Source organism: Epinephelus fuscoguttatus, linkage group LG11 (genome assembly GCF_011397635.1).
Source record: "Epinephelus fuscoguttatus linkage group LG11, E.fuscoguttatus.final_Chr_v1".
In the NCBI taxonomy this organism is placed as follows: Eukaryota; Metazoa; Chordata; class Actinopteri; order Perciformes; family Serranidae; genus Epinephelus; species Epinephelus fuscoguttatus.
Window position 1 is genome coordinate 8,799,516 of NC_064762.1, and position 144,179 is coordinate 8,943,694.

Below are 144,179 nucleotides of genomic sequence, written 5' to 3' on the forward strand. Positions count from 1 at the left end.
AGGCAAATATCTGTCTCCAGTACACATTCACAGACGGGGGGGGGGGGAGAGATATGTTGCAACAGTTTGACCGTCACGTGTTTGATCGCACAGGCCTTTCATCTGGAACATAGAATAATAAAGAATATCTGATGTAAATGTTCAAGTGTTTCTGTGTGGGGTTATGGTCAGCTGTGGGGATTAGTAGATAGAAAAGGGTTAAAATAAAAAGTGGAGATGCTTTGATAACCACAGAAGATCGTACTGTTAATGAACCCAACATGGAAAGAAAAGAAAATCCATCTAAACACGTCATGTATTGAAGTCTTGGAATCTTATTTTGCAGAAAACAAGCTGACTTTATCTGCCAGGGGAATGTGATCATTAGGGGAGAGCTAGGACAAAAATATTAAGGGGTTGGTTGCCCCTATTTATAACACACAAGTCAGAAACACAATGTACACACTGCTACTGAGTCTGCACCTAAGAATCAGCCCTAACTGATCAATTTCACCAGAGTCAATCGAGAAAAATTGATTTTTCACTTTGTAAGTAAAAGGTACAAAATGAAAGTGTTTTCCGTTTTTGTATATAATCTGTTCAGACCTTTCTGTCGGCTAATACTCAGCAAAGGTTTAATTCACTTCACTAGTCTTTGGTGCGAGCCAGGGTTAAGTTAACTGACACAAGGGAGGGACGAAGGTCGTGTGTTGCTATAATTTTGGACACACAAGTGCAGCTCAATGGTGATCACAACCCCCGTGACATGACTTGTCACTATCAGAATTTGCTCCATTTGGTCTGATAAATTTAGAAGGTCAAGAAGAGCCGTGTGATTCAATCATTTTATCCCAGTTCAAGTTAGCGGAGCACTAAACTGGCAGTTAGCTGCTCAACCGGCAGAAGTCTCCGTTGTGCTGCACAGTGTAGAATACCTGGGTAATTTTATACCCGTGAAGTCGCCTTAAACTCTGTATCAGTTCTCTTACAAACATACATCCATGGGGGAAACATCTGGTCTGGCTCTTCCCAAAAGTAACACAATTCACTAACAGCGGAGGTTGAGTACCAACACCCAGTGCCAATATGGTACCGATTCCTATACGACTGGCACCTACCGAACCAAATCACAACGCAGATTTCGGGACCTTGTTTTGGTGCCTGATTGTTGGTGTAGAGAGACTGTGTGTGTGTACAGTTTAGGCTATTTGTCAGTGGATAACTGCTACAACTCTTTCAGACCCAAGACAAGTTCCTAAATCTTGCTAGCCACTTGCTGATTAAAGCGAAGGAAGTGAGCAAAGCTAACCTAGCTTAAAGTCCCAGTGAAACAGAAGTAAAAGTGTCGTTAGCTTCAGTACTGTCATGTATTTCCTAGTGAAACAGAATATTTTGTGAATCAACAAATTAGACCACAGCCACATTGTTTTGGAAATTAAAACAAGGTTTTGCTTGTTAAAAAGTGGGCGTGTCATAATGGTAACGCCCTGGCAACTTCACGCCATCAGGATCGTAGTCTCAATGAGAGAAAGATGAACGATGCCCATCATATGCTCCATGCAGTGTTAGTTACTGTCAAATGTCTTGCACATCATCTTGAGCATTTTCCTCACAGTAAATAATTAACAGCCAGCGGCTGTGATCACGATATTCTGGGGAAATGAAAACACATTGATGACGCATGCTGTTGCTAGCTAGCTAACGTAATCTTCGCTCCGTGCAGCTGAAAGTTGCACATCCATTGATGGGTGGATGTGGTGATTTTTTTCGATGAAATTGGTTGGTACTAGTTCACATAAGCGCACGTTATATTTTGTTTAACAAGAAGAAAACATGATTTGATTTTAGAAAACAAAGAAACTTTTGTAATTTTGTGGCACATACTGTTACACAGGTACACAATATGTCTGAAGATGTGATTTAAAAGGGTTAAATAAGCATTTTTCATTTCATCTCAATGTAACATGAACTGGTGAGGTGGATTAGCTGTTGTCATCGAGTGACAGAGAGACAGTTATTGATCCACATGCAAAATGATTTTTGCTGTTATCAGATTTTTATGTGTATTTGTTTTGTATTTATTCATATTTATATATTTAAATATATTTTGAAGCAGATGTTCCCGACTGGTCCAGCCCCACAGTCCAAATATGTCATTCATTGGCTCAAGGTCCACACATACACTGTATTAAGCATCCGACTTGTGTTGGGCCATGTTGTTGAGCCATCTTGCTGTCTCTGTTGAGCAGCAGGAAACAGCACTTCAAAATAAAAGCTCTGTGCCAGATATTCACTGCACTTCAAAATTAAGTGTTTTTAACTCACTTGACAAGTCACTTGCGATCCATTCAGAATGAACCTGCGACCAACCAGTTGGGCACCACTGTTTTAACATGTTGTTCAATTTCAAGTTCAAATTTGCCGTTGCAATTAAAAAAAAAAAGTTATTTAATATCAGTGACCGTTGATTTGTGTTTTATTTTGTTAAAAGTACAGGTACGGGTACTATTTAGGCACCGCTATGGAAAACAAAACAAAAAACAACCAAAAAAACCCCCCTTCTGTCAGCATCTTTAAAGCTCAATAATTAATCTTATTTTTTTTAAAAAATTCGTACAATACATAAGTGTAGAAGTTACACATTTGGTTTTACAGCAGTTTTTTTTTTTTACATGCAGACAGAGCCAGGCTAGTTTTCCCCCATTTCCAGTTTGATGCTAAGCTAAGCTATGCTAAGCTAAGCTAACAGCTGCTGGTAGTAGCTTTATATTCAGCATACAGACATCAGAGTGGTATCAGTCTTCTCATCTAACTCCCAGTAAGGAAGATAGAGAAGAGAATGTAACAAAAATGTTGAGCTGTTGCTTTAAATGTTTTCTTAATGATTGAGATTTTGCCTTTAAAAAAGACAATCTGACAAATAAAGTCAAAAACATGTCAGCTGTATTACTGAAAACAAGATTTTAAGACATAAGATGACACTACATGACATGTCAGATGACTTCATTCACTCGTTCATTCATTCATTTTGTGTCAGCTTGGTCTAACAGATTTTCACCACCGGGTCTGTGGAAGTCATCGCCTCAAATTAAAATCCACGTGATCACAATTGGAGCGACTGCTGGAATTACAGTAAGTGCAGCTACTTTTTGAAGAGCGCTGAGGTAAATCCTCTCAGAGATAATCTCGACACTCTGGAATAACTCAAGTACAAGCCCTTAAAAACCATTCACCTAAAATTTGTGTCGACTCTCCGCCGTGCAGCTGAATCTGTGCGCCTCACAAAGAGTTAACACACACACACACACTCCGTCTCCCAGCGTGAGCTCCACGCAGCCAAGTGAAAATAAAGGCTACATATTTTCTCCCTTTTTTGGTCGAGGATTATGAGGAGAGCGGGGAGGAGGGGCGGGGGGCGGGGGTGGGAATGCTGTAAGCTTGGCCCCTCAAAATAAAATCTTGTCAAATCAAATAAAGTCTCCTTAAGAAGTGCACAATGAAGACCTCTCACCGGCACCTCACATGCAAAGAGCTGCCACCAACCCCGGCCCCGCAGCCGAGGGGCAGGGAAAGTGTTTTAATTGAGCCCACGCAGGGATGAGAAGACGAGGGGAGATAGTCTGAGGATCATCATCGCAGGAAGTAATGGCGTGAAGTGAGCAGGTGCATTGTTGAGGTGAGCAAGTGAAGGAGACAGTCTCATAAACGTGCACAAAGGGGTGAAGGATGAGATACGGGATGAGCTGCTCAGTGACAGCATTGTGGGGACGGTGGGCGGAGCGCCATCTTATTGTTGTAATTTCCTAATTTATCAAAAAGCCTTAATGAACGCCGGGACAAGGTTGAAATAAGTGGGTGTATAATTATCGTTGTGGGTCTCCAAAAATTCATCACACCCTCCACACACACACACACACACACACACAACCACAGTGGTGAAAATCCATATCATTTAACCACCAAACACTGAAAACACTGTTAGTTTTAAATGATTCCACATCATTAAGTAGCTCGATGAGCAATAATACTCCAAACAATGCTGTTTGAGCATGAGTAATGTCGTCTGGGTAATGGACTCCAGGGGGAATGGTGGAGGTAAAATGATCTATGCAGCTTTTTTTTCCTCCCCTCTCTCTGTCTGACTTCCTGTCCCACACACGACGCTGAGGGAAGCTGCCCCCTTGTGGCCTCACTCGCCAAAAAGAAGCAGAGCACATTTCCCTCACAAGGATCTGCAGGTCTCAGCACATCCATGCACCTCATTAGGGACAATAACCCTTTGTTCCTTTTAATAAATTGCACCTCCTCGCTAAAAAAAAAAGCTGAGAATGACACACCCTTTTCCAGAGTTTTCCCAAAAAGTGTCTCCTGACTGAGCCCACCTTTGTTCCAAACGCAAACCAGCAGAACAAAGATGCTTTTAACGTGAAGGCACTTTGGGGAAATCTCAGCCCAGGCTTCTCAACAGCACCATGACATCCGCCCTACACAACCACCTACATCACCACCTCCGCTCATTTCCTGCCTCCATTAATAAGAAAGTGCACTTCTTTTTTACAACCACCAGTGAACCAGTGCTATATTTCCACAGTGCTCTAATCAGCAGTGTTTGGATTTCCCCTGTGCTGTGTTGTCTTTACTACTGTTCTGTTGAACCGGGGAGGGTTTGTTTCAAAGAGCAAAAAAAAAAAAAAAAAGGCCATTTTTTTGTTTTCTTTTTTGCTTCTGTGGTTAGCAAAGGATCCCAGCCCTCTAAATGTGCCCCAACATTTCCAAGGCTGACAGCGTCCGTCAGAAGCTACACCCAGGGTGCCGTGATTGTACAAATCCGTGTTCATGTACAGTACTGACCATTAAAACAACTTTCAAAACCCTGCTGGTTATAAAAAAAGAAACACTTGTATCTCTTCCTCTAAGATAAAAAAGATAGCAGAGAATCCCACATTATTATCCACAGTATAAATTACATCGTAGACAGAACTTGGAAATATATATAGTACAGTTATATTTCACTAGAATCTTTATGTTTTTTGTCACAAACGCTGTGTGTACTTATGCATTAAGTGTTTCTGGTATGTGTGTGTGAATGCTGCTCTACTATTTGCCGCCGCATCACGTGTGGCAGAACTCTGTACTCGGCACGTTGCTGCTCTTGCAGTAGGCTATGCTGTTGTTACTGAGGTGACAGTCTCTAAATCCAATGCCCCCGTTGGGCGTGTAGATGGGCTGAATGCGAAAATCTCCCTTCAGCAGCTGCTCATTGTTCAGCGCCACTATCTGGAAACTGGTCTCAGTCATCTCCAGAATGGAGTTATCCTTCTTGGTCCCAGCCTCGCCGTAGTCGTCTTTTCTCCTGCCCCGGTTGTATTTCCACTTGGTCGAAGACGACCGGCTCTTCCTGTGCATGTGCCAGCAGAAGAGGCTGAGCAGCGTCACCAGGATGATGAGCACCGCCCCGCCTATGATCCCAGCCATTAGCAGCGTGGAGTTGATGCTCTCCTGAGGAGCTTGCTCTCTACCGGGAGGCTTCGTCGACGCAACAGCCTTGGTCCTGGCCTCAGAGCATATAGTATCCTCTCCGGGTCTGTAGGAGTTAAGGGTGTCCAACACGTGCACACAGATCCGATACACGGACCGGGGCTCCAGGTTGGTGAGGCTAATGTGCCGCCGGTCCCCGCTCACTGTCCTCTCCCGCATCCCTTCGTTTATTTGGCTTTGGCCCCTTTTGACCCAAGTGACCTTGTAGGCTGTGACGGTGAAATAAGAAGCCCAGCTCACCTCGATACTGGTGGAGTTGACCACGTGGAAAGAGATCTGAAGGGGGTCCTCGTACGGAGGCAGAGGCCCGGGAGGGTTGTTATGGATCGGGGGTAAGGGAGGGGAGGGAGAGTCAAAGTAGTAAGGGATGGATGTGGTGATGAGGGTGGAAATCATGGTGGTGACAGGGGTGGTTGTGGGTGGGGGAGGGGGTGTGGAGCGGAGAGTGGGCCAGGGCGGCTGGTCAGCATCCACGGGGCACTCTATAATATCCAGCGTGAGCTCTCTGATTGCCATGCCACGCACCTTGTCTGGACTCAGGCACACGAAGCCTCGGGCATTGATGAAGGGGGGCAAAGATTTGAGCCACACCACCACCCATTTCACAGCACAGTCACAACGCCACGGGTTGTTTCGCACCATGAGGTGCCTCAGGCTTGACAGGCCGTCAAACACACCCTGCGTCAGAGTCTGAAGCTGGTTGCTGGAGATATCCAGTTTTTCCAGCCTGTTGAGGTCAGCGAAGGCCGCCACAGGGATCTGGTCAATCTGGTTCTCCTGCAGGCTGAGTTTGACCAGCGACTGGCTCGGGAGGAGCGGAGGGGGGAAGGTGAGTGAATTGCGGGCCAGGGCCAGCTCACGGAGGTTTGACAGGTCCTGGAAGGTCCCAGGTGCTATGCCCTCGTCCGTCAGCAGGTTCCCGTCCAGCAGGAGGCGCTGCAGGCGTGTCACATTCTGGAAGGCCTCCTCTGCAATGTGAGCAATACGGTTCTCATCCAACCGCAGCTCTTTCAGGTCCTCGGGGAGGCCGATGGGAACGCTGCTTAAGTGGTTCTTGGTGAGGAAGAGGAGTTTGAGGCTCACCGCCTCCCTAAAGGCTCCTTCCTCCACGCCCACTGTGGAGATGGAGTTATCATCTAGGTGCAGCTCCTCCAGCTTAGTCAGCTGGGCCAGGGCCGCCCTGGAGATGGTTTGGATATTGTTCTCCTGGAGGTGCAGGACCCTGGTGTTTTTGGGCAGATTGACAGGAAACTCGTCCAGCTGGTTGCCGTAGAGATACACCGTCTCCACGGTGGCCACGTTGTGAAGTTCCAGAGGGAAGCCAGCATTGTTGATCTGGTTGTTGTGTAGGTAGAGGACCTTGAAGCCCTCCTGTATCCCCAGAGGCACTGACGTCAGGCTGCGCTCGTTGCAGTACACAAACGTTTTGTCACAACGACACTCCTCCGGGCAAGAGGCGCCCGGGCTGAACTGCATCTGGAGGCTCAGGATGACAGTCAACCAAAACTGCAAGAATGAAGCCCAATCTTTATTCCAGGGTCCAGCCAGAAACTCCATAGTGGAAAAACAAAACAGGAAAAGGGAAACCAACAATTAAAAAAAAAGGGAATAAAAGAAATATGAAAATCAGAATGACGTATATATCCACCAAAAACCAGAGCCACGAAAAAGTCCAACTAGGAGAGTTTGGTAATGATGCAGTTAGCTGGGAAAAGAGCAGGAAACCGTGGGAGTAATCCTGTAAATGCTAGTCCTCAGCTGAAGAGCGATGGTCTCATTAGTGGTGGCCAGTCCTCTGACTGACTCCATCCATGCTGAGACATCAGACCATAGCAGGACTCTTCACTCGCTGCTCCATGCAGAGCTCAGCCAGGGCCAATTTGAAGCCACGCAGTAGAGAGCCACCGCAGGCTCCACTCGCCTGTCCGTCACACACTGCCGGTCCCCGACCAGGGCAGAGTCCAGGGGGGGTGACATTTGGATCCAGAGACCTGTGGGAAAACAAAGAAATGCTGGATTAGGGTGTTTTGGAGGGGGTGGTGGTGGTGGTGGCCTGTTCTCAGAAAAAGGGGCCTCTTTTCCTTGCTCTCTTTATCTGAAACCCAAACATGCACACGCACACGTGCACACACACACACACACACACACACACACACACAGCAACTGTCTTACAAAACATATCGTTCACCACCGATGTCAAATTATGCACCGGCTATTCCAAAAAAAAAAAAAGCATCTGATAAATATTCAGAACAGCTCTTGCACATCCGGTTTCACAGACATAAAGAAGGCTTTTATCCCTTCCGCTCTATCAAAGGAGGGAATAGAGCACTGCAAGGACACAGATTCACAGAGCAACATCAGCGCTGCTTCATGGAAAACATGCTAAAAAGAGATAAAGCTCATGAAGGCAGCACCTCTTTGTGCAGATATTTCCTGGAAAAAAAACAAAAAAAAAAACAACCCAGAACTGAACACAAGTGTCTTTCTCCCCGTCTGCCTGAGCGGACATTGTGGGCAGAGGTACACGAGTAAACACACGACTGCTTACAGTAAACACAGGCGACTGTTTTGCCGCTGGCCTGAGGAGGAGCTGGTTTGTAGGCCTGAGCACGCCATCGCCCCAGCAGCCCCAGATTTAAGGCTGAGAGGGGACCAGGAGTTAGAAAACAAAAGGCAGTCGAGGAATAGAGACCCTACACGTCAGCTCCACCTCTCAGCGCGGTGACATACACGAGCTGTCAACAGAAATGGGATTGGAAAATAATTTAATCTCTCCACCTGCGATAAATGATCGATACAGGCTGTTTTTCAACACGCAGAGGAGCTCGTAGTGAAGGCCGCTGGATTACAGTCGAACCCCAGCTCCATTATTCCAAGTTTTATGAGCCATCTCCCCTCCTCTTCCTCTCACACATGATTGAAAGATACCGGTTGTCATCGATGGCTTTCAGCTTAAATGAAGCCCCACTCTGAGGCAACGCTGGGTGACACACAATAATGGGAAGGATGGGTTGAATGTTAAGCACAGGAGCGGCCATGAGTGTGGATTAAGGTGTCAAGGAGCAGGAGGAGCCACAACATTCAGAAAATTATTTAACTACATTTCACATTTGTCACGTCTGGCAGCCATGACAGGGAACTGCTGCAAAGAAAGGGACAAAATGGAAACATAAAAAAAAAATGAAAGGAAATCCATCTTTTTGCCTTCTGCTGCTTTACATCCTCAGCAATGTTTGTTGACTGTGTGCCTCTTTTGTGGCAGAGCTGGAGAAACAATCCTTTGACACACATCTGTGATCTACTTTTCTAAATTGAAAGAGCTAAATTTAATCAAATAAGCTTCAGGGGGTATAAGCAACCACATGAGGCGATAAAAATGTGCTGCCACAGCAGCAGAATCAACAGCAGAAGGCAGCAGCATCCAGATTATTATTATTATAGCTGCATAAATAAAAAAGACACGAGAAATCCGACGCGTAAAAAAGACGCGTAAAGTTACTGGACAACCTGATAAACGTTGGACAGATCAAGGAGGGAGACTGATAGACTTTTTCTTTCTTTTTTTGATTTAATTTCCAGCCGAGGGAGCAGAGTTTCTCAGCGCCAGATGAAGGCTGTGATATGTGGCCAGGACAATCCGATTAGAACTGGATTTAGCGACAGAAAAACGCAATTAAAAGTTTAAAATGGAGAGGGTATTTAAGAGGCGATAAGAGGCGGATCAGGTGTACTTCAAAGCCTGCCCAGTGAGCGCTGTTCATCTGAATGAATTATTTCAAAGGGGGAATTGAAAACCGTGCAGTGCATTGAGAGTGAAAGCCCCCCCTTATGAAAAAAGTCAGGTTTTCTCCTGCGTGAAAAATGTGGAGCTGCGCGCTTTGTAGCGCTCTGATCTTTAACTCGATGGAACATATAATAACCCTGCAAATAATTCTGCAAACTGATTTAATTAATCATAAAAAAGTCAGTGGGAATTGGTGGATTGATGGCAGTTTGTCTCTGCGTGCAGGGTGCACAACATATTTTAGTATCGGTAAAGATTAAACATGATGCATTTATTTGAAAAAGAAGTGGATTGATAGAAACTCAGGCCTGAATGTTTCCTCCACATTTCTCTACAATAACTGAGAAACATCCACTGTACCTTTGGCGAGCCTTTATCCATTACAAAACCCGCAACCGCGTTAACTTTTCTCCTTTCTCTGCGCCTCCGTCCTTCATGCGGTCCCGCTGTATGACCGTGCGTAAAGGTCCGTTCGGTAACACTCGGCTCCGATCAGCAGCAGCGTGAACCCGGTGAGTCTACGGAACAGCATATTTGCCTGCATGGGTCCCCTCGGTTGTGGCTGTCCTCTCACCGCTGTCCGCACTTTTTTTTTTTTGTTTGTCTGTTTCCCTCCCAGCTTCTCCTTCGCAGCTCCTCCGCCTTTCACTCAACACCGTCCGCAGCGCAAAGAAAGCGGCGGCAGGGTGATCGCAGCGCCCACCTCTCCCCTTCCTGCCCGCACGGTGAGGACGCACAAGCCGAAGTGTCCGCCACGGGCCATGACGGCCAGCTGCGTCCGTCCCTCCGTCCCTCCGTCTGTCCGTCCGGTGCGCTGTTAAACCGGGGAGCTCAAACTTGCCTTCAGTGTCTTCGCAGCTCGGAGCCGGACTCCCTGCGAGTTGTTTTCTTAGATGGATTCAGTTGATAGTGCGACGTGTGTGCTCTGCTCACCTCCCTCCCTCTCCCTCTCTCTCTCTCTCTCTGTCTCTGTCTCTGTCTCTCTCTCTCTCTCTCTCTCCCCTCCTGTCCCTCCTCCTCCTCTTCCTCCTCCTCCTCCTCCTCAGAATAAAGAATGCATCTCCTCCAGCAGCTCCGTGATGGCTTTAAGCCACAGATCCTCCCTGCTGCCCTCACACTGCAGAAAATAGTTTGTCTCTCAACACACTCCATCTCTACATGTTATTAGCCGGCCTACCTTTAACCCGTCTGAGCTCTCATTTACATTTTAATCACAAAATCCACCGATTCGTCCTGGAGTCACATCCTGAATAAAAACTCACCCCAGGACAGAGAGTCCTTTCTCTAATCCTCCGGGTTATTTACAGTGTGATATATATCCTGAGGGCCACACTCTGTCCCTGCAGGGCCTTACAGTCTTGTTGGCGTGTGTGTAGGTCTGCTGTTGGATTTCTTTCTTTCTTTCAGGACCACTAACCTCGCTTCTTTTTTTAATTACAGCTGGATAATTAGCCCCGAGTGAAAAGCACACTTCCCGGACTTTCTTGCAGTGATTTGAAGCATTTAGACACAGCCAAACTCATTTCATCTGACTACACTGCTTCTGGTACTGATTCAGCACTGCGCTGCACGCACTCTGCGAGACGCGTCTCCCGCACGCACGCACGCGCGCGCGCACACACGCACATAATTGCCCTCGTCTACTGTAGTTTCCTCGTCAATGGGGTAAAGCTTACTGAAAACTCACACACATGCAGGGGCGTAACTATAGACAGTACAGGCAGTGCGGTGGGGGGCCCATAGAGAGAGGGGGCCCCTATGAGTGATTGGCTCCTTGAAAATATTCCTGTGTTCAAAGAACTCTCATTAAATTATAAAACAGCTATTTGCTGTATTTACCCATGAAAAAGGGAAACTCATCCACGCCACGTTTTTTATTTTGTAAAATAGTTAATAACGTCTCGAACAAAATCATATGTATATATTATTCTATAACTGTACATCAAATATTCTATCAACACATTCTCACTCCGACCTCGTCACATATCAGTGTTGGTCATGGACTGTCCACGTTTTCAAAAATACTCTTCTGTTTTCACAGGAAATGTGCAGTATGCATACAGTCTCTTTCAAAATAAAAGCACTACGTAGGTACAACACTATGAATTGACTTGTTTTTCCTTCAACAACCAAGCGCACGTGGTTGGGTTTAGGAAAAAAAGAACAGGGTTTGGCTTTATTATGTTACTGGACCACTCTCCTGGGTGAAAGTCCGTGTTTGTTTGACACATCCACAACCCCTCTCTCCCACCCTACAAATTTTTTCCTAGCGATTACACATTGCACTGAGGAGTGACGGAAGCGAAATGTTACAATGTAGGATACATATCCAGGGGCCGACTGGCCATTTGGAGGTTCTGGAGAATCACAGAACGACCGGTACTCCAGGACGGCCGGCGGCCGCCACGCAGTCATCACTGTTTTTTTTGTTTGTTTTTTTTTCCCCCTTTTTCTCCCTGATAATCTACTGTTCCACGTCCAGTCCGCTAGGTGGCAGCCTTTAAATTGGATGCCAGCCGGCCCATAGATATCTATGAGCCGACCGGCCGCCAATCGAATTGAAGAAGAAGGAAGCGCATACCGTATGCGCACCTGTTGTTGTGGGCTGGGCCGAGTCAAAGTCCAGGGCTGTTTTTTAGTCCCAGTCCGCCCCTGTACATATCTATACAGGTATCCATCCATCTGTTAGTCTGTCATCGATATTCAATGGTTGGACTGATAGATGTACACAGATTAGGTGCCTCCTTGTCTGGTGTTCTCATGAATTTGTGGCATCAACGTCACAAAGCCAGACTTACTAGCTTCCATTAGCATGCTAGGTCCCACTTTCCGATTGAAATACAAACCTAACAGCACAAATAGTTTGTCCCAAGTGTTGAGTGTTGCGAAGGCACCGATTATTAAGGCTGACAAGGGCAAACGCGCTACAGCACAATGCCACAACATTTCCATCAGGAGAAATGATGGCAACTCAAAGACAAATGAAAATTCAAAACAAATATAACCACAATGAACACATTAACAGCAAACACGCTGCAACACAGAAACAATGCAAAGTCAAAAATTCACAAACAAATGAAACAACAGAAAAATGTGGCGCATCAAGACAAAAGTTCTCCAGGCCTCCAGGGGGAGCTCTAAGTGGAATAGCTTGATTTTCAACCAGAGAGAGACCAGACACGAGTGTTTGTTTTTGTAGTGGGAAGAAAAGTGAAGTAAGGAGGCGACACAAGATGGTATGTATTCCTTTTTACATTTGGCCTTAGTCTTTAACAATATTATAAAAGAGCAACAGATCTATGTAGCTCCCTCTAGAGGCCTGGAGGACTTCAGTTGTGTTAATACACAGCATTGTCCTGTTGCATTTGTTTTAATTTGTTTGTGTGTCTTTTTCCTTTGCATCGTGTTTATTGCTAATGAATTGATTTGTACAGAGACCCTATAGTCTGAAAGGTGATATTTATATTTCTTGTGGGAACAAGTTAATTAACATTTTGCCAGAAGATAATAAACATCATTTTTTGGGGGACTTTATGGCCTCCGCATTGTCTTTGTTTTAGATTTTAATGTGTTTTTAAAATGGAGTCATTTCTGAAGCTGCAGCACTTTTCTTGAGATGGAAGTGTTTTGGTGTGGCTGTAGTGTGTCTGCCTTGTCGGCCATGGTAACAAACAGCTAATAGTCAACATTATTATTGTCTTCTTGCAATGCTGGCCATCAAATGTCAGTCACAGTTGCCATTAGAAATGTCCACTCAGAGAGCTGAAGCTTCAACATTCTTTCTACAAATATGACCTAAATAGGTTTATAATGCTGAAACAGAAAATATGAAGAAAAGCCACAGTGTCATTATAATTTATATTCCCGTACACAGGAAATATAAATTACTGACAGTGGAGAGGATTAAGATTTCAGTTCACCTTATAAAATACTAAAGCTGTCATGTTCTGTGTTTCCATGTTTATAGTCAGAGCCGGGGTCAGAAAGGCACATGGCAGTCACGTGATCCTCACAGGTCAGCAGGTGCATGTTTGCCTTTGATCTCCACCTTCAGTTGCCAAATGGTATGAACGTGGCTCTTTGACCCACTTCAACATAGATAACTCACGAAAACTTTCAAACAAATTACATGGCTCCCACTCAAATCACCAATGTCATTCTGTCCAATCAGGCCGGCCGGCGCTCGTGCCACTGAAGCTTTCTAATACGTCCACTCTCGGTGAGATGATGTGGTTGTTCTCAGTGTTTGCCTTTCATGTTTAATTTCGGCTGCCACGTCCCCGAGATGGACGGCCGCTGCGAGGCCCAGTCCACAGCATTTAATTCCTTCATAAATCAAGCTTCTGTGCGCGTCATGAATTATTGATTGAGTGAATTTAGAGGAAACAGCCTATTTTTATTTTCTCCTTGATGGACATGTTTTGCAGTCGTGCGCTCTGTTCCTGGTCTGCGCTGCATTATGGAACGTCTCTTTCTGGCACGCAAATGTGGATAAGATGACAGACACATAACTGGGCAATAGAAGGGCCTATAGGCAAATACACTCCAGCTATTATCTGGCATGTTAATTTGATTTTGTTCATTGTTGTCAAGCAAAAAACTGAGCAGGTGTTACATGAAAAACAGCCTGATTGCATTCAATCAAAAAATGAATGGATTTCTTAATTTAGCTTGATTTATTTTAAACTCTTAATACGACCTTTTTTGAGGACATTACATTTTATACTTCATTCTGCTTAACTTAGACCTGTTGTCCTTGTTCGTGGACACTGTTTGGGCCATAGAAAAAGAACAATACACCAGTCCATGTAAAGTCAGCCAGCCTGTTCTTATTACCTAGTTGTCAAATATTGCTATTTTGTCCATGATTTTGGCGTCAGACATCGACACAAAAAGGCACCTTTTGCAGCGATATGTTAAAGTGTTAGTTTATTAATGCCACTGGACAGCGTCAATTTGATAAACCGCTGGTAACAACATAACATAAGGATCTGTAAAGTCCCTACATGGCAGACGGGAGGGGAGATGTATGGGTCAAACAAACCTCGGACTTTCACCCACGAGCCCACTCTTTGGTTCCCACGTGAGGTTTAAGCTAATACATGATATTTTTTCTTAACGTAACCATGTGCTTTTGTTGCAAAAGGAAATAAACGTAAATATGTTGTATTTTACGTACGTTGTGAGATTTTTTTTTAAAAAACACTGGATGCATCTAACAAGCAGAAACTGTACATTTCCTGTTAAAGAGGAAGTGTATTTTAAAAAGACAGACAGAAATTGACACAGTGTCCTGGAATGTCAACAACAGATGCTGGAGGACACCTGGCACGGCAAATGTAAACAAGAAAGCCCAGATTTGGATTGGATCAAATTTAATGGTTGAAACTTCTTTATTTTTGATTAAAATAGTTTATATACGGCATACAAAGTTGATCTACTTTAGAAAAAGTAAAAAGCTAAGACACTAGTGTGGAGCAAGGAAAATTCATACATAGTTATAACATGAAACACTAACAGACTTTTAGATATGTTGAATTTTTTCAGACTGTTCACATAAAGTCTTTGTACGTTTTCCTACGAAAAGTAATGCACCTAAATTCGTACATATCCCACATAATCACGAGCCAGTAAATGGTGCATGACCCATGTATTTAGGAAGGCTGCAATCATGTAACCAATGTACCAGCAGGGGTAAAGAAGGAAGCGGCCCCGGGCAGCCAGATAGGAGGCAGGTTGGGGCGATGGATGAGTCACAAAACACAGGACTTTCCCCAGGTTTTCAGAACTGTGTCAAATTTAAGTCAACTTTTATTCTTTTTAAGGTTTGTCCTCACTATGTTTCTTTTCCTACACTTGACTAGCCTAAGCCTGTCCTTTGGAGTGTTACGTTAAGCACGTAACATCATTTGTGGGGTGCTAATTCATAGGATATCATATGCACCGTTGTATGAGGATATGTTAGCTATGTCATTGATGCTAGGTGAGCTAGCGGTAGATGCACACTTCCTTCTGCGCGGTGATACAGTTGGCAGGTGATGTTTGGTAGAGAGAAAGTAGTACCTACATGAAACAGCTCACAACAAGGTCTGTGGATTATCTTGAGTAACTGGGTCACGATTTCTAGAAAGAGACATTGCTGTCTTTGTAATATTTAGGATGTAGGAGCGCAATTATTATTTACATTTACATTTTACGACTGAAGTCTCAACTCTGCAGCTACCCCCAGAACCATTACTCTACAGTAAAAGTCGCCTTTTGGGTCCATGTACTTCGCGGCCATTCGTTTTTCGTTTCAAAATAACAATTTTTATTTGATAATAAAGAAAATAAAAACGAAAAACGAATCATTATCCATTATCTGTTATCCGTTATCCGATTTAATTTGGGAATTTAAAAAAACCCTGTGGGAAACTCCTTTCTCTATTTTTTTGTTCGTTTCTTCTCTGTGACCAGTAAGTTGCATTCATGTGGTGTCGGAATAATCGGAAAAATGACTTTCCGACTGGGAAAATACACATGAACGCCCGCTCATATCGGAAAAACAACTCGGAGATAATTTTGGAACAGGAGTTACCGACTTGACTGAAATTGACGTCGCTTTCACAGAAAACATGCGGACGGAAAGAAACGTTTGGTCCATGGTAATTAAAACATTATATTAATTCACGTATTGCATATCATTTTTTGCGGACATGTCATGTGTAATGTGGTATGCTGTTAGCTGCTGTCCATGTAGAGTGACCTAGATTAGTTAGAAAAGTTATTGTCATGTCATGTCAGATAAAGCAATATTCTAGTAGTTATAGGAAATGTACATGCTCTGTGTGTACATTTCATAGACCACATGAATGCAACTTACTGGTCACAGAGAAGTAACCAACAAAAAATAGAGAAAGGAGTTTCCCAAAGGTTTTTTTTAAATTCCCAAATCGGATAACGGATAACGGATAACGATTCGTTTTCCATTTTTCTTTTCTTTATTATCAAATAAAAAATGGGAGATGGATCATTTTTTTCCTTTATCGTTTGGTCATTTCTCAACAAAAAACGAGTAATGGTTGGTTTTCCGTGTTTCAATTTGTTATTTTGAAACGAAAAACGAATGGCCGCAAAGTACACGGACCCTTTTGGCTTCCTTATCATGTTTCTTCTCCTAAACCAACCTGTGCAACTTTATGTTAATTATGTAACTTAACCTTAAGGACGTAATGTAGGATATCATACAAACTGTTCTATGATGATGTGTTCAGGCACTGAAATAATCCGTTTTATAATTCAATACACTGTGACTATTGAAAATAAGCCCATTGTCTCCATATGAGGATATTATTTTCTTCAAAAACTACAAACTGTTCAAAGATAGTGCTCAGTTTTTATGTTCATCAGGTCCCTGTCATTCCAAATAGCTTCGATAAATTCAGAATGCATGCCGAACAAAAGCTGAGGTCTCAGGAGGTTAAGTGAAAAAGTGAAACATCTATGTTGTGCTTTCCTCTGGTGGCCTTGCTCTTATGTTTGGTAAGAATGTACTCTATTATATCTACTGTATATTTAAAGTCTGTATTGCACAAATGCAGAGAAATATTTCAGTCTGCACCCTCTCTGGAATCTCAAAGTGGAATTTCCCCTTCTCCGCCTTTCCCAGAGACCTTCCCAGAGCTTTGGCGTGGCGTATTTACTCTGCACGCTTGTGTACCTTGATAAAAGTGCAGATACACATGACCCCTGAGCACATCAAAGCCTGCTCTGTCCATCTGCTCCCGTTCAGTCCCTAAACAGTGCTAAAGGAGGGTAGAGGGATATCGTCCACTCAGATATGCAGATATGTTTATCCCTTGGTTATATTCATTCTTGTCCCCAGAGACATCATTAGCTTATCACATTTCTCCCTGCATGAATTTACATCTGGACACCGAAAGGCACTTCAAAGGTGCCAACAACATCAGCATCTAAAAACCTCCCTGCAAGTACTGGAAGGAGCTGTGAAAGAACTAAATGTGGCAAAACCACAGAAATATTGCAAATGGCAGAGAGCCGTGATACAATCAGGCCCTTTCCTCCTGAGATTTCAGTGGCTTAAAGAAAAATATGCTGATAATGTTTAGAGTGGGCGATCAATGCGTTCATTAATTTCTAAGGCGATGTAATTATGTTTACCCCCGTCGATTATCAATCTGCATGCATCTAATGTCACAGCGTGGCTCCCCGAAGAGAGCGGTGCGTTTTCACAGCCGAGGAAACAAGTCAGCCAACAACATACTGTATATTTTACTCAAGGAGTGAGCTGAGAGGAGACGAGGGAGTCGGAGGATTGCACCAACTCCTGAGCCCCTCAAGAACAAAATTCATTCCGTCTTCCACTTTTAGGGTGTTTTTTTATTGCTCTCATGCTGTGCAAACATATCATGACTGACAGACTCTGAAAAATACTATACAGCTTTCAGTACATACAGCACTACACACACTTTACACATACAGCATGATGTAAGAGGACATGGTATCTCCCAAATGAAGCCCTCTAATTAGATTAAACAACATTTACTTCCCAACTGTCCCTCCTTGTTAGAGTCAAACAAATCGACTAGACTGTCATGAAAACTCAATTCAGCACCGCTCCATCCAGGCCCCCCTCATGTCATATGTACGGATGTCAGCTTAGGTTAATGTTGCTTGGATAGCCCGACACCCATTAACTGGTAACTAAACAGTTCATATTTAAGAAAAATATGCAAAATGAGATGAAATAAAAGAGGTCTGTCCTTTTAGTCTGGCCCTTCATTGCATCAGTGAGCTTTAGCACTGCATTTAAAAGCACTATCCGTTTACAGATGGTGGAATTGTTTTCCATTTTTGTTTGTCTAATCATTTATTTTTGTATTTAGGCCCTACTGGCAGGATGACAGTGAAGAGCCAGATTGGAAATGGGGGTTGAGAGATGGGTATGACATGCAACAAACGTCCCAAGGCTAGGACGTTGCGTCATGTTATGTAGCATGCACTGTAAGCACTCGGCTACCAGCACCCCAAAATTTTAATGTTTTGTGATGTAAAGTATTGCCTTTTAATTCTGTTGGCTTTGTTGACAAACAGTTGGTGAGCTAACGTTAGCCTCGGCTGCCTTGCTTTGCACATCGCAGAGCTGGGAGCTAGCTAGCGGCTCTGCTCATTCAGCGATTACTGCTGGCACTGCAGAAACATTGTGCAGCCTTTGGTCTTTCAACAGGTCGGCCCAGTGAGCCAGCAGCATCATTCTGAACCACAAAACCCCCTTTAGCATTGTCAAGTATGCTAGCACCACTAGCCAGGCTGCCACTGCTAACGGTGCTAACAGAGCTATCAATAGTTATCAATGGAAAAGGGGTTTTGTGATGTAAACCTCTTGCTTTTTATTTTCTGCTGGCTTTGTTGACAAATAGTTAGCTAGCTGAGTTAACATGCGGAAACATGACGCCCACCGCCCACCTGCTGGTCTCCACTGGTTAACTAACATTAGCCTCGGCTGCTTTGCTTTGCACATCGCAGAGCTGGGAGCTAGCTAACGGCACTGCTCATTGGCGATTACTGCTGGTGCTGCGGAAACATTGTCCCCAGCCTTTGGTCTTGTAACAGGTCGGCCCAGTGAGTAAGCAGCGCCATGTTGAGCCCCAAAAACACCCTTTAGCATTGTCAAGTACATTAGCACCACTAGCAGTGGGGACCGGAGTGTGGGCACAATGTTTCGGGGTTGGCGTTACTAGAGGTTATGGCTGAGCAGTGTTGGAAAGGTTACTTTTGAAATGTAATAGGTTACAGATTTGAAATTACTGAATGTAACTACTTTAATTACTTTATTACTTTTATTTCATGTTTTAAACTAGGCAAAAAGACGGAATAGTCCCCCAAAATCATAAGTGCATAAGTGTTGCACTCAAATTTGTCACAATGGCTTTGCTGACCTGTGTTGTTGGGAAATATCCCTGCTAGCACTGGACATCGAAATGACGTCAGATAGATGTCGGACTCTTATGTTAGACAGATGTGGAATTTTTGTTGGAATGAGAATTGGGCTAGTAATATTCTAAATGTCGTGAGAACTTCACATTCTGTAGGTGTTAACATGATGACGTTTTGCAAACTTTGGGTTTTATTCTCCATACCTCATGACTAAATGTCGGTATTCTACGTCAAGATGATGTTAGCATGATACTTTTGTAAGATGTTGGATTTTGTTTACTTAGCAACACAACTCAAAACCAACAAAACATCAGCGTCATCAGTCATCATTTGACGTTGACATTATATTTTGGTCACCTGACATCGCAACATAAATTCAACCGTATCAAGGTTGCAAGATGTTGGTGGTCAGCTGGGATGCCAACAGATGGCATTCCTGCACTATGAAAAGTTGCCAAGTAAAAGAATAAATGTTATATTCTACATATAGGGTTTTAATCTAGAGGAATATATTTGGCTGTACGAAACCTTTGGAATCGCCAACACTCTGCTTAGTAACTGTAATTTAATTACATTTCCCCCCACCAGTAACTGGAAGGGATTATAATTACATTTATTTTGCTCTTTAATTACATAACCCATGTAGGCCAACTAGTTACTCCCAAACACAGGCCACTAGCTAGCTCCCAACCAACCTGGGTGGTCCACAGTACAGTAAAATGAAGAGTAGCACTATCAGCTGACAGACAAACATGTGCAACTGGTCAAAAATATTCTCAGCAGTTAACAGATTAATGATTAACCATATCCTAAGGCTTAAAGTTGCTTTTAGAAGAAGAGTAAAATGGTCTGCCAGGCGTTCAAAAGGCCGGCGATGATCAATCAGGGTAATTTCACGAGCAGCAGCGAAGGCAGTGCACTCTCACATGAGCATGTGAATTATAGGGGAGGCAGAGTGAATGCAGTGTCCTGACTGAATGCTGCCCTGTGCTAATGCCAGGCTGTAAAAACACTGAGTTGACAACAAGCAAGCCCCTGTAGTTTTGCTGAGGGAGGGATGGGGGAGAAAGAGGCAGAGTGAGGGGAGAGAGGGGGAGGCAGAGGACAGGAAGAGAGGATTGGGGATTACTGCTGTTCCTCACATGTGGCTGCCATGTCATCCCTGATTTAATACCTCAGACAACTGCTCAGTAACATGTAATTGTTCAGATAAGTGGAGGCCATTTTGTTCATTTTGACATGTGCAGCTTTCTGCTGTGATAAATAATGTAGTTTAAAGGAGCAGTCTGCGCTTTGAAAGGCCTTACTTTAATTTACATCTCCACTCTGTAATGCTCAGGGCATGTGCTGCATTATATCACGATCAAGTGTAGCCCCAGTTTGTCTCTTTCATATATCACCACTACAGTATATTCCAGTCACAGAGCTGAGCATCTGATATTCCAAAAATTAAAAATAAAAAGCCAGAGGATTCTTCAACAACATTAACTGCTGTATTTTCCAGAATAATAAAAGATTCTTCTAACCATTTTAGTGAGAAAATGTTGCATGATAAAATAAGATTTTAATCAGTGTCTTAAGTTGAGACCATGCTGTAAGGTGAGTGTGTTTGCTGATCCTGTAAGTTTATCTATCTCCTTTAACTTTAGCTTATATTGGAGTTATGCTATGTAGCGTGTGAAATAGAGTATGGTGAATGTGCTAGGAAAGGTAGTATCAGCCCTGCTTCTACCTAGAGCGCACATGTACGGAGCCTGGGTTTGGTTGAAGGTGGTGGTGCTGTTTGGGCTGAGAAAGCCATGTGTAAATAAGGTAAAGGAGGTTGTTGGGTTGGTGCGGGGAGCAGTGAGACCTGGCATTAGGGGAGTGTCTCTGGGACACCAGAGATCACTGTCTAGCCTCCTGGAGGTGTCGTGGGACCAACTAGACGAAACACTGGTGAAAGGAGGTTCCCACCTGATGACCCCAAAGACATGTTAGTTATCACTGCTCACTGGTCTGTATAGTTAAGCCTTGCCATAATAGCTTATCATAGGGCTAAGGAGGTTATTCACTGTGCCGATCCTTTCTCTAGAGCACAAACTTCTTGTGTTTATTTGAACCAGAGGATGAACCCTTATGATTTTGGTGATCCCTTGAATTTTCCTCGACCTGAATTACCTGGAGAAATTTTAAAATTTTGGGTTTCTGCAAATATGAAACATCTATACATAATTATTTAGCACAAAACTTTATGTATTTTTCAGCAATGCTGTGGTTAACCTGTGCTTATGTTTAGGCATAAAAACCACTTGGTTATGGTTAGGAAAAGATCATGATTTGGCTTAAAGCACCTCATTTTGATGGCACAATTACGGATGGAAATGGCGCCGATATCTCGCTTAAAAACACCCAATCTTGCTAGAACAATCTTGCCAAAAAACATCCAGCTTTTGTGGCAGAATTAGGGCTGGAAAAGTCCTGATGTTTCGCTCAAAATCACCTGCTTTTGGTGATAAAATTGCAACCAGAAAATGCCAAAAAACCACCCGCTTTTGGCTGCATAATATTGACTGAAAATGCCATCAATGTCTCGCTAAAAACATCCGCTCCTGCTGGCACAATCGCTGCTGCAAATGCCACAGATGTCTTGCTATGAGGCACCCAGTTTTGTGGTACAATTATGGTTAGAAAAGTCCTGATGTCTTACTTAAAAACACTTGGGTTTTGGTGGTGACATTACCACTGGAAATGCTGCAAATGTCTTGGCAGAAAAGCCACCAGCTTTTGGCAGCATAATTACGACTGGAAATGCCATCAGTGTCTCGCTATAAAATGCCCACTTTGTGTGGCATACACAAATGACAGGAAATGCTGCCAGTGTCTGACTAAAAACACTCGGTCTTCCTGGCGCAATCGCCGCTGCAAATCCCACAAATGTCTTCCTAAAAAACACCCAGGTTTTGTGGCACAATTATGGCTGGAGACGTCCTGATGTCTCGCTCAAAAACCACCAGTTTTTGGCAGCAAAATTATGACTGGTAATGCCATCAATGTCTCATTGAAAAAAAAAACACTTTGTGTGGCACAGTTATGACTGCAAATGCTGCCGATGTCTCACTAAAAATCACCTGCCTTTGATGGCCAAATGGCTGCTAGAAATGCCACTGATATCTCGCCAAAAATGTCTGTTGGTCTCAAACAGTGGTCTGCAGCTTGGCAGCCATTTTGCCTTGGTATAACCCGATCCACTATCCCCTCCACCTCCACCTTCAAGTCAGCTCATAATCTGAACTATTTTTCTTTACAAAGTAGAAAATTGAAAATATACGCATACGTAATGTATTCGTGGTTTGCAGATTCAGACAACACCAACATTTTATTCTGGCACCTGGGCTACTTTTTTGTGGTGCCACAAAGAGCTGAAAGACTGAAAATATCTTAACATTTAACTGATAAATCACCACAAAATTTGGTGCAGAGACTTTGCCACCATCTGGTCGAAAATTTAATTTGTCCAATACATTGGTTCATGATCAAATACCTACTAAATTAAAGGCATTCCCATCAGCACCAGCTGTACTTTGTGTTTCGTGCTAATTAGCTAATGTTAGCATGCTAAAGTAAGATGTAGCATTTGTTAGCATTTAGCTGCAAGCACATCTGTTGCACAGCAGAGCTGCTAGCACAGCTGCAGACTCCTGGTCTCGTTCAGAGGTCGCCAGGTTATATTTTTGCAGCATCAGATGCTGTGAGTGGAATATAGCATCGAGGCATTAGAGGCACAGACTGGGGCGAGCTCAAGTGCTGTCACTTATACTTTCAATCAACATCTACTTCCACTTCATTTAAGAAATTTCCTTCATTTCCCGAGGTGACTGACTTCAGACAGTTTCTTGGGAACAGATCGTTGTGCTGCATGAAGCTTTATGGGTTAATGACGTCGAGACAAAGTAAGAGTGGCAAAAGAACAATGTCGTTCACATGAGAAAAAGATCCTTGTTTGTTCTGGTGTAATTAAACTAAAAAGAAACATTTTCTTTTTATTGTGCTGTGTTATCTGTGAAACCTTGTTGTTTAACCACCACTGATGTTTTATAGCTCAACATTTCTCAGCTTAATCTTCACTGGAGTGTTTTTTCCTGGGAGTAGTGGAGTGTCATCATGTTGTCTACATTTGGTCAGATATTTATGAGAAAAAGATACAACAGGAGGCAGAAAAATGTGAACTACTTCATGTGTGGTATTTAAGGGCTTAAGTGTGTGCGTTCTGAGAATCTTACAAATGGCCTTATTTGGTGAAAATGTGCTGCTACACAGTGTTTTCTTATCATTTTACACACAGTGCCGGGAAACTGCACAACCAAAGTGAGAATGACACAGCACTGAGTTGTGAAAAACAGCTGAGCTTTTGAGGAGTAAAAGTAAAAGGACCCGCGAGACGGCAACTTAGAAGAGCTCGTCAGAGAAAGAGCAGAAGAGCAGAAAAATAGACAGATGCCAGGAAGGAGCAGGTCTCAGGGTCACGCGAAAGATGGGCCTGATCCCACCTCCAATCCCTGCAGCTTTTCCTTTGTTTGAAGTCACATCTGGGCTAAATTTCCCCTTCTGACTTGAGCAAAGAGGAAGTCTTCTGGGTGGGTGGACGGGGGCTCAGGGCCGCTCCTGCCTCCCAGGCTGAAATGTACAAATACTGTAGATCTATGAGTCAGTAAAGCAGCGACTGAGCAAACCGACATCCAGACCCTGAATCAGAGCTCATCATGGAGGATCTGTGATGAACACTGCCATGATGTGTTACAGGTCAAATCTGGGTGCGAGGGATCGGACAATCATTATTTTGAATCTAAACTTGGAACAATAGCAGCTCTCACAGCACTTCAGGGAAATAGTGCAGTTATTCTTCATCGTCATCATCGTCTGCACTTCATTCTGCTGAGCGGGCAAATTGTGAACAGACAATCAAATAATTAAAATTGAAAGAAAATCAAATTTTGCCACAAAAAATTACCTTTATTTTTCTCAGATTTCTCGAATCTTTCCTCGTTTTTTCCTTTTACAAGTTTCACCTCTTCAGTTCCGAAAATTCCTCCAATGAAACGCTTTGAAACAAAAATCTATCTGACAGGGATACACTGAAAACCGTGACCTATAAAGTTGTTTGTTAACCTATTAATTACAAATTTATAAGTAATACCAGACATCCAGCGTGACAAGCTCTTTATGAGAACAGCCATATGCAACATATGCAAGAGTTTAATATGAAAAGTTTTTAATGACTTCAAAGTGGATATTGTGATTATTTTGGCCAGTTTAATGACATTGGAGAGTATTTACACTCTCGTTTGCTTTGTTCAAATTTTCAGCATTAATCAAATTAAAGTTTCAACATTGGTTTTGAGCCATTTATTCATTTCGTAGAGTCTTTCAAACAAGGCAGTGATTTACAGTTAAAAAACAAACAGAAGGCTCATAAGAGAGAACAGATGACTTAAAGCAAACAATTCAAAAGCATATAATTTGTTTAAAAACAACAACAGATAAATGGGTAATATAATATAGCCATCAAAAGACATACAGCCCACTGAGCAGAAGAGAATGTTGGCATTGTGTTTTTCAACAACTTACGAATATGTTGCAGTTGAACGTTTCATACACAGGCTGCCTATCAACCTTTCTGAAGTGACATTAAATATGAGGTGTCTTTCCAAAGGCTTTCTTCAGCCTGCAAATGTGTTTTTAGGGACGTGTCACTGTGTTTCATCTGGCTTTTTAGCCTCTATATGTGTTATTTTTTCAGTGGGGAACCAATGCTGTGTTTCCTGCAGTTCTTTATGGACCCACTGTTTTATTTCCTGCGGTACTTTAGCTCTCAGAACCTTCTTTGAGCAACACGTCACTGGGTTTCATGCAGCTTTTTAGCCCCTCAAAAATTGGATGTTTTCTAGGGACTTGCCAATGTTTTTCCTGCACTTCTTTTCCTGGATTTTTTTCGCGACCTCTGGCTGTATTTCCAGTGTCTCTACAGCCACCAAATGTGGATGTTTCTCATGGACCCACGATTGTTTTTAATGCAGCTATTAGTCCCCAAAACCTTTTTTTGTTTTAGCAACCTATCTCTGTGTTTCCTGCAGGTGTTTAGCCCAAAATGTGGGTCTTTTTAAGAAACCATGGCTGTTTTTCCAGCGGCTCTTACGCCCCCCAAAAGTGACTGTCACTGTGTTTCATGCAGCCTTTCAGCCCTTCAAAAACTGGATGTTTTCTAGGGACCTGCCAATGTTTTTCCTGCAGTTCTTAAGCCCCCAGATACGGGAGTTTTTCCGCGACCCCTGGCTGTATTTCCAGCGGCTCTACAGCCCCCAAATGTGGATGTTTCTTGTGGACCCACCGTTGTTTTTAATGCAGCTCTTAGTCCCCAAAACCTTTTTTTTTTTAGCAACATGTCACTTTTTTTTCCAGCAGGTCTTTATCCCCCAAATGTGGTTGTTTTTTTAGGTACGCCGTTGTTTTTCATCCAACTCTTTAGCCCCAAAAACGTGTTTTTTAGGGACCCAAGGCTGTTTTTCCAGTAGCTTTTCAGATCCCAAACTTTTTTTTTTTTTTTAGCTAGGCGTCACTGTTTTTACAGCAGGGATAGAACCACAAAAATAAATGTTTCTTTTTTTTACCAAGACTTTGCTGCTTTTCCAGTGGGGATTGTGCCCCCAGAACCAGGCATTTTTAACCACACCTGATGTTTTCTGAACCAAAACCAAGACTAAAAGCAAACAAGAGGTTTTTGTACTTAAATTCATGTTAACCACAGCGCTGTCAGAATAATAACATGCAAATATAACCTGCCTGTGGTTTACAGAAACACACAATACCAACATTTTTTTTTTTTTTGAGCAATTGGGCCAAGAAAGTAATCATTACTTCTTTTCAAAGAACAAAAAATTATATAAACATGTATACATACTATGCAAAAATTTTGCCTTAACGCAATGCAGTTGTGTGTGACGACCACCTTGATTTGATCAGGACCTTCCAGCTGTGGACAGCTGTTTAAAGGCTCAGCCTGAGCTTTGGATGACAATCTGTGTTTATCTTGGGCTTTTCCCTCCGACTAATTAACTAAGCCCAGAAACACCGAAACACCACGGTCCCCTGAACCTCTTTCTTCCTGACAGCTTCTCCCCGCAGCTGATTTATTATTGCACAATTTCAAATTAGTGCTGAGTGCAGAACGTCTCACAACAATTTACACTCACATGACCTGAGACACTTATTAATTGCTATATTCTAATTAGAGATAATTACAATATAGTGCATAATAAAGTAGTTTCATATAGACAGATATTATGATTCTTGCTTATTTACTGAGTAAAGTAAAGAGGAGATAATTATTATCGTCATTATTATTATCATCATTCTTTAATTTAGCGAGTTAGATTAACCAAAACAGACTCGGAGGAGGAGGCGGGGAGGCTTTTCATTTTCCCTCTATACTCCTGTGTCTTCACTTTCAGATTAAATACCATGCCAATCTTTATTCCTCACGGAAAGTTTTAATTGCCTGGGAAGCAAAGAGACATTTTAGCTCGCAGTATGGCCGAAAGCACACATTGTAACGGATGTTTGAAGGGGTTGTATTATCTGTTCCAGCCCTCCTCTTGTCTTCCAATGCGAATATATCCCCCTGATACATGAGGCAGGAATTTGGATAAATCCAGATTACATCAGAAGGCAGGTGAAACAGCTTACAAAACAGACAGCTAAAAATATAATTACACTGTCAGACTGCTACACTGTTTAATCCTTTGCCATGCTGATGCTGTCGCTTGTCTTCTCCTATCAAGTGTCGTAATTTAATATTCTTATCCCGTGTCTTAATATACATTTCTCTCCTCTGGATAATTCATCATCATCAAAACATTTTTCAGCTTATTTATTCTGGTTACAATCACAGTATTAGCCTTGGCAAGCTCCACTGTAACCTAACGCTTTATGGTATTAAATCCTGGCAAGCGTTCATTTGCTCTTATTTTGGGAATATTGCTCACAAGTTGAAACGAAACTCCTCAACATGCCCCAGAGACATGCACATGCAGATGAGGCTGCTGGATTTTTTATTTCCCCATCACATGTTGACAGCGTTAGTGCTTTATCTTTTGTTTACAAGATCCTCCAGTGCTGCTCACCATGTCGTGAAAAACATAAATGAGATTTTGCTAAATAGCATTTTTGCCCCATATGGTTTTGCTGAGGCAGTAGCCCCTTTTAAACAATCTGCGGTTCCATCTGGTCACTGTGGTTTTTGCCCCTCGCCAGTTTGCCCCCCCCTCCCCCCTCTGCTTTCACTTACTGCCGCAGCACGCCGCCCCAGTTTGAGAACAGTCTCGCAAAACATCCTGAGGGTGTCTCTAGGTGGACGCCTACATGAGAATTACCGCTCTTCTCAGGGTGCTTCTGGGACGCCTGATGAATCAGAGCGCCTCGTTCAGCCGTTATTGGCCTCGTCTTTAAGTCCCGTGAAGGAGGAGAACAAAAGAGGCTCAGAGGAAGAGAGCCAGCCGGAGAGGAAGAGAGGAGGGGATGAGTTTTTTGGTGTGAGCGATAATGTAAGGCGCATCGATTCGGAGGGATCTGTTTTCATTGCTCATCCCTCACCGAGCAGCAGATCACTCTTCCTCTCTCGCTCAGGTGGCATGGGGCCCAACCCTGGCGCCTGCCACCCTGCCCAGATTAATTGAAGCATGCTGTTGTAAATGAATCACATATGGCTAATATCTCCCCGCTCTCCCCTCTCCAGCACACGCTCATCACCTATCCTCGTTTGTATTCTATTTCGGGAACAGACGACTTCACTCTTTCCGCTTGTTTTTTAAGGCGAGACACCCCGAGTGGGGCGGGTGAAAATTTTAACGAAGACACCACATTGAAACTACACCAGCTGGTTACTAACAGTAAGACAGTTATTTTTTTTATTTTACACAGTTTTCTGAAATTTTATGTTTAATATGCAAATGAGGCATTGTCGAATTAAATTTGCACTAATTTCCAGCGACTTCCAGAACATAAATCTGAACATTTGGTAAAGCCAAGTTTAAAATTCTTGTTTCATTTTGTCCCAATAGTAGAGGTAAATGTTTTTACAGAGGTGATTTTGTCCATCTGTCTTTATCACTCAGAAAATAGTGTCAACAACCAAAAAAAATTCAATTTTCACCATGTTTTTAGGAATAAAATGTTCATAAATCAGGCTGTGAATGACAAATGAACAAACCCTTCTGTAAAAACCTTCAGAATATGAATAGGAATGGAATTAGAAAATTTGGTGTATGTAAGCACTACTGAAGTTGAGATTTTTGGCTTGGAACAAGAGCAAAAACTAATTTTAAGAAAACAGTGTGTATTGTAAAATTCCATGCATTTTGGACCAAAAATAAGGCACTAGGGTAAAAATTTTAACTCAGCTTGATCAGGTTGGCATATTAATAAAGAAATTTTGTATGTCCGTTTTTATCACTCCATACATCAGAAAATACTGTCAGTAGCCATTGAAAAAATACATTTGTGCCATGTTTTTAGGTTAAAAAAAAGTTCTCTAAATGAGGCAGTGAATGAGATATTAACAAACCCCTCAATAAAAACCTACAGAATATAGATAGGAATAAAACTGTAAAATTTGGTGGCTGTAACTACAACTGCAGTGGAGATTTTTTTGCTCGGAGCATGAGAACAAATTCATTGGAAGAAAAAGGCCTTTAAAGTAACATGTTCATATCAATCATATGTTACTATTTAGCAAAAACAAAGTAACATAATGCGTTACCGACAGGATTTCAGATAATATAATTACATTTACAATGTCACGTAACACACTACCACCCGAAAGTTTTCATTCATCCACGCTGATCCACATGGCACCACTTCCACTAGTGCACCAACAGAAAAACATCCCCGAAGGTTGTTGTGTGTTGACATGTCATTTTATGCTACGTTATAGATGGGTGCCAGTGATCATGTGCGTCCAGTGTCCAGTGGGTTTCCATTCATATTCCTACAACATATCCTGTTCTGCTTTTGCATCCTACAGCTGCCTGAAAGCAGCGGGGGAAAGGAGGTCACAACATGACCCTCATCCATTTAAAATCAACATCAGTTCTTCTGAGCTCATTTTGGTCAAAGTGAAGCAAAAGTGGTGTACAAAGTAACTTATTACTCTAAACAGAGAGTAATATTGTAAAGTCATTCATTAGTTTCAAATCAAGGTAACTAGTAATATGAAGTATATTACATTTTGAGAGTAACTTGCCTGACACAGCTGTGAATGAGATATGAACAAACCCCTGTGTAAAAACCTTCAGGATATAAACAGAAATAAAACAGGAAAATTTGGTGTATGTAAGTGCTACTGAAGAACCTTTTGTTAGAAAAAGATGTTTAAAGAAGTGTACTGTTCAATTCCATACATTTTTAGACTAAAACTAAGACACAGGTTAAAATTTTACTTATAGGCTACATACATAGCATTTTTATTTTATTACTATTTTCAAATATTTAAAATAAAATATGTTCAATCCAGTTCAATTCAAAATAAACACCTCATTGTGTATTTTGGATGACCTCATTCCACTAGTCTGAAAGAAGATGAGTTATAGAAGCAAAATAGCCCAAAATCTAAAATTGACCGGTGCATAAAAAACTGTTTCCACCTGAGGTGTCTCGCCTTCAGGGAGGACTGCTCAACATACACACACACACAAAAAAAAGAGAGAGGAGGAAGAAAGTGTAAAGGTAGCCAAGGTCAGGTGCTCATCGCTTTGAGTTCACTGTAAAATTCATGACTTTCCCTTTTGGTTTTTCATTTGTCTCTTTCCACAGTCCACTCTTTGCTCTTAACTTGGCACACAGCAGATTAATTGCTCTGTCGTACAAAAGGTAGGAATAAGCCAGCGCACCTGTCCCTGATGCCACCTAGCATTAAGATGAATGCGTCATAGCTTTGGTCTTTATTAGTTATTTATAAGACCCACTGCCCAGAATAACAGCACTAAAAGACGGGGACAGAGTGAGCACTCGCTCATGGCGTTTTTGGCACCAACGCTCGCGAGGAAGTAATCTGAAGGAGTGATAAATGTTGACCAAAGTGACATTAACAACAATGCCCTGCCAGGCAGCGGGATCAGGTTGTCATGCCAACACAGCATGGTTGTCATGCTGACATCATGCATAGTGGAAACAGTGTGCACAGGAGGAGGATTTGTTTGTCTTAATGAATCTTGACACAAGTCCTTGTAATCCTGTAATGGTCCCACACGGAGAAAAGCCCAGGAAAAAAATTATGTTTTTGCATTTCTGAGCTCCTCCAGGCGCCGACACCGGAAAAATCAATTACTGTTCTTTCAACTGACCACACAGTGTGGTGTAATTATGAGCCTCCTACAAATGTCTCAGTTAAATTACACCTTCAACAACCTGCATACATTCTACTGAATTTAATTTTGTATATATCTACTGTTTAATATTCTAATATTCTTATCTTCTGTTTTGTGCAAAGACATAGAATTAGACTGATATATATATATATATACAGTACAGGCCAAAAGTTTGGACACACCTTCTCATTCAATGCGTTTTCTTTATTTTCATGACTATTTACATTGTAGATTCTCACTGAAGGCATCAAAACTATGAATGAACACATGTGGAGTTATGTACTTAACAAAAAAAGGTGAAATAACTGAAAACATGTTTTATATTCTAGTTTCTTCAAAATAGCCACCCTTTGCTCTGATTACTGCTTTGCACACTCTTGGCATTCTCTCCATGAGCTTCAAGAGGTAGTCACCTGAAATGGTTTCCACTTCACAGGTGTGCCTTATCAGGGTTAATTAGTGGAATTTCTTGCTTTATCAATAGGGTTGGGACCATCAGTTGTGTTGTGCAGAAGTCAGGTTAATACACAGCCGACAGCCCTATTGGACAACTGTTAAAATTCATATTATGGCAAGAACCAATCAGCTAACTAAAGAAAAACGAGTGGCCATCATTACTTTAAGAAATGAAGGTCAGTCAGTCCAGAAAATTGCAAAAACTTTAAATGTGTTCCCAAGTGGAGTCGCAAAAACCATCAAGCGCTACAAGGAAACTGGCACACATGAGGACCGACCCAGGAAAGGAAGACCAAGAGTCACCTCTGCCTCTGAGGATAAGTTCATCCAAGTCACCAGCCTCAGAAATCGCAAGTTAAGAGCAGCTCAGATCAGAGACCAGATGAATGCCACACAGAGTTCTAGCAGCAGACCCATCTCTAGAACAACTGTTAAGAGGAGACTGCGCGAATCAGGCCTTCATGGTCAAATAGCTGCTAGGAAACCACTGCTAAGGAGAGGCAACAAGCAGAAGAGATTTGTTTGGGCCAAGAAACACAAGGAATGGACATTAGACCAGTGGAAATCTGTGCTTTGGTCTGATGAGTCCAAATTTGAGATCTTTGGTTCCAACCGCCGTGTCTTTGTGAGACGCAGAAAAGGTGAACGGATGGATTCCATATGCCTGGTTCCCACTGTGAAGCATGGAGGAGGAGGTGTGATGGTGTGGGGGTGTTTTGCTGGTGACACTGTTGGGGATTTATTCAAAATTGAAGGCACACTGAACCAGCATGGCTACCACAGCATCCTGCAGCGACATGCCATCCCATCCGGTTTGCGTTTAGTTGGAGGATCATTTATTTTTCAACAGGACAATGACCCCAAACACACCTCCAGGCTGTGTAAGGGCTATTTGACCAAGAAGGAGAGTGATGGAGTGCTGCGGCAGATGACCTGGCCTCCACAGTCACCGGACCTGAACCCAATCGAGATGGTTTGGGGTGAGCTGGACCGCAGAGTGAAGGCAAAGGGGCCAATAAGTGCTAAACACCTCTGGGAACTCCTTCAAGACTGTTGGAAAACCATTTCAGGTGACTACCTCTTGAAGCTCATGGAGAGAATGCCAAGAGTGTGCAAAGCAGTAATCAGAGCAAAGGGTGGCTATTTTGAAGAAACTAGAATATAAAACATGTTTTCAGTTATTTCACCTTTTTTTGTTAAGTACATAACTCCACATGTGTTCATTCATAGTTTTGATGCCTTCAGTGAGAATCTACAATGTAAATAGTCATGAAAATAAAGAAAACGCATTGAATGAGAAGGTGTGTCCAAACTTTTGGCCCGTACTGTATATATATATCTTTTATCTTACATCTTTTTATTCTGAATTGTTTTAACATTAGGGCTTTCAATCGATTGAAATATTTAGTCACAATTAATCACACATTTTTTATCTGTTCTGAATGTACCTTAAAGGGATAGTGCACCCAAAAATGAAAATTCAGCCATTATCTACTCACCCATATGCCGAGGGAGGCTCAGGTGAAGTTTTAGAGTCCTCACATCCCTTGCGGAGATCCAAGGGGAGAGTGGGTAGCAGCACAACTCCACCTAATGGAGGCTGACGGCGCCCCAGATTCAAACGTCCAAAAACACATAATTGAAACCACAAAATATCTCCATACTGCTCGTCCGTAGTGATCCAAGTGTCCTGAAGCCCCAACATAAAAAGTTGTTTGGAAAAACGTCATTTGAACTCTGTTTTTAGCCTCATTGTAGCCTGTAGCTCTGTAGACCGCGCTCACATGTGCGCGCTTGCACGCGAGACCAGCAAAAGCACGTGAACACACATGAAGGCGGTGCCCATGTCTCACGGTCTCGCGCAAGCATGCACACGTGAGCTCGGTCCACAGAGAGGCAGTCAGAGCTACAGGCTACAGTGAGGCTAAAAACAGAGTTTAAATGATGTTTTTCTGAACAACGTTTTATGTCGGGGCTTGGATCACTACGGACGAGCAGTATGGAGATATTTTTTTTTTATTTGTTTTGGACGTTTGAATCTGGGGCGCTGTCAGCCTGCATTAGGTGGAGTTGTGTTGCTACCCACTCTCCCCTTGGATCTCCGCAAGTGTTGTGAGGACTCTAAAACTTCACCTGAGCCTCCCTCGGCATGAGGGTGATGGCTGAATTTTCATTTTTGGGTGCACTATCCCTTTAAAGGAACAGTTTCACGTTTTTAATACTCCTATTAACATGGGGGTGGACAAATATGCATTAACACAACGTGGAGTCCAACTTACACATCTTACACGGTTAACTAAACATGCCGTTTTTTTGCCAGGTTGATGTAACTCAGTTCACATCGACAGTAAATGCAAATAACTTTGGTCTTCCCGACAGAATCATTAGAAACTGAACTGGCCATTCAAAAGAGGACTTGTTCCTGCTTGCCATCCATAACGTTACTGCTGCACCACTTGATTTCCCAAACAGGTGAGCCGAGGGTCATAAGTATAGAAGCTATGTGCGTTAATCATGCTGCAAACAAATTTGTGGCGTAAAAGAGGAATTTGTGTTAGCCTGTTATTAATGTGTTTAATTGACAGCCCTATTTAAAACACAAGAAAACTATAGTATTTCCTGTTCACTTCAATTCAGATACAGGAGGTTGGTTTAAAGTTACTGTTTACAGTGCATTCAGTCCAAACATGAAGCCAGTTTTTCACACAGCATGATTACATATACAAAGCAAATGCAAACATGCAAATAGATGTGAAATCCCGCTGGACTATATCTTTTCGTGTCTAGACGCGTGCTACACAAATTTAATTGTTTCAACTTGAGAGAAAAATTCACACACTTAATGTAAATTAATGTTGAGAGTTGAATCATACATGGAGAACAAACTTACTGTCGCCATATGTGGGCGCCCAAAGCTCTGCGACTTAACGTCTGGTACTGAGTAGTTCCTAGAGCACCTCCTCTTATTACATTCTTGATATGGGGTGGAAATAAAGTAAGGTTGGTTGAGCACGTCGATCAAAGGCCCGTGTAAAGCAGCAAGCCCTCCACAATAAGGATGAGAGTCTCCTTCTCCTTATGGTCAGACTTTGGGACAATCTCAGTATCCAGTGTTACTGATGCCATTAGACTTCTCAAACTTCACTGGGTTGGCCAACCATGCATAGATCGTACTCATGATGGTGTCCATGGCCAGAGCAATCCCCTGTGACCACCACTGTAAAAGAGACATCTGTAAAAGCGTTGGCAGGACACTTCGAACTGCAAACAAGTTCAATTATGACCCTTTTTGTTCTGAATTTTTGAGCCATGTTGGTTTTATATTTGTAAAGCTATCCTCAAGCCGAGTAAGGCACTTTAAAACTCAATGTAAAATCAATAAGCCGAACGAGAGAAACACTACTGAGCTTTTTTGGTGTATGTGCCAGGCGACCAACTCAATAGGAATGAATAAGCGCCATCTTGGCATCCGGTATGTAGGTATAATTCAAATATATGCTTGAAACAGGAACTAGCAGCATTTACAGACTTGGTCTGTTTTGCTCAACCAGCTGTTGCAGTCCAGGCAAAAACTTACTGTAAATACATGTGACTGGTGGAGGCTGCGCAGCCATTGGACACTATTGACGGTGAGCTCATTCAGTAATGCATCCTATCAGTGCTGATTAATCAGCCAAACGGCTATAGTTGAGACCTTTCACTCAAAGCCACAAATGTTCGTGTCATGATGGTGATAGAGGAAAAGTCAGGGGATCGCCAAAAGTAGGTATGACCATGAATATCTGTACAGAATATCATGGCAATCCATCCAATAGTTGCTGAGATACTTTCGTCTGGATCAGAGTGATGGACCAACCAACAGGCCATCCATTGAGCCAGGCCGCAAGCATGAGTAATAAAAATATGATTACATAAAAAAAATGCACCATGAACTTCAAATTTCAAGTAAGCCACCTGAGTAGGTCATTTTTCAACATGATATCATTACTCAATATGTCCTCCTTCAAACCGCTGGGGAGACCTTCACATCCTGAGCAGAGTGGACTTTACACCATTTGTGGGATTATTTTGTTCCTGTCAAAGGAGATTTAGGAGTTTTTGTCACACAGGAGGCGTTTACAGGCTATGAGCTAATATCTGCACCGACTCAAGATGTCTGATAGCTGATGAGAACACGGCCTCTCACAAAGCCACAGTGCCCCGTTGGTCCCTTCTTATCATCAGACTGATCAGGGTGTATTCACTAACTTGGCAGAGCCCCTGATTGCATGGTTAGAAATTCAAGTGGTAGATGTATCAGGTTTGATATGAATATTATGTGGTTTGCCCATGGGGACAATTCCATTTGTAAGACCTACCCCCTTCTTTGTCTGAACCCTTTTGGATTTGTCACTTTGCATTTACTTTAAGAGCTAAAGCTTTAAACAATCGGAATAATGGAAAGCATGCTTTGGTGGTGACACCGCTATGATCTGTATCAAAGCCATCTGGAAAATAACGGTCCCAGCTTGTCTCTGAAAGCGCGTTTTAAATCCCGTTTCTTGAATTTCCACATTACATCCTGCGCTGAGGGGGCAAGTTAGTGAATCACTTCATGCAAATGTTCTATGCGATTGCACTTCAAACCGTTTGGAGGATGGTGGCATTAAATTTAGACGCAGCAGTCTAAACCCTTGTCTATCATTGTGGTTGTGTTCATCCCCAAACGCCCTCACATTTCCTGATCTGTCCACAAAAGCAGATGTTGGCAACACGCTCCTTTATGAGCCTTGAAAGCTGTGAGTTGTCTTTTATTATTAAACACCATCTTGATGTATGTAATTCTCACATTAAATGCTGCTCAGGCCCCCAGCATACACTGCCCACATGCATTTGAACCACTTGTTCGACCCCGTGTTGGGATTAATCATGTGGTTCGGCACAGAGTCCCTGCAGCATCCAGAGTGGCCTGAGATGGTTAAACAAATAAATGAGAGGCAGAGCGTGCACGCGCTGGGGTGGCGGCAGCGTTTTGTAGGTGTTATTCCGCACACTGAACCTCTTTGTTCTCCCACTGACCTTCATCCAGACACTTTTATTTGACAACAAGGTGTGCCCCGCAACAGCCGATTGGAGCTGATGTCCCTATGCAGCCGCCAGGGGTGGTGATTATGACTGTCATAAAACAGCCTTGGCTCCATCTCCCTGGTGTATAAGAGGAGGAAAACAATAGCTGGCACATGTGCAAAAACAAAAGACCAAAGGGGATGGCAAAAAAAATCCCCCCATCCTGTTATTTAAAACTGTTAAGAGCTAGCAGGTATTTCTCATGACTATCTGCTTTCCCCTGGGTATCGGGTATCTTTGGGGAGAGTCTTGAAATGCCTCAGAAAGGTAGTTGGAATGCAGAGACCGCACATGGAAGCATTTTAGACGACTGCAGAGCAGGCGGCCGCTGGAGAGATGTAAGACGAAACATTGCTCAATGTCCTCTTCAATGTATCTCTTGGAAAGAGAGTGTTAACACATGTTGTGTTCCCGGGCTATCTACCCTGTGTGTGTGTGTGTGTGTGTGTGTGTGTGTGTGTGTGTGTGAGAGAGTCTGGTGTGTGTGTGGGGTTGCAGAATAGTAACTGCCGTGTCATAGCGGGGGTTGTGTCGAAATACGCCCCTGGGACTTCAGCGCTGGCTCGAGTCCAGCTCTACTGATACGTTAACAAGAAGAACTTGTTCTTATCAATGGGGTGCTTTATTCCTGCTGTACACACACACACACACACGCACACACACACATACAGGGAAACAGCAATGTATAGAGACAGGCAGAAATGCAAACATCAAAGATTTTAATAACCTCACAGGGAGATGCACATCGACACACAAAAACAGACAAACACACTGATGTGCTCACAGACAGACTGACAAACACATAAGTTTCAGAGACCAACAAACACGCACACACTCACACACACACAGCCTAGGGGTACAAAAGCAGTGCTGACATCAGGAATGCTCCTCCAGATCCTCATCGCAGCACCTCACACACACACACAGCCCGCATGTTATTATTTCTAGTAAGAGGAAACTGAATCTTTCAACCCCGAGCAAATACGAAAAAAAAAGACACCAGAGCGGAGAGGTGGAGGTGTGTGTCTGTGCAGGTAGGGGAGTGCCCCGGTGGTATAATGGTGTCTTGTTAGGTGGGTACACTGTGTAATAGTGAATAAGGTTCAGAATCTTCTCTGAACTAACGAGGCGGTCGCTGCCCACATGCACACAACCGCACAAAAAGAAGAAGAAGACATGTGGCCAGAACACAAGCTGACATTAGCCGGATCCATTTTTTGCTTTCTGTCAAGTGGCCGTCGTCAATACCAAAACAAGACTTTGGTGGTATCAATACTTTAGGTTTCGATCGGCCCACCTCTTGTTTCCACAGAGTAAAACACAGAGAGCGGACTGGCTTGTTAGGAGAGCTTAAATCTGAGCACCTGCTGAGATAAACAGAGGTCTGAGTGACATTGATCAGCAACACTGGTGAACCCTCGCCCCTGACCGGCTAACATTACACCATCTAATACAGGGGTTCTGACTGCAGGCCCACTTCTGGGTGTTCAGAAAATCAGAGGACCTCCTCCCTAAATAAATGATAAAAAACCAAAAGGGAGAAAAATAAACTGGGCTGTAAATACGTGTTATGCCACTGTCATCTGTTAACGTTGTGATCCTCTCTGTTGTGGCTGCAGCCCGTCCCTTTCCCTTTGGAAATATTCCTTTGGCTTCTCAACACATCCCGGCTGCTTTGTGTTTAAGTGTCTCTGGAGCTTCGATGGTTTTAGCGCCTCATTTGACAGGATTTCATCACATTCAGCACACTGTGCTTTCGCCTCAGAATCACTGCCTGTCTTTATGAAACCAAATTTTAGCTATTCAGTGTCGTATTTTCTCACCAAACAATTCAGAGCTTTTACTGGCGTGGGGTTATCACTGCATTCCAGGCAACATTAGCCAGCTAACAGCAGCAAGACCCGTTTGTCTCGACCTGATGATGTGTAGTGATTGGCGTAACTGGTCACTGAAATCATGCATTTAATTGACCTTAAAGTATCAAGCTCACTAGAAACAACATGGCGGACTCAGTGGAAGAGGATCCTCTGCAAATAAAGCTCAATCTAATGTGACAAAGCACAATGATTCTTAGTTTCAGGCAATTACACAAATGAAAACATAGTTATAAATATTATATTCCATTTCTGCCAATATATCCCCCTAACTCCTACACACTGAACCTTTAAGCCAAGTTACATAAAGTGCTTTCATGTGTTTGTGTTTCATTTTAATGCTGCTGCACAAAGCTCACAGGCTGTGGGACAACTACATACACTGCAACAGGTTAACTGTGTTACTCTTCAGTTTACTGCACTGTGCACCACCCTGATCTGGTGGGAGACAGACAGCCGGCTAGCCAGGTTAACGTACAGAAACCTAGTGCCCACTGCCCATCCATCATTTTCCACTGGTTAGCTAGCCTTGGATGCACTGCACTGTGCACCAGTTGGGTCGGTGGAAGCTAGCTAGAGGCACCGCTAGCTCAGCAGTAGCTATGTTTCCATCCAAAAGTGATTCGAATCATTGGGAAATGCGCATTAAAAGAAATACGAATCCCGTGTGTTTCCAGTAAATATAACGACTTTGGTGAAAACTACGAACTTGCACAAGTGTTCCGCAGAACCGGAAACATAACAAGTCTCGCATTCTTCTTCTTCTACGTTTTCTGGTGGTTGACAACCAGCTTGTAAATGCATTACCGCCTTCCCGACCCAGAGTGTGGATATCACCATGGAGAGAGGTGCGCTACATCAGACTTAATTCAAACATAACTGTTTCCGATACGGTACTTTTAGACGCGCATCTAAACAGGCTGATGGAAACATGGCTACTAACTGCTAGTAACCATCCTGACCCAACAGTATTGCTGCAGAAACACTGTGCCCACCCTCAGGTCTCCCCTCTGGTCATGCCTTTGAGTAATTGGTTCAATTAGGAGCTATAATCCCACTTTAGCATTCGTGTTTACTCTGTTAGCATCATTAGCATTGTCAGCACACTTAGTGGTGTGCCCATGTTTAACAATACTAAAGGGCCTGTGACTCAACAGAGCTACCTGGAGGGAGACCACCAGGCCTTCGCAGCAACATTGTTCCACCACCAGGGCGGCGTTACCAGCAGTAACCACGAATGAGCGGTGCTGCTAGCTAACTTAGCTCCCACCTGAGCTGGGTGGTAGTGATGTGATGTTCGCGAATGAGCCAAGTCTTTGAACCGGCTCTTTAGAGTGAACAAGTGAACCGGCTCTTTAGAGTGAACGAGCCAATTCCTAATTTCTTTGTTTTTTGCTTTAATTTACTCTGTATCCATTAATTTCAGATTATTTGATCCGTAACAAGTTGAGAGAGTCTAGTTTGTGAGGGAGAAAGACAGTGCATCTGCTCACTCGTTCACTTTAAAGAGCCGGTTCAAAGACTCGGCTCGTTCGCGAACGTCACATCACTAAAGCTAACCCACTATCTGCTAGCACTTGCTTGTATTTATAGGCTTGTTGTTTATAAAGGGCGTTGTTATGGCTACACCAAACTTTATATCTGCAGAGTCTATTCTGGGTCCACGTTACAATATCAAGAGCATGTGATGCAATAAATCAGCAATGCGATTCGTCGTTGAACCCACTAACACCCCCCCCACACACACACACACACAGCAAAAAAACAAACAAACCAAAAAATAAACGAATGAACGAACCGCATCTTTGAACCGGCTCTTCAAAGTGAATAATAGCCAAAGAACTGGCTCTCACAAGTGAACGAGAAATCCCATCACTACTGGGTGGTGCGCAATATAGAGCAGCCAAGGCTAACGTTAGCCAACGAGTGAAGACTGGGCAGAAAGCGCTGTTTTTGCACCTTATCACATCTGGCAGGCTAAAAGGCGCCACATTTACATCACAAAACATTCATGTTTTACCATGTGTAATTGGACAGGCACTGTTCTTTACGTATCAGAGGGGGTGGGGGTGGCAATGGTGTTGGATTTTTTTGTTGTTGTTGTTTGTTTTTTGACTCTTCCTGAAGCTCCTTGAGCCTCCCTGAGTGACTGGTGGAAATTGCATGACCCTCCCACCACCATATTAGTTATTAGATTTTTAAAACTCAACCTCTGATGTTTGAAAGTTAAAGGTTAAAAGTTGAAGATGAAATCCTGAAATTGAAAAAAGCCTTGGTTTTTCACTCTTGTCATACATGTTGGTACGTTCATGCAAACGAAGAAAATGAAGTGATTTTCATGAAATATCACTATTTTAAGCTTCTTGTTTTATTCCGATGGAAATGTTCGACACACATGATGACTCCAATGTCTGTGGAAAATTTAAAAAAGTTAAATGATAATTTCTGTTTTAATAGTTTCTGGCTGTGACAAATGGTGTAATGCTGCCGATTTAGGATAAAAAAAATTGCGGTAAAACAATGCAAAAAAACAACCATTTAAATTTATGTGCCCCTCTCCCAAGCCAAAATAAAAACATAAGTCCTTTCCCAGTGCTTTAAAGAATTATTTGACATGCCTCCCCCTTTTCTGCACCACATTCATAAGTAAAGAACACTCCCATAGAGCTCTGAAATGTGTTGGTAGAGCTCCAGACTTAAAGGACAAGCCTCTTGTTTTTCATTTTTCCTTAAAATGAACCGGTCAGTCACTGGTTAATGGTTGCCGGGCTATCGAAAGCAAAATTAACAGAAACTGACAACCCTAGTATGTACATTGCCTCAGAGGAGGTGCTACCTCAAAGGCAACAAAAGTCTCTTGCTGATTACATGAAAGATCCGAACATGATTGGCTTCAGTCTTGTTGTACAAGATGGACACTGATGGTTATTTTTATATACAGCAGATCCCAGAGGAGGGTGCACGGTGTATACCTGCGTATTTACGAGAGAGGCAAATGCAGGAGAAAGGAAAAGAGGCTATAAAAACAGAAGGTGAGATCACTGATCGTAACGGTTGATAGGAGCAAAAGCGGGAGGAGAGGGGAGCTTTGCACTTCCTTGGCTGCTGCTCCTGCCAAACTACAAGGGTGAAGCAGAGCAAACAGTGCAATGCACAGCCTTCCACTGCCCTGCTAATCTCTCAACACGGCCTACCTGAATGAAAAGGCTTTTTGACAGGATTTAATTACAAACAGCATTAGCTTCTTGCCTCTCTCTCTTCTCTTTCTGCCTTTTTCTCTTGCCTTCTCCTCTTCAGACCTCTCACACTTCCTCTCGCACTGCAATTAGCCTCCTTCACTCGTGCCAACATAAAGCGCTGTTTGTTTTTTTTTTCTTTTTGAGCTCGGACTGCTGCACACATCCAGCACAAACACTTATATACAGTCTGTGTAAAATACAGCACCAGCTCTCGAGTAGTACCGAGGCCAAGTGCTGCATTACTCACCCTCTGTGTCATGTAACTGAACAAAGAGCATAGGTCTGTGTGGAGGCAAGGTGTTAATAGTTTTCTATTCCAACATGCTATTATTGCTGGAAAAGTCGGAAAGCTCTACCATATGTTTGCCACAGTCAGAAGCTTTCGCTGTCTGTTCTGCTGCCGCTTTTTACCTCCAATCCCGGAAGTCTCAAGATCCTATTGTTTTCAGACATCCATTAGAAACAGCCTGCAGAACATAAAGCAAACGTACGGCTGCCTCCACTAACGCACTCCATCATTTTTAAACAACACGTGCATTGTGTTTTTCTCCTCGTGACTTAATCACACAGCTCATTATTGTGTTTAATGAGGACTATTTTCACTTCTGCCAGCACTGAGCACTTTTACGACACATGTAGTTTCAGTACTTCTGGTGAAGAAAACGAAAGTGGGAGGCAATTACACGCAACGTCTGCATGTTCCAGTTCCAGTTCTGTTGTTGCAGCCTGGACTCGGGTTTGATGATTGTAAACGCAGTAATTGTGGTATTTTAAAGTCACGTAAGGACACAATACATGTGTTACTGTAAATGGTGGATTAAATTAGACATTCATTTCCAGAATATCAGTTTTTGAAAAGGAGCCTAGTTTCTGGGAGGTGGAACCGACATCCTGGGTTTTACTCCGACCTACAGTGGTGCCTCTGTTGGCCCCTGGACACTCTAGACAAAAGATGTTTGTTGTATCAGTGTCCACATTTATCTTTCAGTCACAGTAAATAAAAGCAGAGAAATTAAATGGATTGTTCACAGAAGTGGTCCACACTCCCTGGCCTCGGGCAATGCAGCTGTTTTCAGTTATGGAGGAGCGTAAAAATAAGTAGGAATCAAAAGTACAGTGTTTTATCTATGTGGGAAAGTCATCCAGGTGAAAACACTACTTTCTTTGCCAGCCGTGTTTAACAGTGTCAAACAAGACGCCATCACGATGTGGTAACAGCTGCTATAAGACAGTTGTTTTGTTGGTGAATGTTGTGAGTTGTAATGGAGCCGAATTTTGTAATGTTACCTTTGTTAAATGTTGCTGTTGTCCCTGGCTTCATATGACTAGAGGAAAAGTCCACTAGCTGCTAAGCTAATTTATACAATGTAAAATGCCACAGGCTTGTGCTAATAATGTTAGCATGTTGTATTTGTGGGGAAAACGTGTCCAGATAAAGACAAGTGTTTGTCTGTGAATGCTGCGAGTTATAGTGAAGCTGATTTGTGTACTTGTGTTTGAAATTTTCTCTATTAAGCCATGTTTAATGTGTGTTTAATGTGTGTTTTGAATCAACTATATAAATAAAGTTTGATTTGAACTAAACTTTACAGCACTTAACACCACCGCCAACAAGTGTTGCAGAGTGACACAGACACACCACCGCAGAAGTAAAAATAACGTGATTTTTTTTTTTCCACGACTAATCGATTAGTTGAAGATTATGTGCGACTTTAGTCGACCAAGATTTTCTTTGGTTGACTACAGCCCTAGAGAGCACATATTCAGGGCTCAAGCATTCTCAGAACCCATCGGCTGTATTCGGCATCTGACTTCTGGCAGACGGCGATACAGCCTCTGGGGGCAGACCCCTGACTTTTTTGGCATTCCAGTTTGATTTGGCCGGAGGAGGCGAATTTTCGTTTCCGACTTCCATTTATACATAAGTAAATATGCTGAACCATTGCGATGGATTCAGAGTTTGCAGTGACGCCAATTATGTTCCGCCTCGTTAGTTCACTGCACGGACCGTTTAACCTGGCAACAACTGCAGCCGGCTCAAACATGATTGGTCAATATCATGCGGACTACAAACAGCCTACAACCGGAAACCAGGGCTCTTCCGCTCTTCTTCCAGAGCCAAGATCTCTGGGGTTTGCCTACAGACTCTACATTCACTGAATGTAGAGTCTGTATATAGAGACTAGGGCTCAACTGCTGCAGTTGAGCTCATGTATTCATGTTCAATATAATATCAGTAAATATGTTATATTTCAACTTTAATTTCCCAAACTATTTAAACTATTAATGTGAATGTAGCACGCTGAATTTTTCCAAGTTCTGAGAGCATTTTCTTCGGCTCTGATATGAAGTTGAATTTGTTCTGCAGATGCTGCAGGTGCTGCCCTGTCTTGTTTTTTTAGGGTCATGTTTTTTTTAAAAATACACTTAAAAACACATTATTCCAACAGTTTGGCTCCATTACAGTTGTGTTCAGGGACATGCTGTGTTGGGATTAAATACCACTATGTAAGGCAAAAAAACAAACAAAATAAAGTAGTCGACCTGATGCGGGTTTAAGTACATTTCCAATGGACTTCTCTTCTCCATAGTCATTTAAGGCTTTTATGAAAGCAACTTGTCACTCCCCAAATGCCCGCAGTGCTTATGGGAAAAACTCCCTAAACTTTATTCTCCCTTGAAACAGTTTGGTGATCTCTGCAGCCGAGTCAGTAAATAGGAACACATAACTTTTTTCTCTCCCCTCGCTCAGCTCCCACAGCTCCCCTCCTCTGTGCACGATCCAATTTCAGCCCGACGGAGGTGATCCTTCCTCGGGGCCCGTTCAGATGGAGGCCGGCGGGCCGTTTACACAGCGCAGTGAGAATGAGGGATTTCTAATGACTCTGCACTCTGATAGTCTTCCAGTGGTGCCCAAGGCCTCTTGCCAAGGACCTTCCAACTCGACACAACTACTCATCAACCAGTCACATAATTCTAGAGTACAGGCAGAGCGTGGGGGGGCCTCCGAGTCCAGGAAGCCCGGCCACGACGAGTGTTAGCAGATGGAGTCCATGCTTATTTCATGCTTTTTTTCCTCCTCTCTGAAAAGTCACTCAGAATTTCTGAATGAATCAAAATTATAATGTAAAAAACAAGTTGGTCTAAAAATTACTGCTGATGATCATCATTATTGGAGCATTTTGAACCGAAGCCTGTGATGTCTGAGGGACAGACTCAAAAGAAAAAATCCTTTCAATCCGCCAACTTTTTACCTTGTTAATGCAAATTTAATCCATGAATAATAAGTGCGGTGTCAAAAATATTAATGATCCTCTATAAGTGAGTAATTAGTGGTGAAGCTGTCCTGCGGTATGAAGTCACCTCGAAGCTTTCTAATTGTTTTTCAGTAAAACAAGGCCGATGCCATGCCGCTGTGTTCTCTCTTTATAACCTGAATAACTTCTACTCTTTTTAGAAAGCTCTTGTTTTGTTTTCCCTATTTGCTGCAACTTTCTTCATTACAAACCCATCTATTCTTTGAAAACTTCTGCTCCTCGCTGGCAATTTAGTGATTCAATTTGCACGTTGTTTTTCAAGTGTAATTTAAGTTTGGGCTCCAAACTTCCAGCAGTAACTGCTATCAAGGTAATGCTCAGCTTTAAATGACGGACTGTGGTTTTGTGTCGACGACGCTGCCTGTCACTGAGACGTTTGAAGGGTTTTGATTGATTTTTTTTTTTTTTTTAAATCCTTATATTTGTTGTGGTTTTTATTTTCGTAATGGCTTTGAAGACGAGCTTCTGTTTTTACCCTGCGATACCCCTGAGATCACTTGTCAATCAAATGTGTCCAATACTACACGTCTTTTCTGTCCCTGACTTTTGAAGGTTTTCTTGTTTGTTTGAGTTGTTAATACACTTACACTGATATTAATTTATTTCAGGACTTACACTCTAACTGAAACTATCAGCTCAATATATCACAAATACTTTGATGTTTTTTATCTCTTTTCCAAACTTGAGTCTTTAAATCCTTTCAGCAGTTTTAGACTGCAACTTAAAGTCACACGACAACTATTTCAACTTCTGTCTGCTTTTTTTTTACTATGTTGTCTATTTTAAACGATTGATTTGCACATTTTTATCATCGAGTACATGTACATTTTCTTCACACAAAGAAATTGCCCCATATTTATGAATTAACAAGATAAATATTTCAGAATTCTCAAAAGTTTTCATGGAAGACAAATTCTAATGTTGTTTCTTTTCTGATTTAACGAGACTATCTCACTAATCTCATTATTCTGAATCAACGAGAGTATTATCGCAGAATTATGAGAAAAGTTTTCATGGATGTTAGTTTTTTGAACTTACAAGATAATGACCTCATTAACAATTTGATTATCTCAGAAATAACAGTAAGTTCTCATAGACAAGAAATGCTGCTCTTGTTTTTCTAAATTAGCAAATAATATTCTTGTAAATTCTTGTATTTTCTGAATTAATGAGTTAACAATCTCGTTAATCTCACTTTTCCGAAGTGATGACATTATTATCCCAGAATTATGAGAAAACTTTTGATGGATGAAAAAGTTCGGCTTTAGTTTTTCTAACTTAACAAGATAATAACCTCGTAAATTCTTGTTTTTACTGAATTAATGAGATAATAACCTCGTTATTCCAGATTTTTTTTTTAAATCAATGAGGTTATCATTTTAGAAATACGAGAAATGTTTTCATAGATGGAAAAAATGCCCCTCTTCTTTTTCCAAATTAACCTCTTAAATTCATGTTTTTTACTTATATTTTTATATATTTTATTATTTATTATCTCAGAAATAGGAATACATTTTCATGGATGAAAAATTCTACTCTCGTTTTTCTAAATAAACATGATAATAACCTGCAATTCTCATGTTTCTGAATTAACAAGATTATTATCCTAGAATTACCAGAAAATTTTACTTGTTTTTTCAAGTTTTCCTAATTAATGAGATAAAAACCTCTCAAATTCTCATTTTCTGAATTAACAAGATATTAATTTGTTAATTAAGAAATAATGAGCAGAACTCTTTTCCTCAAGTGAATACATTATGTTTCGGTATCTTCAGCTATTCAAAGTCCTGCAATCTATAGTCTATAAAATGTCAGAAAATAGCAAAAAATATCCAGCACAATTTTCCAGAGCCAAAAGTAGCATCTTCAGATGGCTTGTTACGTCCAACCAGCCCGAAACATATAAATAGTAATTCCACATTAATGAAAGACAAAGAAAAGCAGCAGATCTCAATATCTGAGTAGCTGGAAGCCGCAAATGTTTGCATTATTGCTTAAAATACCACTGAAATGTTTCATCACTGATTCCTCAACCATTTTTTTTTGCTGTGTTTGTTTGACCAGGTGACTTCAGCTCCTTCCTGCTGCTGTTTACAGGGGGACAGTTGTAAGTGTAACTGTAATGGAGGCATCACTGCTCTTGTAGCAGAACTTTGCCTTCTTGTCGCACCGTGTTTACATCAGAGAAAACAGCACAAGCTCCATGCTGCTCAAAACAGAGGAGCAAATTACCAGCAAATGTCACAGATCATTACTTTATCATTAATGAAACGCTGTGAGGCTCACAGGGCACAGTAATGCCACTCAGGACTGTATGTGTGATGGTGTCGACCTGAAGCAGCAGAAAAATGAGGGAGATTAACAAAAAGGTCAGTCCCACCATTCGTTTCCTTTTCGTCCGCATCAATTCTCAAACTGGTTACACTTCCAGACTTATTACTGTCGCCGCGGGGGATGTGGGTGTAAAGTGGTATCGCGAGGCCACGGACCTCATCCATGTGTCCCTGAATGAGAGTTAGGTATTAGGATGCAGCGCGAGGGGGAAAGGAGAGCACTTGACCCCTATTGTCTCCGTGTTTGGTCATATTTCCCTGTCACAGTCACGAGCCCCAGCTGAACTCCACTTCCTTTAACATATCAGTGTGTCAAAGACAAAGCATAACACCACAGGCACTCAGAAACACACACACACACACACACACACACACACACACTTAGAGACAGAATGTCACTGCAACGTGGGTTCATCACCTCCATCAAGAATGCTCTCAGGATGGGAGTGAACACACATGCACTCCCACACAGCTACATTTCAGTTTCTCATCTGGGCATACAAACATGTCTCGGCGGCGTTCTTCCCTTGACAGTTTACTTCCTTTGACATTTAACCAAATCAAAACAAATTCCACTCATGAGTGCATTTTCAATACGCAAGAAAAAAATGTGTAAACTCAGAGTGTAAAGAGCCCCCTGATAATAAATGCAGAGAGGATGGAAACAGCACAACAATACTCACTCACTGCTGATGTTTCTGTAAATGAGGCCATTTTGTCGCGAATAATGATGCGGCTTTAAACAGTTTATTGGCTAATTTAAAAGGGGACCGTCGTGAAGTACGACCCAGTAGGAATTGAATGTTTTTATTCCTCGCCTGAGCTCTGGTTTTAAAGAAATGGCCTCACTAAACCGCCGTTACTTTCACACGTCTGGGTCCATTTATGTGAACAGTCCCTGTTGTATAATTTCTCTGCCGTGTTAGCAGTGCTCCACCAGCTCCCTGTTCAGCCTCTCTTTGTCCCTCGTCTCTTTCTTTCCTCGACACCATATGGGAGAATGGAAAATTGATTATAAATAGACGATGTGAGGGATCCGCGGTAATGATGGCGGAGAGTGCTCTGTCCCACAGCACAATGTCACCACAAGCTATCGGCTACCCCAGCGCTGCGCTTTGATGCTGCCCAGTGCATATTCTTACGCTGGTAAGCCTATATGCCTCCAGAGAGCTCGCCTGGGGGTCAACTAATGGGACCACTGCCATCCTCCCTCTTTGCTTTGGAAAAGCAGCCGTTCCTTTTTTCTCTCTGTCTCTCTCTTTCTCTTTCCTGAGGACTTGGTTACAATAACTACAGCTCTCACAAACCCAGATGGGGGACGAGCCGGAGTAAAGAGAAGCAGTGTAAGTAACCACCCTGCTCGTTCACAGCCAACACAAACTGACTCACACCTTGGAATCTTTCAATTTGCCTGTAATAAATTGCAGTAGGAAGCAATTGCGTCGCTGATGTGCTGAGGGGGTTGAAATCGAAACCCATGCGGGGACAGTGGCACGCTCTCACAGAGAACGGCGACGCATAGTCTTACTTTTGACTGGTTGAAGAAATGGAAACAATGTGAGATTCCTGAATATCTCCGTGTCTCGTTCACACACACACATCCTCAGGGCCGCAGCTTCATGTTTGCAAGGCTGAGCAGGCAAAGCAGCAGATATGTCTCCACGTTAACGTGTCACTACCTTGGCTCACAGATTTTCTCACAATAAAAGGTAAAACACTATTTGACAACAGCAGCAGCATAGTGTCTGGCAATTATGGAGGCAACAAAACAGCTTTCAGAGATATGGACGTCTAACTGCAGCATAAAACAGCCACAGGAAGTCTTTACACTGTTTGAAATATGTATGTCCTTAAGCTATGTGACCCAGGTTTGTCAGTATAGCCAAAGATGGATTACTTAAAGGGTCTAGCGGGCACAGGCCCAGGGGCCCAAACTGTCAGGGGCCCCCTGGCCTTCACCTGCACACTGTCATTTAATGTAACATGCTACCAACTAGCAAGAGACTTGAAATGACTGCAAAGATACACAAAAAGACCACAAAGACATGAAATACTACACAGAGATGCAAAACAGCTGCAAATAGACTCACAACGACTGCCAAGATACACAGAAATGACAAGGAGATTCAAAAGAACTACAAAGAGACTCAAAATAACTGCAAAGATATTTGAAGCAACTGCAGAGACACAAAACTACAACAAACAGGTTTAAAACAGCTGCAAAACTACACAAAGAGATGCAAAGCAACTACAAAGAGATTCCAAATGACTACATAGAAGCATTAAATGACAACAAAGAGATTCAAAAAGACAACAAAGAGACACAACATGACCACAGCTACATTCAAAGCAACTACAAAAAGACATACGGTGACTACAAAGCAACTTAAAAAAAGACTGGAAATGACTTCAAAGATGGATAAAATGACCACAAAGAGCCACACAGGGACTGCAAAGAGACACAAAATGCCTACAAATAGACACAGAATGACTACAAAGAGACACAGAATGACTACAAAGAGACATCAAATGACTACAAAGAGACACAGAATGACTGCAAAGAGACACAAAATGACTACAAAGAGACATCAAATGACTACAAAGAAACACAGAATGACTACAAAGAGACACCAAATGACTACAAAGAGACAGAATGACTACAAAGAGACATCAAATGACTACAAAGAAACACAGAATGACTACAAAGAGACACAAAATGACACAAAGAGACACAGAATGACTACAAAGAGACACCAAATGACTACAAAGAGACACAGAATGACTACAAAGAGACACCAAATGATTACAAAGAGACACAGAATGACTGCAAAGTGAATCAAATTAACTACAGAAGACACACAGAGTGACTACAAAGAGATGCAAAACAGCTGCAATGACAACAAAAAGGACAAAACAACCAGAAAGACACACACAGCAACTACAAAGAGACAAAAAAAGACCACAGAGACACAAAACGACTATAAGGAGATACGGCAACAAAATGGGTGCAAAACAACCACAAAGAGATGCAAAGCAGCTACAAATAGACTCAAAATGACCACTGAGAGAAAGTAAACAGGTGGAGAGAGACAAAGAGACTCATGACGATGGCACAAAAAAGGCAAAACAACCAGGAAAGACAAGATGCAAAACAGCAACAACTACACAACACACACACACACACACACACACACACACACACACACACACACACACACACACATTCTTAGGGCCACAGACAACACAGAGCAGCAGATATGTCTCTACATTAACATGTCACTACCTCGGCTGGCAGATTTTCTCATGATAAAAAGTAAAAATACAACTGACGACACCAGCAGCATCTAGTCTGGCAATTATGGAGGCAACAAAACAGCTTTCACAGAGATATGGAAGTCTAACTGCAGCATAGAACAGCCACAGGAAGTCCTTACACTGTTTGAAATATGTATGCTTTAGCTGGGTGACCTGGGTTAGTCGATGCAGTATCACAGCCCGATGCTCCCTCCTTTCTCTGTCGCCCAGCTGAGTGGCGGTCAGCTCTGTTTGTTCTAACTGCAGGTGGCAACGGTGACATGCATTAGTCCATATCGGAGGAGCAAATGTGAGCTCTCTGGAGCGCCGGTGCCCAGACGTAACTGGATAAAGGTCGTCGAAGGACCTCGTCTGAGCCACAAGTGGAAACGCAGGCCGAATCTAATAAGAGTCCATCCCGCAGCAATGTAGACTGTATCAAAACAAGGGCTCTGAATATGGACTTCTCTTTGCAGGTAATTTGGTCTCAGCTGGGTTGAAACTCGTGTTATTCTGTTACATTCCCTCACGCTCTCTGTTCTGCGCTCGGGTGTGAGAGAAAAAACAGACATTTGCTGACCTTACAAATGACATTCTCTTGCAGTGATGTATAGTCTGCGCGGACAGCTGATTTGAAATTAATAACATCGCCGGTGACATCGTGTTTCTCCGAGGCTTTGCTTTCTTACATGATTAAAAAAAACACTTTACGTTAAAAGCTGTATTAAAGGCTTGTTTTGTTTTAAAAAAGTGGGGGAGCAGAAAGAGATTGGCAGAAGCTTGTTTGCTCGGCGAGCATGTGGGTATCAGATAACGCCGTGCGTGTTTTATTGGGTGACGGACAAATAAAGAATAGCAGAACAACGTGTGGGAAGACAGACACTGGTCTAAAAGCCCCCATTCATCCCTGAGTCATGTTTCACCGGGGCTGCAGTGTCAGGTTGGACCCTAATCTCCTCCAGATGCCCTCTCAGGAAAACAACATCCCCTCCTGCAGCACCACAGAACAAGAACACAACCCCAAACCTTGATAAGGTAATTGATTTGCGAGTGGTTGTTTCGACTGTATCGATGCATTTACTCAAGTATTCTCTCTGTTTAGATTTTACTGTCCTCACTTTCGAGTCTTGATCAAAACAGTCTCTCCTTCCACTCATCAGCTCTCTCCTGTACGCCTGCCTGTTCCTGTCGGCTGGGAAGAACAAGGGAAATATATGCATAACCCTCCGCTGACATGCCGTCTCGTTTGATGTGGGATTCTCAAACAGATGCCCCGTCTCTCCAACGTTATTGGGGATATTAAAGTGCGGCATGGCTCTGTCTCTCTGACTCCTTAATGCAAACACACACACACACACACACACACACACACACACACACACACACACCAACATTTGCAAAAGCCAATTCCATTTCCTGTTTTAGAAGCAAGCTTCACAGCTCTCCTCTGTTATTCAGATAGTAAATAAAAACTCGGTCCAGGAACTTGAGATCAGACGGAGGGCTGCTGCTGCAGTTAAGGATCATTTTCAAGATCATTATGTAGCAATGTACTTAGGATGTGTCGGCTAAATTAGTTCATCTATAAAATATTAAGTCTAGAGAAAAAGGTGACAATGTCGAATATTTAATTTACAAATATAGAGACGAGAGAAAAGCTCCAAATCCTCATATTTGAGGAGCTGAAATCAGTAAATATTTCATGTTATTGCTTGATGAATGCAGGGTACCGGTGGTTTATTGGTAGGGATGTGCAATATTGGATTATTTGCCAATATCTGATACGCCGGTAAATAACAACTTATTTGGCCAATAACCGATGCAGATATATCCACTTTTTTCCCATTCCCCATTTTAGTGATCCTCAGGTCTCTTCTGTAGTGGAATTAACATCGTATTATACATGCATACACTTATCGTGACAGCCCACCAGCAGATGGACACATGAAATACAATACTTTTCAAAGTGTGTAATATTCATTCATTGTGCAAAATAAGAAAAAACATGTTGGCCGATTTTAAAGCCATATTGGCTGATACCAATGACGTGCCCATATTGTTGTGCATCCCTAGTTCCTAGAGTTTCCTAAAGTAGATCAGGAGCCAGAGCCTTCAGCTATCGGGCTCCTCTCACGTGGTACCATCTTCCGGTTTCGGTCTGGGAGGCAGACACTCTCTCCACATTTAAGACGACACTTTAGACTTTCCGCTTTGATAAAGCTTATAGTTAGGGCCGGCTCAGGCTTGCTTTTAACCGGCCCCTAGTTAATTTAATATGGGCCTAGTCTATCAGAGGACCTCCTATGATACACTGAGCTCCTCTCTCCTTCTCTCTCTCCATTTGCAAACATTCATGTCCCATTAATGCATGTTAACTCGACAGCTTATAGTTAGGGCTGGCTCAGGCTTGCTTTGAACCAGCCCCTAGTTAATTTAATAAGGGCCTAGTCTATCGGGGGACCTCCTATGATACACTGAGCTCATCTCTCCTTCTCTCTCTCCATTTGCAAACATTCATGTCCCATTAATGCATGTTAATTCGACTTCTCCCCCGGGAGCACCTGTCTTGAAGGTTCCCTCGGAAAATGGTTGCGTCTGGACCGTGGTTGAGCTGCTGCTGTAGTTGGCCTGATGCCTACTACTACTGCTATTTTTATTAGTCATACTTCTACTATTATTATACACAAATGATTTTTGTTGTCACATACAAATACTATCATAAGAAAATACAGAAGAAATATGAATAATACATGTGAATAAAAATGCTGTGCAGTTTTGAGAGGTTAATGTGCAGAGGAATAAGCAGATATTCACAGCACAAAGTATAAAAATAATGTGAAATATACATTGTTATGACATATCGTCCTAAAGATGTGCATTAATGTAATGCATTTAGAGATAGTATATACATGTGTGACAATCAGTGCAATACATTCGTGATAAAAATAACCTCTATTTTGATTTTCATTTTGAAATCTTGGGAAGGTTGCTCATTTGCTTTGTTGCAGAGATTTCGATGAAAAGATGGACACCAGCTTTATGAAGCTACATCCAGCAGCCGATTAGCTCATCTCAGCAGAGAGACTGGAAACAGGTGGGAGACAGTTAATGTGGCTCTGCCCAAACACAAAAACAGCCTACCAACACCACTACAGCTCCAGAATTCAGACATTATGTCCGCTTTGTTTCATCCGAACCTAAATCGAAACAAAACATCAACAGTTTGTATGTAATCCTCTGCAAAACCACATTTTGTTTTTTGCAGAGAACAAACAAACAAACAAGACATGACGTTTTCACAAGTGTAAGAATTGGTGGTTGGCAGATATTGTGACGACATTGTGATCTGTTTCCCCGTTTCCAGTATTTATTCATGCTAAGCTAAGCTAACCAGCTGCTGGTGTAGCTTCATATTTAACAGTCAGACATGAGAGTGGTGTCACTCCTTTTATCAAACTCCCAGCAAGAAAATAAAAACAATGCATTCCCTAAAAATTAGGCTTATATTTTAGGCAACTAATCAATTAAACAATCCACAAGTCAACTGATTCCTGACGTTAAACCCATCCGAACATAACATCTATATATGTTAAACCCTGCTGCAGCAGCTCAGTCAGCAGAGGAAACTGTTGGCATTGTAAATTTATACAAACGTTATATTTGCATGTCTCATACTTAGCATATCCACATTGCTATAGTGCTGAAGAATATGAGCTGTCTTTGTCATCAGGAGGTGGAGGGGATGGTATGTCACCCAGGTGAGACACCTGCCAAGCTGTAGACCACTATTTATACCAACAAACAAAAAAACTGCTGTTTTTAGCGAGTCATTGCTGAGTTTCCAGCTGCTTTTCAGTCACCAAATGTGGGTGTGTTTTAGAAGCTTATAGCAGTTTCCACCCAGGATAGTGTCACAATCACTGGTTGATTTTTACCAGTACATCAGTGCATTTTCTGACGGGATAAGGGCGACAGAAAGTGGTTATTTTTACAAAGACATCACTGTACTTCCAGCTAGGATAATGCCACATAAAGATTGTTTTTACTGCATTTCCAGCATTCTTTCAGCCACCAAATGTTGATGTTCCTTAGCAACTGGTCACCTTTTCCACCCAGAATAGGGCAACAAAAAACTGTATTTTTTTTTTACCAATACATCAGTGAATTTCCTGCCAGGATATGGTGACAAAAAGTGAATATTTCTACCAAGACATCACTGTGCTTCCCACTGGGATAATGCCATGAGAAGAGGTTATACAGAGATATTAGTGCCACTACAAGACGTTTTATTTACCAAGACATCAGTGTGTTTCCACCCAGGATAGGGCAACAAAAAATGGGACAGCCAGTGAACAAAATAAAGGGCCAGACAGGGCCTACCCAACTACCGACTACAAGAAAATGTAAGACAATAAGACCTACTTCACGTGGAGTTATCAATACAGTGGGGGTTCATAGTCTAGCGTTTATATATTCCATGAGTGGATTCCAGATTCTCATTAATTTATCAGAAGAGCCATTTAATGAGAATCTTAGTTTCTCAAGTTTGAGATGTTGCATCACTTCCTTGCATCACTTCCTTAAAGTCCAGCTCAGTGGATGAGGATTCATATCTGCGCGAATAAAGTGACAAATTTTGTTATTTTGTGTTGTGTTTAGATCCTGATTTTCTTCTGTTTTGCCAAAAATAGCTGTCAAACGATCATTTCATTTTCAAAATATCTAATAGGGTTTCGAAGATAAAACTCCAATAAGTGGATAAATTAGGGCGCAGCCAGAATAAGTGTGCTAAGGATGCAGGGAAAAAACGTGTATTTTAGGCCAAAACATGACTTTTTCTCACCATAACCAAGTGGTGTTTGTGCCTAAATCTAACCACACGTCATCCACAGCCTTGTTTAAATGTTAAGTTTTGCACATTAATGAACAAGTGTAACATATGCGTGGTTTGCAGTGATGCCAACTTTTACTCAGCTGGTTGTTTTGGCTGCAGACAGACTGAAAAACATCTGACACGACCGCGACACTGTGATAAATTTCAAAGGCTTCCAGCGTTTGAGCGGGGCTGTATCTGTCCTTGTAAAACAAAACTGTAAATACACATAAATGAAATTTACAAGCCAATTGCATCTCTGGAGTTGAGTCAAACTTGTAAACACTGAGGAGGAGGAGGCTGAAGAAGAAGCAAAGATAAGCAGGACTTGAATTATCTAGGCCAGTCAAAGGGAGGTGTGGTCGTGGACGGACGGTGCGGCTCTCGCTGCAGGCCGGGTCTGTGAGAAGGTCATATGAAAGTGGAATGTGGCTGAGCTGGATGTTTGCCAGAGGCTGTTATAAGTCAAGAAAGCTTATTTTTCTTAGAGCAAAGTGAAAACTGTGTGCCACCTGGGAGAGATTATTCCTCTCTGTCTCAATACAGTCCAGGTGATTTGAATAATTAGGTTTGGAAACATGTGACAGAATCTTGCCACGAGGCAGAGATCTCTCTCTTTTTTTTTTTTTCTTTTTTTTTTTGACGCTGTGATATTTCAACAAAATTCAACAGACATAATGAAAGACCGGGCTTTCACACGCTGCATTGCTGGACAAACAATTACCCAGCAATTACTGAGAAGCTTTTGAGATAGAGGTGAATGGATCACTCAGCAGGCAGTTGACAGCGTGAGCTAACTCAGCAAGTGACATGCAAAATAGGAAAATAATGGCGTCGAGTGCCAGAAGAGAAGATCATCCGTACAAGAGAGGCATAGGATAAACAAGTCGAAGGAGGTGACACATGGGTGGGGAAAACCCAATTTATGTAGACAGGTGAAGGGGACTTACACAGAGACGAATGCAAAGAGAACATGCACACAGATATTCAGACCAGCTGGTGTGACTGACAACAGGATGGACAGCGGTGCCTCAGCCTGGATCAGCATGTTTTATTGAGCATGAATCAGCATAAACAGAATGATTACATTTGTTCCCATATGAAAGGATTATTTCATTTCATGATATCAGGCTGTGAGAAAGTTTAATAAAGGAAAACTTTAAGGTGAGCAATAACAGGAAGTCCAGGGAGTTGCATAATGTCTACGCTGTGTTTAGTTTGGAAGTGAAGCTGCTGTTTTGTGTTGACGAGACCTTTGATTCATCGCCAGTCATGGTTTTGGGTATTGCAACAACAAAACTTAAGGATGATATCACAGTGGCTGGTGAGGGACGGAGTGAGTGAGGAGAAGGGTTGAGGACAGATACACAGGCAAGATAAAAATAAAAAAAGGAGAAGGAGAGAGACAAAGTGGTTATGTTCGGACCGGCAGCCTAAATCTGATCTCTGGCGTATCCAGATTGGAATCAGATTGCTTCTATCGAGTGTGGATGGCAAGAAACACGTAGAAGTCATTCCATAGGTGGTTGGAAATCTGACTCAAATCAAATTTTAAACGACTTAGCCGAGCCACTCAAATCAGATTTCAGATTGTCCTTTACGTCACTCTCAGAACATAACACAGAACACATGATGGTGACATCACATCTGGCTGTGAGACTGACGCACAGCAGGGGAAACAGCACTTACTGTAAATCTGAAATAAAAGTGCCAGTACAGCAAAGTCAAACCGCTCCATTAGAAGTACATAATTCAAAATCCTTCTGACAGTAAGTAAAAATGCAGTAAAAAGTACCTAAAGTATCAAAAAACACTCGTCTGCACAACAGTGTCCCCTGTGAAAGGTAAAGTATAATGTGGTACATCATTTTTAGATGACATCATTAGATTAAAACTGATTGATTGGTGATTTAGGTTCATTTCATCTCCAATGGCCTGACCCCCCTTTAACTGGTAACTAACCGAAGCACAAGAGGCCTCTCCTGTTAGTCCGGCGCTCCATTGACTCAGTGAGCTTTAGCACTGTGTTTCAAAGCCCTATCCATTTAGAGGTAGTGCAACCCTGTCTCACTCCAAAGTCGATGGAAACCGGTGCTTAGTCAGTGACTTCTGGTGTCAGACACCAACAAAAAAGCTGTCCTATTCATGTCGGTATGATACGCAGCCAGTGGGCGTTACTCTGTAGCCCCCAAATTCCACCAAATGCGTGTTGGTTGGTCTGCGCTGCGGAACGGCAGCAGAGCCAATACGTTTCAATTCTAGTCAATGTATGTGCTTCCACTGGCTGTGCTGCATTCCGGCTCCGTCACAGCTCCGGCGGTCTGGAGCCCTCCGCAACAGATACGCAGGACTTCTATTTTTGCCAGACGCCGGAGCGCAACGCAGCAATTCAGCACGGAGCAGATCATGCGGGGCAGGAAGTCATGCACAGAAACAAAATAAAACATCCGGTTAATTTTCAAAATAAAATACACAGTGTTCATGGCGGATCATATTTCCCTGCACTACACCTTGAAAACATCATAATGGGCGGAGCAGGCCTGAAGTCAACAGGTCAGAGGTTTTCAGACGTCATTTCACCCTGTTGACACCATGGACGAGGAGATGTTAATCATGGAGGTGCACCGACATGTCTTCCTACTACTCCTCTGGTTTTGTGTTTCTGTTTATAGAAACTACACCTTGTTGTATCGTGCGATTATGTGTGAATTTGCGATATCTCGTGGGTCCTCCCGCTGTCTGGCGGAGTCACACCGCTCCGCACAGCAAACGCAGCCAGTGAGTGTTGACGGACGGCAGACCACGCAGCGGATAACCAGTGCTGCCGATCCACAACAGACATGCATCCAGTGGAATTCCAGCGTGACGGTGTCTGGTGGCATCAGGAGGAAACTCCAACAAACACTGACTTTTACCCAGGAGGCCGATGTTTCGCTTCATGTAGGATTCTAAATTTCAAATCCTGTTCTTTTTTCCTAAACCCAACTGCATGCTTTTGTTATTGAAGGAAAGAAACATCAATTTGCAGTGTTGTACTGAAGCAGTGCTTTTATATTGGACTCACAGGGGCGGCCCAATGTCATCCACCTGCAGAACGGGAGAGCCACCGTTACAGACGTGGCTAATCAGAGGCTAACATCCCATCAGTCAAAAACTTCAGTTTCTAATTCAGCCAGTCACTTCAGAGAAATGGGAGTCATCAACATTACAACTAGCTAGCGTCTGTGTAACATCTCCCTGATCATAATAGAATATAGCAACTTCAACCACTGCTCATTTTAAAAGGACAACCGCAAGAAAGCCTGTTCTTTGTTTAAATGATCAGACAATTAAAGGACAATGTATCATCTTAAAACATTGTAAAGTGGAAATAAAACTTTTCAGCTACTAAACACTGGCAGCCAAACCAGGTATTTCTGATCCATTGTCCATTTGATAATCTGGAAAAAGAACACGTTTCCTTGCAGTGGTCCTCCTAAAACGAACAGCCGTGAAAGCTGTTATATTCTGTAATGATCGTTGATTAAGGAGCTGATAAGCAGACGGCGTTAGCAAGCGAGCTAGAGTGCTAGCTAGTAGAAGAGTTTTCCTACTTTTGCTTTTAACAAGCAATTGTCTTTGCAAGGGAATCGCTAACGTTATTTTTACAAAAATGATCAAAAATACGAAATTAGCAATCTCCCTCAGTACAACATAAAACTGAGAGTCTGCTATTGCACATATGCATGTCTAACATGGCCGCTCTCTGGCTCTGCAGGGTGATGTTTCTCGGACAACTGGGGGGGAAGACCAAAGGTGGGCACAATGTTTACCAGCAGCAGTCACCAAATGAGCTGTGTTGCTAGCTTAGCTCCCACCAGACCTCTGTGGTGTGCCATGCAGTAAACTGAAGACTACCAAAACTAACCGACAGACCAACACATGTAACCAGTGAAAAAAATAAATGTCCCGATCTGATGTCAAAGATCAGTATCGTGGATGATAAAACCATTTTTTAACTGATCAGGATCAGCTTTGTTGAGCCAATCTGATCCTTTGTTTTACGTCAGTTGCCAACACAGGTGTTTTTACTTGTGAAGCCTTCATGCACAGCAACATCTCTCCAATTCTCCACTGAGCTCATTTGTGCTCTTTAGTGGACAAAGCTGACCATACGCTATCACCACGATGAGTATCGGATCTGAATATTGGACCAATTTCAAAATCGTTGTTCCCATTATTCACTTAAGACAAAAACATGGGAAAATAGGGTCCAGGTTGAAAGTCCAAGGATCACAAGATTCCTTGGAAGGGTTGTGAGATCATTAATGGGCTGCACTAGAACACAGCACCAACACACACACATGTATTCATTTCATTCAATTTTTTTCTCTCTCTGAACAGTTATTTAAATAAACCATTTTACACAGTTCAAGAATCAGTCGTTCTTTGCTGCAATAATTCATGAACATCTGAAAAATGATGAGAAGCTGCGAGACGTTGCTGTTTTCTGAGCGGTTACAAGCTGAAAATGTCTGGATCTTAATCTAAGAAGCACCTTTTATCTGTCACATCAATGTAGTTGATTAAAAAGCACATTCCCCTCTGAAATGTGGTGGACTACAAGTAGAAAATATCTGAAATACTCAGAAGTATTCAAGTCAAATACATGTACCTGCAGTACAGTACTTGTGAAGATGCTTTCTGATGCTAGATGAAACATGGCTGCACATATAAACCTTCCTCATCTCTGTCGTTGCGTGCTGCACGCCACTGTTAAACGTGAGAGCATACATCTCCATTCTTCATCTAATCTGCAGCGTGCAGTGTCGGTGTCATTGTGGAAAAATGCTCTATGAGTCACAGTACGTGCAACAGTGTCATTGCCACCAAAACTAATCCTGATAGGTTTACGACGCCTGACCACAAAATGCAACATCGCTTGTAAATGACACAAAGGAGTTCCACCCTGAAGATCAGACTTTAGAGACAAATTGAGTTTTTATGAGGTGTGAACATAAAATCTAAGATAAGGGGGGGAGATGAGGGTGGAGGTGAGAGGCGGTGGGGTCCAAACTGCGTCAGCAGCATGAAGCCTCCTTAAAGTTCAGTGTGGTTGGAGCAGAAAATCAAGGAGCAGGGCTCTGTGTTGTGTGCTGTACGCCTGCTGGCAGCCGCTCCCGCTGGCATTCGCCTTTGCTTTTTTGGCTGCTTTCAGAAGGTTCCAAAGCAAACAAGAACGGTCCTACTCACAGGCCGTAAAACTGGAGTCAGCCCCCTCAATCATACACAGAGCTGCACTTCACTAAAAGGCATCGAGTATTTACATTTTATCATCAAGGTGATGCAAAATATTACAGACTTTTCAAATTATGATGGTTATTTTTAAAGTTTTTCTTTAAAGTCAAATAAAAAAAAAGTTTCCTTCTTTTTGTGTGAGACATTTTAATTTTTTTTTTTTTTGACGTATTTAAAAAAAGTGTCGTACCCCTGGACATCCTATGAAGTCTGATATAATAATAACTTTAATTTATATAGCGCCTTTCAAGAAACCCAAGGTCCCTTTACAATACATAGTAATGTGTTGATATGATGTGTTTGACCACTGGAGAAGAGGTGTCCAGACAGAAATGTCTAGGAGTGTACTCAGCTGAGGAGATCTACAGCGAACAGCCAACAACCAAGTGAAATGGAGAACATTCGTCAATGGCCTACACTCCCTAGATTAGCAAAGGGCTTTAGTCAAGTAAGTCAAGCAGCTGTGTCGCTCACACGTCGGTCAATGCACAAAAATGTCCCCTCCCTTTGACATAAGGATGAGAGTACACCATTATCTGTATCTGGACTTGGTGTGGGCGGAGTTTAAAGTTGAAAGTTAAAGTTTAAAGTTTGTGGGACCAAACCATAAGTTCCATCATCAAGAGTACAAATATTGTATCCAGATGATACTTGTACTTGTAAAAAGCACATTATCTGTACCAGATCTTTGGTAAAACACTGTGAATTGACGTATTTTTATTTTTTTCCCCTCAACAACAAATGTACGTGGTTATATTTTGTCAACACAGGCACATGGTTGGGTTTAGGACAAAAGAACAGGCTTTGGCTTTACAATCTTATGGGAAGAGAACACCAGCCCCCCAGGTGAACATTGGTGGTTGTTGGTCCCATCCACCACCCCTCCTGCCCACCCTACTCGGTCTTCTGCCACCTTAACTTGCGTTGTTGTCCTGCCACTTTTCCCTTTACGCTGCTCAGTGCTGTTAAGAAATAACGGCTACCAGCTGTATGTCATGCCAATTTGAAAGTACGGCTTTTTCCGTCGGTGTCGCCAGATTTCGATGACTTCGGAGTGAGACTAGGTTGCCCCAGGAGCTTATAATGTGGCATGGAGATCAAGTGTGTGTTCATGTTTGTCTTCATGCCAATTGTCTAAATGAGGGCATGGCAAGGGTGAGGGGGGGATACATGTGGGCACGTGGTTGCAGCTACTGCAAATTCATACTCATATATTTTGGGGTCTTAAAGTTTTCTAAACCCAGTGAGAAAATGGCAACATTTGTCAGAATGTGTTTTGCAGAGTGCTCTTATTACAGACAGAGCCAATCGATGTCTGACAGCATCGACCTCCAGTGTGTTTTGGACGTCTGCATTTCCATTTGAATTGAAGTGATATTATATAAAAAAGAAATTAGTGCCCTCCCACAGAAATATTGTACCAATCAAATGAGTGTTCCCACATTGTCAGTCATAACCAGCCCTGATTTCTTGGCAGGCAAGTCAGATTTAAATGGCTGTTTTGAATGTTTATGGAGCGTCTTTGTGTCTAAGTGTTCTGAATTGCAGAGCGTTGTTACTGCAGCAATCAGAGCTGTGATTTTCCTTTTATCCTGCTCTGTAAAGAACAATCCAGGTGCTGCTGGTAAATGTGGAGACATTCATTTAACAAAAACATTTGTCACCTCTGATGTTGAGACGCTCTCACCACAGCATCATGAATGTCAATGTTTGCCGTAGAAAGAAAAAGGCTTCCTGGAAGCTGAAGTACAACAAAGTAAGTAATTTTTCCTCCCGTGTTCAGCTGTTAGAGGTCAAGGTTGTACTCCGAGCATTACCTCAGTGAGCGTCGTCTGTCTCTCTGAATGACAGGTCGCACATAAACAGGGTGCCAATGGTCACGACTGGGAGATTATGAGTGTTTGATGAAAATAGCCGTTGCTGGGATTCATCACAGGTGGCGTTGGATTCGACCTCCAGACGTGTGGTAGCGAGGTCACTGTGGCAGCTTCATGTTTTTTACATTGGTCTTCATGTTATTCTAATTATGTCTAAGCCCCTGACTATAATCTGATAATGATTGGACTCCAAATGTCCAGGTATTATCCTCTGAAAACATACACTCGCGACATTCCTTCTGAACTGTGTTTATTTAAAAGGAAGCAGTAAGAATTCAGCTCCATTGGCAGAATGGAGGTTGACGTGCAGATGTATATATAGAGGGTCGTTTTTTTATAGACACTTAACTCCAATTAACCTTCATTCTCCTATTTGCCTGTAATCACATTATCCTCTGGTATTTGGCTCTATTTTTCTTCCATCCAGGAGAGGCCGCGTCCTCCTGCTACAAGCCCCGAGAACGCCGAGGCATTGCAAGAACAAGCTTCTCCTTGTACTGGATCTCCCAGTTGGCCGGAGAACCAGTCTACTCTCTCTGCGTCTCCCCCTCCTCACCCTCAGCTCTCTCTCAGTGCTCTCCTCACGCTCTCTTTTTAGCGGTCTCCTTCAGCTCCCTCGCTGCAGATCTGCCCTCGGGCCATGTCCAGTGTCAGACAACGTCTGATTCATGCCTTCGTTTGGCTACTGCGATCAGCTGACTCTATAGTACTGTAGGTTTGGGGCTTATTGGAGGTTTGAGTCAGTATCCTGCCAGGCGCTGATCAATTCCAGATAATAAGTAAGCTCTGTTTAATAATTAAAAGACACAAATTTCACAGAAATATCACTTTGTTATGCCTATCGTATTCCACTTCATCATCCTGTAATTTAGTTTTAATACATTGGGACACAGTGAGTCATTCTCGATGTCAAAATAAGGGTTTTACTTCTCGCTATTATGTCTTAAAACGGACAGATTGAAACAGAGGCTCGAGTCTGTGCCTCTTTCTTCCCCCCGTGCCGCGCAGAAACACATTCCAGCTGTCAAATATGTTCCTTCATGTACTTCCATATAAAACCGTTTCTGACTACCTGCCTGTCCCCTAAAGCAATTATAGGTGAAAGAGCTCACTTTCAGCACTCGAATCCCCACGCTCCCAAAAAGGTGTGTGTTGAGCTGTCGCCCTCACTGACACATTAGTGGCATATTTTTCAGGATTGATGCATGAATGGTGATGCATGGAATTTGCAGCGACTTTGAAGGATTTTGGAAATGTCACCTCAGTTTGGCTCATAATTTACACGTCTACCCCAAACTGCATTGAACAAAGAAATTTGCACTAAATTACATTTATTTGGAAGTTAGGGCTGCAACGTGATATGGTGTGAGATATTAGAATTACAACCAACAACTTTTTCCTGGTTGATTAATCTGACAGTCATTTTCCTATTTAATCAAATAATCACTTGACCTATGAAGCATCTGAGAAAAGTGAAACACGTCCAACACAATGTTCCAGAGCCAACTGTGATGTCTCCAGATGTCTCAAGAGTTTACAGTGATATAAAACAGATTTTGTTTAGTTTATCATACTTTCTCTTAAGTAACACTTTGAAGGCAGGAATGTGAGCAAAGGATCTGATATGGAGCAATGCAGGACCGTAACCATGGAGCCAATATTGGGGGGGGGGGACCAAAAAGATTTCAAAAAACTAATTTCCAACTATATTAAATTATTTTTCCTGAGCGCGTTTAGCTATACAGCATACTTTACTGATATCTAATGAATGAAATCTACTATTGTCTACATAAATTAAGCTGTTCTCATTCCGAAAGCATCAAATATTGCTGCTTTGTCAGTGATTGCGGCGTCAAAAACCAATGCCAAGAGGCACCTTTGGTTGCAGTATGATACCCCACTAGGTGCGGTCAGTTTTGTAAGGGTGCTGGACAGAAACTTTCGCGGCATTATGATATGCAGTTGTTACAGCAACTGTTGCGGCAACACATTCTCACTATGACCTTGTCACATATCAGCGTTTAGTCATGGACTTTCTATGTTGAGATAGGACAAGGTACCCTGGGTGTGTTGGTTGTTGACGTTCTGGGACGCCGTGTCAGCTTCAGCCTGTTGCATGCATTGTCGGTTTTCAAAATACACTTCTGTTTTTCACAGGAAATGTACAGTTTGCATACAGTCTCTTTCAAAATAAATGCACTGCGTCAGCACAACACTGCATATTGACGTTTTTTCCTTCAACAACAAATGCACATGATTGTTGAAGAAAAACAAACAGGGTTTGGCTTTACATTCATACAGGAAGCAAACACCCGCCTCCTGGGTGAAAGTCAGTGGTTGTTGGACCCATCCACCACCCCTCCCACCTATCCTACTCAGACTTGTCTTTCGTTGTTGTCCTGCCACATTTCCCCTGATGCCATTGGGTGCTGTTAAACAATAACTCTGACTGTCCGTGTATCATGCCGACATAAGAGGACAGCTTTTTTTGTCAGTTTCTGACACCAGAAGTCTCATACCAAGCGCAGGATTTCGATGACTTTGGAGTAAGACTGGGTTGGTCACAGCAATATGAAACACAGATAGTCAGGGTCAGTTTTTTACAGGCCATTGTTCGCTTCCCGTATGAATGCTGAGCCAAACCATGATGTTTTTTGAAAAAGTATGTATGTACACATGTAATGAGCAGAAACTGTACATTTCCTGTGAAAATGAAAGCCTGTTTACAAAAGACACAATAGACCCAGCAGGCATAACATGGGAGGGGAGACCAGGGTTGGTTGGCACACTTTTTACTCTCTGCTGTATTTCTCTGTCATTATGTATATTCGAATACTTCATCCAGCAGTAATTGAAAGGTGAAGTTCTCAGCTAAAAATAAAAATGTTTTGACGCACAAAAATGTTTTCTGAAATTAGGTGACTCGTAAGTAAAGTCTTGTTGTGCATTTGTGCCAACCAGCCCCATCACAGAGTTGGATGGCACAATGTTGAAATACATTAAATACATTAAATTACGATGAATCAACCAATCGAAACAATTTGAACATTTAATTCAAACAAGAAACAGAAAAAATGAACATTTAATAGAATATCTGCCTACTATTTAAAACCAAACAGCATTTTAAGCAATCTATCAGCTACATTTGCCTTTGACTAGTCAAAATAACACTTAAAAAATAACAATATAAACATTGTTTTTAATCTTTCAAAAATATTTCAGTCTCTCAAAATACTGTTTCAGTTAAAACTGTTACTGTTGCAGTTCGTTTGTCCATGTGCCAACCAACCCTGCTCACATTTGTCTCAACTTAGTGATGAAATGGTGTCGGCCAGCTGCCATCACTCATCACACAGTTTTAAATCTCAAATCAAAATGTAGCTGATTCATTTGTCTGTTAACGAGATGTAACACATTTACAATATCTCTCTTTAACCCAGTTTTATAAAATGTTTAGTCCACAGGCCACTTTTTTACTTTCAATGCTATGAAACTGTCATCCTCACCAAAAAAAGTTAGTGACTTTCAGATGTTTCAGAGTGCAGGTAAATAAAGCAAACGTGTTTATGTCATATTTTTGTTTTTATGACCTTCAAAAAGACCAGAAAATAGCCGTCTGCCAACTGACTCCGTTTTCCTACCACAACAGAATGAATTTTGTGTGTGTGTGTTCTGCCTTGTTGTTTCAAACTCATCTCGTACTGAAAAAAATGTCTTCAACTTTCCTTTTGCATATTTCTAAGACATTTTCTGTATCCTTCCTTTAAGATGATCTTATGTGCTGTTCCTGTGTTTTATGTCTAAAGGAAATACAGAGATTTACTTTGATGCGAGTTGATTCAGGAAATTAAGAGAAGATTCGTGGCACATTTTTTAAATAACATACTCTTTAATCTTTGGGCTTGGGGGAAGGTAAGAAGTATTTACAAGTCAAAGGTTTCAGTCTGAGTGAAGTCAGGGGTCATTGGTGTGAAAGTCCAAGTCAAGTTGCAAGTCTTTTTTTGAGTTTGAGTCTAAAGTCATCAAATTTGTGACTCGAGTCCACATGTTTGATGAACTGTAATGTATTAAAGCCATATGTTGCTGTAGAGACTGCCAAAAAGAGAAGTTAAAATAGATTGACGTACTGGATAAATGGTTTAAACAGTTAGGTAAGAGAAGGTAAACATGTTTATTGACTAGTCACACGGATAAAATTATAATAATTACTTTTAATTAAAAGGTGAACAGTTTAATTAATTAGCTAAAACTAGAGGATAAACTTTAATGTTGGTGTATATTATTTATTGCACAGTAGTTCTGACCCTTGACTTCCATTCTTTTGCATGGACAAAATATACAACTTCATATTCTGGAACACATACAATTTTGTAATAATGTTCTTTGCAGGTATCTGTGAAAAAATATCTGCTAAAAGCTTCAGAAAATACTGAGTAATTAGGAATTTATTAAGGTAATTAAATGTTAGAGGTTATATGTAGATGCTGGAGAGGTATGTGCTGTTATTCTCTGTAAGTTTACTCATTAATCACATCCATTGGCAGTCTGGTCTGGGACTTGGTGTGCGTGTTAAGTAAAACCTGTGAATAAAACAGCTTTGTAAATTGAGTGCATTCGGGGCAGCGTTTCCCGGCTGTGTTTTTTTTTATATTGGTATTTTTTAAAGCTTTTGATCATAGAGTTGTCATTATTTCCCCAGAAGCATGGTGTGTTTACCTGCGAGGAGCAACGGAGCACTTCATACCCATTTAAATAATGAGACTATTGCAGAAGATGTTAGAGATAATTGTTACTGTTTCACCTCAGACATTTTTAAAGTTATTGCTGGAAAACGCTCACAATTATTTTAAATTGGTTTCTGCTGGAAAAGAAAGAGCAGGTGGCAGATTTCAGAGCGTAAACTGGCCCTCGAATTTTTTAAAACAACTCCCGAGAGTGCGAATGCACCTTTTTTTTCCCTTTTTAAATAATGTGTACTCAACCTTTTATTTAGCATCTCCTGTAGGCCACCCATTAAAATCCTCACCCTGCTTAAAACTTTGCTTCAGAGGGATTTGTCACCCCAAAGGTTGACAAGACAAGTGCACAAGGTCAGAGAGAGACATGGCGAACAACAGGCAGTGAACTAGAAAGAAACATGGCGGCTATGAATAATGCATGGATAAAAGGTTTATCTAATGGCACTCTTAAAACTTTTAAAAGTTGATCTGTGCTTTCAGCTGGAGATGCTCTCGGCTAAAAAGCTCCTTTTTTTCTTGGCATACCGCAGTCGTCCTCCAAACTCAGCTTGAGAGAGACACTGATTGGTTTAATTATGTTTGCAGTGATTAAGCATCTTAATGGTACTCATCACAATATGAGACATGAATCACAATGATTTGAGATGTGACATTTGGGCTGCAGCTTTGGGAAAGATTTTTCCTGAAGTTTTTTTTTTCTTACACTTTTCCTCAGACACACAAGGGGAACACTCACATCTTGGCAGACAATTTAAAGAGGCGACACTTACCGTGTTTGGACGCTTGGTGGTCAAGGAAGGGTCAGAGTAAAGCAGAGACACGGAGAGAGTGGAGAGCACGACCTCGCCACATTACACTCACATCCAGCTCCCAGACGCGAGGACGAGACCGACGGGGCTCGTTAACTTGAAAGCGCGGATGGAGGGCAGCGGGCTCGCTAGAGTGTGTCAAGAGGAAACTGCAGGCACCAGTCTGTCAGGCCGCTCAGAGGCAGCGTGAGGAGGAAAACGAGACAGACAAAAGCTGAGAGAATTCAAAGACGCCAGCAGTTTCTTCTTCCTCTTCCTCCTCGCTTTCTCTGCTGCTGTAACTTAACCCCTGAGGAGAGTAGCGCAGGCGAGCACACACACACAGAGAACCAGTTCCAGACCTGTCCTGCACCGACTGCTGCCTCTCCCCCTTCTCTCTCTCCGTTTTCTCTCCTCTCTCTGTTTTTTGGTATCATTTAACTCTTGATTCCGTGGCCCAGCGATGAGCTCACCACAGGCTCAGGTTTCAGTGCCTTTACTGGAATGCGAGGGCAGCGGCGCAGAGAGGCAGAGGTGCCACGGAGGTCAAAGGCTACTGGGGTAGTGTAGAGGAACAGAGTCTGTCATCTGGGGGAGTTCCAGTGGAGGGATATCTGAGGGGCCTGGAGTGCCGAGAACAAAACAGGAGTTACAGGGGTCATGGGTTACGGATGTTGCGGGGCCAGGCTACATCTGACAGCTCTGAAGGCTGTGGACTTGAGGACACTGAGTACATTTACACACTCAAAGACACACACACACACACACTGAGAGACAACCTCTTCTAAGAGCCAGATTTATTGCTCACTTAGAGAGCGGGGTGTTTTCCTCAGGGAGAAAAGATTTTGTTTTCCTCTTTTGTGGTGTTTTCACATTTCAGCAGACTTGGGTCAGAGATATGAATTATACAGCAAAAACACATTCATACTAACTAAAGAGGGCGACCCACATCACAGGAATACACTGCTTTTCTTTGCATAGCACACATTTAGTGCAAATTATTTTATAATCATGATAAAACTGAAATGTAAATAATTAGATGAAACACAAAACTTTAAAAAGAAACAAATATGGTTTTACTAAAAGGAATGCTGCACTTCCACTGCGGCACTGCTCAACCCCACTCGAGCGAGCTGAACTGATATCAGAAGGTGAAGTTAAAACTCTGCAACATCTGATACTCCTCTGTTCAGGCTTCCACACGTAATTTCGAATCATTTGGAGCATTTCAACCAAAAATAACTTGGTTTGTAACCTGTAAAGTTGGTTCCCAGCTGGAACCAAACAAGAGCGAACCATGATGACATCAATGGGCGTGTCGTATTCTACAGAGTGGAAAGAAAGGATGGAGAAGGCAACAATGGAGATGTAAAGAAAGAAGTCATTGGAAAAAAATAGAGTGCAGAGGTCTCATTAATCATTAGTCTATGCTTGCTTTTGGATAAAAACAAATATCTGTAATAAAAGAACAAAATTTCACCAGTAATCAGTGTGATCTGCCATTTTGCTACCATTGTTTATTTTGATTGTCCATTGTACAATGCCCCCCATTGATGACACATCCTTGATTACAATGGCATTGCTCAAAACTCTTGGAAACGTGGTCCTGAACACAACCGGTTGAAGAAACTGAACTAATTTGGTGGAAAAGGGGTATGATTAGTCAGAAAGAATACATCACTAGAACAGTCACGACACGAATGCATAGAGAGAATGGGATAGTGTTGGAGGCGGGGCCCTGCTCATCCTACAAAGGTTGCTCAGTGGCGCATTAAGCAAAAAAAAAAAGTGGACTTTCTGGGTGTCAACTCATCTGGATCTTCTGCATCACTGGGCCCACATAGCAAGTGCACGAGAGACTCTTCAGCTAACTTCCAGTTTAGCGCTCCGCTAACTTGAATAGGAAAACAATTATTTAATCATGGGGCTCTTCTGGACTTTCAAAATGTTATTGGACCAAATGGGTCTAATCCTGATAGTGAAACACATCATTTTGTGGGGTTTGTGATGTTCAAATAAATCTATTTTCTTTCCTATTTCAGTCGGCATTTGTAGATACACAGTGTGGCCACTTTGTCAAATTGGCTTCAACGTCCGGCAGATTTCCTGGTGGCCCGGCAACACGAGACATCCTGCAGAAACCCAGCGTTTTTAAATAGCCAAGCTATTGTCAATAGCGTCCATAATAATTTTCTCACTTGACCTAGATTTTTTAAAAAGGGCAGCTGACAAAACAATGGCGTTCATTACGGCGTACAATTGAGAGAGTGCAGATATTAGGGCTGCCCCATTATGGATGCATTTCAACAATTATTTAAAACAAATACTCATCAGCCTTGGAATCATGCATTGCATTTATTAAACTTTATTTAAAAAAAAACAAAACTGCAAAATCTCATTATTTCATGATGTTACTTTTCACAACAATGCAGTTGTTACTAATCCCTGCAGAGCACAAGCGCCAGTTAGCTGTTTAGCTCCTGTTAGCTAGCGCTTGTTAGTGAGCTTCTGTTAGTTAGCCTCTGTTAGCTAGCTCCATTTAGTGAGCTTCTGTTAGTTTGCCTCTGTTAGCTAGCTCCTGTTAGTTAGCTTCTGTTAGTTAGCCACTGTTAGCTTGCTGCTGTTAGTTAGCTCCTCTTAGCTAGCTCCTGTTAGCTTTCTCTGTTTGCCTCAGCAAACAGACTGTGTGATACAGCTTGCTTTTCTCTCCTCACACAGTTTTAGCATCACAACACTGCCAGGGTGACTCTCAATTACCAGCTAGCTGCTTCCATTAACACTGGCTCCTCAGTTGAACACAAGCCAACCTACCTAGTTAGCGGGCTGAGCAGGTAGCATCTGCTGCCTTCTTAAACTAAATAAAAGAAAAGCCTGGTGTCTCTGCAGAATGTTTGAAGTGTGTTACACTGACAGAGAGAGAGAGAGAGAGAGAGAGAGAGAGAATGTTTCCAATATAAAAGCAGTACAAAAAATAAAATGCAACACAATTCAACAGCACCAAAAACTACAGCCTGCAAAATGACCTTAAAGTTGAATCAACCCATCTCTCAAACCTCATGACGCTCATAACCTTCATGAAAGTAGAATTTATTGCAGGGCATGTATCTGTTAAACACAACAAGGTTTCATTTGGAATATTTCTTCAGTAAAATGTACTTCTAATGAACACTAAGGCTTTGAAGGGCCTGTTTTCATTCAGCTGTTTAAGGCCATGTGTTTTTTTTTTACAGAGCTCCATATTGTTATAAGGTTACTGTACTGACACTTATGTATGTCATTTTTATAGTTAGGGACTGTTCATTATTTATGAGGCGGGAGGGGGTGGTGCAAAACAGAGGGGGCATGCCAAATAACACATTACGCACACTGAAGGCTTCCCTCTTAAAAATCACTAAATTTTACATCTCATTTAAGATTGTGCCAAAAATAAACCATTTGCACAAAAAAGATAATGAAAAACATTGAGTTCTGAGCCTCTAGATATATGATAGTCGTGAAAAACCGACTCCGAATTTTGTTTTCAACTTTTTAACAATAAACTTTCAAACATCAAAGGGTACGTTCTTAAAATCTACCAATGTCCGCCATGCCGAGTAACTGCTATTGTGAAGCACATGCATTCATGTGATGCGAGGGCTGATTGCTGTCATGCTCTTAAATCTTGCTGAAGTGCTTACACAGCTTGTGTGATGATGTTGCAACTTGTAAGGAAGATTTGCATTTTGCTTAAAGTCCAGGTAAAAAAAAAAAAATTAATAAGTGTGAAGAGTTTGTCACACCACAGAAAATGTGTTATTAACCACCCAGCCAAATTTAAATGATTAAAAAATTACCAAGTGTATAAAAGTAGCTTTCAAAATTGTGAAAAAAAGAACAGTATTCTGTGCTCTGAGACGTTGCGGTGTGTCTGCTGAAGGAGCTGAAACTAAGATCGAGCCAATGCAAAGCCACAGACTCTCCATGGGAGCTAAGCCTGTAGCACAGCAACATACGTGACTTCGGAATGCTGGGCAGTGTCAGACTCTCGTTAGCAGCTAAATCAGTAGCACAAAGTACACATACCCCCCAAGCCGAAAAATTAGCTGCTCCATGCGACAGCTGTGTGTGTACAGTCTGTAGTAGAACAGCACACACTCAGAACCAGGGAATGACAACCGCCGCACAACGATAGCCTCTCATTCCGCTGCTAATGTTAGCCCAAAGCACACACCCACAGCAGTGAGCATTAACTGTGCATTCACACCAAAAGCATCATGAGCGTCATAAGCGGCCGGCAACCATTCATTTTCAATGTACGCTTGCTACGAAGGGCGTCAGGGGCGTCGGCTGCAGCGAGCGGCACGATGCCAGCGACCAGAGCGTCAAGTAGAAGTTGAGAGAAGCTGAACTTTATGCAAATGAGCAGTGCCGCTGCCGAAGCAGCAGCCAATTGCAGACTGGGATTCGGGTACGGAGGTCTGGGCTCTCCCGGAGCTGTACGCGCCGGTGAAATTCACTGTGGAGTTGCTGGGTTTGCAGGACTCTGCAGACCCAGATGGCCCGACAGTTCCAGGCCCTGTGTTTCCTCAGCAAATACGCCAATGCAGTACAAAGGAGGTTTCCGAAAATGCGATTAAGGAGCTCCCGCTTGTTTACCACCAATTACATTTCTCAGTGGTCCTACGTGCCAACAGGAGAGTAAAATCATAATTATAAAGGACTCATAAAGGCTATATTGACTGTGTTTATTAGCGTTATTTTAATTGTGTAATGAAAGCCATGGATAATACAAAGTGGAGACATAAATGATATATTTGTTCATCCTTGTAAAGTGAACAGCCGTGTCAGCCTTGATGGACACATCTGCAGCAGCCGGCCCCGCCCCTTTGGCCGCTGCAAGCACCTGCTGGAGCTGCTGCCAGGCAGCGCGATGCCAGCGACCAGCGCGATGCCAGCGACCTGAGCGACCGCTGGCGCTCATGACGCTTTTGGTGTGAATGCACAGTAACTGCTGGTGGGCCGGGTAGGTGATTCGGGCTGATAGAGCAAAAGGTTTGTGGCAATTATTAGAGACGTTTATAGGCTGAAAGAGCTCAGAGAGCTCATCGGACGCAGCAAAGTCACTCACACAACGGCACTGAATGAAACGACACTGATGCTACGTGCTGCGCGCAAGGCTGCGTTTGTAAATCTAATCTGATACTTTACACTAAAACAAGAGTGCTGTTGTTCAAAATCACTTCTACATGAATTAACAAATGTTTTAGCTAATCACAAATTCTCTCTGATCTGCGCTTCGCTACTCTGAGAGTGGAATGTTCTGGATGAATGATCGGTACATACTAACAGCACTCTAAAATTACGATTGGGCCAGTTTGTGCAAGAGTGCACTCCTGCACTAGTAGTGGTCATTTCCAAAAACACCCTGAGTTGATGTTTGTACTGACATCATATTTATTTAGTATGGGAGAAGTTATGTTAAGGATGGCTTCATGGCTTATAGCGTGCAGGCTTTTAGCCACGCCCGAAAATCCTGGACACAGAAATGATGAAAATCAGTTGAAAGGTCTAACTCCACAATTCAGTGTCTTTTGTCTTTTCACCTGTTTGTAATTTCTGACATATATAATGTGCATAGAAAGAAATTATTGATTTTGCTTCACCCAGACTTTAAGACATTAGCTGTTTGTGTTGGTGCTGTTTGCTCTTTGCACAGGCAATTTAGTGTTTATAGTTTAAAAAAAAAAAAGGTTATTAATGGTGAAGGAAAGACCATGCACACAGCAGCCATCTTCCTACTGTAATAAATAAAGAACAGTCCCTTAGGATTAGGTATCCCACATTTTGTGTCCTTAATCCATCTTGTGAGAGCAGCAACAGAAACACTTTCATCTTACAGTTTCTGCATGTGATCTTTTGACTGTATAGATACATTCAAAGCTGCAGCTTGATATGTAAATGCGTAGCCTGTCTCCAGCACCTGTTTTGTGGTACATTTTCATGCGCCTCCATAAAGCGATGCAAAACCACTGCAGGTATACTCTAATTATATGGTGTTTGTGCCACCTGTGGCGGAGCAGCAAAGGTGTAAGGAGGGGTGCTAATTCCTGCTGATGGCTAACTTGACAAAAAGCCAATTACAAAAAAGAAAAACCAGCAGAGATCAAAGTCAAGATCATCAAAATGACTTTCTCATGCTGCGGCTTCACTAAAATAACTGTGGCTGATCGAAGCGGCATGGCATTTATTTGTTTATTGTTTAGCCAGTCGACTTCCTGCTGTTTACTTCTCTCCCGTCTCTTCTGCAGCTCCGGCTAGCTTTGAACTGTAGCTCTGTCGGCCCAGCACTGCTCCAGCCGCTGGGAATGTGTGGTCTTTATTAAGGAGAGGAAGTGTGCGAATGAGCACTGCAGGCCCAACATCTCAGGAATCTTGATCCTTTTTCCCCTTGTGGCACTTTTCACAAGCGGGGCCAGCTAATCGCTTACACTGATAGCAGGGTTCTGTGCGAGGGCCCGGCTCTCGGAGAAAGAGGCTGGGGGTGGCGGAGGCTGGTTTGTGTTGCATGCTGGGGAGTACTAGGCTTGCAGATGAGTGTCGGAGCGGGCACACCCTCTGCGGGCCTGTTCCCATGGGAACAGCAGTGATAGCGAACAGCTTGTTTTTGTGTTTCTTGGCAATGTTGCCACTGCTGGAATACTGACAGGCACTGGGGAGGTCTGATATGCAAAAACGTTGCCAGGTAGACTTTATGTGAAAAGAATGTTTTCCCTTTGACTCTCTTCTCTGTGCTGTTTCATCCACGCCGAGTTATTTAGTCACACAGCTCCGGTGGAATTCACCTATCAGTGGGCGCTGTTGATCAGATGGAGTTTATGTTTCAGAGCCACAAGCTGACAGGCTGAACTTGTTCTCGAGGGTTCACAATCCTCAGGTGGAGCAGGAGATCCGTTTTAGTCAAATGACTTCAGGTTAGTGTTACACGTCTCCACACGCTCGGTCGACAGACGCTTGGCTTCAGTTTTGACCTTTTTGTGTCTCAGAGGGAATTTCACACTATGTAAACAGGAAAACACGTTTTCTAAAATCCCCTCTTCCCATAAAATTTCAAATGATAACATCACTCTGCGGGTTAGCTGACTTCATTAACATATTTGTAATTGTAAACCTCTCGTCCTTGGCTGAAAGAAAAAAAAAACCTCTACGAGGGTGAAGAGCAGTTAAGTTTTATTTGCGTTGGCACTGGTGAAGTTGTGAACAAGCAATGTGTGGCAGCACAGATGAAAGCAGGAATGTATAAAACCATTATTCTTTATAGGAAGTCGATGTCAAACTGTGAGGAGGACAGAAATATGCTCCTGCAGCAACCCTCTGAACTCTGCTTAGAAATCTGCCTGTGCCTACGCTGGTGTTTTTGCTTATTGTGATGTCATTTCTTGGAGTGTCTTCAAATGCTTCATATCTTGAAAATCTGCACAACCTCAGCTAACAGGTCACATTAGTCAATAAACCATGAATATGGATTAAAGTACTGAAATTGTGCCATAAAAAAAAAAAAAAAAAAAATCAGACGTTTGTCATTAGATTCTACTAAATACACACAAACACATTTGATCCAAAAATGTTTTTAAATGCAGAAACATAAAGAAAATATTCCTTAACATTCCATAAGTTATTGAATCAATTTATATTATCTAGTTTTTGAGATATGCTCATTTTTATGAGCAGAGTGTAAAGGCACTTTGATAGATTCATAATTCATTCCTCTGGCTCTGTTGCAAGTTTTCATGTTTGCTATTATGGTTTTTATTTTAGATTGATATATACAAGATTATGCAAACAACTATCTCCTGTGGCCATTACAGAGAAATTCCTGAGGGAATTCTGGAGTAATTATGGTAAAATACAATACTATGTTTGCACCTAATTACGAAATACTACGTTTGAACCACACTTAAGGTAAAGTAATGTAAGGTAATGACGGGATGACAAAGAAGACAGAAGCCTTAACTGCTCCAGCCATTACAGCTTATATTTTAGATCTAAATGTAAAGGCACAATGTGATTTTGCCCAGTGGGACATGCATCCTGGATCAACATCCCACATTACGTTCCTGGACCAACATTGTGATCAAACAAGTCAGTTAGCTTGCTACCTAGGAAGGCTATGCTAACAAGTAAGCTTATCAATAGGCTGGAATATTGTTTACTAATTTAAAGTTGCAAAGACCTGCGTTGGACACATTTTCCCTCCCTTTTCAAAGCCCATTCTCTCTCTCTCTCTCTCTCTCTCTATATATATATATATATATATATATATATATACACATATATATATATATATATATATATATATATATATATAAACATATATGTATATTTTTTTGGCAAGATTGCAGTGCTAATAATGATCCAGGATTTATCACTAGCATGACGATCTCGGATAATTTGTTTGTTGATCCAGGACCATCATCATCATCATCTTCATCCTGCATAGTTCTTCAAGGTTGATCCAGGAATATCATTCCGATGTCTATCCTGGATGACTTGTTTATATTGATCTTGGACCATCATTGCCATGTTGATCCTAAATAGAATTGTTCATCTTTATACAGAACCATCATTGCTGTGTTGTTGTCGACATAAACAAATTATCCCCCTCCAAAAAAAATGAGGGCAATGTGTTAATCGCATGTATTTGCAACTGAAAAATGATATCCTTACTCTTTGTTAGCCAAGAATATTCCAGCTGATTGGCAAGCTTACTTGTCAGCATCGTGAAATGCTATGTTTGCACTACATGCACTGTAAGGTACATAAGTTAATAACGTGATGACATGGAGGACAGAAGCCTTAGCTGTCTGCTGCTAAAAGAATAATGTTCTAGACATTATGGTATTTCTTTTAGACCTATTCAAACAGGATCATGCAAACAGTGATCTCCTGCAGCCGTCTGCTGAATGTCTGTGTGAAAAGGGTTACTGTTGGACAAATCGCCATCTGCGTCCAGGAACAAAGAACAAACGTCCCCGCTGCCCTTCATACATCAAAGAGACCCATATATATTTTTTTGTTTTCATAAATATCAGACACACACAGAGCGAGGGGGGAGCTTGAAATGAAATTAAAGTGTACGTTTATTGTGCAAACGACTGGCTCACTTTATGGTGTTTGGATTCCTAAATGAAAACACACTCCAGGAAACCCTTCAGCAGGCTTCTTGCTGAGAGAGCGAGCTGCACGGAGAGCCAGCGCCTCTCCTCTCCTGCCGCCCTCTCGCCTGGGACGGCGGGGTAATTACATCATTTGGAGATGGAATGAAAGCACTTTACAAGCGAAAGTAAGTGAAATGCTTTATTGCTCGCGGAATTGCCAATTAAAAAGCAACACCTGGAACACAGGCTCAGCTAAAACAGCCCTCTCCCCCGTGACAGGCCTGAAACCAGCCGGTCCCCTGCTCCTCTGAGGCCCCTGGAGAATGTTTTTCTTTCCATCCTTTCCCCCTCATTTTACCCCGTCTTTATTTGTGAAAAGTTGCCGACAATGCACCTTCACATTGGCTTACATAGCCCATAAGTCACCAGAGCCTGACGTGCTCTTAAACGTATTAATAAAGCCCATTTCCTAGGTAGAGCATATGGCACGGCTACAATGTAAACCTGCAGGGCACGCTACTGAAAAAGAAAACAGTCATGATTCTCTCCAGCACCCAGTCGACACTACAGTGGGTACCCCTCGTCCAACACACACAGACTCTCACACCAGTCCAGATCTGTCCGGTCCCAGACGTGTCCCACACTCTAGAGACAGAAACAGACCAGAGTGAAAGGTGGAGAAAAGACAAACGGCTTTCATACACTAACACTGCTCCTACAGAACACCTACTGACCACTAACAACGCTTTACAAGGGACTCTTGTCTGTTACACCATGTGGACTGAGAAGCTATAGCCATGCTAACAGCTCTGTGAGGCTGAACTGAATGCTAACATCAGACAACATGATGGTGAGCAGGATAATAATAATAAAAATACATCACTTTTATTGTGCTTTTTGGAGTTCTCAAAGAGGCTTTATATAAGGTAGGATAAAAAAACTAGAGCTGTAAAGTGATTAAAAGATGAATAAACCTGAAGTAAAGCTGCTGGATTTTGGACACAATTGTCCTCTGTCCTCTACCACCCAAACTGGTCTGCTGTCCATTTTGTAAGGGAGTTCGTTAGTCGGTCACAGGTAGACTGATGCAGTTTGCATTTAAATGCCTGGTTGAGTGCGGCTTGGTGAGGCTGGCTGCTAGCGTTAGCATCAGATGCTGTGCAAGCTCAGACCTCCAGGTTTACTGCTAAATGCTTTGCGTTGAGGTGATATTTCAGGCCATAGCGGACACCATCTGCAGTGGTATCAGCCACTGTAAGCGCCTTCGCTCAGTGAAAAACACCATCACTTTCGCTACAGCAGCTGCCCGGACCACCTCCCCTGGCCTGTTAGCAATGGCACAAGACTGGGGGCTGAAAGGTGATCTGGGGAGGCAGCTGAAGTTCCCAGAAACTGTCGCCACAACATCGCTAAGGCCAGACATAGTGCTGACCTCTGAAGCCTCCAAGCAGGTCATCCTCTTGGAACTCACCGTGCCTTGGGAGGACTGCATTGAGGAGGCCAATGAGAGGAAGAGGGCCAAGTACACCGAGCTGGTGGAGGAATGCCGAAGCAGTGGGTGGCGAGCAAGGTGTGAGCCCATCGAGGTGGGATGCAGAGGGTTTGTGGGCCAGTCCCTCTGTAGGGTCTACCAGATGCTGGTCATCACAGGGGCCAGTAGGAGAAGAGCCATCAAGTTGGCCACCGATGCAGCAGAGGTGGCATCAAGGTGGCTGTGAATCAGGAGAGGAGAGCCATGGGTTGGGTAGAGCTACCTATACACAAATCGGGGCTTGATCAACCCCAGCTGAGTCGCCTGGGAGAGGGTGTCTGATTGTTGAAAGACCCGAAACACCCAATGACCCCAGGTTACATCACTGAAGATGTGTCCAGGAGCACCAAGTTGTTGTATATTAAAGCAGACTTGAAGTTCTCCGATGGTATGAAAATTTCTCACTGCAGAACCTGCAGAGAACGCTGCTCCTATCAACAGTTCCATCTGGGTGTTTTTTTTTAAAGGTAAATGTTCTATTCACAGGGCTGAGCAGCGTCGTCTCGTCTGCCTCCATCATGTGACAAAGACACTGTAACCTTGATGCACCGAGACAAAGGGCACCACGGAAGGGGATTAATCAGCGTTAATTCTTTTATTCATCGAAGTTAACATGTTATTGTGACAGCCTTTAAAAAGTTATTCTTTATGGAAGACAATAGAGACTAAAATAGAATAGACTCAACGGGGGGCGGGGGGTTTAGCTAGAGTTGGCAAGTCTGAAGAGGTGGGTAATGAGAGTCTTATTGAATACTGACAATATGGGGGCATTTTTAAGTGGTGTGGAGGTGAATTCCACAGAGAGGAAGTAGTGACTGAAAACGTCCTGTCACCCCAGATTCGGCACTTGGTCCTGGATATTTGAAGGAGGTTGGCATCAGCAGAGCAGAGACAACAGGAGGGGGAGTGCTGATGGAGGAGCTAGACTGTTAAAGGCCTTGTAGGTGATGAGGAGAGTCTTGTATCCTGTGTTTAACCAGGAGCCAGTGGAGGTTGTAGGATGGTGTAATGATAACCGTGTTCACCATCTTAGTTCGGCTTGTTAGCATGCAAACATTTGCTATGAGCGATAAGTACAGCTGAGGCTGATAGGAATGACTTCGCTATTGTAGATACAGTGGAGACCTCCTATAGTGATCACATCTGTCTGGGTCAAACTGCACACTTTAACTGGATGATTACAATTCTTTTTTTTTTTTTTTACTTATTTTGTGTCTTATGCAGATTACTATATAATCACAGTTTGTGTATACCAGTTTTAAAGTATTCCATGATATGAAAGTTGACGGTTATCATACTGTACATTTGCTTATCTATAATATTTGTAGCAGAACAGAAATGTATTGTATTTCTGTTGTGCTTTGCTGTCTGAATTACTCTGTGATTTCTAGCCAATCAGCATGTGTTGGCACTATAAAGGCAGGTAGTTGTCATTTAAGCATTCTCTGTCTGAGGCCGAATGCAAGCCACGCTGCCGGTTCGCCAAACTTCCGCAACTGTCACAGGTATGAAAGTGGTTTCTGCATTGTTAGTGCTGTAGTTCATCTTTTGTTTAATTCTGTGGCTTACATTGGTGATTTATGGCTTTGTAGATTGTCCTGCTGGCGCCCACCCCTCCTTTAGGAGTGACTCCGTCGTGGATCTCTGTTGGTAGGTCGACCTGGTTCTTGCGCTGTAATTTTAGCATGAAGCATGTAGTCGCAACGTGAGTGCTTTGCATTAGGTAATGGCTGCTAGCAGAAGGAGCGCCATTCACTTCCTCCTCTTCCTCCTGAGCAACCAAATGCTGCCTGATGGGTATGTAGCCTGCTATGGTGCCAGTTTAATCGTTTTCCTATTAATATGCTTGTTTTAAACTGACCGTCGACTGTGTCTGACAGGGACTGTAATGGCTGCTCTTACTTATGCTGCAAGAGCACTGCTGCTTGCTCCATATTGAAAAAAAAAAAATTAATAACTGCACAAAGAATCTCACCTTTTTTAGCAGGTCATGACTTCATCTTCCTGGGAAAATACATTTGCATCCTAAGCACTGATCAGTAACTTGCAGAAGTCATGGGGGAGGGACATAACACTTCAAGAAAGCAGTTTACTGGATGAAAAATTAGTACACAACCCTGAATGCTCTTAAACACTGCAACATTACTTTCCTGCCACTGCTGGGTCAGATATTGGCGTATTGGTGATGATCAGTGCAAGAAATATGAGATATAAAAAAAGCCCAAACATCTATTTTGACTTCATGGGAACTTTGAGGAATCATGAAAGGAAAAATTTCATCCTGAGGGGAATGTGAATGTCTGTAGCACATTTCATGGCAATCCATCCAACAGTCGATGAGATATTTCTCTAAAAATACAAATGTTAACCTGATGGTGCTGCTGGGAACCATAAATGTCTGAAAAGATTTGTTTCTATCCGTCTTGTTGAGATATTTTACTGGCTAACTGGAAATCCTGACCTGCTGGTGGTGCTAGAAGAAATTCACCAAAGTCATTAAGACTGAACCTCTGGGGAGCATGAACGTCTGTGAAAAGTTTGGTTTCAGTCCATCCTGTAGATGTTGAGATAATTTACTGGATAACTGAAAATGTTGACTTGCTGGTGGTGCACGAAAAATTGTTAGAGATCACCTAAGTCATTATGATTATAACCTCTGCGGACCATGAATGTCTGTACAAAATTATGTTTATGATGGACAGTTTAGACCAAAGTGGTGAGCCAAGCAACCAACCGCCACTGGCAATCCAAGTCACGTCGCTAGCAAGCCTAAAAATGAGAAAGAACAGCGAAACAGGAAAATAACCAAACCAAAGGTCTGTAAATCAAAGTTTTACTCCAACTGCTGTCTTCGATTGTCTGTGCTCTGTCTTCTGACTTTGTCCTGGTCCTTTGCCTGAACAGTAGCTGACTGACACGTTTACCACACCCTGGCTGGAGCTCCCACTCTGCCCGACCACAAACTGTCACACACGCAGAAAAGATTAACATCAGCCTACACTGCCATGACGACGCCAGTGACAATGATGCTGACAGGCGATACCATGGCGACAGCAGTCATAGGCACACATCTGCGGTGTCAGAAAGGAGGCCTTATTTACTTTGCAAATGTCTTTACCAGCGGCACTGGCTTATTACTTTTGAGGCTGACTGACACAGTCTTATGGAAAATAAATTGGCAGAACCACAGTTGATGCATGGCATATTACTTATGATACTGGTTTGGTCCCTGGGGAGAGACATGAAAGGAGATGGATACCCGATGCTAAGATGTATTGTTCATAGGCCCTTTGTAGCTGCAGTCAGAGTGCCTCTTGCAAATTCAGAGCTGGCAGCCAGGGATAATGTGTCTCTCATGTCCAAATAACGGCCGCTGTGCTTTGCACATCCTTATAAGATCCTGGCTACACAGTTTACCAAGTCCACTGTTATCACTTGTTAAGCCTGCATTGATTTCAGGGGTTTATATAAAAGCACAGTGTCACGTTTCCTCTTTCATTAAATTCTGCTGGGGGAAGAACTAAGCTCTTTCATGCGTGGTTTACGTACAAGTATTTGTACAGTGACTGGTTAAAGGCAATTCCTGTGCTCAGATTTATAATTGTGAAAGAGAGGTCTCAGCTGGAATACAAGAACTGAAAGAGGAGCTTATCTTTTCATGAGCCATGTGAGCACTCTATTGCCTGAAACCTTCTGGATGACACATGAGCAGCTGGAGCAACAATGGGACTAACCTGCAGTCGAGCTTTAAGTCAGTGTTGGTGTGCTCAGTTTATCTGATCATACCTAAGCAGGTGGATGGATGGGTGAATGTATAAAGGGACCTGAATACAGCATTGGAGGCAGGGCTTCGTTCATTTCAAGACAGTTGTTCAGTGGCACGAGGCCAAAAAGAGCTCTATTTTCGGAGGCGTAGTCCAGACCCCTGAAGGGCAAATTTTATTTTTCTTTTATGAACAAGCTGTATTTTGATGCTTTTGTATGCACTATGTTATTATTATTTTTTATTTCCAGATAAATTATGAATTGTGATGTTGAATACATAAGTAGTTGTTAGTAATAAATATTGAGTAGAAACCCAACACTTTGCAACTGCAATCATTGAAATTTAGAGAATTCTGAGGTACTTGTACTCAAGTGTTTCCATTTCATGCTACTTTATACTTATGTTGTGTTCACACCAAACGCGATGCAAATTCTTGCATCACGTTACTTGCGCGAGTTTGTCGACCAGAATATTTTGTGTTGACTTGCTTCATATGTTTGAATATCTTGTGTCATATAGTACACATGTGAAACTGCCGAATCGTTGAATGACTTTTGCCCGGGACTTTCCCCAGGAGTCATGTGTTCAGATCTGTGTGAACTCTGAGTGAACTCTGAGTCATTTTAAGGTTCGTCCTCATCATGTTTGTTTCCTTAATCCTCACCACAGTAACATTCGTTGCCTAAACCTAACCTCCAGAACTTTACATAAATTATGTAACTGTACGTTAAAGATGTATTCATGGTACGCAAGTCAAGTCAAGACAAGACTGTCAAGTCCCAAGTCTTACACTTACAGTGTCAAGTTAAAAACAAGTCATAATGCGCTCTTCAGTAAAATAAATGCCAATGTTTAGTTTACAAAAATCATGAATACTTTTTTAAAAATTTGCATTTATTTATTAAAACAAGTTTGTTAAGTAGTTACTGAAGAGTTAAGCTAATGTTAACTAAGTATCAGCTCAATAACTATGCTAATATTAGCCTGGACTGTTAAAAGAAGTTGGAAGCTGTGCGTCGTCTGTATTTTTTTGACCCGCATGTTTTGCAGAGTGCAATTCTTTATGTATTTTTTGTATGTAATGGAATTATCTTTGGTATTATTTTTTCCAAGTGGCGTTCAGTAGTGTCACGTTAGTTCATGTTTCTCTCCTGCAGCTTCATTGGATGCTGTCAGATTGGTTCAAACAAAGTGGATGTGGAGAATTAAATGTCGACTTGCTGGGAATGAAAAGCATTAACATAAGTTGATTCGGGAAATTAATTGATTCATGGCACACTTTTTGGTCTTGGAGGGGGATGTCAAGTATTTTCAAGTCAAAAGACTCAATTCTGAGTGAAGACATGAGTCTTTGGTGTTAAAATCCAAGTCTTGTTTTTTGATTTTCCCAAGTCAAGTCTCAAGTCATCAAATGTGTGACTTGAGCCCACACCTCTGCTCATTGGAATCTTTAGCAAACAAATGCATGAAACAGAATGATGGTGTCAAAGGTGCTTGTTGTGGCTGAGCAGAAGCTGCTATAATCCCTCTGAAGTGCTTTTAACTGCAACTAAATCTTCCACATGCGACCTTCTCTTATCAGGAGAGAAAAAGAAACGCAAGTGACCCGAGCCCATAATGTCTCGATACATTACCCCTGTGCTCGGAGCATGCCTGGCACTAATGCCCCACCTGTAGCACTGCAGCCTCTGCCAACACGTCTGACTCAGGAGTAATATCCATTTTGACTTGCTGAAATATTCATTGGCACACCTCGGGTGCTCCAGAGGGGGTGTGTGTGGTGAGTCAAATAAGGGTATGGCGGCAGTGTTGCAGGCTAATCGCAGTGAACCATCGGAAAACTTGAGCCTTCACTGTGTTATCAGTCCAAATGAAGAAAACAGAGAGAATTCTGTTCAAGCTGAAGATTTAGAAAAATACTTCTTTTAGCATTTATGACTCAGTGATTGCTTTGAGGGGTAAAAATACACACCATGTACACACACTGAATTTGCTTTAAGAGCCGCTGTTACTGATTGTAGAGATGTGGAGCAGACCTTCACTCACACTGGCTTCTACTGCACTTATTATTTCTCCTTATCTACTGGCTTACCTTTTAATTCAGGCTACATTTGAAACGGGGCTGTAATGAAACATACTCGGTGTATACCATAATGTATAGTATGTGTGAATATTACTCATTGTGCAGGGAATTAAGGAATTGTATTTTACATGTCAGCCTCATGTTTGCCTCTCGTATGCTAATTACAAATTTGGTTTTATATTTGTAGATGTGTTTGTAGATTATATTTGGAGGTGTTTGGTGAATTTATCTGATGAGAGGAAACTTTATATACTGAACAAGGATGAGCCCAGGTCTCAGGCAGATTCATGATTTTATTTAATATAAATATGTAAAGAACATTTCATACAATCCTGTTTGCTTAATTTTTAGTTATGCTAGCAGAGGGTGATAAAATCAAAAGCTCCAGTGTGCAGGATTTGGGGGGATATTTTGGCAGAAATGGAATATAAATTAATAAGTATGTTTTCAAGGCAGGCAGAGTGGGTCGTCGTTCGAGTAGCAGGTGGCACCGTGTACGGTAGCCTCGGCCACCAGTGTGTGACTGTGTGTGTGTGTGTGTGTGTGTGTGAATGGATGAATGTGGTGTCAAAGCACTTTGAGTGGTCGGAAGACGCTATATACGTGAAGTCCATTTACTTTGGTGTATAGAATCATTGTGATTTCATTACCTTAGAATGAGCCATAATCTAGGCAGGTCCTCGTCTACGGAGAGTACCATGACTCTATCTGAAATCATTCACTCATTCACTACTCTCTGCTCACTATGTAGGGAGCTGGACCAGCTTTGCCAGGTGTACGATAATTATTGTATTTGTACAATAATGGCCCTCTGTACGATCAATAATCCCAAAAAGGCCAAATGTACGATAATTTGACCGTTTTCGTGAATGTGTGGTTGAAATCAGTATGCCGGAGTTTTTTTGTGAACCCTGAAGGCATCTGTTTCCGTGTGACATGTTTCCAGCCAATCACGCTTTGCGTAGCGAGAGATACGGATGACATTTGTCTCAGAACAACGAGCACGGATGGCTTAATGGTCAGCTGCGCCCGCCCCACGAGACGCTAGGACCCGTCAGGAAGTCGAGTGAAAATGAGATTCGAAACAGAAGAAGAAGAAAAGGAAAAACAGAAGCAAGGAAAATGAGTGCTGCTGAAGGGGACAGTGATGAGGGACGAGAGGGAAAGAGGACGGCTTTGGAGTGGGGTAAAAGTAAGCAGCATCGCCCACAAACATATAGGAAAGAGTGGGAAAGCCAGCCCAATTTTGCCAGATGGCTGGTTATAACGGGTATATGATAACCTACATTAATGTAATGTAATCCTACATTTCCCACCTGGCAACACTGAACTGGACAGAGAATCTCAACTTTATTTTAGTTAAGGCTTTCAATTGAAGTTTTAAGGCAAACTAAACGGCTTCTTTACCTTTCTGATCATCTGACCACTCATGTTTCTGGCCTGACGCACTTCAATGCAGCTATATTGCCATGCACCAATTTCCTCTGGCATGTATAGTTGTTAAAAATGATCTAATCATTTTGTTTGTTTGTTTTATCAGGGCGTGTGTAACAGATTTTTACATACCATGTAAGAAGAAATAATGCAACAGATGTTTATGTGAGGCACGGAGCAGAAGCTAATTCGCACCATCTGTCACTGATGAAGCTTTTTTAATTTAGGTTTAAATAAAAGAAAACGATACAACAGATTTAAGATGAAAACAACAGGACAGATAAACAGATTGTGTGGAAGTGTATATGCCTGGATCTACATGTGTATGCACTGAATATGACTGTGCATTGTGAATACCTGGTGCGCATGTTACTTGTGCGCTATATGAGGTGTGAGGGTCGAGATAATGACACAGAAAAAGGTTTGTGATAAAATCATGTCATGCTTTGACATTTGATTGTTGAGAAAAAGTCCTATCAAAATAAAAGCACTTCAAAATTCATCTGATCGACTATGAATTTTCCTCTGAATTCCCAACTGTGTGGACTGAGATAGATGAGAAATGCATCAAAGTCTTATCAATGCCTCACAGTCTGATTCGTCACGCTGCTGTCTGGATACGACTCGCCATCCACCTGGTGTGTCCTGTCCAAATGTTTATCTCTTTCTTCATTTGTTCAGCTGTCTTGTCATCTCTGCAGACTCTCCTTAACACACACAGCACAGAGAGTACACAGAGCGGGTAATGTGTAAGGAGGGAGGGACTCTGAAACGCACACAGCAGGTTGTGTGATTGAACGAAACATAAAGGCAGAGTGAAATCCTTCCCCGAGTGTCAGTTCAGAGACGCAGGATGATTTACATGTGAGAAAAACAACTTTACAGTAAACTCCACATTCATGTGGCGCGCTTCATTTTAACCAAACCGACGCTCTGTGCACATCGCAGCACTCAAAACAGCACCGGGAAAAGAGCAGGGGAAAGAGAACATCTGGCTGTGGATGAGTATCGTCATTACAGAGTGAGCGGGTTGCAATGAGGTGCAGCTAGAGGTTTGAGATATTTCAAGACAAAGGTCATTCGCTAAACGATTCCCTCTCTCATATCCTCTAGTGTCTGTAAACAGTGAAACCGGCAGAGAGTTTTCCATTACCTGACACCGCTAAGGTTGGTTTTATGTAAACACATCCTGGGATTGTAAGAAAAATGGGACACCATCCACTTTTTCTTTTTTCACACTGTTGTAAAGTGAAGCCTACAAGCGCTGCATTGTCTTCTTGTGTCCGCACGCACACACGCATACCTGGCCCCGAGTGCACAGCGCTGTGGACCGTAGCCAGCGTCGGCGTCTCGTTCCTAAAACATGCAGCACACAGGCGAGTTACATGCGGTGTTCTCATGGCATACATTACACAGTAGTTTGAGTGATGGGACGCTTATAGCTGCAGCTTAAATGTGATTTTAGGTCAGCACTGTGAAGAGCGGAGCCGCTGAAGTGCTGTTCCTGCTCCTCCTGCAAACATTGTTTTGCCATTTGGCTGCATGCCTGTCGTCCGATATGCTCTGTGTCCCATGTTTCCACGGCTCGATAGACAGGCGACCTCCTACGCCCACCCTGGGCTTGGCACCACCAGCTGTTGAATGCATCAGGCCCCAAAATGGCTCCTCAGCTGCTGTTGTGGCACACGGAGAAAAGCCTGACAGACTGAGCAGCTGCTGGGCTGAAACGGGGCAAGGTCACTCTCACAATGAAATTCATCGCCACTACCTGCTGAAACATCACCACCATTACTGGCTTATTCCAGCTCAGGGGTATTATGCTGATGTTATTTTGGCATTTTGAATGGAAAAATATCCTGTCCAAAATGTAACAGTCTTGTCAATATTTGCGTCTATAACTCAATTACCACTCTTTTGTAATAGGATTAGCATAATTTGTAATCAGATTGATGTAATTATGCTACATGGAATTTGTCACTCTCCAATCCTGTTAACTGCAGTGGCAGTGCAGAGATAAAGAGCGGGCAGCTGATTTATTGTTGCTGTTCACACAGTGAACGCTGCCCTGTGGCGGTGTACCACTGCACCACTCCCATATTAGAGTCTTAAGAGACGGCTGTGTCTAATAAACCAATCAGTGGTGTCAAGTTCATGGAACATGTGGCAAGAAGCGATTTGATGTCGTTTGCTGTTGGCCAATCCTCCCAGAGGGCGAGGCTATGAGTCGGATACAGTTTACTCAGTTGGTGGATAGATTAGTGATTCCCAACCAGGGATACAGGTACTTCTGCAGCTGCCAGGACGTACAGTACGTGGAAAGACTGTGAGGCAGTTCAATGAATTTAAAAAAAATGAACTGATGATTTGATTAAGAAATATATCCACATATTTGTATTTAGGAGAAAAATAACCGTCCTAATAGGATAATAAATTGCTGTTATGCTGACCTTTAGTATATAATAACCACTGAGCTACCTGCTGCAGAAGGCTGAGTAGTTACACCTCAAAGTTATGTGTTGCCAAAGAGATTATATGAAAACTAGTTAGCAAGTGAGAAGTTATTGCTAAAAGTAATGAATAAACTGTTGAAATAGTGAGCAATAGCTAAATGTAATAGATAAACAGTTGAAACAGCTTATAGTAATGATTTATATGCTTGGCGAGTAGAAGTGAATACACTTTTACAACAAGTAACAGATAACAGTTAAAACGTCGAGCTCAAAGAAATTAATAAACAGTTAAAATAGTTAGCTAAAATTAATTTAAACAGTTGAAACAGTTAGCTTAAAACAATGGATAAATGGTTGAAATAGTTAGCTAGTAGTAGTGCATACACATTTAAAGCAGTTAGCTAATAGATAAGAGTTGAAACATCGAGCTCAATGGAGTGGATGAACAGTTAATATAGTTAGCTAAAAGTAACTGATAAATTGTAAAAAAAAAATAGTTGGCTAACAGTAATAGGCTTGTAGTAGGCTAGTGGATACTCTTTTAAAACAGTTAGCTAAAAGTAATGGATAACAGTTGAAACATCTAGCTCTAAGGTATGGATTAGCGGTTAAAATTGTTAGCTAGCAGTAATGGATAAACGTTTAAAATATTTCAGTAAAATAATAATGGATAAACTGTAAATAGTTAGCTAACAGTAATAGATAGGCCAGTAGTAGGCTAGTGGATACTCTTTTAAAACAGTTAGCTAAAAGTAATAGATAACAGTTGAAACATCTAGCTCTAAGGTATGGATTAGCGGTTAAAATTGTTAGCTAGCAGTAATGGATAATTTTTTAAAATATTTCAGTGAAATAATAATGGGTAAACTGTAAATAGTTAGCTAACAGTAATGGATAAATGGTTAAACTTGCTGGTTTAAAGTGTTGTAGCATAAACAGGACTTACACTTGAATTTATAAAACGGTTGAAACAGCTTATAGTAATAGTTGGCCAATAGTAATGGGTACACTTATGCAACAGCTAAAAGTAATAGATAATAGTTGAAAGTTTAAAGGATGGATAAACAGTTTAGACAGTTTGGCAAAAGTAAACTGTTGAAACAGTTAGCTTAAGATAATGGATGAGCTGTTAAAATGACTAAAAGTACTAAAACAACTGAAATCCATAAAAAACAATGGATAAATAGTTAAAATAGTTAGCTAGGTCTGAAGATTTCAAACTACATGAATTGGTCTCTGCCTGATTTTAAAGTACAAGGATGAATGAGTTGGTTGGGTCTTGTCATTGTGTGAAGGTGTTATAGTATTTCTAAGTTACTGTGTATATTTTATGTTTTTTAATTTGTTGTTTGGCTGTTAACTTTTTGTGTGCCGCTGTCTTGGCTTGGACTCCCTTGTAAAAGAGATAGTTGATCTCAGTGAGACTTACCTCGTTGAATATGGGTTACAGTAGCTAAACATAAAGGAGTTGAAATAATTGGCTAATAGTAAGGGATAACCATAGAAAAAATAATTACGTAAATGTAATTGAAACTTTTTAAAAAAAATTTAAATTTTTTTTGCTAAAATGGATAAACAGTTAAAACAATAAGCTAAAATGAATGGATAAATGGTTACAATAATCAGGTAAAATTACTTGATAAACCAAACCCACCTAAACACTGACAATTCAATTGACCTATGGCTAAGCCACGCCCCCCTCCACTCACTCGGACAAACCATCAACATTCAGTGACCGGCGCTATGGCAGGTGTCACAGTACACGGCATTTCACAGGAGGAAACTGATGATTTTTGGGGACATAACGATCAGATGTCATTGAGAAGTAACCAAAAGGGCCTAAACTACGCATTGGAGGGATATATTCATCATTTTATTGTTGAGAAGGTCGATGAAAAGCTTAAATTACAAGCCAAAATTTACAGGTCACAGTGTACGCTTGTGAACCACATCTCGTTGCCGTCACCATCAAAGACAACAAGTTAAAGTGCCACTGAAGTTAAGGTTTTTGGCTCAGAATATGAGAAAAGGATAACGGCCTTTTTACCATCTTTACCAAGAGTGTCTCTCCGTTAGTTTGGTGCTACAGTATTTACACTGAATCATTCAGCATAACGTTTGCCAACCTTTGTTATCTCTGCCATTACAGATAAGTTCATGAAGCTAAGCTCCAGAAGTTAACGTTAGCTTAACTAGAGCCCTTTGGACAACAGCTAACAATGATGTACCATCACCAAAGTACAAAACTAGAACAAAATAGGCTAATGAACTCCCAGCAAACAAGGTGACATGATGAACAACACAGCTAGGAGCTAACGTTAGGCTAACTTTAGCTAACGTTAGCTAGAGATGTTAAAGATAACTTTATATTTCTTTCCAGCAAAGTGACAATATGTTGCCTCAAACACGATGTTGACTTACTTAGAACAGATGTAGACATCATTGTTAATCTTATTCACATTGAGTTGATGTTGTGGTCTAACGTTACCACACAACTTTATCCAAAGGAGACACTTTTCTCGGTTGAGATGTGGTTTAAAGTGTAAAAAATACACCTGGTCGCCCAGCCTCTCAGGATACCTTGTGTCGGAGTTGCATGTACCCCATGCACACCGTTTGACCATTTTTAAACTTCATAAAACCGAACAAAACTGACTTTCTGTAATGCATTTCAATGGACGTCCAGGCAGAGAATGTCCGAGTGTATGGGAATGGCTATACGCACTGTGATTGGCTCATCGCGTTTGAGGGCGGGACTTAGCCATAGGTCAATTGTATGAAAAAAAAGTTTCCCTGAGTAGTGTTAATTGATCCACCTTAAAAACATCTGTAACATGATGGGTGGTGCTCAGAGAGCAGGAGAGCCCCTCTGATAGTGATGATGGGGTACATACGTCAGACCAATAAGGTTGGGTACGACTGAATTAATCTAACTGGACACCAGTATAACACACACAGCTTTACGCTGACTGACCCGCTTATTAATGAGCACTAAGTAGTCCTCCTTGGAAAGACCTAATCCTTGGCAAGTCCATTTGATTGACTTCAACAACCCCTTCCCACCCACCCACTCCATCCCGCCAGTGCTAAAAGGGTGTTTCCTGACAAGTGAGGTCGTTTTACATTTATGCGTTAAGGTTTTAAGGCCAAGGCTTAGGTTTAAAATTTATTGGCTATTGTATAATGTTTCACGCAGGAGTCTGGGTGACTTCACCTTGTGTTTAGCCGTTGGCCCACACTCAGGAAAAGCCGATGTATTTTGATAGCAGTGAGAGTTGAAGCTGTCACAGACTTCAGCCTGAGGGAAGCTCACCTTTTGCATTTCTGACTGATTACGTAAACCTCTGTCACACAACAAAAGCCGCTCTGTGAGGTCCTCCGCACTGTAATTAACTCTGACTTTGCCTTGGCAGATTAATCTTTCACCAACTCCGAGGATGCAATTTAAAAAAAAATATTAACCTCCTCGCACAGTGCTAATTAATGAGGTTCATGTGTAGGATTTATGCCTGTAGAACATGTCCAACACAACATCCTGTGAGTCTGGAAAACAGCCAAGGAAAATGGGTGAAAGTTCTTGGGATCATTTCAGTAGCTTTATGTGTAGAGGAAGATGAGCTTGAGGCAGTAATTTGCGAGTTTTACTTTAAAGATATTTAATATAAGCTTTTGATTTGGCAGCAAGGACAAGTATCAGCGTGGGTGGCTAACAACACAGTAATGTTGCGCTGTGTACAGTCGCTCTGACTGATGAATAAAGTCTGTTTTCTCTGCTAATCCACTGGTCACTGAACCCCCCCATTGTTGACAAGGATCTGTGCTGCAATGGTGTGTTTTGTTATCAGTGCCTTGACCTTTTTCAACAGGTTCATGTCTGCTCTGATTAGTATTTCTTCTGGATACTCTCAAATACAGTGCTTGTTTTCTACCATCAGTGTACTTCCTTTCAGTTTGACTCCTGACAACTTCTCCCCCTTTGTTCCCATCACTCTCCTCCATCTTACTCACAGCAAAGCTCATCAGGGGAACTATGAGAGAGTGCCCTGCAGGTTTTTCTGTCTACACGCTCTCGCAATAAACCTTGAACGTCAGTGTTAAAAATGCGGACAAACATCCACCCATACATCACACACTGACAGACGCTGGCTCGCACACTCAGTGCTCACACAGCATAACCCCTAACCCAGTATGACACACTAATGAGTCATATGACCGGCCAAGCGTGTGTGTGTGTGTGTGTGTGTGTGTGTGTGTGTGTGTGTCAGGAAGAAACCTCTTGTTAAAGTGGGATGAAATATGGACTCAAATTACGCCTTAAATCTCCCCTATCTTCACATCTAGATAAACAGGAAATCAGCTTTTGCGGTTCCAGAAATATGAAACGAAGCCAAGCTGATCTGTAATTTTGTTTATTGCAGGGCTGCATTAGGCGCACCGCAGCCGCTCCTTTAGCTCCTTTTTGCTTTTCTTTTCAAGCCCCTTGTTTTGTCTTTCCCATCATTTCTTCTGGCTGATTTTCTGCCATTATTATCACGCTTCACTGACTCACTGAATCGCGCCGTCCCAAGTTGTGTCGAGCGTTTTGCACTTTTGTACTCGCATAAACAATTTACAAACCTCTGATCTGCCACACACACACACACACACACACACACACACACACACACACATAAACACACACACACATGCAGACGCAGGAGTAAATTACATGGTCCGGGTGCGCGTGCTCCTGTGAAAGCAGCAATTATCGTACATTTTTTTACATCGTAAACACAATTATGCAAATGTGTTGATTTGGATCTTTTTTCTAACACTACTTTGAAAACACGTCTGGGAATCTTTGTACGACTTTTTAAAAGTGATAACCTTGCAGTTTATTTTTTTTTCATTTTACACAAATTGAGAACAATACCAAAAACTTTGTTTTGCTGAAAAAGCAAATGTTTCAATGAAACTGCAGAGACAACCCACTGATAGCATTTAGTGAAAGAATCATCAGCAGGTTTTAAAAGATGACAAGACAGTTGTTATGTAATGCTTCACCTTCTGCAAACTATTAGGTGTTCTGGATATGTTTATTCGTTAAATTATTTAAATGCACATACTTCACTTCTGTCATCTTGAGGGATTAGTGCACTGAAGTAATTAAGTTTATCTAATAAAACATCTCTCACAGAGCAAGGCTGCAACGTGCTTTACAGGAATGAATAAATAAGACCATTAAAAACAGTGAAACTAAATTAACACGAGCAACAACTGACCTTAAAAACACAGAGTTTAAATAAGTGAGTCTTCAGCTGCTTTTTAAAGGCACCAACAGGAAGTGCAGATCACATGTCTACAGGAAGAGTGCTCCACAGTGTCAGAGCCACGACTTTGAAGGCGCCTTTTGTTTCCAATGAAGCGCAAGGGACAACCAATAAGCTCTGGTCAGAAGACCTATGTGATCTATCGGTGATGTAAGGATGGAGCAAGTCAGAGATGGACACCATACCTCACCGTGTACGACTCTATATATGAAACAAGAGCCTTAAAATGAATCCTGATCTTGACAGGAAGTCAATGTATAGAAGATAAGATGTGTGTAATGCCATATGTATCAATGTTTCTGAAGTGATGTGGTATATGAGCTGTCATCAGGAGGTGGTGGGGACAGTGGATGCCGTGTCACTGAGACAAGACCCCTGCCAAGCTACAGACCACCATTTGAGACCAACAAAAAACAAAACCAGGTGATTTTTTTAGGGGACAGTTGCCATGTTTCCTGCAGCTTTTTAGCTTCTGAATGTGGGTATTTTTTAACAACCTGTTGCTCTTTTTCTAGACGCTGTTAGCCCCCAAATGTGGGTGATATTTAGGGATTGGTCGCTGTGTTTCCTGCAGCTTTTTAGCCCCCACACGTGGATGTTTCTTTGCGACTTGTAGCTGCCAGGATAGTGCCATGAAACGCAATTCTTTTTTACCGTAACATTGCTGCTTTTCAAGTGGGGATTGTGTCCCAAAATCTGTATCATAACAAATGTGGGTGATTTTTAGGGGCCTGTCGCTATGTTTCCTGGGTTTTTTATCCCCCAAAGTGTGTGATTTTTAGGGGCATGTCGCTGTGGTTCCTGCAGCATTTTAGCCCCCAAACATCCGTGTTTTTTAGCAACCTGTGCCTCTTTTTCTTGCCGCTTTGAGCCCCAAATGTTGGTGTTTTTTTTTAGGGACCTGTTGGTGTTTTTTTTCGGGACCAGTTGCTATGTTTCCTGAGGCTTTTTAGCCTCCACATGTGGTTGATTTTTAGGGACCTGTCGTCTTTGGTTCTGCAGCATTTTAGCCCCCAAACATGGTGTTTTCTAGCAACCCATGCCTCCTTTTATCGCTGCTTTTTAGGCCGCAAAACTTACGTGACCTGTCGCTGTCTTTCCTGGGCTTTTAGTCCCCAAAAGTGTGTGATTTTTAGGGGCCTGTCACTGTGGTACCTGGGTTTATAATCCCAATTTTTAGGGACCGGTCGCTGTTTCCTGCAGCATTTAAGCCCCCAAACATTAATTTTTAGCCTCTATTTCTAGACGCATATTTGGCCTGAGATATGAGGGATTTTTAGTGACTTATCACCGTGTTTCCTGCAGCTTTTCTTTTTACTGAAACATTGCTGCTTTTCAAGTGGGGATTGTGTCCCAAAATCTGTATCATAACAAATGTGGGTGACTTTTAGGGGCCTGTCGCTGTGGTTCCTGCAGCATTTATAGCTTCCAAGTGTTGGTGATTTTTAGTGACCTGCTGCTGTGTTTTCTGCAGAATTTTAGCTTCCAAACGTGGGTGATTTTTAGGGACCAGTTGCTTTGGGTTCTGCAGCATTTTAGCCCCTAAACATGGTGTTTTTTAGCAACCCATGCCTCTTTTTATCGCTGCTTTTTACCTGTCGCTGTGTTTCCTAGGTTTTTTAATCCCAGTTTTTAGGGACCGGTCGCTGTTTCCTGCAGCATTTAAGCCCACAAACATTAATGTTTTCAATTAGCCTAGCCTCTATTTCTAGACGCATTTTTGGGCCTTAGATACGGGGGATTTTTAATGACTTATAGCTGTATTTCCTGCAGCTTTTAAGCCCCCAATTTTAGGTGTGTTTTAGCAACTCTTGGCTCTTTTTCCAGTGGGGATAGTGCAACAAAAGGCTTTTTTTTTTTAACAGAGACATCACTGCTTTTCCAATGAGGATTGTGCCCCCAAACTGGGTATTCTCAGCCAAAAAATTATATTTTCTAACCACAACCAAGTGGTTGTTGTGCAGCATTGTTGAAACGTAAAGTTTTAACATATCCACTACATAATAATGTGTAAATGTATATTATCCTTGGTTTGCAGAAACATTAAATGCCAACATTTTTCCTTGCAGTCAGTCTGTTATGGACTGTTCAGGGACGACTTGCTGAGGCAGGTGAAAAAGTAATTACAGTAGTCTAGCCTGGATGTTATAAAAGCATGAATGATCATCTTTAGCTCAGGTTGCGATACAACAGACCTGAGTTTGGCAGTATTTCATAAATGAAAGGACAGGTTAACGTTCTGATACACTGATACAACACTGAGGTTTCTAAGAGTAGACCATACAGCTGAGAAAGGGGACTGAGGACACTGAGACGAGAGTACTAGAGGAAGGTGTCAGAATAATACTGTGAAGTCAGAAAAGTTCAAACTGTGAGCCAGCTGTGCGTCTTGCTCAAAATAGTGATTATCCGCAGGTTTTAAAAGCAGTGTGTAAAAACAGTGTGCCCCATAGATTCTCTCTGCAGTACATACATAATTGACAAATGCAGTTCTGGCTCAGACTGTGCCTATGATATTATTGGAATTTGCATCATACTTTTACTAAAGAAGTGAAAGGAGCCAGCTGTTCCATTTGGAGAATACATGACACGTTCATGGTCTAAGACAATCCAGTCTATACCAATTAAAGTGAACCCCTCCTTCTCAAAGCCAAGACTCCTGTTCAGTGAGACTCTTACTTTAAAAACATATTCTTCCTCTCACAACTGAAAACAGTAAGGATTAAAACAGTTCAATGCACTCAGGGGTTTTGCTGTTACAGCCCTGCTTAGTCTGGTATGACAAGTAGCTTTTGGTATTTGGCCAGCTTTTTAAGATGGTAACTGAGAAAAAAAAAGAAACACCACTGAACTAGAATAGCACACTGACATGTGTAAAAGTTAGTATCTTCACAAAACACTAATCTTTTCTCTAGCCATCCTCCAACTTTTGGTCATAAACAGCTCTTCTTTTCTTAATGCTTCTCTCCTGACCTTATTCCTTACCTCCTCCCAGCCAACTCACTCTTACCCGGCAGGTCGCACCGCCTCCCACAGATGCAGAAGAAATGCTGAGACAGGCCGCAGCAGCTGGGGGGCTGGAGCTGCACACAGAGCGATTCTGAAAGCAGCATCATTACGGTCGGTCACCCACCGTTTAGCAGACACACCCTGCGACTCCTGTACCTGCTGATGAACAAAGTTGTGAGGCTGAATCACCCCGTTCACTGCCACGGAGCCGGGCGGGGAGCGATTCCACCATCGCTGCAGCATCGGACACAAGTTTGTTGAAAGTGTGTGAGAGACAAAGTTGAAGGGCAACAGCTCCACTGTGCAGTACGTCCCCGTTGATGCACTTCAGTTGGGCAAAGTCATATCCTGTAAAAGCCTTCGGGCCATTCACGCTTCTTTAGTACTCACTCTTTTCCCAGACAGTACAGTTAGAAACAAGTAAAAAAGAAAAGAGGACGTGCTGAGGGTACTTTAGCTACAAATATGCTTTACTCACTAAAAAGCCCTTTTACTACTATCATAAAATTATGATTTTTAGTCATGTTGGAGGAGAAGTTAATGGGATGGCAGTAACGGTAGGTCTATCGCTATGGTCCAACTTTTTGATGGATTGATATGAACTTTGCTTCACACATTGATCGATTTCTGATGACCTTAGCGATCCCCTGACTTTTCTTGTCGCTCCATCATCAGGTCAAAGTTGTAGTTTATTTAATACAAACGTTCACAACCAAATACCTGCAAAATTAATAACCTTCCAATCAGCCTCAGCTGTTCTTTGTTTTTAATGCTAATTATAAATGTTAGTATATTAGCACACCAAAATAAGATGGGGATCATGGTTAACATTATACTTGGTAAACATTATTGTCACTGTGAATGTGTTAGCTTTCTGTTGTTAGCATTTTGAAACGGCCCTTAAGAGAAATGCAGGTTTGTTGTCGGGACGCTCAGCCCATTTTCATTCCAAATTCATCAAACATTGCCACTTTGTCAGTGATTTCAGCGCCAGACACCAACACCAAGCCACCTTTCATGGCGGTATGATACACCACCAAGAAGCGTCACGTTGTAATGTGTCCAGATGGAACCTTTCGAGGTGTTATGATATGCTGCCGATCGGCTGGATGGCACCTGTCACTGCATTAAGACATGCAGATGGGCATTAGCTCATAACGTGGCCGGATGGCACCTGTTGAGGCGGTATGACTGTGGTAACGGCGTAATATAAGGAGCTAGAAAGTCCCTATAAGGTGGGCAGGAGGGGGACGGATGGGTCGAATACACGTTAGACTTTCAAGCCAGAGGCTGGTGTTCACTTCCGGTTTAAATGTAGAGCCAAACCATGATATTTTTTTCTAAATCTAAGTGCGTGCTTTTGTTGATGTCCCAGTTGGCCGGATGGCACCTGTCGTGGTGGACACCAATGCCAAAATCAACCTTCCAGGGTGGTAGGACATCCATTGGGCAGGGTTAGTTTATAATGATCCAGCAAACCCTGGACCTTCACCCAAGAGGCTGCTGTATGCTTTTCTTGTCAATGTTGAGCCAACCTATGATGTTTTTTTATTTTTTTATTTTTTTTTTTTAAACTAACCACACAACATGGTAACGACATTGTATAAAGACCAGGAAAATCCATGTTGGGAGGATTGGAGGGGAGGTGGATCAGTCCAACAAACCCCAGACTTTCACCCAAGAGCCTGATGTTCTCTTCATTTTGCAGTGTTATGATTCGCTGTAGGTTGGCCAGACGGCACCTGTCGCGGCAGTATGATATGTGGGTAGGCTACGTCAGTTCATAATATAGTTGGATGGCACCTGGCGTGATAGTATGATACGCCAAAGGGTGGCCTTAGTTTGATACGCTACTGACAACTACGTTATATAAGGGGCTGGAAAGTCCCTGTAAGGTGGATGGGTCCAACAAATTAGATTTTGACCCTGGAGCTCGGCGTTCGCTTCCTGCATGAATGTAGAGCCCACCAAGATGATTTTTTCTGAACCTAACCACCTGGTTTTGTTGCATGAACCTAACCATGTGCTTTTGCTGACGCTGGCTGCAGCATCCTGGAACGGCAACAGCAGATGCAGGAGGATACCTAGTGTGTTATATGTAGACATGACAGTTCAATGACAAAGTGGTGATGTGACGACTTGGGATGAGAACCAGTTGCGATGGCAGGCTGTCATACAAACGATCTCTCTCTATACAATGGGACATTGGGTGCAGTTACATGATGGTTTCTCATTCAGAATGAAATAAATCTGAATGAAATCATTCAGAATTAAAGTTTTTCCAGGTAGTTTACATGGGAAATATTCATTCCGAGTGAGGGTTTACACGGGAGATCAGTTTAATCGCCTTTATTCGGGTCCGCGCAAGGTTTGGGGCAGGGAAAGTTTCTGATTGGATAGGGGGCGGGGCGGATGTTACGTGTTTACGTTTACTGGAAGAAAACACTGTAGTCCTCACTCCGGATAACAAGATGCTTGACAACGCCGTTCTTAGCGCCTTTTTCAGGCTTGTTTTGCTTATATTCTTGAAGCAGCAGTACGACAACAACCTTGTTCTGCTAATGCTTCGTCTGTTGAGGAGGAGAAGAGAGGTAGAAGGTCGAAGAAGGGAGATAGAAGACCGTGCTTTGGCGAATGGAAACATGTGAGTGCAACGAGTCCGACTGCTCTATCTCAGCCCGTTGCTATGAGAGCTATATACGTCATCGTGCCACAAGGGCAAGGAAACGAGCACGCGCAGAAAGACCGGAATGAACTTAAAGAGGAATGAGTGTATACAAGTGCGAGAAATTCTTTCATTCAGAATGACCGTTTTTCAATCGGAATAACCGTTTACATGACCACTTTTAATTGAAATGGCCTTTCATTCCGAATGAAAGTGGAATTAAACTGTCCATGTAAACATACTGAGTGTTGAGGCTACTGAGGCTTCAGAATTCTGGCCCCTCAGAACAATTGCGTGACATACAAAAAGTTAGCGTGTCCACCTGGGTGTCGTGTTTCCATCAGTGACGATCAGAGCCGGAGCTGATAAATACCCGTGACTTCTGCAGAGCCATTTGCATGAACGCTGATTGTAACCTTTCCAACCAAAGACAAAAGCCAGATGTTAGTGGGTTCTTTGTCCAGTGAGAAAGAGGCTTTGCAGAACATTTATTCACTCGATACTCTCAATTCTTTCTCATTAAAGACAGACATGCTATGTCATCAGGCAGAACATATTGTAATAAGGAGCCTATGAAAAAAAAAGCACCAGATGGCTGAAACACTACAACATGAGTAAAAAAACCTCTCCAGCAATGACCCTGTGTGAACTTTTCCAGGGGCGAGAGGACAAAATCCACTGAAACACAACAGAGAGCGGCATCAAAGCAGAACTCTTCCAGAAACATGAACATTTCACTTGAAACGATCTAAAAATACATTTCGCCGAACGCGTGTTTGATGTGACTCCAGCTAGTTTTACATCAGCAAACCGATCCGCGCTAAATATTCCCAGGGTAATATCTTAATCAGACACTTCACACACAACTCACAAGTCCAAAGCGATAGCAGCGAGGAGACCTTGATTCTCTGCACTTTTCCCCCCACTTTGAATAGACCTTCATGTGAACATTATTATTAATTCATCAACCTGCCAGACTGGGTTTTAACTTTAATATATTTTGAGATTGAGCTATCTTCGCCGGGAAGATTCTGAGTGATTAATGATTGAAGAGAGGTGAGAGCATCAGCTTCGTCCACTACACCTTCCCATCCGGATTAAAAAAAAAAAAAAAAAAAAAATCAGATATGAACTGATGGAAAGCCTGGTCCAGAATTTTAAATGATCCAAGCATTTAGTTATTGAGACATCAAAGTGCTCTGATAGAGTCATAAGACAGTATCAGAGAAAGCAGAGGTGAGAACAGCAGCATCGCTCAGGCCGCTGTGTAAAGTAGAGCATCTCCGACAATGCCGCAGGATCAAATCTGGTTACACACACAGCTCTGAGCTTATCCCGTCTGTGTGATGGCTGCTTTTGTCTGGCCTCAAAGGCTTCCGAGCTGTAGAGTCACCTTAAACAGGCGGGGAGAGAGCGGAAAGCCTCAGAGATGAGGCAAAAGAGAAGGAAAGGTATCAACATATGCACAAACAGCCAGCAAGAGCCTGCGAGGATTATTCCAAGGGAACACACGCTGCAGTTTCTTTTGCTTTCTCTCTTCGGCTCCCCCGTTTTATCTGCACACACTCACACGCAACACACATCTCTCCTCACCCGAACTGCCAGACACTTTGTAGACAAAAGATAAAACAACACCTTTTGAAGGTCGTCGTGTAACAGGTGAGAGATATTGGGGCCTCGGTGGTCTTGTTTTGGTGCCCGGCCTTTTATCTCAGGTGATGTGATCCCTTCATCCTGCTCAGCCCCTATGTTACCGACTCTCCACCTGCGCTTTGATGTCCTAGCCGCTGTCTGTATTAACCGAGGAGCTGTCATTGCGCTGTCAGCAAAGAACACAGGAAGCCATGTTCCCACTTGTGTTTGTGATTCACCTGAACACAGAAAACATAAGCTCTCGGTAAATTCTGTTTTTTTTTTTTTTTTTTTTTTAATTTGGTGACATTTTCACCAGCACACCTGAGGAGGAGCTTGTCAGCGGATTCACATGAAATGTCAAAGCCAACAGCAGACTGAGCTCAGTCATCGGGCAACAAGCAGAGACTGGCGCTGTGGTTTTATTTTTCTCAGTGTTTGGAAGTTTTTAAGTGCCAGTGGGATAGAGTTACAGTGAGTCCAAACTGAAGACAATCTGTTTTCAGCGCTGACGATACAGTTCGAGCCTGTTGAAACTCGACATTGCCCTGTCACTCACAGTTCACCTTAACTTTTAACCTATGCTTGAACTTCACATCACTGTAGTGCAGGATTTCCACACTGTTGCTGGCCTTTGACCTTGTTTCTTTAGGTCTCACTTTTCTCAGGCCCTTTGTAATTAGAGAGTCATCAAGTTGTCAAGTTAATTCGAGGGTTACATATTTCTGTCACTCTTCCACCTTTAAATCAAAGGTGAAATCATTAGCAATAAAATGCTTCCTTTATATGTTCAGTACACTGTGGGGTTTTGTTGCAAGAGCCTTAAGCAGGGTGTTTACCTCTAGGTCAAATCAATGCATACGTCGTAGCCTGATGTGAACCTCCCTAGAAATGCAACTACACATTGCGGCAACGCAGCATCCTGTCAGTTTCTGTAAGCTGAAACCATTTCCCTCAGTGGAAGTAAAGTTTTTATTTACCTTTACTTCACAGATAAGAAACAATAAATCGTGAAGACAATAAAGCCTCCACAAAAATAGCATTTTAAGTCTTGTGTGTGATTTATCCTGGCTTCATATAACTAGAGAAAGTCTCTGCTATTGCTAGGCTAATTCATACAATGTAAAATGCCATAGGCTTGTGCTAATAACGTTAGAATGTTGTCTTTGTTTGGAAAACGTGGTTAGTATAAGACAGTTGTTTTGTCAGTCTGTAATTATGTAATGTTACCTTTGTTAAATGTTGCTGTTGTCCCTGGCTTTTTATGAGTAAAGCTACTGGCCCTTGACGTTGTTTCTTTACATCTCACAGTTCTCAGGCCCTTTGCAGTTAAAGAGTCGTCAAGTCGTCAAATTAATTTCATGGTTGCACATTTCTGTCTTCTTGGATAGATGTGCTACATTCTTCCAACTTTAAATGAAAAAGTGAAATCATTAGCAATAAAATGCTACCTTTCTTAGTTTAGCGCACTTTGAGGTACTAGAGTCTCTCTTGCTCTCGCGTGACCACTAGCTAACGGTGGCTAATGTTTGCTAACTTTAGAGGAATGTTGTGTAACTGAAATCACTGAGTTAGTTTACTGACTTTAGATGCTCCTCTTCTTGTACTACCGCTGCATTTTATCATTTTACAGATAAACAATTCAATGGCTTCATCACAAATGTAAAACAGGAAGTACACAGTGCTAAACCAAGGCTGTGTCTGAAATCAGTCCCTATTTGCCAGATTCTTTGCCTGAGCTAGGGTGCTTCCACATTGCGTGATTTTGTACTCTTCCTTTAAGAGCGTCAGTGCGATTGCTTAACATCAGTGCAAGAATTCTTAACTGTTGCTGGACCTTGACCTTATTTTGTTAGGCCACACAATTCTTGGCCCTTAGCAATTAGAGAGTCGTCAAGTTAACAAAAGCATGAAACCCTAAGGTTGCATACTTTTTGTATTTTAAAAACTTAGGGCTGAATTCACAAAAGGATTGCGTGGCTTTTGTGGCCGCTAAACCGGTAAAAATGGAGCAAACAGATACCGTCTAATTCACAAAGCACGCACAGAGGGTGAAATGCTCCACTAACTGCACTGCCAAGCAGATTGCGTCTCGGTGCTCCGGTGTTATTTGCACGTATTTAAATGAGGTAATATGCATATATTTGGTGCAAAAATTGCCCCTTTCTATGCAAATGAGCCTCATTGACAAACAACGTCTAATTCACTAACACCAGCGCTAACAGCCACACGCAGTTTGAGTGAAGTAAATAACGTCTTTAGAAAGCTGGTGCAAACTGGGCGCTCCTCTGTGGAAGCCTCTCGCCCAGACTTTCCAGTGATCGTGGCAGCAGTGATCGTCTGTTAAATCAGTCTGTAAATAATATTTTGACATTATTATTATAATTATTATTACTTTAATGGCATCCGAAGATATTGATGCGTTGAACAGGTGACAGTCTGCGGTCGTTCTCAAAACGCACTTCTGTCACGCACTTCAAAAGCAACTTTGAACAAACGGTTCCATAATTCATATTAAATTCAAAAGATATTGAAAAAACAGCAAAAAGTAATAGGGAATAGTGACAAGTGGTCAAAATTGGCAGTAACTACAGCCGCAACCCATCCAACAAGCAGCATGACAACGTGAGTATACGGTAGCCACTCGTCATCTCACTGAACAATAAAGCCTTCTAACTGCCTTCTGCATCATCACATCTTCTTCCCTCCTCTCCCTGGGCTTACATTTTCCCCCTTTCTCGCTCTTAATTGTCTGCCACTCTGACAAGCACCTCCTGACAAGACTTGGGCCTCAGGCTGACTCTCAGGGCTCACAACCAACGCCTTGGCCTCAAGCGCAGCAGCAATTCGATCCATAACCCCCATACTTTCCCTGTGGCTGGCCTGCATGTTGGATCTCAAGCCCACAAGGTTTCTGTTCAGACCTGCCAGAGCACTGACCAACTGTCGTGAGCTACTGGCTATTGGCTGTTGACGTGTGGCCCTCAATACACCTGTCAGACCCTTCAGCTGGGAAGCGTATTTTTCTTGGGCAGTGGTCTGTTTTTGTTGTTCCATATAAAAGAGTTGGTCGATTTTCTCAGAATGAACTTGCATTGATGGGGCTAGCATGTCTCTTCCTAGCTGCCATTGTTCTGCCACAGTGTTCTTGGCGCAAAGCCAGCATTTATACTTTGCCATGTGTGGCTAATTGCAATCAGGGGCAAATCAGGGGCAAACTGCACTCAGCTGCCAAACTTTGTGGGCGTGTTTGTGCTGGTATATCATTAGCGCAATATCCTTTGTGAATAGGACGTTAAGGCGGAGCAAACTGCAGATGCAAGTGAAGTGCAATTCAAGGTGCTATCAGCAGCCGCAGTTCATTCTTCGTGAATGAGGCCCTTAGTTTACTGTACTTTGGGGTTTTGCTGTTAGAGCCTTTTCTTGGTTTGGTATGACCAGTAGCTAACGTCAGCTAATGTTAGCTAGCTTTGCAAACCTTAGAGGGATGTTGTGTAACTGACAATACAAGCGGTGTGCACCTCTGCTCTGTGGGCTCAATGATGTGTAACATTCAGGCAATTTTATACCTGGGAAGTTTAACATTTTTGGCTTCATAGGTCACATAGCAACTCTCGTAGGAGTCAATGGGGCACTGCATCCAACACTATATCCAGTTCTCCTTATACATCCATGGTACCTATAGTGTGACAGATTTATCTTCCACCATTTTATTTGAGTGTTCAGATCATTGGAATTTATGCATCATAAAGTTACTCAAAAAAACAACTTTCACTAATTAACCAATCCCACATTATACTTAAAAAGCTCTAAAATGAATGAGGTGTAAATCACATTTGTGCAATTCAACATCTGACGACATAAAATAATGACACACGCGTCTGAGCTCTAAAATCTCATGTTGTCAAACAGTAATGTCTTCGAAGCAACTGATGTAAAAGAATCCTGGGAAATAAAGGGGAATTCAATGTACCATTATACTGCAACAGCAACCGTCCCTAACTTCAGCAAAGTACTGATGCTTTTTCTCTTCTTCACTTTACCAGACATCCTGTATCCACTGTGATTAGTCTAAATGAAGTTGCAACCAGATGGCTGTCACTAATTACGTGCACTGAGGATGTTAAATGTTGTAGAAAAATGTCTTAGCATTTTACAGTAAGGACAAACTTGTCATCTCAGAAACCGTTGACAGAAAGCAAAGATAAATCATGAGCCACTAAGACATTAATGCAGTAGCTTCTACTTTTGGTGCAATACCAGAATACCATGAACATGCTCTTTTACCATTAAAGGGACAGTTCAGATTTTTTGAAGTAGGGTTGTATGAGGCACCTATCCATGGTCAGTGTATTACCTACTGTTGATGGCGGTCAGCATGCCCTCAGTTTGGGGAAGCAGGCAGGTGTACTGACATGGTCGCAAGGCAATTTACTGCTGTGGACAGGGCAGCATCAAAATGTATTTTAGCCAAGCGCCCCGGGGTTAAGTGCCAAAAACTGAAGTTCCTCTAAAGGCCACTTGAGGATGGCTTCAAGAATAAGTCAATCCCAACGGACCCCCATGTTGAAATGCCCAACAGTTTTGGTCTTTTTAGCTAATTTCAATTTTCATGACAGCTGTGCAGGGGGTGAAGTTTTATATAACTTACCTGCTGAAATTATATTAAGGCTTAAAGTTATGCATAATTAAGGGTGCGGCTGCTTTAAGTGACAGATGGGTGCCGTCCATTGACAAGTTGCTTCCATCACTGGTTGGGTTACATAACGATAGCGTAGTCATAGCTAACACTATTTCAGTGTGTTTTCAGTTCATATAAAAATAATTCAAAACTTTTGGTCGCCTAGAAAAGTTCTTGATTGTACCAAAAGACCCTCCAAGCAGTCGCACGTTCAGTTTTTCTGGAAACTACAATTAGTATTTATGGTTTTAAGCCTGTTTGCCGCTAAAGAAAATTAGCATTAGCATAATCACAATAAGCCGTAGCTGTTAATACACCGTGCTAACCAAGCTAGCAGTTAGCATTAAGATATCTCTACTTATCCATAGACTGTCACTTCTGGCTCCAAGAATCCAAGATGGCAACAGCCAAAATGCAAAACTCGAGACTTCAAAACAGGAGTCCACAAACTAGTGGGTGACATCACGGTGGCTTTGTCCATTATTTTCATACAGTCTATGATTTCAGCCACTTAAAAAAAATCAATACCAGTGATATTTTCGTTGCTTTACCTTAAGGTCAGACGGCCCTTTCTACCGAGGAACTCAAACCATTATCTGAGCTCTCGTCACAGCCACCAGACTCCATTGAGAAAAACAGTACTTTTACCTCACCGAACACAGCAGCTCCTGGTTTACTGCTGCCTTGATTGGGTAGTTTGTTTGTGTTAATGTGTGACTGTGGTGAATCCAAAACAACCCTCAAAAACACCAAAGTCACACAATAACAAACACACTTAATGATAGCGGCAGCGGTAGACCAGCAGCCCACGTGTTCAGTGAGGTAAAATTATTGTTTTTGTCTATAGAGTCTGGCAGCTTTGAAGAGAGCAACTTAGGGCTCACTTTTAGTTCAGTTCTGTTGGAAACAGATGTCAAACACCAAGGTAAACAGTGACAATGTTCTAAATATAGGGTATATCTAAACTGATATTGATTATTTTAGGTGGCTAAACTATGTTACTGCTGCCCCCATTCACAGAAGGACATTACTTAGCTTCCGTGCTCTGGTACAATTGCCTGCCCCTCCAAACTGGTGATGAACTATCCCTTTCTTATAATAATAATGTTACACTGTTATGCTAAACCTGGCTTGTAAAACTGTAAGTAAGTAAGTAAGTAAGTAAGGCTAGCAAGGCCATAACTTAGTGTCTCTTCTAGACTCACAAGTCAGTCTTTAGACGCTTTGCTGAACTAAAGACTGATGACTTTCTCCCTGATTTTGTGTTTAGATGGGCGGATACAATTTCAGAGTTTAAAAAAACTTCCTACGTTGCAAAATAGTAAATCTGCAGGGCAGGCCTTCGGTGGCTCGCTGAACTCTTGTGCTCGTGAACATAGTCCGACTGCGTTAAAAGTTTTAAACAAAGTCGCTGTAAGTCCTTCATTTCCACAATCTTGTGGACTGAGCACACGTTTGATAAAACGGAGTTAAATCTCTCAGCATCCATTTTCAAGCTCTCTGTGTGTTTTTTTTCCTTGTGGACGAGAAAAGGGGGAGTGCACATTTCCGGGAGGGCGTGTCCTTTTCAAAAATGCAAGAGGCGTTGCTTTGTTGCCGGCCGTTTTCTCCGGTGTGTTAAACACACTTTAGAAAGGAGTGTCCCCAGACTATCAGAAGGCGGAGAGCTCTGGTTGTCTGGTGGCGTACATGTTGCAGTAGACGTGAGAAATGTCTGGACTTCCCTGGGTGAGTGTGAACCTCTCCTATCTGGGGGGTTTGTGTGGTTGAATCACCGCCAGGTCAGTGCCTTTGCTCCTCACGACCAGTTCGCTCAGACCAGACGACTACGAAAGTGTATTCACATGGATAATTTTAACGCTTTCTCAGTCTCTTGTCCTCAGAATGTCTTGCCTGCGGCGTCTCCCTCGTGGCGTGCCCGTTCAGCTCAAAGGCCTCTTTAGCTTTCTTCCCAGGTGTGACTAATGGTGGCCAATGAATCAATACCACCAACTCTCAAGTGTGATGTCAGCGCTGACCCTGCCTCCTACCACAGGCCTTAACCGCACCCACAGAACATTCAGTAAACAATCAATAAAGCTATCATAACCAATAATCCACAGCGTCGTTCTTTTCCTACTTTTGGTGAGTTTTGGTCATCATAGCATAAACAGAGAGCAGCAAAACATCTGTATTTATGGTAATATATCATATTTGTACTATTTCTGGAGATAGCATGACACTTGCACAATCGTCCCTCACATTCACTTCAGCAGACACAACCTCTGAACATGACTTCGGAAACATCTAACACCAACTAAGGAACATATCCTATAGTGTGCAGCGACTTCAGTCACTGTGCCAACCAAGCAATCCTCTCCACACCTAATTAAGGCATTTTTGCATGTAGTCCAATACAGTGCTCTGCTAACGCCCTCAACTGCCACGGGTTTTATCATCTTCTTAGTGGTAATTAGCTGTTTAGTGTTCTTGTATCCTTCTCCAGATGCAACCAGGGTATATGTGGGAGGAATCCACTCGCTTCGTCGCAACAGGAGGTCCGAACCCCGACAGCACATGGTCTTGCTGATTTATCTACTCTGCAGAAATATAAGGTGTATACACTAACAAGCTATAGCATTGTCATCTTGTTTTATGCTCTCCTTCCTGGCCTTTCCAAGACATATATATTCACACCAGCTCCAAGATATAGAATGATAATGAGCTGCAGATCATTAGAAGCACCCTCTAAAGGAGGAAGGTGAGAGACCAGCGCGTAAAGTCACTGCAGCATCCACGCACCGAAATGTGCTAAGTTTTTCTGTCACTCTTTCTGACATTTGCTTGGTTTAGTATGATTTCAAGGACTTCTGTTTGTAATCGCAGTCAGGAGGCTTCGAGAAGTGGTGGCAGCAGCGCATGACAACACCCTCCTGTCTCCTAAACAACACCAGTGATTAAAGAGCAAGTTCCCCTGCTTAATAAGCGACTAATCCTCCTGCCCTTTTGGGCTGTCAGTCTAAACAGATGAGCCTGCAGGTCAGGGAGATTCATCAAAGCAGGATCTCTGGTCATTGCTGTTGTACTGGTTCAGCTGAACTCTTAACCAAACTGTGTGAGGAAGAATCTCACCTAAGTGGAGAAGTGTTCATATTAAATCTGTCCTTATCAATATTTTTGTAAACAATAAATCAGATTATTGTATTAATGTGACAGAGGCAGCTCATAGTGATGAACCCACAGATAAATACAACCTGGCTCTGCAGCTTCACAGAGCTTTCATTGTCATTGTTTTGGTTTTATGACCCACAAAACTACTCTCAACCGTCTCATTAGCCATGTTTCCAGCAGCAGCAGCAGGCGGCTATCATTAGCAACGGCAATAAAAAACTCTGATGAACTCATAGTATGCTGCCTGTCCAGCACCAAACAGTAGACAGAACTAGTTAGCAACAAGGTGGTGAAGATACACAAGCCAGAAAGACAGATACTTCCCTCAGAAGCTGGTGAAGACCAAAATAGAGCTGAAAGAAGATATTAAACTGAGGGTGCCTTCGGACTTAGAGTTTTCTCCTTTGGTCTGAATCAGGGACTAATTTTATTCCAAAGTTGTATAATTGCCTAGAATTGGTTCGTGTTCTCACGGCAGCATTTACAAGCAGACCAGATCAAATGCCTTGTGTGAGAAAGCTGCTCTTGATTGGTCAGAAAAATCCAGGAAGTAAAGCAAACGTTGAAGAAGAGTACACTTGCAAGATAAATGTGACACTTTCTAATGTCACAATGGAGGGACAACTACGCAGGTTGATTTTAACGCTGCTCATCGTGGACTATATTGCTGTCATTGTTCATTTTAGTCAAAGCATACAGTTTGAAAACGAGGCGCGGCTCCAACTAGAAAACAATGTTTTGATGCATTGGATGTGCTGAATGTGCATATTAAGGCAGTACAGGAGGAGGTGCACATTAATAATCCTCCAGGACTGTAACATGCTCATGTTTAACCCAAACAATGTGTCATGTGACTGCAGTTGCTTCACATCCAGGTTGGAACACCTTCTCACCACAAACCAACCGCACCAGAGTTCGTTTGTAACCGGACTGAGACCACCTCTTCAAGAAGGTCTCGGCCTGGTTGTTTCGGTGCACACCTGAGTGTGATTGCTGTGTTCGCACCTGCCCAAATGAACCGCACTGCGGGGGCAAACAAACTTGAGCTCAATTGAACTGAACCAAACAGGGCACGGCATCCTTTTATTCGTCAGGTCACCAGAGACGTGATTCCAAATCAGTGCTAATGCTGCTCCATGTCTGCAGATGCTTCAAAAGGCAACTGTTCACTGAGACATTTGCCATATTAAATCACACCAAGAGGCCAAAATATTAATATATGCAGCTTCAAGTTTGTCTATGACATTATTTTTGGTACTTGCGTAGACATATCTTTCAAGCTGTATGATGATTGACCCAATGATTGTGGAATTAGGTCTATTTATGTGCTAAGCAATGCTCCTTTTGATGTTCATCCATCAGTGTCTGAAAAACTAAATGGGATATCAACAAGCTTTATGCAACTTTTAGAAGCTTGGTACAATAATTATCCACAGAAAATTTTGTAGCAATTGGACCTACGATCTAGGAAAATATGTCAATAATTTATTTTTCAAAAATTCAAAATGGCTAAAAATCTAGTCAGGTGGATTTAAATGGTTCTCGAGGCTTTTTGTAGAGCACATTGAGCTGGACTTGCTCAATTTGCTTACTGCTTGCTTATTATATTTCAAGTCAATCCGACTTCTGGAGTGGGGGACGTGGCTTTTCCAAAATTCTTTTGAGGCCTTCTACAGCACTCCTATCAGGGCGACTGTGGTCATAGTTCTTAAGCTTTAGTTGGTCACAATTTCCAATCAGTGGTGGATATTTCATGTGTCTATGATCAACCATCTCATGGGAAGTAATGACCAGACAGGAGATCTGCACACTGTATTAAAAGCTCACTGTAGTCTTAATTATGCAACATTTCATCAGGCATTTTGAAATCCCTATCATAAAACAAGCAATATCAAGAATACCTGATAAAGATCTTAAGGGAAGAGATTGCACAATTAAAACTCCTGGAATCTCTTAATATAGTGAGTGTGCGTGGCTCTCTGGTCTGGTTCTGGCTTTAGTTTCATTTTTTGATCCAATAGCTGTAAACATATTTTGGATGTGCGTGACCTAAACTCTGCTTGTTCCTAACTAACAAGTAATAAACAACAGGGTGGGGTTTAATCCCAAAGGGATTATGGCAAAAAGTTATGGCTATCAGCTTTCACAGGTCCGTTCCTTTGGTGGAAGTATTCTGAAAGGGTGTGAACAATATGTTGTGCAATGCAACATTTGACTTGTTTCAGCTCTAAGTCCCGTTCTTAATGTCTTAAACTATCTGCATGAACAGATACCAAACTTGTCAGGAGTGGTATCTGTTCATGCACATTGGAAAACTATTAACAGTAACACCTCTTTCCAGGAAATATTGAGTGTTAAAATGTTTGTATGGGATATTTCTCTGGTAGAGAGTACTGTAGTCTCAGTGAAAATTCTTTATAATGGCATGCGGGGATCAACCAGAGAAATGTTTCTGAAAAGAGACGTTGATGTTGAAGTACTTTGAATGTAACTTATCAAACTTGTGAGGATTTACCTTCATTGTATTTGGGTGGAGGCTGAAATGTCAGACACGGATAAGTCAAAATCTAGACGGATTAAACTCCAATTATCTACACGGGTAGAGATAAGTCATAATATGTGCTTATTGTAATTTGGGTGAGCCGCTCCTTTTTTATACTGTCTGTTTTTGTGCTGTGTTTGACAAGACTCTCTATGTTCTGTGCTTGTAAGCTCTTAGTAATATACTCAGCCCACATAAATCACCAGTGAAGCTAAAAGCACCCATTACTCGCCCGGGAAGTTGACAGACATTGGCAATTGGTTGAAAAGGCAACTTAAGTAGGGTTTGATTGTCACGGGGATAATGTTTCATTTCTTTTGTTGCAGTGCGCTGAGCGACCTCTCACCCTTCTAAACCCCGCTCCTAAATCAGTCGCTGTGATGTGGATCACATTCCAGGCTGTTTACATTATCCCCCTATGCCAGACGCTGCCACCAGCCTTTCACACCTGTCCCGTCACGTCCGCGGAAGGGAAACTGTGATACATTTTGGGAACAGACAGGCCTTTGTGTGTGTGTGTGTGTGTGTGTGTGTGTGTGGTGAGAGGGGAGCTTAATGCACAGACATTCACACAAATTCAGAACTGCCCACATGCCAAGACTGACACACAGCTGAGAGATGGCCCACACAAATTCACGCAGAAAAACAGCGAGACACAGATTCGCACACACACTCATTGGGCTGTCAAAGCGTCAGAGGAGTGAGTTATGGAGCGGGTGGATGTGTCTGAACACGGAGGGGAAGATTCCACTGCAGTAAGGAGTGATAAATGAGGAAGAAGTGAGAAGTAGAAGCTCCTCACTCCGACAGAGACGCCACAGTCGCTCACCGGAGAGAGCAGATAGGCAGATATGTGCCGTCACCTCAGTGCCATCCCGTTCCCAATTCATACATATACAGTCACAGAAGCTTCAAGAAATCCGGACAGTTTCTTATTAATTCAAGAAAGTTTTCTTTTGGTACAATGCTGCGCTCTGTCACGTTTTAAAACCCTGCAAACTTGGCTTTAAGGTTAAGTCCTTATCTATAACATTAAAGATGCCCTGTGGAGTTGTCTTGTAAACACAGTTTGTGAGTATCCTTGGGGCCTAATGGGTTGTCTCCACATCTTTCTTTCAGTTGTCTGTCTAGCACACGTTTGACTTAACAGATGTGCGTCTATTTAATCATACAGCTGTCTTCACAGGCCGCAAAACAGCTCACGTTTCAGTCAAGACGCACTTTTACGATTTGAGTTTATTTTCGTACATTTTATGTGCGTTACTGCAGTGATTGTGTAAAACACAGGTTACCTACACTCAGTACTGTGCTTGAACGCGTCCTGGGTAGACAGATATGGGTGTATTGATATACCTGCATACCGGACCAGTCGAATGAGAATTGATAGCCTGGCGCATACACCAAAAAAGTTTCTAGTTTCTGGGTTTTCTTCTGGGTATTTCGCCCACTAAATATATGCGCAATAGTGTTTCTCCTGCTGGCCCTGCCCCTGTGTTTCTGCTCAACCAGCAGCAACCTCTAAGGCTGAAAAATTAAGTGCCAAAAACTGCAATTCGTTTAATGGCCACTTGAGGCTGGCTCCAAGAGTGAGTCAGTCCCCATAGACCTCCATGTTTAAAAAGCCCAACTTAAAGGGACAGTGCATCCAAAAAGGAAAATTCAGCCGTTATCTACTCACCCATATGCCGATGGAGGGGGTAGCAGCACAACTCCACCTAATGGAGGCTGACGGCGCTCCATAAAACGTCCAAAAACACATAATTGAAAGCACAAAATATCTCCATACTGCTCGTCCGTAGTGATCCAAGTGTCCTGAAGCCCCGAAATAAAAAGTTGTTTGGAAAAACATCATTTGAACTCTGTTTTTAGCCTCATTATAGCCTGTAGCTCTAACTGCTTCTGTGTACACCGCGCTCACGTGTGCACACTTGCGTGCGAGACCAGTGAAAGCACGTGAACACACATGAACGCCGTGCACATGTCTCACGGTCTCGCGCAAGCGCGCATATGTGAGCACATTCCACGGAGAGGCAGTTAGAGCTACAGGCTACAATGAGGCTAAAAACAGAGTTCAAATGACGTTTTTCCAAACAACTTTTTATGTCGGGGCTTCAGGACACTTGGATCACTACGGACGAGCAGTATGGAGATATTTTGTGGTTTCAATTATGTGTTTTTGGATGTTTGAATCTGTGGCAGCGTCAGCCTGCATTAGGTGGAGTTGTGTTGCTACCTGCAAAATTGAAATAATATTATAAATCCTGCATTTTTTACATCCATGTTTGCTTGCTAGTCTTCTTCGTCTTTGTTGGTGCATTGTTACGTTTGTTGGTGTGTTACCCCCACTAACTGTTGATCTGTAATACAGTGTGAAACCATCAGCACAATGTAGAGAATGCTTTATGTTGTGCTTACACTAGGCACAAAACAATTCACATGAATGAATTACATGTAAAGTCAATGTAAAGATGCGTTTTGAAGCAAAGTCCTACTGGGTGGTGTGATGGACTTGTGACGCAAGTGAAGCGAAATACGGGAATTAAGCAAGCACTGCAATTTCCTGTCACACGCTCATTCACAAGAGTTGAAAAATCTGAACTTCAGCGACCTATTCGCACTGCAGCAGCCAAACAGCATTAAGATTCTCCAGGGACGTATCATACCAAGGACGAACCGGTGGAAGTTCATTCATAGATTCGTCGATTCCAAGTGTGTGTGATGTGAGTCAACAGCAATTTTCTCGCATTCAAACTTGCATGAGTTACATGATGCAGAAATTTGCATTACCTTTTTTTGTGAACACAAAGTTAGAGTGTGCGCAATACAAACATAACAGGGACTCACTTGTGAACGTTCAGAGTGCTACTGATGGTCAAAATCTCCATAGGGTACCATTTAACTGATGAAACAAGCAATGATTAAGGGTCAAAACGCAGGAAATCATCTTCAGTGGGACGATGCAGATGTGGTTTGATCAGACTTGACTGACAGCGAACAAACAATCTGATTCTCACATCACCTAATGGAGTCCCACCCACTTTAAACCAGTGAAAATATAAAGGTACGTTGTTCGCAACTGATTTTGTTTCAATCTAATTTTTTCTCTTTTGTTGAAACATATCTTGTTTAAAACAGTCTTTGCTCTCCATTACAGTGTATCAGTATGAGAATATGAAGCTATAAAGATAAACTATTCTCATTTTTTCATCTCACTGCTTCATCGTTGCACTGAAACTTTTGCTTGTATAATGACATTTATTCAGGAAGAATTTCCCTCGATTATCGCCAAATGAGTTATTTTCCTCCCTGATCAGCCTTGTGAGGGCTGATGATTGCAAAATCTTCACATTCATTATTATTATTATGATTATAAGGAGTGCAATTTTCACATATCAGGAAAACTGCACTCAGTTTCAAACAAGACAGGAGCAGCACATATATTCCACACAGTCTTCTGTCCTATCTCTCTTTTAATGCTTCTTCTGAGGAAAACGCTGACTCTCACTTTACTTTTCACTGAGGACTGTTTCCTTTTAAGCACACTCTCCTATCAGTGAAAAATAGTCTTTATTTCTGTATTTCTGTAGGTACACATCCTCTCTTTGTGTGCTCGGTCAGGCTGGCTAATGCTGCATTTGGTGCTTTTATTTGTTCACAAACAAACTGTTGTTCTTTCTTGCAGGAACATTAAAATGAATCACTTCCACAAACCAAAGCAGGAGGTCTGTCCATCCTCCCCCAGAAACACTGCAGACTTTTTTTTTTTCCACATCCTGGCGACTTTTATAGAATAACAATAACAAATTGGATAATAGATAAACATTTTTTTTGTTAACTTTAATTATAAGGAGAGAATACAGAATAATTTGCCTCTCTTGTGTCAGGCTAATATTCATCTGTTTTCATACATTCATGTCATCGCACCATGTGACTCCCTTGCTCAACAGAAAAATCATGGTTGGAAGGAAACCATGAGAGAGCCATGAAAAACACGTCTCTCAGTAAAAATCAGGAAGGTTGGTAAGTAAAGGTTAGCATTAGTATAACATTTTTAACATGCCCAAACAATGCGTAATGCGACTGCAGTTGGTTCAGACTGAGGTGGGAACATGCTCTCACCACACACAAACCGCACTAGAGTTCATTTGTAACTGGACCGACACCACCTCATCAAGAAGGTCTCGGTCAGGTTGTTTTGGTGCGCACCTGAGTGTGATGGCTGTGTTCACACCTGCACGAATGGACTGAACTTAGGAAGCAAACAAACTTGCAGTCAATTTCAGTGATTTTAGCAAGCAATAGCTGGGCTATTAATTGAAGTTTATGCTAATTTATTGCCGGGGTCCATATACCACCAGTGAGACGCTTTTTTTTAAAATTTATTTATTTTTTTTATTTTATATACTTTATTAATCCCCCCCCGAGGGGAAATTCAATTACACACAGGTCCGAATACACACATGCACAAATAGGACCTATACATGCACTAAGTGGAGGGATGTCAGAGTGACGGGGCTGCCTTGGTCAGCCGCCCCAAGCAGTTGAGGGTTCAAGGTTCTTGTTCAAGGGCACCTTGGCAGTGCCCAGGAGGTGAACTGGCACCTCTCCAGCTACCAGTCCACACTGGTGGTCCGGACAGGGACTTGAGCAGGTGACCCTCCGATTTCTAGTCTCACCTCCAGACAATCAGAGATCTCTGCTTTCTGATAGTCTGGGGACACTCCTTTCTAAAGTGTGTTTAACACACCGGAGAAAACGGCCAGCAACAAAGCAACGCCTCTTGCATTTTTGAAAAGGACACGCCTTCCCGGAAATGTGCACTCCCCCTTTTCTCGTCCGCAAGGAAACAAACACACAGAGAGCTTGAAAATGGATGCAGAGAGATTTTACTTCGTTTATGTGCTCAGTCCACAAGATTGTGGAAATGAAGGACTTACAGCGACTTTGTTTAAAACTTTTAACGCAGTCGGACTATGTTTACGAGCACAAGAGTTCAGCGAGCCACCGAAGGACCGCCCTGCAGATTTACTATTGGTTTTGCAACGTAGGGAGTTTTTCTAAACTCTGAAATTGTATCCGCTCATCTAAACACAAAATCAGGGAGAAAGACATCAGTCTTTAGTTAAGCAAAGCGTCTAAAGACTGACTTGTGAGTCTATCTGATTCCTAACCCAGGTCCCTATGGACTGAGCTACTGCTGCCCTCACCCTTCACACATCCATAGGAAAAAGTGTCTATTAAAAGATCAACCTCAGATTTTTTTAATCAATATCGGGTCATTCAAATGAAAACTGATTTGAAGTTGATGAATTGATTCTTTTAACCCAGCCCTACTCCAAATTCAGAGTTCAGGACTTGGGACTTTTAACTTGTAAATCGTAACTTGGGACAAAGGACTTGACTTGTACTACTTGCACAAGAGTGCAAAGTAGGATGCACAATAATATCGGCACGACATCGGTATCAGTCGATATTGGCTTTAAAAGTAACCATCAGAATCGGCCAACATGCTTTTTCTTAACTTGCATAATAAAATGATATTCACGGTAAGTATGCATGCAGAATATGATGTTAATTCCACTACAGAAGAGACTTGATGAAATTCAGGTAGAGAGAGAAGTGAATGTATTGATACTGGTATTGGTTACTGATTAAACGACTTGTTATATATCGGCAAAAAAATCCAATATTGTGCAGTGACTTGTAAAACAATGACTTGATCCCAACTCTGGTGTTTGGTGCCACTTAGAATGTTAGCAATGGCTACATGCTACGACACTAAACTGAATTAGGCTATTGAATTTATCTAATAAGCACATAAAAGATAGAAATTCCTGAAAGTAACAATGACAAAAAATTCCTAATTTGTGTAAATTTTTTTATGCCAACATTTACTTTACAATGAGCCTGTTTCTCTCTACAATGATTAATACAGTGTCAGCACCGCTAGCGTGGCTCAAAACATTCGTTAGCTAAACTCATGCAGTGTCAGATTGTAAAACACAGGCAGATGAGTTGTTTTTTTTTTGTCGTTTTTTTTTATCCAGCAAACGGTGAAGCTGACGTTAAAATTCATTCCCTCATAAATTCTAACAGCCATCGTGGGCCCAAACCCTGCCTTCATAGTAGTTGCTTATTCGGCCTTTAACCGCAGGGTAAATTTTAACATCGATCTGTGATGCAGCTGTTTGCTCTGAAAGAGAATTTTAAAAGCTTTCATGATCTGGATTTAGGCTGATGTGTTTAAATATTAAAAGGCTAAAGATCAGCAAAGTTTTCACCACAGAAATCCCACTACGCCTCACCGCTTATCTCTCACACATGAACACCCACTGGCAAATATGATACACATCAAATACATACCTGTTACTTTAAATTACACACCCATTATCGGCTTTCTGTTATCTTGTTCTTTCTTCCTCTCTGTCCCTACTCACACTTCACAGCTATCCATTAAACCACACACTCATCACATTCATCGCTGCCCACACACACACACACACACACACACACACACACCTCACAGCAGCAGAGCACGCAGCCCGCATCACCGCCAATCCATTTCTCATCGTCCCCTCTCAACACCGGGATATTGGACTAATGGGTCTGATAGCACGCCCACTGCTATTGCAAGAATCACAGGGTGTACTGGAATAAAGGATGATCTGTGCGTGTGTGTGTGAGGAGGAAGAAACTCAGAGAGAAAAGACCAGGAGACTAAGGAGGGAAAAACAGATGGTGAGAGGAAGAGAAGAGTGATGAAGCTGAGAGATGACAGGGCCAGACTGACAGGAAGCACCAGCAGAAGGGAAATGTGAAAGTGCATTTCACTGTAGTCGCACAGCGCTGCTTAGCCGTCAGCACCCCCGGTGTACAATCTAAACATCAGGATCCTTTGATTGTGACATTTTTTTTGTTTCTTCGTGCTTTTTGTCTGAGCTCAAAGTGAGTGCTGTCGGACAAAATGAAAGTGGAGTGAGGAGCTCAGGGGAAAAAACATTGTCTCGCCGGTTGCACGGAAAAGAAAACACTTGTCTGGTCGGACTGCAGCGTTCAAAAATGTGTATCCTGGAGCTTGAGTGATTTAAGCCTGTTCTTCCCACATGCTGTTATTACCGGTCCGACACTGAAATATTGCCTTCAAGATGGCAACAGTTCCTCCGCCTGACTTTTCTTTTCTGAGACTCGGATGAGTTGATAGATTTTTGTCTGCTGCAGGAAAAAAAAAAGTGGGCTCCTGAAAATGAATTCCTCTGTACCTGCCGGGGCTGCCTCGCGAAATCAGAGATTTGAATCATCAGTCGGAGACCCCTCAGTCGGCTGAGACTGCTCCAAGCCAAGCAGTCATCTTTTGGTGTGTTTGAATGTTTTTTGCAAGTCAGAGTGCTATTCAGGTTACATCTGGGGATGTTGTGGTGCCCTGATTTTGCTGCAGCACTCTTCTCTTTCATGCTGCTCTCCAGTACAGGCAGCTGCAGACACAGAGGGAGCTGCCTGGAGGAAGAAAGACTTTGCACCGCTAAGCGGGAATTATACTTCTGCATTGAATCGACGCAGAGCCTTCGCCATAGCCTGATGTGCACCCCCCTAGAAATGTGACCTCCTGTCTGTCTCTGTAAGCTGACACCATTTCCCTCAGTGGAAACAAAGCTTTGATTTACTTTCACTTCACAGATAAGAAACAATAAATTGCGAAGACAATAAAGCCTCCACAAAATAGCATTTTAAGTCTTGGGAGGAGGAAATCTCTGCTGCTAGGCTAATGTATACTATGTAAAATGCCATAGGCTTGTGCTAATAACGTTAGCATGTTGTGCCACACAATGCAATGACAAGTAGCCAGTTAAAAATCAGCTAGCTTTGTGTTTATATTTATTGTCTTAGGTGTCGATCACCAGTGATGTGGTGGTTCACTTTCACACTGGAATATGTATGTTAAGCTTCAACTTTCTTTTGTTGTGTCTGTCTGCTGAGTGAGTTCAGCATCCTGTTTATATCCTAGAACACAATGCAAAATCTTCTGTCTGATTCTTTCTGAAATCGCTTTTCCAAATATTTGATAATATTTCTTCAGCAGGTGCAGTTAGTGGCAGTGTGGGCTCTATGCAAACTGCAACCGTTTGACGGACCATCTCAAAGGGGCAGGGCTTAGCGAAGGGTCAATTTTTGTAGTGGACAAACGATGGTATTACACTTCCCGAGCCCGTCAGGTGATGCCATTGGACCAAAAAATATTTTCCCCATACTTAGATTGGGAAAAACACGTCTGTGAATCAGTGGATACATTTTTTTGACAACTGCTGCAGAATGACTCGTTCTGCACTCCAATGACATTTGGAAAGTCAAGAAGAGCTGCATAATTAGATCAATTTATCCCCATTGAAGTTAACGAAGTGCTAACCCGGAATAGCTACTCTCTGATTTGCTTGCTCTATGGGCCAAATAACGTGGAAGCAGCGCTGATCATCTGGGTGATTTCATGTCACAGAACTGGAGCTTTTTTGGCCTCATGCTCCACTGAGCAAATTTCATAGGAATGATGGAGGTCTGATCCCCAACTGTATCCAGATCTCTCAATACATCCATGATTCAAACTCTCAGACTCTACATGGAAAGAAAGGAATGAATATGAGTATTTGCATTAAACAGGCAAATCTAATTCAGCTGGCATAACTCTGAGTCGAGTACAGTCCTGGTATCTATGCACACATGCCTGCATGCATTGTAGTAGGCGGTTATTGTACTTTCAGAAAATTACATTTCTACTTATTACTGAATAAATTAGCACAGCTACAATTTCCTTTTGTCGGTAATCATCCTGATTTAATAAATGGTAATTAACTCCAGGCTTGAAAAACAATAGTGCTGATGGGTTTGGAGACATTTGAGCCTGGAAAGTGAAATTGTTCTTTAATGAATTAAGTTTTCAGAAGCGGATAAATTGGAATCACAGAGCTCCGTCTCTGCAGATGAAAAATATTCCTCTTCCACTCGCGTATAACAGAAATAGATTTGTTTATTTGGTGAACCTGTGAGTGTGCCATTTCATTCCTTCTCCCTAAAACAGCCTCTTTCTGCTATTTTTAAACGTGTCAGCGCAAACTTACAATTTGAATGTAAATTGTCTCTTTCTGTCACCCGGTCCTATTCATTAAAGCTTATTTCAGTTAAATCCCTCTGAAGAAAAAAAAGAAAAAGGCAAACAGGATTCATGCAAACAGAAAACATCTGCAGCTGCTTGTGATCTTTTTTAACTAAGGCGAAGAAGAAGAAAAAAATCGAGACAAAAAGCACAACAACAGTTAAATGCCTTAAATCTTCCAACTGACTCACAAACAAATGCCCTTTTTATGGATGAATTATTCATGTTCGACTGGCTTGATTGCTACGAGGGGCAAACACAGCACTCTTTAAGAAAAAAAAATCTAATTTGGGAATGTTGTCTCTTTTTTTCCACGGCACAAGTTTCCAGATAAGGTTTCAGCTTTTCCTCCTAATCAGCTAATGTTAGATCCCTTTAATTAGCGCGGCCTCCCCCGTTTGATTTCTATCACTTTTAAACTTTATGTGTGTATTTACCATTCCTCCGTAGTAATGAACATATCAGCATTTTGCAATTATGCAGAAAGGTTCACTGCAGATGGGAGTAATTAATTAACTATATCTAATTAAAATGTGTTTTCTGTGCTGCACTTAGAAGAAAGAGAGGGGAGTGGAGATGTTTCCAGGGGTTTGATGGTTTGACTCTGTGTGGGGGCTCATGGGCACGCATATACCAGAGTATGCCTGCCTGTGTATAATTGGATTCTTGGTCTTTGAAAATACTTTGAGTATTTTTTTTTTCTTGATTAATGCTTCACTGATCTTTTTTTATTTTGTTGCTGATACGTTCTGGTAGACATTCAGCAGTTGTCGTGTCGGTTCATTCGGTGTTAAGTCTGCAGAGACATGTGGCATAATAGACTGAAAGGTTAGCTAGTGGAGCAGCGAGAGGCATGTTCCACTTGAGTCTCTACTTTAAATTGCTGGTATTCATCAACTTAAGTGATGAGTCTGCATGATGAATGGTCTCTCATTAATATCATTATGCTATTAGGCTGCGTCTCCCTCACTCCGCTCCACCTTAGAATATGCATATGTACCCTGCTCGCTTGTGAATTATGTGGTTCTGGTTTCCCAGTGTCCTTTTCCTTTCCGCATTATTCTGTTTACCGTCGACACATTCCTCGCTCTCTCTTTGTTTTCCTTCTTCCTCTGCCAACAGTAATAGATCCATAAGTCTGAAGGCCAAAACACTGCACAGTGATTCATAACACTCAGGAATTTACAACTCTGGAAAGTTATCAAGCCAGAAATCTTTTGTCACCGTGTGAGGTTAACAGTGGAATTATGGCGTCCATGTTAGAATAGGTTCTACTGGGACTTCTGGGCTGAGTGGTGCCATGTAGTGACGTGTTCGGGACCCAGATACTTCAATCCTGTTAATCTCATCTAAAATCTGACGGCCTTGAAAGTTAATCTGTGGAGTTTTACAGTCAAACCAAGGACTGATGTAGCCTGGAAATCCAGACCCAAATCTAAAAAGATTTAGGGTCTGGCTATGAATAATGCAAATGGCCCAACTCGAGGGGCGGCACCAAGCATGCGTTTGTAAATATCACTGCACACAATTGGATAACACTACGACCAATCAGAACAATACACGGGGTGATGTATCCAGAGCTTAGCTACCAGTGGAGCTAACTGGTAGATTAGACTCTTGCTGTATCCGGTCGGCAAAACAGCAAAAACGTCCTTCTTGCAAAGGAAAGATTCGAGCGCCGTCTTCTGTTCCTCTTTTAGAGAAAAAGCCAAGTCTAACTCGTTCATTGTAGCAGCCAAAGCCGTTTCAAACAACTGGTGTTCATCCGTAGCCATCTTGCAGTGTTTACTGACTGATTCCGGACTTCGTCGTCACAGCGCTGTCGTCATCTGTTTAGCTCGCCTCTGGCCCGCCTATATCAGATACACTGATGTGATTGGTGCAGCTCGGCTACAAGGGCATGGGTAATGAGTATCATTACTGATTGCCAGAGTGACTCGCTGAGCAAATTCAAATTGTGCTCTCACGAGAACTCTGGATTTCCAGGGTAGGACTGAAGTACTACCTGAAGAAAATGTCCTCCGGCAGAGATAATGGGAACACTGAAGCCCAAATTTATGCTAATGCTAACAAGCAGCAACGGCAGCTACAAGATATTATAAGGCTTTGATTCTCTGCTTGAAACAGACTTGACGCACCAAGTTTGGGCTGAATTCAGACTGTAATTTCTCAGCATTCCCCGAGCTTGTATCAGGTCAGGTTCTCGCCAATAGCAGTACCCTTGAAGTGATACTGACCCCCCCCCCCCCCCCACAGCTGCATTAGCTTCTGCCAACTGTTGACAGCAGCAACAGAAAGTTTGCTTTTGGCAACACTGGTTAGCACGCTCAGTAAAGACCTACTGACACTAGAGCAGTGATAAGGCTGACTGTTAGCGTGCTCACTGGTGACGGCAGCAATTAAAAGTTTACTGTTGGCAAAACTGGTTAGCATGCTTCACAAAAACGTAGTAGCATCAGAATCACACAGACAAACTTTGGGCTGAATCAACGGGGAACTTCCTTGACTGTACACATCAAAGTGCGTTTACAGGTGTCGGGGAGTTCTACTGGGTGAGTGAGGAAAGTTGTTTAAAGCCTTTGTGTTTCCAAAAGCTCCATGAGGGGCTGAAGATTACATACATTAAAATGAAAAATTTGAAAGACCTGTGTAGCGCACTCCTTATCTCGGCTTGAGGCTACAATGGCTGCTACTAGCATGAATGGTAAATGGACTGCACTTGTACAGCGCTTTTCTAGTCTTCCGACCATTCAAAGCACTTTAACACCGCATGTCACATTCAATTCACCCACCCATACACACACACACACTGGTGGCCGAGGTTACCATACAAGCTGCCACCTGCTACTCAGTTACCATTCACCCACCCATACACACGCACACACTGATGGGACAGCCATCAGGAGCAATTTGGGGTTCAGTATCTCATTCAGTGATACTTCAGCATGCTGGCTGGAGGAGCCGGGGATCAAACTGCCAATCTTCCGATTAGTGGACGACATTCTGTAACTCTGAGCCATAGCAGCCCAAATAACCCACAATAATCTTAACGACTGATTTTGACGTTTAAATGTTCTGTGCTTTTGAAACCAGGGGACCATGTTGGAAGAGCCTGTTAGCGGCCTTTCAGGTTCCATCACCACCCTGGGAAAAGAGACACTGACTAAGATGAGACAACTGAAAGAACGATGTGACGGCGAAGAGCACATTGCCACCATGCACCATGGGAGTGAAACCAGGTCGTGAAGAGGGCATGAAGACGACTCAGTCTGTTGCCAACCTTCTAGAAGAAACATGAAGCCACAGGAAGACTGGGCAGAGATAGAGACGTGCATCCTGCCTCTCGGCCCCTCTGACCCCTCGCACACAAACACACCTAATATACCTATCACAGCAGATTTATTCCCAGTAGATATACAACCTGCAGACCTCTCCAGCTTCGGCCGCTCTCCCGCTGCAGCGCTCCAAACAGATGCTCTTGAACCCTCGCAGGTTGATGCCTTATAATTATGGATATAAACAGATTGTGCACATGGTTTAACCTGCCATGGGTGATGAATGGCAGTCCAGTCCTGCTGCATAAACTGCCAGTGCCAGAATAGAGTCCTCTCTGCCACACGGGGTCAACTGCACGAGGAGGATTTAATGAGGGGGGCCATCCAAACAGCCTGGGTGTCCATCTGTCCGCTCGCTCTGCTTTTACATGTCACACATTTGTGAAGATTGTAGCAGCGCTGTAGCGGCGTGGGGCTGCTCAGTGAGGTGTAGAAATGCTTCACCCAACAGCTCACTTTACCTGAGCGAGTCATGGTAGAAATAAAAAGCTTCACAGACTAAAAGAAGAAGACAGAGGCTTTTCTCTGCTTCTGTACTAACACATTTGTTCTCCAAAGATCTGTAATTGTTCTCCACAACATGTCACACTGATGAAAATAGTCTGCAGGTTCATATGCATGTTAGTAAATCATGAGCTTCTCCTCATATGGACAAAAAATCTCCAGCTAAACAAAAATAAGAAATGTATCTACTTTTTATGACAATTGGGAGGGAGGGAGCCTCGTGCTCTGTCGCTGGATATGAGCGCAACAAGAAAAATAAAATACGGTTTTATTAGTACAGTTAGGCCAACCCAAAGCCACTGCTACAACAATAACAAAGTCATCTCCACTGAGTCTTCTGGGTAACGTTATATTAACTGTTAGAAAGCTACAGATGGAGGCTTTTACAAGTCTTCTCAGAGCCATGACTGAGCAATCACTTGGATAAACAAAGTTTAAACCCAGCTGTAATAAACTGAAACTATTTTATTATCTTTATTTATATGTTTTGCTGTGAGGTCATTAGTTATCAGTCATTACGTGTGGAGCCGAGCCAACTGAACTCAGTGCTGTGTCAGTTAAAACTACAGGGAGGACGTGAGGGGCAGATTTATTGGATTACAGCCTAATGTTTTGTCGGGGGTCACCGCCAACCTGGCAGCAGGGCCAGGATGTCCAGTGTGGGTAACAGGTCCATGATTTCGATGCCAAAACAAGACACAATGGTTTATATTGCTCCGAGACAGGATATTTACAGGTCAGTCTTTTTTGTTTTGTCATGACAGCTGTGAGGTAAACAGCAGAAATACAGCGTTCATGTTAGAAAGTAATCCACAGGGGATGTGCACTCTTTCCACTCTGTATTTGAGTGGTTGGAACATGTTGCACATTAAGGCTGTGCAGTTAATCAAAATATTAGCAATATTGCATTATGGCCAAGGGCAATATCCAAACCCCAAGAGCTGCAACTTTTACGATAAAGATAAAAGGTAAAAATACTGTTATGAAAAACAGCATTGTAGTCCTGTGGAGATGTCCCAGGCTTAAAGGGATAGTGCACCCAAAAATGAAAATTCAGCCATTATCTACTCACCCATATGCTGAGGGAGGCTCAGGTGAAGTTTTAGAGTCCTCACATCCCTTGTGGAGATCCAAGGGGAGAGTGGGTAGCAGCACAACTCCACCTAATGGAGGCTGACGGTGCCCCAGATTCAAACGTCCAAAAACACATAATTGAAACCACAAAACATCTCCATACTGCTTGTCCATAGTGATCCAAGTGTCCTGAAGCCCCGACATAAAAAGTTGTTTGGAAAAACATCACTACCCAGTTCCCCCTCAGATCTCCCTAAGTGTTGTGAGGATCTAAAACTTCACCACAGCCTCCCTTGGCATATGGGTGAGTAGATAATGGCTGCATTTTCATTTTTGGGTGCACTATCCCTTTAAATCATATTCCAGATACAAGGGAACATACTTCTTTGATAGAGCCCCCAGTAAAAATCTAATTATCATCACCATTTAATTTTTCCAGTGAAAATAAAATGCAAAAATTACAATTAAAATCGCGACTCATAACAAAATTGCGATATCTGTCAAGGTACGCAAAGGCTTTCTGCGAAATACAAGAACAGAAGAACATTTTCTACTCACACAACATAGGCGCTGGCTGTGAAAATGACAACTGCATCCATCTGTAATTAGCAGTGACAGTGACACTGGTCTGTGTGCCGCTTTATATCGGGGCAAGCCCTCCAGGAACAGTGCAAGGCTTTGAGGCCAATTTTACACAGAGGGCAAATGTAAAATTACAACTCACAAGGCCGTCAAGTGATGCCATCGGGCCCAAAAAGAAACAGAGAAAAAACTCGCATTAAATAAAAAAGGGAAACCCATTTGATCACGTTTCTTTTGTTTTCTTTTTTGTAAAACAGTCAGTAGGGTTATATAACAAAAAATGTTATACTTATAGGATGTTAGTCCGCTGGTCACAGTCCCCATGAAATGACTTGTTTCACTATCAGAATCCATCTGGTCTGATAACATTTGGAAAGTCTAAAAGAGCCACATGATTAAATCACTGTTATCCATGGGCAGATTATGAGACAATGAGCCCCTGGGCACAGACATGCAGGAGGCCCCACCACCTCTCCTACTTTGTAGTGGTTATGCATCTTTCACAGCTTTGTTTGTCCTTGTGGTCTTTTTGTGTCTCTTGGTGGCCATTTTGAGTCTCTTTGTAGTTGTCTTGTGCCTTTCACAGTCACTGTGTGTCTCTTTGCATCTGTTTTGTATCTCTCTGTGGTCTGTCTGTGTGTCTTCATAGTTGTTTTATGTGCCTTTGAGGTCATTTCTGGTGGGTACGTGTCTCTTTGGGTGACAGCAGGGTGGCTGACACTTTGGGCCTGTGCTCAGTAATCCATTCATGTTTTTAATCCACATTTAAATCAGCTGAGCGCTAAATCCAAAGTCAGCCACTCGGTGAGTGTTCAGTCCCGGGAGCACTTGCTCTTTGGGGCCCCACAACGCAGAGGATCGTGGTAGTGTCGTGCAATGGACCATCTTGACTTTAGACCAGGTTTTTGCTGGCAAACACCTTCTGCAAAATAGCAATACACCATCAATGCATCTGACCACACCTCATTTTAAGACCTACACGTCCATTGGCACGAGTACATTTGCTATTTACACAACACATTCTTATTGCGACCTCGTCACATATCGCTGCTGGACATGGACATTCCACATCTACATATGACGTCCAAGGTACCCTGGATGTGTCAGTTGTGGATGTTCTGGGACGTCGTGTCAACTTCGCCGTCAACGTTACGTCCAGGTCTCTTTATACAGTACGTCCATGGTTGCCCCTGGACTCTTAAAACACCATGAATGCAGTAATAATCTACGGAAGCGTATTGCATTCACTTGACAAATAAAAAAAAGCCCTGTTTTTCTGAGTAATTTTGTCTGGTTTTCGGAGTAATTTATTTATTTTTCTGTTTTTTGGTGTATTTTTTTCTGTTTCTTGTTTGGGGGGGGGGTCTGTTTTTTTGTGGTAGTATTTTTCTGTTGTTCATGGTAATTTGTTTTTCCTGAACGAGGAGACGAGATACTTCAAAATCTCGCGAGAAGCTCCCACCTGGCACCTGCAAGTGACCCCTGCATCCATGGTGTCTCCTGCTCATGGATGTATTTTGCATCCGTGCTCCTGCTCCTAGACAGTTTCAACTACGGGATCAATAAGGTTAAGGCACGTAATTAGTTACACATAGGGTATGATAATCTAGCTATGTTTTCGACTGCATCCTTCTAGTGTAGGCCTATCGCTCAGTGTAACAGGTTAGGTTAGTAACAGGTTGTAACAACGCTCGCTGACAAATTTGTGATGAGTAACAATGTCCAGCATGATGAAAAAAAAATTGTTAGCTTAACATTACCTGACAACTGAAATCATGCCCATACACGTTTGTCAGCTAACCACAAAAAAACAGAAAAAAAATTACCCCAAAAACAGAAAAAAATTACTCAGAAAAAATAAAAAATAAATAAATTACTCTGCAAAACAGAAAAGATTACTCAGAAAAACAGGGCTTGTTTTATTTGTCAAGTGAATGCAATACGTTTCCGTAATAATCAGAGGAAAATTAAATATCAATGATAAACTCCAATGACATATTGATTTTTGTAATTGTAATGAATGCATTTCATAGACTTCACATTCACAGTAATGTCAGATAAAACGATGGCATCTGTACTCTCTCCACAACTCCAGTGTCATTGTGTGTTTTCCTCGGAAACCACTATCAAACCGCAAATAGTCTGAAAACCATCTCACAAAACACACAGACATTATTTCACCCTCACTGAGGCTTCATCATGGTGTTACGAGGCATTATGGGCATCTGCTGAAAATTGGAGGCCAACATACACAGCATACAAACCCATACAGCGCACTCAGGTGAACCCTCCATCACAAAGAATGACCATTAAGGCAGGAAGGAAACATGGTGCTATCAGACGTGATCAATACGGCTGGTAATGTGGATCGGCAAGCTGGATAAAGTAAGAGTGAATGATATATGGAGGTGTAATGGAAGTGATGCTGTTAGTAATAATGGCTGGAAATATTATTGCCTGTCTGCTCCGTCTGAACATGTCGGCTCTGTGTGTGGCCTGTGAGCTGCTGCGACGCGGGTGAGAAAAGCTCCAGGAATAAAAAATGCAGAAGGGGCGATGATACCACAACAAACACACGTAATAGCAAAATTGATCTGCAGCTTTTCCTGAAAACAGAAATGGAAGTTGTTCATGATTTTGGGGGGGGCTGCTGCGGTTTGTCCAACAATCCTCTCGCTGTAATCTCCGCTGGCAGCCTGCTGAACACATTCAGTCTGAATCCAACAGCCCACTGCATTGTCTGGTCTTTATTAACAGTCTGAGGATAGCCTGTACAGTCGGACCGATGCTCTCCTACTCGTCTAATATTCGGCCGGAGGTTGTATGACATTCCTCTGGGGATGTGCCTGACATTTGGAAGTAGATTCTCATAGATAGAGTAATAATGTCACAGGGGCTGTGGGTGTATTTTGGTCTGGGAAACAACAGACAGACAGACAGGCATTGTCTAATGTGGACAATGATTTAATCTGCAGAGACAGACGGTCGAGAGATGGAAATAACCTCAGAGAATATTGAGTTTTCTGTTTTCCTTAACCACAAAATATTGTTCATATATTACAGTGAGGGAATCATCGCAGGCATGTGAACAGAAGTCATTATGAAAATAAAGCTGCTGCTGTTGTGCCTCAGAATGAGCTCAGAAATCTGTGTTGTCCACTGTTAAAGAGGAAGACCAATAAATATTTTACATGAATTTGATACAAATAAAACCAGCCTGTTGTCCATGCTTTCCACATTTTGGACTCTACATTAGAAATGGTCCACCAGTGCATGCGTTGGTATTTTTGCTTATTGTGATGTCATTTGTTGGAGTATCTTGAAACGCTTCATATCCCTGAAATATGAGCAATCTAAGCTAAAAAGTTATGTAAGTCATTGAATCATAATAATTGATAAAAGCTTTGTAAATTGTCTCATTAAAAAGGGATGCACAATATATAAGATCTTCTTTTGCCAATATGTACCGTAACAACTGATTTGGCTGATAACTGTGATCATCAAGTCTCTCCTGTAGTGGAATTAACATCATATTATACATACATATTCTTATCATGACGGCCCACCAGCAGATGGAGACATAAAAAAATAACACTTTTTAATAAATGTAAAGAAAAAGCATGTTGGCCGATTCTGATACTTCATTTTAAAGTTGATATAAGCATGAATGGTTGTCTGTCTGAACCCTGCCTCTCACCCAGTGTCAGCTGGGATAGGTTCCTATGTTGGTGTTTTACAATGTCAAGTCTCCATTTGATCATGTGATGAGATGATAAGATTATGCAGTAACTGGTTTAGGCGCATGACTTGTTTCACCATCAGGATTTGATCCATCTGGTCTGATAACATTCGGAAAGTCTCAAAGAGCCACATGGTTAAATCACTGTTATCCATGGACAGATTATGAGACAATGAGCCCCTGGGCACAGACATGCAGAAGGCCCCACCACCTCTCCTACAAAGGAGCAAGACTCACAAGCTATGTTTCCATCCAAAAGTGATTCGAATCATTGGGAAATGCGCATTAAAAGAAATACGAATCCTGTGTGTTTCCATTAAGTGTACCGACTTTGGTGAAAACTACGAACTCGCGTGAATTTTCCGCAGAACCGGAAAAACAAAACAAGTCTCGCATTCTTCTTCTTCTATGCTTTCTGGCAGTTGGCAACCAGCTTGTAAATGCATTACCGCCTACCCGACCCGGAGTGTGGATATCACCATGGAGAGAGGTGCGCTACGTCAGACTTAATTTGAACATAACTGTTTCCATCCCCCGTTTTGCGAATCAACATTTTTTCGAATCAACCAAAACCCGGCTAAAGCGAGCGTATTTTAGTTTGTGCGAATTTTCAAATTTTGGCATTTCCATCATAATTTTCCGATGCAATACTTGTAGATGCACATCTAAACAGGCTGATGGAAACATGGTTACAGACTTTACAGTTATTTGGCTTGTTTGCTGTTGTTTTATGTCTCTGTGTAGTCAATATGCACCTTCCCCTGCTTTGTGTCTCGTTATTGTCATCTTATGCTTCTTTGAGATCATTCTCAGTGTCTTCTGGTGGGTACGTGTCTGTCTGAGTGACGTTCTGCAGTTGGCAGCCAATCCCTAGCCTTTTCTCCTAAACCCAACCACGTGCGTGTGGGGTCCATGTCATTGGTTCGACAGCCCATTGGTTCGACATCCCATTAGTCCGACTGTCCGCGGTGCTGAACGGCTCACGGCGGGCGTATGGTGCGCCGCGACTGGCTTGAGGCGGAGCAGGCTCACGGCTTATGTGTCTGTCACTTTCTTTTTCATTTTAACCCACACCATGATCTTTTCCTGACCCTAACCAAGTGGTTTTTGCGCCTAAACCTAACCAGACCTTAACCACAGGGCATCATGATGATTTCGGAACGGACTTCGGAACAATGAGTTTAATATGGTCGGAACAATGGGCTGTTGAACCAATGGGCAGTTCCCTGCCTGTGTTGGCTAAATGTAACGTAACGTTGAAGAAAAAAAATAAAAAGGTCAATTCTTGGTGTTGTACTGATGTAATGCTTTTATTTTGAAAGAGACTGTACGCAAACTGTACATTTCCTGTGAAAACAGAAGTGTATTTTGAAAACACACAATGCATGTAACAGGCTGAAGTTGACACGGCGTCTCAGAATGTCAACAACCAACACACCCAGGGTACCTTGGATGTTTCATGTCCAGTCCATGACCAAAACGTCCACCACAGAGAAGCCTGATGCAGTAACCTCAAGTAAAGGACTTCTTTCATTTTAGTGCTCAAACAAGAGGAAAAGTCCAAACTTGTTGACAACCCACAAACTACTTGCACAAAGTTGACGTTCACACGAGACCCAGAGCTATAAAGGTGCGCCCGTCCCTCACCGCTGAAACCAGAGGAACAGCAACATGGAGAGAACTCAGTACCTTCATGCTCTGTTGGACCAGATTTATGTCTCACTGCTGTATTTTCCCCTCATCAGTAACAGTGAGACTGTTTGGAAACGGAGCAGTACAGTAGGAGTGTGTGTGTGTGCAGCGTCTGTAGGGCTGTGTACAGACATGCAGGTCTGTGTGGGCGTTTCTGTGTATTTAATATACAGGTACTGTAAGTGTGTGTGTGTGTGTGTGTGTGTGTGTGTGTGTGGGCAGGGCTGTTTGTGCAAGCCAATGTGTTCACATATCTGTGTGTCTGTGTGATATGCACAAAGTGTAACGGATGAAAATGTGCACATGTTGCTGTCAGTGGCGACTGATGGATGGAGTGGAACATCGTTTATTGACACAACACCTTCATGTTTCACAAGGCCATCAGTCACACAGAATGCCCATTTGCTACTCTAAGCATGACCGAATTCTCACACACACACACACACACACACACACAGCGGCTGAATGTTTTCATACATTTCCTCCCAGTTGCCGTGACCTTCACCCGTTGGCCCGTTGGCTGTGAGAAGGGACTGAGGAGAGCGTCTCTCACAATGGAGTCCTTTCAGCTTAAAAGAATACATATAGGTATTTCAAAAGGACACTGACTGTTAACATCATCCTATCAGAGCCTGTCAGGACCTTAAAATGCCACGAGGACATCCCGACAAAAGGAGCACATTTCTGGAATACTGACTCAGGTCATCGCCTCTCTCATGGCCTCTCCACGGTGCCAATATACTGACATATTGACATTTTTCTCTGTTTTCGCCCTTTTTAATCTGCTTTTTTAAATAACGGTGGTTCAAATCACTTTGTGTAAAGTAAAAAAATGCTTATTATGACAAACCCACAGAGAATTATCACTCCTCTAGGAGCAAAGCGTGTAAGTGGCTTTGAGCTTGTTTTTGTCTCACAGCTCAGACTGTTCATCAATTTTATGTATGTTTTCCTACAAAAAAGAGAGCACCTTATTTTGTACATATCCCACGTATTTTGAAAGGCTGCGATCACGTGACCAAGGCCCTGACAGCAGTAAACAAGGAAGCACGCCTGAGCGCTTGGAAGGAGGTGGTTGGGTCACGCTTTTGCCCGGGACTTTCCCCTGGATCGCATGTGCAGATCTAACTTATTTTGGGACCAGTGAAATCAATCTTGAATACGTGGGAAGTTGATGAGTTAACAGCTTAATCAGGATGTTGCATCATCTTCTGCTGTCACATGATATCTGTAGTGAAGTATTCAGGCTTCTTTCTGTCCTGTGTCCTTTTCTGATCATTCATTATTTAACTCAAATACTATTTGTGAAAATGTGTTCCTCTTTGCAGTGTGAAGTTTGTTACCATGACCCTCACTGTGGGCTAATTAATGGTTCATGTAATTAACAGTTCAGAGCACCTGTGAAGCCGAGTGATACTTGCAGAGTCAAAAGTCCAAGTGCTGTTGTATCATACACCAGCACTAATTGACCTATGGCTAAGCCACGCCCCCCTCCACTCACTCGGACAAACTATCAACATTCAGTGACCGGCGCTATGGCAGGTGTCACAGTACACGGCATTTCACAGGAGGCAACTGATGATTTTTGGGGACATAACGATCAGATGTCATTGAGAAGTAACCAAAAGGGCCTAAACTACGCATTGGAGGGATATATTCATCATTTTATTGTTGAGAAGGTCGATGAAAAGCTTAAATTACAAGCCAAAATTTACAGGTCACAGTGTACGCTTGTGAACCGCATCTCGTTGCCGTCGCCATCAAAGACAACAAGTTAAAGTGCCACTGAAGTTAAGGTTTTTGGCTCAGAATATGAGAAAAGGATAACGGCCTTTTTACCATCTTTACCAAGAGTGTCTCTCCGTTAGTTAGAAGAAAGAAAGAAGAAAGAATTAGAAAGAAGTGAAAGGAAATCCACTGTGCCATTACCCTATAATTGCCACTTTTGGCCACAGTGCTGTTAGTTCGTTTTTTGACCGTTTTTTTTTTTTTTTCTTTTACCACAGTGAAAAAAAGCTTTTAAAAGGTTAAACACCAACAAATACTGAAGCAGAATATTTACTGAATTTTGGCAATGATCACATCTGTCTTTTGACTTTTGGATTTTACAACACTTTGGAGAATTTGGAAATATTTGCATAACAGAAACAGAAACAATCTAACACAGCCCCTGAAACCTTTTTCTACAAATAGTATAATGTTAATAATATTAAACCCCGTTTCCACCAAACCCTTTCAGTACAGTACCTGTGGAACCAGCAGTAACCCTTCAAACATGGTACCTAGACCCGTTTCCACCACAGACAGTCCTCTTAAATGTGGGCGGGGTTGTTGTCACTCACCGCTCCGTCCAGCACTCGCTGTATTTCCTCATCAGCGGTGACACAGATGGAAGTCTGCACCTCGTTTATTGTCCACAGAACGAGGCTGCACGCTGACATTTTCAGAACATTTTTTTAGCAACAGTGAGCAAATTAATATATATTTTTAAAATCTTAAAGACCCACTCATTAATAAGTGTCTGTCATCCAAGAGAGAGACAGTAAAAACTAATGGAATGGTCAAATCTAATCAGTTCATCCTTGACCTTAAAGTGGGCGTTTGTGCCAAATTTGAAGAAATTCCCTGAAGGTGTTGTTGAGATGTTGCTTTCTTGAGAAGGAGCTGGATGCAAGGTCACAGTGACCTTGACCTTTGACCTATGACTACCAAAATCTAATCAGTTCATCGTTGAAGTCCAAGTGGGCATTTGTGCCAAATTTGGAAATAAAACAATCTGTGAAGGCATTCTTGAGATATCCTGTTCACAAGAATGTGACAGAAAACCCCAAAATGCAGTGCCTCCAGCCATGGCTGTCACCGATGTGGAGGCGAAAACATTTAACAGAGAAAAAAAACCCGGAGGATTAGAATATATGACCTTCACATAATCCTCTCCAAATTAATCTATATTTTTAAACACTTGAAGATCCAGTCATTACTAAAAGTATCTGTCATCCAAGAGAGACAATAAAAACCAGTGGAGCAGAAACAGGTCTTTACCTGCAACTGTGCAGAAATACCAGGTTTAAAGAGATTGCAGAGACATGCAAAAAGAAAACTAAAACAAATTGCGCAGAATGTCTTATGAATAAAGCTTCGAACCTCAAACTTTTTGGTACAGCCCTAAAAATTATGCTATATATACTTTATTTGCTCCTGGGGCTCCTCTGCAGTAATATTTTACGTGACATATATGACCCAGCTGGTTCAATGATTTGAGTCCGCTGCTAATAAATCAAAAGACCTGATAGAAAAATGAATGCGAGTACATACGTACTTCAGATTTTTTTTTCATTCTATATTCTTTATATTTGGTGCTAAAGAGGAGAAAGCTGCCATTTCCTTTCCCATTTTTTACAAACATACATGAACAGAGACAGATAAGAGAACAGTGTGCAGTCTACCTCCGATCAGTCACAACCTTTTTCTCTCTGCAGCTGTGCTCTTATTATTTTCCTTGGCTCCACACAACCTCTCCATCTCCTCTTTCTCCCAGTCAAATATACGCTCCACACACACAGCCAAGGATCCTTTCTCATCTCAAACCTACAAATCTGTCCTGAAATAGATTCTTTTCTCTGAGAAATTGCAGGAATGACGCCTCACAGCCCAGATTATTCTGCTTGTACGTGCACGTGTTTCCTTCCAACAACTCGCATCAGATTAATTATGTATGTTTATCACTGTGGCGTCCAGCTTAAAAATGAGGCTCAGTTTGATTTTACAGCAGCCAGGTTGTCTCATCTCACCCTCCCTTCTTCTCTACAGCGTGTCCTGATGATCTGGAAATCATGTGCCCAGGACAGATGCTACGGTAACATGATGGACTGCGTTCCTCCGCCTGCGCTGCTCCGTGCCCCTGCAGGAGAGAACCAGAAGCACAAGGCGAGTAAATAAGGAAGGTATGGGATGGGTGATGGGGGGAGAGCTGTCACAAGCTAGCGAGCGTCGCCTTCCTCAACAGTGACACATACTCTTCCTCTTCCTCCTCGCCATGGTGTCCTCATTACGGTTAATATGAGGCTGGTGGCAGGGGGCTGCGGCACTGCCTGCGGATCTCGAGGGAGTAATGATGGGGGCCAGTGGCCAAGGGCCCCAGGAGGGAGGATTGTTGGTGGTGATTCCCTCCTACTTATGTAGAGGCCACGTAGGTCAACTTCACCCGCTCACACACATGCACACACACGCACCTCAGACAGCTGCAGCTCGCTCAATTCTCTGTTTGCCCTTGGGAGAAAAATGGGGAGAGAGAAGCAAACAGCGGGGAGTGTTTGCCCAGGCGCACACCACACCCCATCCATCTCCCCGCTCGCTCTCTCCTCACTCGCTGAGAGGACACAATCATTCCTCCCTCTCCTCTCCTCTCCTCCCTCAGTCCTTCCCTCCATCCCCTCGGGTGTATTGGTCCAGTCTCGGTTCAGCGCAGATATAATCCTTTAACGCCTCTAAATGATCCAGAGGTTGAGTGCTCCTCCTGGATGCCAGTGGGACCTGCTGGGCTCACACCTGCTGGAGCAGGTTAAGATAAATGCCAGCGGCCAGTCGGGCATCTGGCCCCGCATTAATATTTAACAGGCCGACTCTCATCTCTTCCACGCTGAAGGTGTGAAGGTGCCAAACCCCAAAGACATATCGCAGCTTAATATGGATTTGTGCAAACCGGGGAAATGGAAGAGCGGTGATAACATAGCGAGATCCAGACTGCATGTTAAGTTTGTGGCTGCCCACACGTACCAGGGTGAACTTTATTCCTGTCGAGAGTAAACCTGCATGTGTGGCTCTCAGGGCAATTATTCCAGCATTATGTGGTTTAAAGCTGCGCAGCCTTGAAATCTAAGATCAATTCTACTCATTGTCTGAGTCTGGCATTCTGAAAAGATCCTCAGGTTTCATATCATTAGCTTGTCGACAACAAAAGCAGCAGCGCTTTGTCAGAATATCCCACCTTTGTCTGCGCCGTCTCAGCTTCAAACAACAAAATCTCAGGTACTCCTTTTGAGTCGAGGTTAAGTGCGTGACAGTCCATCTCTTAAGAAGTACAAAACAGCCGCTAGGTGAGGAGCAGCAGAACGTGGACCTCGTTAAGAATCCAATCTGACAGTTTAACTGAACTCAGGTCAGCTTGTCTGTCTGAATCTGCTTGTTGCTGGATGTATCTAATTGCCACAAGAGACGAGAAATATTTTCACCTCTCTGACGGGGTTAAATGTTTCACATATTTCCTCTGAAGATCTCTGAGAAACAGCTGGAGGGATCAGGTGCTGCTGACCTGTAAACTTAACCCTTGTTAAGTTATGAACACAGCTTAACCACAGGATGAACTTTTTCCTTCTGTGTTACTAAAGTACATCTGAAACGTGCTTCATTCAGGACACGTTACTGTCTGGATTTTAGCAGAATGCAGACGGCAATCTGTAAGTCAACCAGAAGGGCTCGGATGGGTGAACACTGTAGAGGGTACCTATGGCAGGGCTGTTTACTGTCCAGTTAATGTAAAGAAATGGTACACACTAACTGGAGGCCGCGGCATAGCCACCACCATCCATCTGCCAATCGGTGCTCTCAATTGGGTCAATTGTCTGGGAAGAGAAATGTTGAAACTTTGCCCTACAGGACAGAGAATGGACACCGAAATATCTGAGGCCCACCAAGTGCCAACGAGTCCGTGGAGGGGGCTGTCAAAGACGCTACAAAACAGACATCGATGCTAAATCCACAAGGGCTTAAAGGAGGCCTCGAAACCTCAGGGGTCGTTATAATTCTACCCCTGCTGTTGAGTTTTCTCACGTTGCAGTTATTAAATACTTATATAATAGCTTTCACTACAAGGCAGCTGCAGTAAGTCGGGCTTAATGTGCCAAGACAGCTTGTACACAACCCTACAACACTCTCGTCCCATCTGGTGAAAAACCGTAATCCATTACCTCAAGAACAATAGACCAGGGAAGGGGCCGAACTCCAACTCCCAAACCAACCCGTTCTCATCGCGAATGCATCAAATTCTGCCACTTTGTCAGTGACTTTGGCGTCACACACCAACACAAAAAAGGCGCCTTTTGAGTCCTGCATGGGTCCATTTTTGAAAACTTGCACCTACCCATAACCGTAAAGGCTCAGGACCAGAACCAACCTGTTACCCGTCATTATGTTGAAGACGAAGCTGCACCGGTGGTTGGGTAATGTTGTCAAGCTGAAGGTTCATGTTATGTTTTACTGTTTAAAAGCAGAGGTTGAGCAAAGGTGAACGTGAGCAGTTACACGGCAAAGGTGTGAAGTTACATCTGAACCATTTTGAGCAACACATTCTGACCTCATCACATATTCACGTTTGGTTAATGGACTTTCCACAGTGACATATGACGTCCAAGGTACCCTGGTTGTGGTAGTTGTTGACACTCTGGGACGCCGTGTCAACTTCAGCCTGTTACATGCATTGTCTGTTTTCAAAATACACTTCTGTTTTCACAGTTTCCATAGTCTGCAAATCCAGACCCAAATCTAGACAGATTTAGGGTCTGGCTATGAGTAATGAAAATGGCTCGAGGGGCGGCACCAAGCATGCATTTGAAAATATCACTGCATGCAATTGGATAACACTACGACCAATCAGAACAATACACGGGGTGACGTATCCAGAGCGCTACCAGCGGAGCTAACTAGTAGATTAGACTCTTGCCGTATCCGGTCGGCAAAACAGCAAAAACGTCCTTCTTCTTCGTCCTTCTTCTCCTTCGAGCGCCGTCTTCTGTTCCTCTTTTAGAGAAAAAGCCAAGTCTAATTCGTTCATTGTAGCGGCCAAAGCCGTTTCAAACAACTGGTGTTCATCCGTAGCCATCTTGCAATGTTTACTGACTGATTCCGGACTTTGTCGTCGCAGCGCTGTCGTCATCTGTTAAGCTCACCTCTGGCCCACCTATATCAGATACACCGATGTGATTGGTGCAGCTCGGCTCCAACGGCATGGGTAATGAGCATCATTACCCTCGCGAGAACTTTGGATTTCCAGGGTACAGTTTGTATACACTCTTTTTCAAAATAAAAGCACTACGTTGATACAACATCATGAATTGACTTTTTTCCTTCAGCAACACACTAGGGCTGTCAACGAATATTCTAAATTCGAAATTAAATTCGAATTTGAAAAAAAAATGGACCTTCGAATGTGAAAATTGATATTCGATTGTGGAGAAGACAAAAAAAAACACCACCGCAGCTGTCCTCTTTGCGAGTGGGCGTTGGCATCGGACGCGCATTTCTCCAGCCTGGTCGACAAGCAGTTCTGCTCCCAGCTGTTGTCTCTGTGACCCAGCTTGACACATTCGCTCGCGGCTCGCGCAGAAAATAGACCAGACACCGAAATGATCGCTGCAGGGTGCGAGCCAGTCACGGTCCGGTGCTTCGAGGCTATTTGCAGCGCTTCCGCGGGCGGTGTGGCCACAGGTCAGAGAGGGGGGGCGAGCGAGAGGTCCACGGTCGTTTATAACGTAATGTTATAGATAATTGTTTTATGTGTTTTAATGTGTAGGTATGTAAATGTTTTCAAAGACGTTTATGTTGAAATAAAAATACCTACAAGTAGTTATGTTTCCTTGTATTAGTTTGCCCTCTTGTGGATATAATGCGGAAAAAAAATATTCGAATGGTTCGAACCTATGAGTTATTTTTAGAAGGAATATTCGAACGTCATTTTTGAGCAATTTTGACAGCCCTACAACACACACATGGTTGGGTCTGGGAGAAATTAACAGGGTTTGACTTTACAATCTCACAGGAAGTGAACATTGGCCTCCCGGGTTAAATTCTGTGGTTGTTGGAGTTTCACTCGCTCTTGGGGCTGTTGCTTAAACTACAGGCTGCAGCATTGCCTGCCACCCACGCCGCTGACCAAGCACCAATATTCACCAACTTCAGAGAGAGAGCACGCAGGTTGTTTAAGGTGTGATTTTATTTTATTTTTTTATGGAGAAAAACAACCTGTTGATCAGAGTTCAGTTTCTTGAGGTTTAATAAATTCCTTTAGAGAAACAAAAAACTTGGAAGTTACTGGATGATAAAGTTTGAAACCTCAGTTTGTTTTTAATGACAGTTCACTTGAGCTATTGATCTGTTGTTGTATTTAGTTTGTTCTGATCTACTTTTGATAGGCTCCAGCCCCCCCGCGACCCTCAAGAGGATGAAGCGGTTAGAAGATGAATGAATGAATGAATGATCTACTTTTGGTTTGAACATACATGTTTAAAATACTTGGGCTGTGTTTCATTTTATTCTGTGGTTTGCTGTGTTTTGTTGCTCCATAAATAAATCAAATCAAAAGCGCAACATCTGCTATTCTGTTTGCTACAACAGCTACGAGGATTTCTGAGGGACCGCCGTGTGTTTACTGCTGCTGTTTGATATGAGCGCTGTTACACTGAGGTTGTTCTGGTCCGACTGCACGTCTCAAATCTCGGCAGCAGTGGAGGTGAGTAAAGTGTTATCATGACTGACAGAAATATGAGAATGACATACAGGTTGACGAACGCCGCCGTTTCCCTTCAATGTATTTACATCATTTCATCTCATCGCCTGTCAAAGACAATAAGATGTCAGCTTGATAACAGCTAATCTTTCCATGTGTCCTTGCTTCAGGGATTTGTGAGCAGCATCGTGTCACATGATAGCTGCTATCGTGTGACATCACCTGAGTAGATTAAGGTGGTTCATGTGCCAGCAGGGTAAAAGCAGATGCATCAGACGAGCAGTGTGAGTTAGATTAGGCATCATCCCGCCTCACTACAGGGATCAGGGCACGGAAACCTCGCCACAAGCCATTTTCACGCATGGCTTTTTGTTTGATGCTGTGAATTACCTTGACCTGGAGCTTAGAAAATAAGGGGAATTAAGTCAAATGGAGCAACACAATGGAGAGTAAATGGGTGTTTTTTAAGCTGCAAAGCCACCATCAAAAACATTTGTATTATTCTCAGGGTTACTTTGAGTTTTACAGATATAAATAAGAGATCAGTCTTGTGTCCACACATTTAGCTTTTAATTCAACCCAGTCACAAGAAGACATGTTGGCATTGTATGATTGATGCAAACTACAGATACGTTACGTTTGTACATTAACATGTAGCTGATACATTGAACGTTTGATTAACATGTAGTTATGTTTAGGCACAAAAACTTGGTTATGGTTTGGAAAAGATCATGTTTAAGTTTAAAATACCTGCTTTTCATGGCACTATCCCAGCTGAAAATGCAAAGATGTCATGGTAGAAAACGGCAGCTTTTCATGACCCTATGTGGGATGAACATGCAGTGATGTTGGGCTACAAAAAAGGTGGCATTTCCCAAGCTGAAAATGCAGCAGTGCCATGAAAGACAACAAGACAGGACTGCAGCAGAGATACTCCACCAATGTCATGTAACTGGGCTAGAAAGCCACAAAAAAGTCCACAGACTGAGGTCAGAACAAAAATGTATTTAAGACATCTGTGCACAAGAAAGGTGCGTGAGTAAAAACACCGGCAAACATTTCAGTCCTTGACCACCATCACTGCTACTGACATGAGTGCATCACAGAACACAGACAGACACAAACAGATTTCTACCAGGTGTGATCAATCAATCAGCTGGTGCCACTAATTAGATGAGATCACCTCTGAGGAGCAGATCACAATGAACTGTCACACAAGTACGACACTGTGCACAACATCCTCACACCCACACACAGCAGTCCTCAGATTTTGCAGTCAGTAAACAACCACTTTTCGTGGCTCTATCCTGGCTAAAAATGCAGTGATGATACAGTAAAAAAAAGCAACCATATTTTGTGGCACTTTCCCGGCAGGAAATGCTGCAATATCCCCGTAAACAAACAACTGCCTTTCGTGGCTCTATGTCAGCAGGAAATGCAGCAATGTCATGGTAGGGACCAACCACTTCTCTTGACACTACCACACCTAATAATGCAGTGACTACTAGAGGAAAAACACTATCCCAACTAATGATGCTATGCTAGAGATGCTATGCTCATGTTAGAGAAACTATCCCACTTAAAAACACAGTGACGTCATGGTGAAAACCACCTGCTTTTAAAGGCACTATCCAGGCTGGAAATGCAGCAATGTCATAGGAAAACTAATGACAACTTTTCATGGCACTATTCTGGCTAGAAATGTAGCTACTGCTTAAAAGGATAGTGCACCCAAAAATGAAAATTCAGCCATTATCTACTCACCCATATGCCGAGGGAGGCTCAGGTGAAGTTTTAGAGTCCTCACATCACTTGCGGAGATCCCAGGGGAGAGGGGGTAGCAACACAACTCCACCTAATGCAGAATAATTGAAACCACAAAATATCTCCATACTGCTCGTCCGTAGTGATCCAAGTGTCCTGAAGCCCCGACATAAAAAGTTGTTTGGAAAAACATCATTTGAACTCTGTTTTTAGCCTCATTGTAGCCTGTAGCTCTGACTGCTTCTCTGTGTACACCAAGCTCACGTGACACCAGCGAAAGCACATGAACACACATGAAGGCGGTGCCCATGTCTCACGGTCTCGCGCAAGCACACACACATGAGCACGGTCCACAGAGAGGCAGTTAGAGCTACAGGCTACAATGAGGCTAAAAACAGAGTTCAAATGACGTTCTTCCAAACAACTTTTTATGTTGGGGCTTCAGGACACTTGGATCACTGTGGACGAGCAGTATGGAGATATTTTGTGGTTTCAATTATGTGTTTTTTGGACGTTTTAATCTGGGGAGCCATCAGCCTGCATTAGGTGGAGTTGTGCTGCTACCCACTCTCCCCTTGGATCTCCACAAGTGACTTCACCTGAGCCTCCCTCGGCATATGGGTGAGTAGATAATGGCTGAAGTTTCATTTTTGGGTGCACTATCCCTTTAAGGGGAAAAAAAAAACAGTTGCAGCAATGTCACAATGTAACAACCACATTTGGTGGCTCTATGTTTGCAGGAAATGCAGCGATGCCTCGGTAGAAACCAACAACTTTTCTGGGCACTATTCTGGCTAACAACGCAGCAAATGCTTGAAAAAAAAATATTTTTGTGAGATTTTCCCAGCAGGAAATGCAATTATGTCAAGGGTAAATAAAAAAAAAAAAAAGTTTTTTTATGGCACTATTTTGGCACAAAACGCAGCAATACCTCAGTTGAAACCAACCTCTTTTCTTGACTTTATCCTGCCTAAGTGGCTGCTCAAGGAAAAAATGCTTTTTGTGACACTAGCCCAGCTGAAAACACAGTGATGTTACAGTAAAACCACTTCACATGGCACTAAAATGAAGCAATGTCCCGGTAAACAACACAGTGGTCTGCAGCTTGGCAGCTCAGTGTCACACTGTCCACCATCACCTCCACCTCCCCATGACAAAATCAGCTCATATACTACGTCACTTTAGGAACACTAATATGATGCGTATGAAATGTACAAGTGTAGCATATCCTAGATTTGCATAAATGTACAATGCCGCCATTTTCTTCTGGCGAGAGAGCTGTTCTATAAGAGACCGTTTTCTTTATGCACATCCAGGCCATGTCTGTCCTCTCGAAGCAATACGCTTCTCTCAGCCCATTTGAGCTGATAGCAGGAAACTCAGGGGTGCCTTTTAGCGGCGCATCGCAGTTTTCCTCCCCTGCCTTTTGCCTGTCGGTGGCCTTTCATGCAACAGCAATATCGGCTCATCCCGGGGTAATGGGTAACAGCCTCAGAGGCAGCCGAGATTGAGATCACTCTGAATTATTAATATTCATTCTCCACAAAGGGGCAGGCGGGGCGGGACTCCCACTCGTCAACACAGCCAAGTGTTCAGACTGTCACCGAGCCAGTGTCAACAGTCGGAGTCAAGCTGTGCTCTCCCACACAGACACACGCACAAATTAGGCACATGCATGGATGACCTTCCATACCTAAATACAGACTGTGACAAATGTGAGCGCAAAGAGAGGGCTGCACACACAAACACACACATTTTACTGTCGTTTCAGTCGGAGGTGGGGCCGTGTGGGCTCCCATCTGTGCACACAGCTCCATTTCCTCTGAGCTGTGCTGCTCAGACACTATGGAAGACAATTCAAACTGCAGGAGCAGGAAATAGTCTCTATAGAGGTTTTTATGTGCTTTCATGTAAAGGCTTCCTGCCGTAATAATCAGAAAGGGAAGGCATGATCATCAACAGCACTTGATTTAGAGCCAACACTTCTCTGCTTTATAAACTCTGTTGTAAAAAAAAAAAAGTTTATTCACCATTTCCTTAAAGTTTTAAAGTGTGAGTACAGAGATGACATTTATACACTCTCCGTGACTCTCTGCTTATTTAACTGTGGTAGCCGTGGTTCTCATTACCTTAAAGCTTTTTCAGTAGAGCTTCTATCAAGCCCAAAAAGTCAGGCTCAACCTGGGCCCGAGCCACGGCAGTTTGGAGCCCAAGTCCAATTAATATCCTGAATTCCCACTGTAAAGAAAAATATGTTCTAAATATTAAAACATTACTATTGCAAGCTAAAAGCTGACAGTTCCTCACACCACTTCTTCTTCTATTCCTTCTGTTATTTCAATAGTCTGTCATCTGCTTTGTGCGCGACAGGTCCATGAGAATGGGCTTCGTCCCTGGGTGAGTCCCTAACTGCCAACCAAGTCACCTTGTAGCCCATCTCTCTCTCTCTCTCTCTCTCTAAATTTCCTTCCAGTCAAATACAGCTCTTAACATTTACACACAAGAGCTGCCAGCATCTCATCTGCAGCACACTCAAGTTTGTGTACAGTATGTCAACAAGTTGTTGCACGTTAAAAAAAAACAAAAAAGAAACACTCAACAGGTTGGATTTTCAGTTGCTTAACAAAGAAGCATGAATGTGACGTAACC

At 42.4% G+C, this 144,179-nt stretch overlaps 1 protein-coding gene across 3 annotated transcripts; it reads right to left on the reverse strand.

Annotated features, from left to right (window-relative positions):
• Positions 1 to 4,652: 4,652 nt before the first annotated feature.
• flrt2 (fibronectin leucine rich transmembrane protein 2) lies at positions 4,653 to 68,256 on the reverse strand. Of its 3 annotated transcripts, none has more exons than XM_049590128.1 (2): positions 67,795 to 68,256; positions 4,653 to 7,508 (listed from the first exon to the last, which is right to left on the reverse strand). In XM_049590128.1, the coding sequence occupies exon 2, from the start codon at positions 7,072 to 7,074 to the stop codon at positions 5,092 to 5,094; it is 1,983 nt and encodes a 660-aa protein (XP_049446085.1). In that variant the 5' UTR covers positions 7,075 to 7,508; positions 67,795 to 68,256; the 3' UTR covers positions 4,653 to 5,091. The 3 variants fall into 3 exon arrangements, with proteins under 3 accessions (XP_049446085.1, XP_049446088.1, XP_049446087.1); XM_049590131.1 differs by lacking the exon at positions 67,795 to 68,256 and adding an exon at positions 33,986 to 34,284; XM_049590130.1 differs by lacking the exon at positions 67,795 to 68,256 and adding an exon at positions 9,665 to 10,257.
• Positions 68,257 to 144,179: the final 75,923 nt, after the last annotated feature.

Bases quoted from the DNA above. Each gene is read 5' to 3' on its own strand.
- flrt2 (XM_049590128.1), bottom strand. From the start codon at position 7,074: ATGGAGTTTCTGGCTGGACCCTGGAATAAAGATTGGGCTTCATTCTTG.